The 126,729-nt window shown below is 32.6% G+C and overlaps 2 protein-coding genes across 2 annotated transcripts; both read left to right on the forward strand.

Moving 5' to 3' along the window:
- Nucleotides 1–1,835: 1,835 nt before the first annotated feature.
- LOC149909019 (protein O-mannosyl-transferase Tmtc1-like) lies at nt 1,836–87,980 on the forward strand. The gene is made up of 11 exons (XM_090120598.1): nt 1,836–2,095; nt 12,262–12,389; nt 22,647–23,451; nt 61,104–62,067; nt 70,202–70,316; nt 82,394–82,479; nt 82,780–83,042; nt 83,341–83,481; nt 83,588–83,672; nt 83,850–84,028; nt 85,021–87,980. Exons 2-11 carry the CDS (start codon nt 12,301–12,303, stop codon nt 85,186–85,188), a joined length of 2,895 nt encoding a protein of 964 aa, XP_089976724.1. The 5' UTR covers nt 1,836–2,095; nt 12,262–12,300; the 3' UTR covers nt 85,189–87,980.
- Nucleotides 87,981–116,249: 28,269 nt separating this feature from the next.
- On the forward strand, nt 116,250–118,784 carry LOC149909020 (uncharacterized). Its single transcript, XM_090120599.1, has one exon. The coding sequence runs from the start codon at nt 116,665–116,667 to the stop codon at nt 118,573–118,575; it is 1,911 nt and encodes a 636-aa protein (XP_089976725.1). The 5' UTR covers nt 116,250–116,664; the 3' UTR covers nt 118,576–118,784.
- The last annotated feature ends 7,945 nt before the right edge of the window (nt 118,785–126,729 follow it).

Consider the following 126,729-nt stretch of genomic DNA (forward strand, 5'->3'; position numbering starts at 1 on the left):
AAAAGAGAGTGCTAATAAAAACTTGCAAGAGCCCTCTTAATCCGGCCCTGCCGTGAAATCTCCTGCTTACAAGCTACCTCAATTACAAAATCCATGTTTATAGGTCAAGCAGTTTTCTAGAATTCACGATTTGTCACTGAGTTTTTGAGTATACTTTCACTTTATATGCATACATGTATTAGATAATTTAATGGATACTTTCAAATGCTGAAAAAAACTGTAATAAAATTTATTTTGAATATTTTCCTTACAACGAAGCTTTACGGAAATATCGTAACAAACCAAATAAGTATAATCTAGTAAACGCAACGTTGTCACTTCGATACATAATATTGACTATTGCTTATAAAAGTTATAGAAAGGGTTTACGCTGGCCGTCCGAAGGAATACGAATATCGCGGGCACTCAGCTGAAAGTATTGGAGCCCCTTTAAGTGTCCCACCAAGCTTTAGATATTCACTGCTTTGTGAATCAAACATCGACTTATACGTTTTTCGTATTTTAATGCTCTTTGTGGATGCTCTTTTCCTAAGTGATTTTCGAGTATGGGAAAAATTTAATTCCATATTTTCTTATACTTTGTGCGTTTAGAATTTATGTTGTTTGATATATTTTTGGGTAGAGTATTTTTAAAACAGTCCTTTTATATGCTATAGCTACAATTCTCGGGTTTGCTTGCGATCTACTCCTATAAATAGAACATTAATTGTGCTATTCTACTGTCTTGCTGACTAGACATATCTCTGTGTCGTAGTTAAATACACATTTATTTAGTCCTTCCCGGCCCAAATCTTCAAATTAAATTAATTGAAATTTTCGTATTTATTACATTAAATAGCAGGGTTTGTTTAAGGAATATGAACACACTATTCCAAAAGTTTTGTTTAAGTTATACGTATCTATTGTAGGATATTATTTCAGGCGAAAGCATCATACTTTAAATAGGCGCGTTTTATTTCTAAGATACCTCAATGCAATTACAAAATCCATTGATGTAATTTGTGGAAAATCATAATGAATTCATCCTCACAATTTTTTCATAAAATATTTATTTTACTGAATACACTCAATCTCTGAAAATTATTCATTTAAAATGTTCAAGAGAGCACTTATATTGCATTCAAAAAGCGCTTGCTTCCACAACGGGTTTTTTTAAATCCATTCTATCCATTATATTCGCAACAATTTTTGAATTTAATTTTTCTGTATTTTTGAATGGTACTCGAACTTCTATTCCAATTATTATATCTCTCTTTGCGTTTCCCTTTAATTGCAATTAGTTAGAATTTGAATAGCTAATACTTATATTTCGGTGTAAAAGTAGAGGTAAATCAAAATTTTGCGGCTGTCACATGAACATGATGTTTGTGGTAAGCATTCATAATTACCGGTTAAGTAACAAATGGGAATGGCGTGCAGCTACGTGCGTGGCTTTTCATCGCATGAACAAAGTCACTGCGCAACAAGTGACGTTTCCTTGATCTCCTCTATTCTTTGCTGAAGATTAGCGACTTTTTTCGCAAAACGTGATGTAGTTGCTCTTTAATTATTCAACGAGACTTTATTTACATTAAAGTAATATAAATAATATATTGTTGTCTGATATATTTTTCTATCGCTTCTCGTGTCCTCTTGACAAACTGTTCGTATGAGTTTATTTACTTTCCGCCACTTTTAAATTAGGAAAAGTTGAGCGCATGCGCGGTTTGAGAAAGAGAAGAGGGGAGAAGGACAGACAGTTCTACTCGCTCCGACCAATCGATTAGTCGCATAACGATAGCGACTTGTTAAATGCAGATGTGTCGTGTACACCAACGTCAGTCGGTGAGCAGGGGTCTCCTCGACAACTCGGCTATGGCCTCGGCGTGCCGGCACGCGTCACACCTCGCGGCCCTTTGTAATGACAGAGTTATTAAGCCGGTTTAAACACATCACTATCGAATGTGGCGGGCCGACGTGCTGTGAAACGAAATATAAACTGTTTTATGACTGACGATTATAAACATTGGGACATATGATTTCAGAGCGGGAGATTCGTTTGTGTCTAAATAAGATGAATTTACAAATGAAGTGAACAAAGGATTTTAATTAGAAGGTAAAATTAATTTAAGGAACCAATAATATAATGCATTTACACAAAAAAATCGACTGTTGTTCGTCAACCGCAAAACGGAATTTCATAACAATATTTACTGTAATCGCTGCATTTCATATTGTCTTACAATTTATTTTAATTAGCTTAACATTACACAAGTCAGTTAGTTATTTTTATTTTTATTCTGCGCTAAATTGTCATTTCATGAATACAAAACATAACCAACATAATTATTATGTGTTTGTTAAATTGAAAATTAAAAAAGAAATACTCGAATAGCTTTTATTTATTTATCTATAAATTATTAAAATCATATTATTAAAATCTTCAATTTTTAAATTAATGTTGATCAATTTCCGTTAAATAAATAAACAGAACGGATCTGATATAATTATCCGTAGCGATTTCGTAGCACATTCGTAGACTCGTAACAAGCAAAATTAAGGTTGAAGGTATTAATAAAAGATATCGGCGTCTTCGGAATATTTCGGGTACAGTTGTCACCCAATACGTGATATCTGCGGTTTTATAGTCCCAATGTTATGGAACATTTAACGATCACACGTGAAGCGAGCGTGGATAGATCGCATACTAATGATATTATTGTCAATATATAAATTTTACAGCTAGCAAATTCACATTTTAGCGTTCAGGTGCGCACATTTTCCTCATTTTTAGTGTTTCGCGTGTTTACGACCAGGAATTCAGACAATGAAGTTTTTTATCAGCGTAGCAGGTTATAGGAATTTTTATGATGTGTCAGTGTGCATGTTTACGCTTATTGCTTTACGTGTGATGTTTGTTTTTAATTGAATCCGTCTATTATGACAATAAAACAAGTTTTGATTACTGTACATGGAAATATCAAACATTTTAATTACAAATTCCCTTTATAAGCAATATAAAAAGTTTGTAAATAATTTGCGATTTCTGCCTGGTGAAAAATCGTTATATTATTATCATTATGGCTATTTGATGTCCTAATGGGAAGATTTAGAGTCTGTTACTGGTGGAATAAGGATTTCATATTTACTTTGAACTTTTTCTTGGAAATACTTGGAATATATTTTGGGCAACGTTCTTGGGGTATATTAATGATGACAAAATTGATTGTTTACTTGAAACAGGAGTTTATTCTTATAATGCAATTACAAAACATATGCTATGTACACGTTTATATATGTTTTATACTAATTTTTAAATCACACAAATGTACCACCAAATATACAGACTTATAAAAAATTAAAAATAGGTACCTATGTATAAATGTTGCAATTGTATGTTAATGATAAATCACGTGGATACCAGAAACATATCTCGATTAATTTTTCAACGTCACAACTGTGAAAAACATGATAGAGTACAGTAAGATGTTCTGTTAAAAACCCACAAAATTGCATCCACCAATGTCTGGTAAAAAGTCCGATGGGCTGTAAATAAGCATATTAAATGTACAGCTTTCTCTTATTTCGTTTATCTCGAGTTATACATTTATAAAATCCTTTTGGATGGATATAAATACGATTTCTACACAAATTGTCAATAAAATCCATAGAAAAGTCCAATTATATATCAATTAATAACGTCATCAAACACATTGTATTTCGGTTCATCCCAATTGAAACCAGAGCTAACCATTAGTTCATTAAAATTATGTGCGATTATTACTTAAAGGAATAACTTTCACAAAGTTAATTATATTTTATTCCGAAGACCATTTCACGTTAAATTAGATAAAGACGAGAAAATATTTCGAAGTTATTGCGTATAAAAGCGTTATAATGTTTATCTTTTGGGATAGAATCCTACGGGATTTTTAATGTGGGCTTTGATGGATCGTTTATAAAATAAATATATAATGTTATTTGATTTACTTCAGCTCTTTATTTTGTATCGTATTATAATAAACCGAAATAACTTTTTGTAATATAATTCCCTTTGCAGCGTACTAGGTACTCAATGGGAATTTGATTATGAATGCTTTTTATTATCTACTACCGTATGATAATCCCAATTTATTCAATTTGAAAAGGCTATAATGTTCTCAAGATATTTTTTTTGAGCATGGAAAAAATGTCTAAGAGAATCAGGTTGCTTTTTACTTCATTAGAAAAAAAATACTTTACACTTTTAAGGCATTGATGACGGTCAAGTTAAAAACAAATTATACAAAAACAAAATTTTCTTAAATAAGATTTAGTAAAATTTCCGAAAATATCAATAAATTTTACTTTTAATATTTGTTTTTGTGTTACACAAAAACAAAAAGACGGCAATAGAACCTTGTCTTTTGCTTTTAGAATCCAGTTAAAAAGAGATATTATTTAATTTTTTCTAGATATATTATTTCTGCAGGGTATAATATATTTTATTTTTAATTCCGGGCTCCTGGACAGAGCTCGAAAAAGTAAAATTAAATTACTTAATAGGAATAAAATAGTAGGATGATTAGTTTTTACATAGGAAAGAAAAATATGAAGTGAATCCTGATAAGTAACAGTTGTTGCTTCCATAATATTCGGTTTAAAGTCAACTACAATGGACCTTCACCATAATGCATCTTAGTTATTAGGATACTACTATACGTGGATAAGACACGTAGAGTGTTCAGCAAATCTATGTGCTTAGCCCACCCCTCATATCTGTAACTGACTAGTACTACCGATAAATTCCTGCCTACTCGCGGGTGTAACGAGCCAGTATGAAATTTATCACCTTTAAAACGTCACCGAGAAAAGAATTGGGCGTTAATCTTGTGTGAAAATTCAGGCTGTCGTATGAATTATGAATTTACGTGTTTGTGATTTAATGACGGCTTTGTTTTTGTATTTGGGAAATGAAATGGATATTATTTGAAATTGCGTTGAATACTTGTTTATATTTACGATTTACGCGAAATTGGAACGATTTTTAAAAAGATGATGATATGAATTGCTTTTATATTAAAATAAAAACAACTGAAGATAAACATAGCATTTCAATTTGTTGAATCCCTAGACTGGAGTATTAAATGTACATTAAATTGAAGAATAATAGATTAAAACAGTGTACAAACGGCTGCGCTATTAAAAGAATTGTTATTTTAATATCACAATTTCGAGCGCTATCTTCAGTCTATTTGTTTTTCTTCCTCACTATTTTACAGTTGCGTCTTATATAAAATTCGCTTGTATCTTCAAGTTTCTACGAAACTTAAGCGTAGGAACTAAAAAGAATTCTTTGAATACAAAGAAGTGTCGTGTTGTAAGTTAAAGATAGGTTCTACTACTCTTTTGGACGGGTAGGTTTAAATGCGATTTATTTAATGGCAAATTCGCTTTATTTGAAGATTTCATTTGAAATATAAAAAGCTCATAATTGCTATTCATTTAACTTGCATAAAATATTTTTAGTTATGGTACTGGTTAGACTCATGAACGCTTTGCAGAAGAATTAACATTTTGATCATCCTTATTTTAAGTACTAAGTTTACGAAATAATCATTTAAATTATAATTCATTACGTTAAAAGCATTTTTGGTTTATAGACTTCACAATAATTGTATTACATTCGGTCCAATTGGCTTACAATTACTTTATTTTATTTAATCTGTTAGAATTAAGTATTTAGAAGTAGGTAGTTTGAACTCTGTTGCATGCAAACATGCTGTGCTAAAAGATGCCAGTATAATGCATTGGCTTAATTTTTTTGTCAATATTAAAATAGAGACAGAACCATAATATCTATAACAATATTATGTACGTTTTTTTAGTTTAGGTTAAAATATGATATCCCTACCCTATCCCAAGCCTATGGTATGGCTTCTTACTAAAATATATAATATGTACCTAGTTGTAAAAGTTGTATGTACCGAATAACGCAAAACCAATAGGATTCAGAGGCAATTTGGTACACACATAGCTAAGTTTGTAAGTGTAACCTAGTTGAACATATATTTATATAACAGTTTAACCCAGACGTAGACATAAAGCGCTGAGCTTCTTTCGCCCAAGAATAATGTTAGTCGTTAAACGTAAGAATCCTACACGAAAAAAGTGTCTTACATTTCATGAGTTAAACCTCGTCGTTTTATAGAAATGCCTACCACCAGAGATCAACTTGTAAGACGACTTATTCGTCTCCCGAAAGCTATTGAATTTTTAATATTTTATGGTTCTTATGTATTTCTAATTCATTATTATTTATTGCGAAATCAGTGTTTAAAAATAAATACTATTTACGTTATTCTAAAAAAGGGACTTATGAAAGCAAAAGCGAGCGATTTTTATCAACTATTTCTTAGAATGTTTTATTAGTTACACTATTTTACTGTTATAATTTAATTTCTATGCTTAAATAGTCACCGTAGAGATTTCAATAAAAATAATAATCAGAGTTTGTAAATATAAATAGAGGCTATGAAGTTCTTTTCGAAAAGATAAACAGATATTTATTACCTATTTATATCTTAATTATCGTTAATATTATAAATTATTAATCTTATGTTTTTAATCTGTCAAATCAATATAAATTTCATTATTATCTTTGATATTTATGTATATAGTGCGACATACTGTATTTGAATGAATTGCCATTCTCCATAAAAACAATAATATAGTCTCTAAACGAAATAAAATATCGTCGATATATTAATTATTTATTTATCAGCTATCTATAGTACAAAATCGTTGTAATGAATTGATATTCTATAAGCTATATAATTTTAATCAAGCTCTACTAGGTAATCTACTATATGTATAAAACTATCGGTCCGCCCCGGCTTCGCCCGTGGTACGTTTTTAGCAATAAAAGGTAGCCTATGTTCTTTCTTAGGGTCTGAAGATTATCTGTGCCAAATTTCATCAAAATCGGTCCAGTAGTTTATGCGTGAAAACCATACATACATATATACATACATACAAACCTTTCCTCTTTATAATATTATAGTATAGATATAGTACTTGTAAAATTTATCAAGAAAAGTCTACGATTAAAACATCCCGATTTTGGTTTCTCCGTCTGAAACAAACCTTATCGAATGTTGAATAATATCAATTGTGCCAATGCTACGTATGTGCCCCACTTTAAGTAAACATCTCTATTTTCGTTTAGTGTACGAAAGCAGTCTTGAAGATAATAGTGCAAACGCTTCCTCTGCCCAAGTCAAGCGGGATTATTTACCTGTATCTGATTCTTTGTCTATTTTCGCTCCACAAACTTCGCTTTATTTGCTCCCGGCGATTGGTTCATTCTGCCATAACAAATGTTACTGAGATATTACTCGTTTGCTCGGATTATATTCTTCGGAATTGTTGGCAATTTCTGTTAACACATACGTTAATCTTAACTGTTGATGGTTTACTTAACGATCGCCGTAATTGCAAATGTTTTATTTTTGCGCCCCAATTTATTCTTGATTGGTATTGATATTATTTGTGGAACATTGCGGTGATAGTCTATTAATGTTGTGCTTATGTATATCTAATAGTTTTCAAACATTAATTAAACTGAGCTTTGACGCCCAAAATTAACAAATCGTGTCATTGCAAATAATCTATTTAGTATTATTGATTTGAATGTAATTAAGTGACAAAGATAATTAATTAATATCAAAGGATTTTCCTTATAATCAGAAAATAGAAACGTTTTAAAAGATAAGTAACAAAGATGAATGGCTAAATGCTCCTTCAAGAAACTCACACAAACAAGACAAATAATTAGTATTAAAAATTAAAAACATAATAAAATATATCGACTTGCTAAGGTGCATTGTATATTTTGTGATTAGTATCGGCCATTAAGAAGCCTAGAAACATGTTTGAATATAAATAATTGAATTTTATAACGTGAACATCCTTAGTTATTTGAATTAGTTTTCACTTCAATCTTCATATTATTACAGTTTTGAGATTGAAAGAATCGATCGATATCTTCGATTCTTGATATCTTCTCAATTGTCAAATGTTATATCAGCACAGGGGAACAAAAAGCTAGAAATTTAATGTATCCGACACAATTTGATTAACAAATACTTAACCGAGTTCGATGCCTTGATAGAAGCATTTTCTACATAATATATCTACGTTTAAGTTTATATTTGTTAGCGAAGTTTATCTTATGTAATTCAAGGTATATAGGGTAAGCGAGTTCAGCAAAGAATGCAGGCTAAATTCGTAGGAACGTTGGCAGGTATTTTGTCTTCTAAATGTGTTAGTATTTCCAAATCGTTTCTCGTTATTTACCGAACCAAGTCTACGACAATAACCTCAAATCAAATGCATTACGTTTTAAAGCAATCGACGGAACTTGAACGGATGCAGGAGAACCATAAATCTTGCTAACGTGATAACTTTTATTCCCAATGGATAGTCGCATGTGACGTGGACAAGGCGTTCGCAAAAATATTTTTAAAAGCTTTCTTATGAAGTTAAATATGAAATGATTTTCCGAGGAATCTCTGCATGAACAGAGCTGTAGAGTCCGTTCCATTTTAAGGTATTTTATTAAAAATTTTCATATAACTACTTACAATAAATATGCGTACTTAAAATTTGTTTATATTTCGGTATTTTATAGGTGTGTGAATGCTTTCCTTTATCAGTTCACAGATTTATCTATACATAGAATACTATTCCTGATTGTCTTTTCCATCTTCCTTTAAGATACTGTTTCCTAAAATACGTTCTTTAACATTATACTCATAAGGTCTGAAATGTAAGAGCATTATTCATTATGTCATTATTTTATATCAAGTTAAAATTGAAAAACCTTGAAAGAGGAGGACGGGCGTAAATCTGTTTAATGTGACGACGTGAATAATGTTTCGAACGCGTTGTTCAGAATCACTTATTTACGTCAACGAAGTACTTATAGGATAAGTAATAAGTATATTGTTTTAGAATCGCGCTGGAAAAACCGGTGATATTTTTTACCTTTTCGGTGGCAATATCTTTAGCAGGAAGTATAGGTATATGAAGTTATTTTAGTTTAAGTTATTATACTTATTATTATTTAAATATTTTACATTTATTATTCAAGATAATGTTTTTTGTTATACGAATTGTTCCTCAAGTTTATTAATATTGATTATTGATGATGTATTAATCCTCCTAGGTACTTAAAAAATTAGAATATGTTAAAATTTATTTTCATTTTATATCAGTAATTTACAACATGTCAGCTGATTTAAAAGGTGTACTAGGCGAAGCGTTTTCATATATTTTTGTTTATATCTTTCAAATTAGATTAGAACGCAAATTTGAATTACTTTTAAACTTCCTAAATTCTGTAGCGCATTCTAGCAAATATTATTGCAAATTATATTATCGAGTCAAACTAATCTCTCGTTAATTATAAAGCCACTATTCTTTCGTTATATTCACTTGACATAAATTGCGAAAAGTTATTTAAGAAACGAAGAGTCATCGTTTTAAAAACAATTCCCAATGGGAAAAACGGTTAGTTCAGGCGGCATCTACAGACATGCAACTAACGAAGGCGTTCAAACGTGCCTTTTGGCATATCGCTTGGTCATCTGCACCTCCTCGGTTCAGACTGTATGCCAAAAATTAAATTCTATGAATTCTCTTTTGAAAATTTATTAGTTTCTATACTTTTAATGCCAATGCAGTATAAAATAATTAGGGATTCGTAATTTTATGTTACCTCCTCACCTTTTCTTTTGTAATTTTCTTCAGACAAATTTCTGTCTTTCAGTTCTTATTTGTCTTATTTAAAGGAACATCTTGTGTAGAATACTTACCTATATGTTATGTTAAAGAAACTGCAATATTCTTTTCATCATGTCAGTCCTGAAGAAAAGAAAAGAAACAAGATAAGGGAAGGTAAAAGGGGTGTTAAAACAACGTTACAGCATAAATCCAACAGCTCCTGTAATGGCGGAGATTAAGGATTATATTTCTGCTAAGTAAAAAATGTGGCGTGTCCAATAAAAATAGAAGAAAAGTTTACTAATGTTACGGTTTAGATTTTTCTTGTAGGTATGGATTTTCAGAGTCATCTAAATAATTTAGTTGGAACAAAGTAGAAAGAGCTTTAGAGATTAAACTAATGGATATTTATTTCTTAAAACAGCTACTTTATATTACTTAGAGCGGGTTTAATCGTAAATAACCACGCAGACGTGTTCCTTTTATCACGTTGACTTAAAGGTCAATGAACGCTTTATGAATAAGATTTTTAGATTTCGTTTTGTCAGAATAATGATTAAATTCGGTCTCTTTATTTAGCTCTATTACGACTTTCTACGACCTTTTTACCGCTAAATATTTACTTACCTACTAATTTTGATTTTTGTTCATTAAATCCATATAAGTAAATGTATTAGTTCAGTCATTTACACATCTGCAGTCAATTTGCACAATATTTGATTACATGCTGATTAATCATTCAGTTCTTTATTTACCTCCCTATTAAAATTAGATATTAAAATTTAAAACTTTTTCTATCTCTTATTGTCTCGTTTATAATCTTCTTTTCGAAAACATAATTATAATTGGGGCATTGAAAATAACCTAAGGAGTATTTAATTTACCGGCCGGAATTGACAACTTGAAATCTAGGTTGCGATTTTATTCCAACTATAGTCTCGTGAGAAATTAAAGAGGTCATTATTATACTGTTCAAGATTTTAGTCTTTTGTTGTTAGAATAATAGACAATAACCGTGTACGATATGACTTAAATATAAATATATAGGTACCTGGTACAGGTTATATTATTTACGATCTATTTTCTATAGACTATCATGATATACAAATGATTATTTTATTATAAACTAATTGATGTTTTATACCCTTTCAATATACTTACTTACAAAAAAGTACACCTAAGATGCGAAAATAGCGCACATACAATCTTATGAGCTATAAAACTACCTATCTCATTTACTGATAAAAATACTGAATTGCATAGGTATCGAATTCTACGATTTCAGCTTTGAATTGCTATGAAAAGGAATTAACATTGAGTTGGAAAAAAACTGGTCTACGCTGAATTGCAATTAAAATGTACTTTTTATGAATGTGGATATAATATAAATAGATAATATAAATGAATCGCCAAATCAGCCTTAGTTAAAGCATAGTGCCAAAGCTCATAAGTGCAAAAGCCTAATGACTATAATAGAATGTTGAGGTTAGGAGATAGGCGAGTCCAGCTATAAGCAATAAAGTACAGTTTAAGAGCTCACCACAATGCTACGGCGGAAAAGGGTATGAAAGTGGTATGAAAGGAATAAGCAATCGTGGCCTTAGTGAAGTAAGCAGAACGTTGCCATTTTATCATAGATAATAAACAAACCACAGCGATTTATTTAGTATTTAATAAAAAAAGCTCTTTCAAAACTTTTTCAATTAAATGAACAATAACGGAGGAAATTTGTGTTGTGAAAAGTTGTCCAAGCGGACGTAGAAATGCATAAGAATTTTTTCGCTATCTTTTAATATTTACCCTTTTATTATGAAAGCTTTGGGATACTTTTCATTACTTTAATTATTTGTTTACTTACTGTTAATTAAAAAATAATCAACACATAACAGCTTTGTATTCGTTTTTTAACAAGATAATGCGTTTGTAAACTGTAAATATTATGTGAAATATTTATAATTTAAACCTATACTTTTTGATATTATAAATGCGAAAGTGCATCTGCTTTTTTTTTATTTCGCTTTTTAAAGGAGCGATTTTTATACGTTCTTCGCATGGACACCTGAGAGCCTAGAGAGTGAAATATAGGCTACTTTTTGCCGCTACATATCATTCCTATGAGAATTTTCTTTAACTAGATTATTGAGAAACTATCTTATTAATTATATTATGTTCTAACTGTTTCCCCATTTTCACTTCATTTGAATACTATATTAGATCCATACTAATATTATAAATGCGAAAGTAACTCTGTCTGTCTGTCTGTTACTCAATCACGCCTAAACTACTGAACCAATTTGCATGAAATTTGGTATGGAGATGTTTTGATACCCGAGAAAGGACATAGGCTACCTTTTATTGCGAAATATGTACCACGGGCGAAGCCGGTGCGGACCTCTAGTTACAAATAAATGTAATTGTATTGCAATAACCAGTACGGCCTGCTACACGCACAAACCAGGTGCAAACAATAAATCCCCGCTATATCTGATCATTGACCGATGTTGTTTATTGTTGCAGAAATGGTGATAAATAAAGTGATGTAGCGAGCACGTCACAATGGATCAGTGGGTGACGGCGGCGAGTTCGCTTTTGGCGTTCCTGCTGTACTACAACACGCTGGATGCCGGATTTGTTTACGATGACCGGTATTGTGACTTCGCTTTATAACTTTCTACGATACTACTTCCTAGGATTCTGTATGGAGTTAATTGCACTTGACGTGTGAAAGCGATCTGTACTTGATGTAGAACGTTCTGTATTGTGATGATCCGCTTTATGGCATTGGCAAAATGAATAATATAGCTATTGACTATGCCCATAAATTATAATACACGGGCTCGTTTCGTAAACGCATAATTGTATTAATAAGGTAGTTATGGTTGATCACGCATTGTAATTTTTTAAATGCCTTAGCCCTATACTTAATTAAATCCTAGGTTTATTGCATGTGGTGTGTACACGCAAAACATCTTGTTAAGATTGATATTTTGGCTATGCTAGACAAGATTAAATGATTAAGATAGACTCAATAATAGACAATATTTTTGAATAGGAATATAATTTTGAAAGTGAGCTGAGCTTACATATTTTTAAATAAATTTTAATGAAAATTTGGAATAGTATTTATTAATTCACACAAAACAGCATAAGTACTTATAAATCGTGAAAACAATTCAGCACTAGAATTGTATAAATATCAATCAGAATTTTCAACCTTCGCATAAACTTTGTTACTTACTCGTATAACAAGCTGCCGAATTTCAATATCTATTGAATTGATTCAATATAATATTGTCTCATCAGGTGTGATTCAAAAGTTACGTTATTAGTGAAAGGTCGTAGCTCGTTAAAATGAGTTTAACTTGACTAACAATCATTGTTTTCAGCAGGTTTGTATTGCGACGCTAATTGCCATTGCTAACCTATTGATTTGTGAAATATATTGAATATGAATTTGAAATTTTGAAGGATTTTGATTTCAACAATTTTCAAATCGGCGTAGCATTTGGAGACTAATAGTATTAACAGTAGTTTTTATGTTCACAGGTTGGTTTGTTGTTCAACTTTTACTAAATAATTTTGAATGATTCGTGTAAAATTATTTGGTTAATTTTTTGACCAACGATGAAATGAAAAGTAGGCAATTACCTATTCATTATTTATTATTTAAATGTGCCGCTCGTTTCGTGAATTATATTATATTTTTTTGGGTAAAATCCATAATACTTAATATTAAAAACAACAATGATTCGTAAAATTGTTTGTTATAAACTATATATACCTACTATATATACCTAATAAAATTTTTATTTATAAAATAAAGATACAATTATGAAATAACTGGTATAAGTTTAGTGAAGATTATAAGAACCCGGTGCTTATAACAAGAGTCTTCAATTAATGGGCGTTAGTGAAATCAAATTGCAAGCAAAGCGTCCCTTCTCACGTTATTTTCCTCATTAAATCGAGCTAATCATCGACCAGATCGTTGATTGCATACAAAGATTAACCTTTCATCGAAGTAAAGGTTCACCTTTTGGAGTTAAAATACCGCCCAATAAATTTTTTTATTAAATAAAAATCTGTCAGAAATATTGTTCTGCCTTTGGATTTTATGTAAATTGCTAAAAAAATTAAGGTTTTAATAGAGCAACATTATAAATTATCATTTTTAATTAAATAACAAAATTAATACGACTTTATAGCCGTACAAATAAATTGTAATAAATTGGTAATATTGTAATTACTTCCAATGAGAACTTATGTGTGCCTCTTTAATATCCAATACAGTGCAAATACTTAACCATGCCGGAGTAAATCTTACTAAATAATTCGCACAGCCAAATAGCTTTTAGCAAACCGATTAATTCGTAAAATAGTAATAAATATACGTCTGTCGACGGCTCACTACCGGCAGATGCTATTTGCCTACAGCTTGATACATATTTGAGACGCAGTAAGTGCAACTCCAGGCACGCCTTGACTACATTTGGCTCGTTGATATGCGAAGCTCTGCTTATGCTGAGGTTTACTGCGATGTCGTTGTTCCTCATAATCCGCTTAACTTGCGAGCGGCGCTAGGATTAATGCTTAAGTTGTGGGGTATGGAAGCGATACTCATTTTTTCGACGCTAAAAGTTTTATAATTAAAATAGTAAAATGTTTGCAGTTTTCTTAGTTAAAGGGATTTTCAGTAACAAAAGAGAGGGATCTTATTATTAACGTAATATGTAACAGACTCTATTATTAAGATATAAATTTTATATTCAGTTTTCAATTTAAAACTAAGATTTTCAATTACAATTGAAGCCTAATTGAGTGGTGAGTATTTTAATGGATCCTCTTTTAATATTATAATAAATAATGTTTTGGCGATGGCGAGCTTTTAATAGCTACATAGAGCGAGGTGAATTAATAAAGCAATACAATTACTTACCAAGTTTAATATATCTATACAGTAGGCAGGAAAGTTAATAAGTTTAAGTTTACTATGACAAAAATAAGTAACAGACTGGACAGATTATGCTTCACTCAATCGATTGTCACGTTACGCTAAATTACATCACACAAAACAAACATAGGATACGTATTGATGTAATCACATCTCTTTGTTGTCTCTGCCATCTGACTGATTCTGTAGGAAATAAAAATAAAGTATGTTATTTGTAGTCTATCGACGCAGCGTAGTGAATCGGAGCCGTATTCGCACAATAATAAATTTCTTCCTCTCGTGAACGCTCCGAACGATAATGATGATAGAATCGCTGAACTTTGTCCTGGGCGGTTGCAAGCCACTCTAGTGTTTCGTAATTGAAGGCTTACGTGACGACTGTACGGCGTACGCCACAGCTGCCCGCAACTTTCGATGCCACGAGTTTTATACCATCCCAACTTTATCTCAATCTAAGTTTGGGCCTCGCTGCGAATGAAAATAGTTTTTATTGAAACGATTCTCAGAAATCATACAATGCAGAATATCGTTAAGCTCTTTTAACTTTTAATTCTCGAAAAGGCATTACTAGTTGGTTCAATCTTGGTTGCTATGAAATGTATGCCATTAAAACAACGTTAACTTTGTCGTTTGACTTTACATTAATAAAATGATTTGTTTTTATTCAATGTCACCGAGCTTGGGTTTATGATATAAATAGATAGAAATGGGTCCGTTGGTTTCAAGCTCATTTAAAATAAGTCGACAAGTAACAAAGGCTTTCAGTTTTGATGAGAGAATCGTTTAAGCGTGTCCACCGAAAGCAATTTCTGTTTATCGTTCCATACGACTATTATTATAGTTCTTTCGAACAAAATAAAAGTAATTTACGAACAAAATACTCAGTAAAGTTTTTATGTAAATAAGTGAAGGGAAAGGCGTCTTACTCACAATTTGCAATACAATGGCCAAATGTTAGAGATGATTTTTCCCTCTTCGCATAGTAAGCACGGTTTTGCCCCCATAAAAATATATTATTCAATCGGCTTTTTACTGGCTTTCTATTCGAAATCTAAAATGAAGGGATGAAATGTATAAGGGATCAATAGGTAAAATTATCTCGAAAGGTGAAAAGCAACATACAGTTAGAATATCTTTTAACTCTACAAAGATATGAAGGGTCTCATAATTTAACCACAACTTTTAGCAAATATTGTAATTTACTAAATGTACAAGTAGTCTTAATTATGTGTGGGTATTTAATTCAGATTTGTAGACTTTGCGTTAGTACTGTTGATATCTTGGATTCTGTCACGATGAATGTTTTATGAGCTAAGCTTGAAATAGAATATTTATATCAACAGCACGCACCATAATTAACTAACATTATGAATATTTATTTTTACTCGTATATTAAATTTTGAATTATATTCTTACATAAGGGTTATGTCATGACGTTAGAGTTAAGCCCTATTTGTGGTTTGACGAGGGTTAGTCGTGTCTTTGTATAACTGGAAATAGATCTTAATTAACGAGCATTTTACAAAAATCCTTTATTTTTCTTCCTGAATCAATAGTTTTGTTCGGAACGAAGTTAATTGGAAAAAAGGACACCTAGTCTTAAAACTAATTTAGCCTTATCTATAACCTAGATTAAAGAGGTTCAGAAAATTAAGAAGCGACTTGACATTAATTAAACCTTTAAAGTTCAATAAGACGCTGTGAATCACGAACGGGATACAGAATCCAATAAGCGTCAAATATAGGGGCCGGAAAATCAATCCCTGAAGAAGGATGGGAAACGTATTCCATTATTTAGATGGTATTGCACCGTTGATCGAATAGATTAGATCTGTGGCCTTGTTAATATGCGATATATTCGGGTGTAAAATTAGGGAACATACGTTATTGTCTCGCATGTTTTTCCATGTTAATATTATACGGAGGGAATTTTTTTTATGTTGGTTGAATATGTAATATGAGTCAATAAATTCCGAAACAAAGAACGGATTTTTTAAAAACTTATCCTTTACTTATCACACCAATGAAAGCTGGTGTGGGCGACTAATACTATAAACATAAACATATTGGTCTAAAATGTTTAAACTGATTGCTCGTGTCCTTGATTGGCATGCAATATGTTATTGATTTTGTTATAAACGACCATTGAAATCTAAAATGAAACACTCATTCAATGACAGAATTATAAATAATTCTTTTCTCTACCAGTTTAGAATGTGATTGGTGGGTGGAAAAAGCGTAGCTATCATTTGCAGGATGTTTTTTTGTATCTCTTCATGTTATCTTGGAAAAGGAAAATATTTAAACCGGCGAACTCCGTTTCGCCACCAGAGACACCTTTTCTTTGCTATAAACCTCACGGAGCCCGAGACCTCCAACGAATGCAAAACCGTGAAAATCGGTTCGTGCGTTCTGGAGTTATAGCGTCAGGAAGGAAAACCCGACTTATTTTTATATAGTAGATTACATCGGAATACTTATTTATTGTGCGTATAAATATATTAATACTCTACTTAAAAGTATTAGTCGCAAATGTTATTAATGCCCACAATTTGCCCACAATCTACAAGTGTTACGTATACCCAAAAAACCCAGTGGTCGGCGAACCACTCTCTGTATACGTACGAATTATGTATGTTATTTATTTCGCTCTGCTACCATTACTACAATAGTAATATCAAACCTAGATACATACCTGAGATTACCACGTTGCGTAGAACATAAACTGCACATAATATGTGGTGTGTCGGTCAGTCAAATGTTATAAAAACAATAGGGGCCCCTTGGGGAGGAAAAACTATATTTACGGGAATAATAGATAATAAAAGATAATGCAAAAGAGACAATTTACGATGTGTATTGTCACCACTGCTGCCAGGCACGCTGCGACGCCATTACCGTCGTCCTTCACTTCACAATAAAACTCGCGGTCAGCGCGTGATCACTAATATCAATAAAAAGTACAATTAACAATTCCGCGGGCCGATTCACTAATTTACTACGTGTTCAGCACGTAAAACAATCGACGACACACTCCGATGCGCGCGTAAATAACTTCCGAGATGGCCGATAAAACACTAAATACGCGACTTCACACTAGCGGCGCGGTTGGCGGACACCGATAGACTCCTACAAAAAATTAATATGAATGCAGCTCCCTCACCAGGTGATGTAGTCGACTAGCCAATTGAATACACCGCGGTTCCGCATCAGTGTGACCATAAACTCGAGGTCTATTAACCTGCACACCACCTGCCCATTGATTATCAACATTTTTAACTCCAAATCGATTGTTAACAACAGCGTCCTGCGCCGGAGCAGCCGGCGGAGGCGTCCCGATCCTGTTGCCACAAAGTAAAGAGTGGTGATTACCACCACACTGCTTGCACGGTCGAGAAGAATTGCATTGCGACACGAGGTGGGAACCTAAGCAACCGTAACACCACCTGCGCTATCGCACAATATTACGTCGCGCCTGAAAACGTAATGCCAAAAACTTATAACAATAAACTACACCGTGACCAGGGGCCCTACAATACGAGCAGCAATTGTCCGGCTGCCGGGCCGCAACTACATTGTACACTCGCTGGTCCGGGCGGCGCTCCGCGCGCACCGGCGGCGGCCGGGGCCTCGCGTGGGCCGGGGCCGGCGACGGCGAAGGGACGTTGTCCTGCCTGCGACACTCATCCTCCAAAAAACAAATAAAATCATCAAACGAAGGGAGATGAGTGGAAGAGTCCCCGCCGTATTCCTGTTCGAACCGGTTACGCATATCAACATTTAATTTTTGCAAAACAATATGCAATAAAATAAACGACCAACTGTCTATAGGTAAATTTAAACCTTTCAACGCATTAATCGCCACTAATAAAGGATTTAATAAGTGAGTCCGTAAATTACAATTTTTATTAATATGTGGCAAGTTTAAAATTACCGCAACATGATTATCCGCTAACCGGCGGATGTTTTGATACCGACGCATAAGTAAATCCCGCGCTATGGAATAATTATTATCAATGAGTTCCAAATGTTGGACCAAACCCTTAGCCTCACCGGTGAGACTAGCCAACATATAAGCTAATTTTTGAGCAGGTGTTAAATCACATCTATTATGAACCAAACTATCAAATAAATTAATAAATGCCACCCATTGGCTCAAATCGCCACCAAAATGGGGTAAATCAAGTTTAGGCAACCGACCTATTATTCCACCGGACGTAAATAAATTTTCTTTACATGGTAGATCACCGACAGGCTGGACCGTGGACTTAATTTGTCCCACGGCTTGTCGTATTTGGTCCGCCAAATCCTCAGCCTGATCTACATCCGCACATATTCTATCCATAACCTCTGGTTCTAAACTCAGTGCATGTAATGCCCGATAAGAATTATATAAATCATTCATTTTTTCTTCCAAAACCTCTCCCCGGGACAAAAGTGCCTGAACGCGGTCTTTACGCGATATATTCAAAATGGCCGAACCGAGCCATCGCAATACACCGGCTAACTGCGCCTTGTGAGTAGCGGCCATCTTTAATTATTAACAAAAACTTTCCGTAAACACGAATGAAAAACACAAGTTAAAACCAAATAACCGTATTCGAACAAACAAAGTAACAAAACATCAAATGCACTTATTCGAATATAGAAAGTTCTATTTTTAGAACATAAAAACACAAATTAAAAAACCGTATTGAAATAAACAAACTATCACAATATATCAAATGTACCTATTCGAATCTCGAATGTTCTATTTTTAGAACGCAATTAATCATTCAACACAATATGATGCAATACTTATGACCTTGACCTATATTACGTATAACCTTACAACTTACAAGTAAGTAATGCACCCAGGATTGAAATATTCAACTATTGTTTTAGATTGCCGATATTTCTTACGAAAATTATATGTATGACAATTTAAATACTATAACCGAACATACAAAATACCGTAATGTCATAACCGAACATATAAAATCGTAAATATTATTACCAAAATTTCCGTTTTAACTACGCTGGGCCCTACAACCCAGAGGTCGATGGATTTTTAACCACGCTCTGCTACCAAAATGTTACGTATACCCAAAAAACCCAGTGGTCGGCGAACCACTCTCTGTATACGTACGAATTATGTATGTTATTTATTTCGCTCTGCTACCATTACTACAATAGTAATATCAAACCCAGATACATACCTGAGATTACCACGTTGCGTAGAACATAAACTGCACATAATATGTGGTGTGTCGGTCAGTCAAATGTTATAAAAACAATAGGGGCCCCTTGGGGAGGAAAAACTATATTTACGGGAATAATAGATAATAAAAGATAATGCAAAAGAGACAATCTAATGTGTAGGTACGTCACCACAGTACAGCAGCCATTGCCGTCGTCCTTCACTTGTCACATAAAACTCGCGGTCAGCGCGTGATTAATAATATCAATAAAAAGTACAATTAACAATTCCGCGGGCCGATTTTACTAATTTACTACGTGTTCAGCACGTAAAACAATCGACGACACACTCCGATGCGCGCGTAAATAACTTCCGAGATGGCCGATAAAACACTAAATACACGACTTCACACTAGCGGCGCGGTTGGCGGACCCCGATAGACTGCTATTGAATACATCGCGTTCCGCATCAGTGTGACCATTTAATTATTTTCTATTCCGAACATTCCCCCGTCCCAGTCAGGCAAAACCTGAAATATACGAGGTTCAATATAAAGAACATTTTTTCAATCAGCATTCATTACAGGACAGAACAAAATATTTCATCAAGTCACTTTCATGATTCATATTGGTTAGTGTATTTATGGGAACGTTTTTTAATCAACGTTAATGAAAAAATACACCTACGTGACAGGAGCTCGTTTATTGCAATATTCCCACGAGGCATTTCACGGCGACTGTCACGAATGGCATCAAACTCGAAAATATTTCTATCGTCTTTATGCCTTATTGCATTAACATAAACTCAAACTCAAACTCAAACTCAAACTCAAACATTTATTTATTCAATTAGACTACTTTTAGTAGCACTTTCGAATCGTCATTACATAAGTATTTTTAACATTTACCACCGATTCGGAAAGCAGTATCTATGGAGAAGAACCGGCAAGAAACTCCATAGTTGCTCTTTTAAAATCATATTGTCAATATTACATAATCTGTAACTTAAATCTAACTACATAATATATCATAATATGCCAAAGAACTGTCCTGTGGTTCTTACGCGACAACCCTCCATGGATTTTCATCTTCCATATATTCCTTAATGCTATAATAGGCTCTCTGAACTAATATATTTTTTACATAAGTTTTAAATTTAGCACTACCAAACTCTTTAATATTATGAGGAATTCTATTGTAAAAGCGTATACCTTGACCCATAAATGAATTTTTAACTTTAGCTAATCGGAAAAATGGCATTTCAATTCTATTTCTGTTCCTTGTGCCATAACAGTGTCTATCTCCTACTCTTGTGTGTACGTCGGCATTTTTGTGTACATGCAAAATATTATTAAATATATACTGTGATGGTACAGTAAGGATACCAGTATTCTTAAAGAGATCTCTTAGTGAGTCCCGAGCACGTAAATTATATATAGAGCGAATGGCTCTTTTCTGTAAGATAAATATAGTTTCTATATCTGCTGCCCTGCCCCATAGTAGAATTCCATAGGACATAATACTATGAAAGTAGCTGAAATAAACCAATCTAGCTGTATCTTCATCGGTGAGATGCCTTACCTTTCGGACTGCATATGCTGCTGAACTGAGCTTACCTGCAGCGGTGTTGACATGGGCTCCCCACTGTAGTTTCTCGTCCAATGTTAACCCAAGAAATACAGTCGATTCTGTAGGGTGTAATACCTCCCCGTTCAAGGTAATATTTCTGCTCAACTTTTTAACGTTAGGTAGTAAAAATTCAACACAAGTTGTTTTTTTGGCATTTAATAATAAATTATTAGCAGTAAACCAGTCGGATATGTGTAAAAGAGTACTGTTCACTTCGTCAACATTTGGGTCATGCCTATCCACATTGAATATTAATGAGGTATCATCTGCAAACAGAACTATTTCACACCTATCCTGTAAATAATAAGGTAGATCATTGATATAAACCAAGAACAAGAAGGGTCCTAAAATAGATCCTTGTGGAACACCAATGTTAATTGACGCACCGCTAGAACGTTCTCCATTAACAACTACAGTTTGTATCCTATCATGCAGGTATGAGGCTATGAGGTTCTGAGCTTGTCCTTTAATCCCATAGTGATTAAGTTTACGCAATAATGTACAATGTTCAACGCAGTCAAATGCCTTGGAGAGGTCACAAAATATCCCCAAAGCATTTTTTGAGTTTTCCCATGCCTTATATATATGTGTTAGTAGTGCAACTCCAGCATCTGTGGTTGAGCGCCCCTTTGTGAAACCAAACTGTTTGGTGTGCAGCAAATTATTAGAAGCAAAGTGACTAGTCAATTGGTTTAATATTAACTTTTCGAATACCTTACTTAATGTTGGTAAAATCGAGATAGGTCTATAGTTGTTACAGTCTTCTTGATCGCCTTTCTTAAAAAGAGGTATAACTTTACATAAACCTGTGAAGCTTGAGTTTTCAAACGGTTGTTAGCGTCGTCGCGTTCCTTGATGGAAGTTTGGTGACTTGATTACTTTGGAATATGAACAATCACGCAATCCGTGTCGATTTTATATTTTATACCCACCTAGTAGCAAAAAAATGATCACATTTACCATTTTATTTTTCCTTAACTAACATTTCTTGAAAATACACTTATACATTAGGCATAGAGTATAGTTTGCTGTATTGAAAAGTAAATAATGTAATACAATATCTACCTAATAATACAATAAATTTGATTGAGATAATCCTCCTTTTGTGTTTAACTTTCTTAACTTTGATTTGTTTCTTTTACAGGCGGGCCATTCTTTCCAATCCGGATGTCATCGGACACACTCCGATAAAGTCTTTGTTCGAAAACGACTTTTGGGGAACGCCGCTCACCGATCCGGGATCTCATGGCTCTTATAGGCCATTGTGTGTCGCAACATATCGCCTTAACTACGCCTTTAGTGGCTTTAAGCCATGGAGCTATCACTTTCTCAATATCCTTTTTCATTCCACGGCAACAGCACTCGTAGTAATAACGGCAAAACGCTTGTTACCATCGTATTGTATGAGAGTCGGAACGGTTGTCGCCGGCTTGACCTTCGCAGCTCATCCCATACACACAGAGGCTGTAGCGGGAGTGGTAGGACGAGCAGATTTAGCCGCGTGTAACTTTTTTCTACTGAGCTTTCTTCTCTACACGGAACATTTGAGAATCAGAAATGAGAGCCATCGGCGGAACTGTCGGCACAACTACAAACAAATCGTCCGACCTTTTGAAACCGTAGATCAAAATTTTCGATTAAGTTGTCATGGACTGGTACAACACATATTGATGAATGTGAGAAAATTGCTGAAAGCGAGCAAATCTGGACCATTGAAAGTGTTGAATGTGTGTGAAGTTCACGTTGAATCAGTGCAGCTTAATAAGTGTCATTGCAACGGTTGTGCCAGGGAAGATACTAGTGAATTGTTGCAATGGTGTACTTTAGTGGGAACACTTTTATTTGCGACAGCTGCGACGCTGTGCAAGGAGCCAGCTGTAATGGTTGTGCCTCTATGTATTATATATGACTTTTTAAAGGACATTCGACAGGAAGAGCCGTATTTAAAGGTAAGATATAAAATCCGCCTTTCCTTATTACATTAACGTTCCTTAGATCGTAGATATGTTATATATCTCCAAAAGTAGGTGTCATAAAGCCGTGTGATATCGTATATCGCACTTTGGAATTGAAGGGTTTTGTTACCGGGTTTAAAAGGTCTGGGATATAGATATCCAATTCTTTATTTTCAGAAGTGGCGTCTTATATTATATAATACGTCTAATGATATTTTATTTACTTTTTTTTAAACAAAATAACAAGTACGATGTGTTTAATATCGGCAGCCGTCGCTAGGAAGATTTTGGCTAAAGTAATGAAACAGTAACTACTTACGCAATCCTTCTAATCCAATTTGTATCTCTGAACGTCTTGATTGTTTTGAAGTCGTGGTCAGAAAGTTTGATTAGATGACTGCTTGCAAAGTTTTCTCATCCGACCGACCGTAAAATAATCTGTAACATACGAAAACCCAGATACGAGATCGACTAAGAGGATAATTCATAGTATATAGCATTTGAAAAGATATGTTAGTGATACGTATAATGTTTTATAGATATAGTTTAGAAGGATAGTAAGAATGAGACTATAATAGAAATCTTTTTTAGTATACATGAGCGATCCATAATAGAACCTAAACTACAAACAATGAAATTATTTATTTTACAATCACATAACGTTTACAAGACGACATCGTTCTTTAGATGGTGTTATATGTCGTGGCCATATCGTAGATTTACTCATTTCATGAAGTGATTGATCATTTCGTGACGCATTTTTTCTTCATTATAAGATATCCGCAGTTTCCATAGTAGATACTCGAACCTCTTCGTCGTAAATTCTTTGCTATGACTTTCTTCATATTGTAATTAAACTAATTATGAAGTTTTTAACTGCAAATAGTAAAATTTTCGCCAGTGGCCGCCATCTTATCACATAAACACAGCGCTTGCAGCGCCTCTACCAATAATTAATGTAACAATTTTACGATATGATCAAATAATTTTGATCATTTCATGAAAAAACCGCGCGTTTAGTTGGCCATATCAATAAACGATTTCTTATCATTGATCTGCTCAAACCACACATCATGATGTGGCCAATAGACATTCAACCATTTCACGAAATTTATTTATTTATTTATTTTATCATAACATCAAATTACCATTACAGGCTTAACCTAATGCGGTATTGACTTACACTAAAAACTTTACACAGAAAAACTAAAACTAATAATAAAACAACTTAAACTTACGAACTAGATAGTAATCTAAGGAATAAATTAACACGATAATAATACAATAATTAATAGCTAATAATATACAAAAGAACCTTTACTAATTCACCCAATGGGCACGTAAAAATGTCCACTTTGCCATGGACGTCATTGAGAATGCGTAGTGCTCGCACGAGAGGAGACTTCGCGAGCAGCATGGTTCGCGCCTGAGGTACGTAAAGTAGCGGCGGCCTGTGACGCTTCTCAGTGTACTTGTCCGGCACACATAAAGAGAGGGATTGCAGCATTCCAGGGTTATGTGCAAATCCCCGCAATAATTTAATTAAATACAGCGCAAGGGAAAATTCCCGTCGCACTCTAAGTTCATTGTACCCTACCATACCCAGTATGAATAAGGTAGGATACATTAATGGGTAAAAGGGGTATACCCCGTAAAGTTTAAAATAAAGGTGTCTAACGAATTTATTTTGAACCCGCTCTAACATGACATTATATTTTTCTTCGTGTGAAGACCAAATAATGGAGTTGTGCTCCATGTGGCTGCGTATTAACGCGTTGTATAGCACTTTTACAGTTGCTACATTTGTAAAGTCCCTTACGTGCCGCAGTAGAAACCCAAGATTTTTGTAAGCCTTTTTGCAAATATTTGTGATGTGCTCACGAAACATCAGGTCCGGTGTGAAGTATACTCCTAGATCACGCACCTTATTCACCCGTTGAATAGGTACGGATCCAAGCGAGTAGTTGTAGTGTATACTCTTATTCGCGCGAGTGAAACTGACTACGGAGCATTTAGCTATATTGAAATGTAGCTTGTTTTGCTGACTCCAGCTGAAGATGTTTAGCAAGTCACTTTGTAGACGCTCACAGTCCGTCTCCTCGTTTATTCGGAGAAAAACTTTCAGGTCGTCGGCAAAAAGTAGGCACTGACTGTACTCCAGAACATCCGGTAAGTCGTTAATCATTAGAACGAACTCCAGAGGACCGAGATTGCTGCCTTGACTTACGCCAGACCTTGTAAAGAAGGGCTCGGACTGACTTCTATTGTAAGAAACATACTGCTGCCGGTCCTGCATATACGATGCCCAGAATTGCAAGAGCTTCGGTGTGCATCCTACTTCCGCCAACTTCCTCAATAAGACATCATTGTCGACGGTGTCAAATGCTTTTTGGAAGTCCAGGTATACTACGTCTACCTGTACTCCTGCATCCACCGCCGGAACTAAGTTCGCCATAAGATTGAGTAAGTTAGTGGAAGTACTACGCGCGGGCCGAAACCCATGTTGTGCATCGCACAGCTGCCCCGATACCTGCTCGTACACCCTGTGATGTATAGCGGCCTCAAAAACCTTTGCAGGCGTTGATAGTACTGCAACAGGTCTGTAATCATGTACGCTGGTACACAATTTAGCCTTGGGCACGGGTATCACTCGCGTAGTTTTCCATAGTGTTGGAAATGTATTTACATTCAAACACGTATTGAAAATATGCAACAGTGGCTCAGCCAGCACTCGAGCACAATCTTTAAAAATAAAAGCTGGTATACCATCCGGGCCGGCTGAACGTTTTGGCTTCAACCGTGCTAGCGCCTTCCTCACGTCGGCAATGCTAAGAGCATCTAGACTTATGCGCGCGCTGTTGGCTCCGCACTGACTCGCTACCTGGGTGTCAAGAACTGGTGGCCCTTTGAAATGATCAATCATGTCATGAAATGAGTAAATCTACGATATGACCACGACATATACGACATTTTCGGACGCGGGTTACGATAACGGAGATATTTCGGGCGTGTGGAAGCCGACAGCTAAGTGAGAAATTCGAGCCACATGTAAAAAATTAATTAACTCGGAAGTTAGATGATGGAGGACTGTTTTACCGTTGAGTTAAATTTGACTCCAGTTTTTATTAGCTTTGTGTAATGAATGGTTAAACCAATATATCATATAATTAAAATATAGGTAAAATTTTCAAGTTCGCTTAACATGTAGCATAAAGAACAAAAAAGTAATATTTACAGAAACCTAAGACTGTCTTGCATAAATACAATTAAAATTTAGGAAAATCATAATTGAGAAAGATGGAACCAAAAGAAATTAATTGGTATTTTATTGTCCTAATTGTATGAATAGTCCGGGATACATCGCCCATTTTTGCAAGTGATTACTATCAAGCTAATTTTTCGTGAGTAGCTTTATTTTGATGAGATGCCCAATAATTTCATGTACGAAACTCTCGATTGTGGTAGCTTACAGAGGTAACAAGGATAAAAATTTTTGATTTGACGGTTCTCAAATATTTATTACGCAATTTGTAGGACAATACGTCTGTTGAATTAAATAAGTATTAAATAAGTGAAAATAAAAAAATCTGCTGGTTAGTAATCATTTATGATGACTTCGTTATCGATACACATTGGAAAGGGGGACTCTTTGATCAAACCAAAGATTTTGTAGGACAAATATTTTTTCGAATAATTTAGATTATTATCTTGAGATTGAACAAAAAAAAACATTCAGTTAGTAATTAATATTTGAGAACCATCAAATCAAAATATTTTATCCTTGTTTCCTCTGGTAGCTACCACAATCGAGAGTTTTGTACATGAAATTATTGGGCATCTCATCAAAATAAAGCTACTTACGAAAAATTAGCTTGATAGTAATCACTTGCAAAAATGGGCGATGTATCCCGGACTAGAACGTTTTGTGTCAATTGTAAAGGAAGGTCAGCAGTCAATTGTTTTTATTTATTTGATTTCCGCTGTATTGTTTTCTTCTGATTGCTCCTTAATTATGTTTATTTAAATATAGGTGATAAAACATCGTTTTATTTTATAATATCCGTATGCATACCGTGCATATTATTAAAATAATTACAATAACAATTGTCCAATTAACATTTTTTTCCATTGGATATAAATAAATACACTTATATGAAATATAAGGCAATAAAAAAATATTTAACTATAAAAAATGATATAGAAATGACCTTAGGGTCACCACGCAAAATTTGTGTAACTATTAAAACGATCGAATAGCAATTAGCTTAGCAAACTTTCAGATACCCTGTAATAACGGAGCCTTCAATTTAACTGTTTGTTTTCGTTATTTAATAGAACCACGTTTAGTTTCTATTAGGGGTTAAGGATCTGCTGAGTCAACAGACTTACAGCAAGTAAAGATAGTTGTGTTTGGTTTTGGTAAACAAATGTTTCAGGCATATGGTTAGAATTACAAAGGACTTCACATAATTTAACAGAAGTGTTTTGTTATACAAAGGAGGGCACTCAGTAGATCACGAAGTCTTAACTACTTATAACTCATAGGAGTTATATAAATTATATGAGCTCGAATTTCATTGTGTGGCACAGAACTTAGGGCGTAATCACTTTTAAATTGTGATTGATGTCTCACAGGATTAATTCATAGTCTCGAAGTGTATGTTGATTACCTACGAGTAGAATTTAAATAACTTTTGTGATTACTAACATTACCCCTAATTTATTTCGTTTTATAGCTTCAATATATTATGTAAAGATTTTGAAAAAGACAAGATCACAACAAGGAAATAAAAATTTAACAAACAAAGGAAGCATAATAAATTTTACGGATGAAAATATACGCAGATATGGAGTAAGAACAATAAATATTAATTGAACTCCAATTTACGCCCTACAATTAAATGATATACGGGTTGCGCGATTGTTTTTCGATACCGAAGCCATTGCATTCTCGAATTAAGTGAGCGGAAGATTGCCATTAAATGAAGCATTACGTGGCGCAAGCAATAAATACATGAAAGAGCACACTTTTATGGCATACCTATTTACCTTACGTTCTCATATTGGAAAACATGTTTTAACCAGAATATTTTATTGCGTATTTATGTTCCTACCTTTAACCCAAATCCTTAAATCTTATATATCACGGAGATTATACGACCCGAACAACAATGCTCTTCTCAACAATTAATACCGCTTTACTTTAGGTACTGACATATTTAATATCGGCTGTATCCCAAAAACTAACGAAATGCGCAAAGCAATATCTTCCCGATTGTTTAATAAAAAATCAATAAAAGAAAGAAAATCTTTATTGGTTTTTTATTACACGACCCGGATTGGAGGTAGCTTGAGATCAGGAACGCAAAGCTCCGTTCATATGTATGATACGTATCAATGAATATATAATAAATATCCGATTTGTTTATTAATAATTTTCGAGTTTACTTCCGAAACGATACAATGCTATAGTCACATTTTATTACCAGTGCCTCCGCAAGTTTATGCGATCTCATGCAATAAAGTGATAAAACAGCTAGCTCGCAGAACGTTACCGAACTCTCTCAGATATATTGGAGAGAACACAATAAAACAACCATTAAAAGCACAAACTTGCCGAATGCTTTGTTTTCTCTTTTTCATATCAGTTCAGACAGGATATGAATTATTTTTAGAAGTTAATATTGTTACGATACAGTATAAATATAAAACGGCAAAGCGAACTGATGTTGAAGATGAAAAGAAATTTTAATAAATCCCGGCAACGTACTCGAATGTAATATGAGAAACATTCACACTTCATTAACGAAAACTTTTTTATATAAAAGCTTTTTACCGTAAATCAAAAATGTTCTGCGATACGGCGTACTAATTTGCATGATATCGTTCTTTCACCAACATAATTGTAAGCGGAGCCAAATGAATATCGATTTAGGGCCGTTTCGCTCACAGCTCATTTACCCTGCATAAAATTAGTAGCTGGACCTTTTCGCGGATGGCGGGCGATATTTCTCCTATCTTGAATACTAAAGCAATTTTCTGTAGCTCTCAACATTAAATTAACATTTGGGCTTTTTCTGCTCTCACTTGGCCCCGGTACTTTACGGTCCCTAGTATATTTCAGCGGTCGCGTAATTTGTGGCTCGTAAATGTTCTGAAATTGGTCATCCCTTTGGTTGAGGTGAATTTATGACCTCCTCGGTCGGCCTGTCGAAAGGGGAATGAATAAGGCCCCCCTAATGGTGAAACGTACCCTTACCATCAATTTGAATGTCCCAAGATTACTGTGGACCAGTGAAACGAGCGTCTGGCCGTGAAATATATCACTAAAGCTATTTTTCATGTTATCCTATCGAGTAAATTGAATTCTTCTCTTTTGAGAGATATTCATCTTTAATAAGGAAAACATTTTCAATCGGATCTATTCAAACGCGCTTTAATGCGTACTTTTTAATATTGAAGATTATATTTTAATACTAATAGACATTTTAAATGCTTTTTAAGGAAATAAAAAATTCCAATTTTATGAATTTTTTCAGACAGTTTTATGTTCTAAATCACAAAAAGTTATAAAACAGTTTTCTCATCGCATACTGTTAAGAATTTCAACGACTGAAAAATAAAAACTCTTCCTTCCGTATACTATAAAACTTATCTAGCGCCTTACTAATTCATTAATGTAAGTCGATCTCTCTCAAATCGTCAATATATAGGTGAACGAAAAACATCTCATCAACAATCTTTTAATGCCTCAGCCCCTGGAATCACAGACACAATAGAAAATCTATTGTGTCGTGGCCCGATCGGGCCGCTCGGTGGTCAAGTTAAAAAGTAAAAACACTTGCATAGTCATCGACAGAATTAAATTTTCTGTCCGATGGTTAAATGACCAGTGACCATAAATAATTCTAATAATTAATTAAAAACTTAAATCGTTTAAACTACTCATTGCAAAAGCAACAAAGTAATGTAGTAGTTATCAAAATACACCCGGAAACAAGAATATGGTTCTAACTCCACGTCTTGAAAGAATAATAGTATTTTCTATTTCGTTAGGCTGGATATTGTATAGTTACGTTCGCTCGGATGCTTGCCAGCTGCGACGCACAAACTCCACTACCGACCGAGATGTAGACTTGAGTGCTGCTGGAATAGTTAAGGATTTGCGTCCTTTAAGTAATTCTGTCGTAATTGGGAACTTCCACAGATTTAGCGCTTGCTCATAAACTAGTATGTAAGAGGTCTGCGAATTAAAATCATTTGCATGTGATGCGTCAAGTGTCAATACGCGTGAACAAGCGTGAACAATAATTGTTTATGTAGAGTTTTTATTTTAGAGAAGTGATGGCTTCCTCTAAGTTTGTGAGAAATATTGAATGAAAAAGTTGCGAAGCAATTCCATAAAGTTAGGTTTATAAGTGAATTTCTAGCAATAAATGAATCAACAACGGAGTATATTTATGCTAATCCACGCTTGAAAACTAGTAAAGAATAAACAATATGTTTTTTCTCTTTAAAATTTGTTTACATAGTTCATAAGGAATTTGAAATTTTACTTATGTTTAATTGATTTCTCTAATATACTAACACATCGATATCTTTTCATTCAGAATTTTCATATCGTCGACACAGGTAGTATGTCCCTACTGATAAATTATCTTCTTTACTTGGCGCACTATTAAAGAAGAGTCAATAATTTACAATCTATGTTGGTATCTCTCTTCCATTTGATCGTTATCTTATGGTCCCCGGTCCTAAATCAAAGAGCTGTGAAGTCTCCCCCATGCTTCCATATTTTCACACCCCAACAACGTCGTATAATAGCTATTGACCAAATTTATAGACTTTCATGTCCCATTTTCTTCTTTATGTCCCGTTTGAATTAGCTAAATATTAGGGAAGAGAAGCCCTGTGATATATCGGTTATAGCTTTAGGAATAACTTTCTTATAAAAGTATAAAGCATCAATGAATTCTATGATATAACGTATGAAGGCTGTAAGCGGTTTCTGATGTGTTAAAATTTATTTATTCTTTGTTACTGAAATGATTCGTAATCCCTAATTGACTTAATAAGAAGTGAACACTTCTAAGAATGCCCTCTAAGATGAAACTAAGTGGCACAAAACACTTTAATACTTTGAAAAGTCATTCGCACACGTATGTTCCCATTCAAAAGGCTGGGAGAAGCTAGCGTGAGCAATCACAAAAGAACGGAAACGAGCAGCGCAGAAACACAGACGTTAATAAACGTCCTTCCTCGATGTCGTACGCCATCGAGTTTTCAAAGAGAGACATTTTTGTTTCATTTAAAAATCAAGTTTCATTTCACCAGGTTGCATCTCTTTGGCATGTATTCAGGTAAATCAAAAGAACATGCCACATTCACGGTATGTACGCATCTTTTGTGCACAAGACTGAATAAACTGTGGGTGGCGTTTAAATTTACTTGTAGTAAATGTAAAATATTCTACTTTATTGCGACGTAGCACATAAAAGTGCTTAGCGATAGAGTATGAAGTGATGTATGCAAATATTTGTCCACGCCCTCGAGTTCAATAATTTATACATAACGCTCTACTCACATTTAAGCGAAGAAAGCTTTGAAAGCATTTGAATAAAAAATTATAAATATGTAGCGAAAAGGCTTATGCAAAAAGCATAACTTTGTGACTTTATTATCGCTTGAATACATCTATAAAGTTTATGCGAATGTTGTATTAAAATAGAATAGTATATGATAGCAAACAATGGGAGCGTTGTTCGACAAAAACTTTTAGAAGCTAGAAGTGAAAGAGTACCGTGAATTCAAAAGTAAGGCGACAGGTGAACTTCGTTCGCGTTCCAGTTGTAAGTTGTCAATACAACAGGCGGGCTTGAAATTTATGGCACTTTGAAGTCTTTAATATTCCTGAACTAGCTACGTATGTTTACTTCTGTTCGATTTATGCTCCTGCCGTTAGGTACATGCCTACGCTCTAAATGTGAAAAATTTAAGCAAATATCAATAGCATAGGATATAATAATTCTTTAAGTTGTTAAACCAGCTCTTCAAAAACTACATCATACACAGATAAATTCGCAACGCAACGCAAATAAAAAATGAGTAAAATAGAAACGATTAGAACGAGTTTCCTTTTACATATATAATAATAATAATAATAAAAGCCTTTATTTGTTCCTTTTCTTACATCTAATTACATTTTATTTTTTTGTTAGTATTGTTAGTATTTACATTATTCTTATTTCTATTACAATTCTATTTTTAAATATTAAATGAAGTGTTTGTAAATAATTAAACAGTATGCAATTAAATATATTATAAAGGACCGCTTTTTGCGGTAAAAGCCTCCTCCAATTTTTTCCACTCATCTCTGTTTTTGGCTACTCTTGTCCATAGGGCACCTGCGTGGTTTTTCAAATCATCACTCCATCTTGCAATTGGTCTCCCTCTTTTCCGCTTTTTATAATAAGGTGTCCAATTAATAACTGTGTGTGACCATCTGTCATCTCTCAATCTGCACAGGTGACCTGCCCACTTCCACTTCATTTTACAGACATACCTTGCTACATCTCGAGCATTCGTTCTTTTTCTTATAACAGTATGTCTTATTCTATCTCTCAGTTTGATATTCATAAAGCTTCGTTCCATACCTCTTTGACAGATGCTAATTCTATTCACATGTTTTTTTGTTAGAGTCCATGTTTGGCATGCATATGTGAGACATGGTGTTAGACATATATCCATCGCTTTGGCTTTTACATATATAGAGTATTAATAATTCCAGTTTTTATACGTAAGAAGTAAAGTAAATGCGGCGGCGGGCGAGTGTTTATATTAAGCCTGTTATGAAACCATCGAACTGAACGTAGTACGCTTTATTAAGCCCTTCAGCGCCAAGAGCTTTCTTTACACAAACCTTTTTAATGCGTTCGCTCGGTAATACCTTCTTAATTAAAATTTCAGGCATTAATATGAGCTTGTTATTATAATATATATATGCAGATAGCAGTTCTGTGTGACTTTGATAGGAAATAATATAAATAACAAACTATAATTTTATTATATGCTGTCCTTTTATGTTAAGTAGCTTTTAGGTAAAAAAATGCAAAATTATTGTTATGATATCACTATGTCTCCTTTCTATGTAAACAGTAAATAGTATTATTTTTATGAATTTTCTCATTACTTTATCAGACAATTATCAGACTTATTATAATTATCAGACTTAGGTATAAGTGTTGAATGAAATTCTTAACCAAGAAATTAAGGTCCTATTGTTATTTCTAATTTATTCATCTATTCTTATTTATTGCTTATAAGACATGAAAGTATATCACAGTAGACACCACTTTCACTCTCACCCTTATTTTAATACCAGTTTACTAAAAATAAAATGTAAAATATTTTGTTCAAAGAAAAATTAATTAACTCAGTACATAGACCGTAAGATTGGATGAGTCAACAAAGCATGTACTTTGTACGTGTCATGGGTGTGTGAGTGTCTTGCCTTTGTTGCTGATTTGTGTGTTACTTTATCATTACACTTAACCTTGTAAACGTGGAGAGAATACCGTAATACGTTTGTCTTAAAGCTTGTGCTCAATTAGCAAAACTACGTAAGCGTTTTTGTACTATAGAATGGAAAGTTGAAACAACGAAGGAAAATAATAGTGGTTAAACTTAAATGTTTAACACGCAGTTAGCGTGTCTCTAGTATCGTAACTATTGATCAAATAACCAATTTGATTGCGTTTTTTAAATGGAACTAATTCCAGGTTGTCAGCTAGTGTAGCTAAGTATTCTAAATGTTGTTTGCATGTATTGTTCAGAAGAATTTTCTTTATTGTTGTGCATACAATTTTATGTTGAAAGTTGGTAATTAATGAAAAGAAACGCGGGTCAAATAATATAATGAACAAAGCGCGTTTTAATTCCGCTGAGAAGTCTATGTTCTATATAGCAGCCTAGCTTTTGCTTTAATAATTTTTAAAACAATGCACTTTTATGAAACTGAAAATTAATAAGCCATTACTGCGGTAGTTCCTAAAAAATATTGGGCTTGCTTTCCTAGTGCGCGCTCAAAGCGTTTCCAATCTTTGTCGGAATTTATTTTTCATATATTTATTTGAAAGCTCAATTAATTGGATGCACGAGCTCTGCGCTCTATCAAATATGCACAAGAGGGCTGTGCACTCCATAGGCGGGACTGAACAATTGTTGTGCATGAAGCCAACTGATGTGAATTAAAAATGAATGCGTAGTTGGAAAGTCGGCAGCGTTCGTGAATATGGAAAATTTTTAAACAAAAGCGGCACGTTTACAACGTCCAGATTAAACATAATTTATGAAGTTGTAAAATAAAGCCCGCACATAGAAATAATATTTTTAAAAAAGAACATACATATTTGCTTTATTGCGCCTGTTTGCTTTTGGACTGAAGGGAAACTTATTATATTACGTTATGCTATTTTATTATTTATGTATGCTTCAATCGGATTAGGTGATATTTACTATTGCCTAGTATAAAAAGAAAAATCTGCATTTGAAATATTTTTACCCGGTTAAATCATGTTTAAAGTAACATTCACAGTTTATAGATGTAAACGCCGGATTGTAAACGCTTGAAATAACAAAATTGTGCGGACTGCTGTCCGTAATTGTTTTACCAGTTATTCGCTGTTAATTCAAAGTCCTTACCTAAATAAAATGAAATTTAGTACAAGCATGTTTTACAGGCTCCCGAGTTCCTTAATCTAAAATCGATAGAAACGACGTCGGACTAACTTGTGAATGGTACCTTAAGTTAAGTGCAGAAGAAACTCGCTTCTTTTCCTTCAACACCTGTGTAACGATACGGCACTATGATAATATTCGTAGTTTTTAGACCCAACACCAAGAGTGAGATAACACCAAATGCCCTTTTCGTTGCTGAAGTTTTATGGGCATTTTTATCTTTTACGATACAGTATATTTTCACATTTTCGTAAATGTCGTTGGTAGTTCACTATCTGTGATAAATGCATGAAAATTTTATGTATTATTGATAATAAATCGCAGAAGAAATAGAAATTGATACTAGAAAAACAAAAACAAATAATTATCACCTTCCTTTCTCCTCCTACGGGGCCACTAACGCTGGATCCTTTTTCTTCAAAGTGTAACTATTGAGCCACCTACAACAATATTATCTAGACATGTGTCTCTCTAGAGTCTAGTACCTACATTACTATTTTGATTTTTGTCATTGTTTACTTTCAATACTAGTTTATTTTGATTAGGTATCTACTCTGAAGATAATTTTATTTATTTTTCTTATTATTTAACAACCTATGCATAACTTTATAACTGATGGTTTTATATCCTGACATTGTTAAAATACTTTTGACAAACAACTGTTTATAAATAGGTACTATAAATACACCAGTTTAATTTTTCAATTATTTGGAAACAATGAATTACAAAATAGACCCCGATGGTACCATGTTATTTAACTATAATTACACTCAATTATTGTTAATGATTACATTGAACGATGCTTTCATTATGGATCACTAATATTAGAAAATTTAATTGTTTAATAATACAACGTCCAATTATAAATATCAAGTTTGTAATTGAAATATTTTGTAGATTTTGATTCAATAGATATTTGCGCGCGGAAAAAGGATCGGAATGGAATCTCGAATTTTAAACGTCACATCGAAGAGTCTAGAATTCAATATTGATTTCAACTTGATAGCTCAAGTCACTTCAGAGAAATAATAATCGTTACCGACAGACGAGCGGCGGACAAGAGAAAAATCTTATATTGCTTCCTCCTCTAAGTAAGTAATTTTATTCTTATGTTGGGCGTGCACTCGTCTTTGTATTTGTATTATGTTTTCATAAGCAGCATTGATTGGTAAAGTACAACGTAAGATTATACAATTTTTAAAATGTTTCGAATCTACTGTTGAAATAAAACAAGTTTAATTAAAATATGTATATTAATTATAATATTAAGTAGGTTATGATTTATAGCATTGAAATTATAACTTCATTTAATATTATTAATTGGATTTACACCATTCACTTTAACATACACATCATACAATTGTGGTTGAATACAAATGCTTTCAAATACTCGCAAGTCAATCTTATTTCTGTGTTCGCAAACACAGAGTTAATCCGGCGCCAAAATTAGATTGTCACACTCCTAGAAATGTGGGTCGTTCAGAAATCTTATTACTTATTGAATAGGTTATAGGCTGAAATAAATTGTTTATAGCGTTCGTTGGAAATTATTGGGTGCCTAAATCTATATAATACTAGCGGCCCGCCCCGGCTTCGCCCGTGGTACATATGAAAAATAGATGTTGGCCGATTCTCAGACTTACCCGATATGCACAGAAAATTTCATGAGAATCGGTCCACCCGTTTCGGAGGAGTATGCAGACTAACATTGTGACACGAGAATTTTATATATAAGATATAAAACTCAAAGGTGACTGATATAGTGATCTATCAACGCACAGCCCAAACCACTGGACGTATCGGGCTGAAATTTGGCATGCAGGTAGATGTTAGGACGTAGGCATCCGCTAAGAAAGGATTTCCCGAAATTCTTGCGGGAACGGGGAAAACGGGGATGTACGTACAAAGTCGTGGGCGGAAGCTAGTTCAATATAAAGCCCTTACAGTATTAACTAAAAGGTTTATTTCAACTCTTTAAGCTTTGTACAAACATTTTAATACAGGTGTTCGTAGATGAGAAACGTTAACCATTTTTTGTTAGGTATAGATGCAGATTTTTTATGTACTCAAGCAACGTTAGGTTAGACCTTGACACTATAATTTCATGGCTGACTTTAGGATCAGGCCAATTTGAATAATTCATGACAGATTATATCGGTTGTAATTCTCGCAACAAACTATATAAATTGACTGGACTAAGCTGAATCGAACCGACGAAATTCAATCGCCAGAAACCAGTGTTACGGATACTACACAATAATAATAATAAGGGCGTAGGGATGTGACGACCCCATCGCCCACGGTTGGAATATCTAATGTTTACGTGACAATAGATATTCCACCCGTGCAATCAGTCAACCCGCAGGACACCTTGTGGCGGGGTGTCGGGGAGTAGCGACCCCGCGGGAACCGAGTGCTCCCGGGGGAGGCCCCTGTCTTCATCTCCGGCTTGCCTTCACCGGCCGGTCGGAGTGAAGCCTGACGAGGACAGGACCCCCACCTCTGGCTTGCCTTCACCGGCCGGCCAGAGTGGAGCCGCGAGAGCTTTTAGCTCGAAGGGTGGATGCGAATCATAAGTGGCGAGTGGGCACGTGATGCTGGACCCTCAGGGAGCGCGTGATCGTAGTTTAAAGTCCAGGGACGTCTCTCCACCCTTAGCTGCTCACAATATGTTGCCCCCTTGTCGCACTATTGCAGCGACTTATTTCGGGGGCCCATACAGTGAGAGGGCGAGTCACCACCTGCCAACATATTTTTACTTTCTTTTAGTAGAAAGGCAGGTGCCATAGTTTCCCATAGTCCCCAATACCAGTCCATTTAGCATCCCAATCCATAGCCCAGTTATTAGATTTCCATACCCTGCAATAGTCCTACATCGGCCGTGGACTGCCCAGGGCTGTATCTCTATAGTGCAGTCATGGGCAGGCTGCGGCTGGTGTCCCATAACACAGTAAAATTCTCGAAAGGGCCTCTGCGTGTTGGATCCGTGTCCCCACGTAAGCCTTCCAAAGATCCGGGTACCGTCCTTCTGGTGGTACCCGAGTATTATGGAACAGAGAAACATAATAATAATCACTCCTTGCCGATTTCGGCTACGGCGACTGCTAATTATTATTGTCAACACGGCGGGTCAGCCCTTTCATGCGCACGTAAATGGCTGATGTAGCCAATTTTTGCTAAAAATGTACGGTCACATTTGGGGCACGTCAAAACACCACCGCAATAATTATAATTGATTGCCGCAGGTGGTCGGGCTTTGAGCTCATCGCGTTTGGCGTCTAGCTCTCTGCAACGTATCTCCTCAAAAGCGTTGATGTTTTGCTTAAGAAGGTGTCTCCATTTAGATCGATCATTAGCCAATGCCTCCCATCTGGAGGAATCGATCCCACATTTTTTCATGTTCCGCTTTAGAACATCCTTGTATCGAAGGAGTTGTCCACCATGTTTTCGCTTACCTTCTCGTAGCTCACAGTAGAATATGCGCTTGGCTACTCTTTCGTCAGGCATCCGGAAAACATGGCCACACCATCGCAGCTGCCGTTGCATCAGGAATGCTTCTATGCCAAAGGTGTTAGTGCGACGAAGTATTTCCGTATTTCTGATCCTATCCGTCCACTTGATGCCTAATATATCCCGCAGGGTCAAGGGTCAATATCAAGGTCACAAGTAGAAGATATGTGACTGCCTAGATATTTAAACTTCTCTACTGGCTTTAGTACGTCTTGGTCAAGATAGATCGTCAAGGGTTGGTTTATTGAACCTGCTGACATAACTTCGGTCTTTCGGACATTAATCTTAAGACCGAACTTGTTGCATGACTCACCAAGACCAGTCATAAGCCCTTGGAGAGAATCAGGGGAGTCAGTAATAAAGCACAAGTCGTCAGCATACATAATCTCAGTTACTTTTTTCCTGAAGCTGTCGTACAGAAAAAATAGCTTCGCAGGTTCCTCTGCCAGGACGAAAACCCAGCTGGGTCTCCGGGAGAAGCTCTTCAGATAACTTAAGAAGACGATTGAGCAAAACTCTAGCAAAGATTTTACCAGGTACCGAGAGGAGCGACACGCCACGGTAGGAGTTGCAGTCAGAACGACTACCTTTGTTTTTGTACAGAGTGCATATACGAGAGACTTTAAAGTCAGGCGGGAGGAGTTCTTCATCCCACATCCGTACAAAAAGTTTCCACATCGCAGTATGCGTCTCCTCGCCACCGTATTTAATCAATTCGCCAGGTATATTGTCCACGCCAACCGCCTTTTTATTGCTTTGACCACTGATAGCTCGAGTTACCTCCTGTAGCGTCGGTGGTTCATCTAGCTTATGAACTTGTGGCAAAGAAGGAAGAGAATTTATGTATTGGAGGTTTAGTGCTCGATCAGTATTGAGCAATTCATTAAAGTATTGTGCCCAACGCCTTAGAATTTCTTCTTTAGCAACAAGGAGCTGAGTGCCATCTTGAGACCTGAGGGGCACGCTGCTTCTAGGTGTTTTTCCTATTAATTTCTTTAGTTCAGCGTAAAATTCCCCTAGCTGATGGGTGCTGGAAAGCCACTGCAAGTATTCCGCTTTACGACACCACCAGTTGTCTTTGGTGTCTCTTGTCAGTTTCCGGAGGTCAGAGCCACTCTTTTTAATTTTTTCCAGTAAATGGTTGTTCCGATGCCTATTATGGTCAAACTGTCTTAGAAGAGTGCGATGGCGACAAAAAGCTTCAGACAATATGGCATCATTTTCGTCAAACCAGTCCTCATTCCTTCGTTTAATGAGACCTAACGCCCGTTCGGCCGTTGTAATAAGGCGCGATGAGAATTTGGTCCAACTAGATAAAAGATCGCCATCATCCTCTGACTGGATATCATCCTTTAATATGTTTACGTACTGTTGACGAACATCAGGATCCCAAAGCTTGTCCACATTTATACCTTTGGGTTTTACTCTGCCGGATCGGCGGGGGTATCGCATGCGAAGCCTTAACTTTGTTATTATTAGTCGGTGGTCTGACCAACAATTAGCACCACGCATTACGCGAGTTATAAGGACCTGGGACATGTCAACTTGCCGTACAATTGTGTAGTCTATCAGATGCCAGTGACGTGATCTAGGGTGCATCCAAGTAGTTTTATATTTGTTTGGGAGCTGGAAGTGCGTATTCGTAATGGCCAGGTTAAACTGTGTACATAAACTCAGCAACAATTGACCGTTGCTGTTCATGTTGCCAATGCCATGTTTCCCTAAAACTTTGGGCCACGCCTCATGATCACAGCCAACCCGAGCATTAAAGTCGCCCATAAGCAAAACTTTTTCTCTTAGACGAATCTTGGCAAGTGTCTGAGCAAGTTCATCATAAAACTTTCCTTTAGTTTCTTCGTCTTTATCCAATGTAGGCGCATATACACATATTATGTTTAGAAAGTTGTTATTATTCAAATGTAAACGTAAAGATATGATGCGATCTGATATGTACACTGGATACTCCTCAAGTCTTTTTGCAATATGGGTTTTTATAGCAAATCCAACGCCAGAGCGTCTGGGTTCAGTAGAAGGGGTCCCTTTCCAGAAGAATTTGTACCCACCGCCTTGTTCTACAAGCTCACCTTCATCAGCTAAGTGTGTTTCACTGAGTGCAGCTATATCCACCTTATAACGGCTGAGTTCGCGAGCTACGACGGCAGTCTTTCTTTCTGGACAGAGATTTACGCCTGAGTCGAGTAAGGTGCGTACATTCCATGCGCCAAATGTCATTAATGATGTTGTAATATGGTTCTTTATTTTTCTTCGACCACGAGAAAAATTGGGATGCCTTGGTAGCCGTGGTTACTACCACCCATCAAGTTGTGGGATAAACACTTTTTTAGGACACCTTTTCTAGTCCCGTCCCCGGCTAAGCGGGGGAAGCAGAGTCTCCCTAAATAGGGCTGCTTCGACACTCGGTACGCTGCCGAACCTGAGCTGTTATCCCAGGTGCAACTACAGGAGCGACCATCATAATCCGAGCCGCCTATGTGCAGGTTTCCGACAAAGCCAGGTATGCATCACAACCTGACCTCTCTACTTCTACCCATCGCCATAGGTCTTTAACATCTCGAAGTCCGTTGAGAATAGCAGTCCATTGCGCTAAAGATATATTAAGGTGCAAGAGTATATGCGCATTTACAATTGCACGCACTCGTCCTCTCCCTTCTGAGCCCAGTGGAACGGAGACCGCTACGACTGGAAAAGAGATTGGATGATGTGTCTGGCCGACGATTTCTTGGCACCTCAACCGTCGCCCTAAGCCTTCCACCTTGCTTTGCTATCTCGCCGAATCCGCCAGGTCCGCTGCATATCTGCTATGGTTGCCTTCAACGCCGAGATAGACTTTGTGCACTGTGCAGGAGGTGTCTGCGATTTAGACCTTAACAAGGTCCCCCTCATCCAGGTTTAGCCCGCGAGCCAACGCGGTTTTCCGGGGTGTGGCCGCTGCATGCACTACAGCTACTTGGAGCCACTGGTGAGAGGATTATGGAACATCTACGGTTTTTGGAGAACTATACCCTCACAAAAGGGTGGCTTATAGTACTTCCAATGTCCAATGAGCCTACCGTAAAATGCCCCATTACACCCCCACAAAAAAAACTACACAATATTTGTTTGTATAACTGGATATTGGACCACGTACATTGAGTTTTAGAGAGGCGTCCCAAAAATTTATGATCAATATTCGCATTAATGAAGGAGCAAACTAAATTTAATATCTGCAAAAAATGCAAACGAGTAAAATGTTTACGACTACGAAAATCTTCGACATGAAATAATTTACCTGTTCTAAAATATGGATGGAGTTTTAGTATTCTAGTGCAGTTTTAAATCAGTCCATAAACATTTATTATATTATAAGGCGATTCTAAATTTTTAGGTCACGATGCGTAGTCTACGACTGATATAGAATGAATAAAAATGTTATTCATTTCGTAGTTTCTCTCTCAGATATGAAAATTTATTTCGATTTATTGCATCTAGTATATAACTTTCGTTCATGCTTTCATTTTAGTTCCTACCCATAAGTTTCTTGGTGAAACTTGTTCAATCTACAGTTTTTGTATTTACCTAATAACATTTACCGGGAAAGCACTTACTGAAAACTTTTCTCAATACATTAAGAAAATCGTTACTTCTTGTTAAAAGAAATCGCTGACTTCAACAATTCTTCTGTAACAGTAAGTGCAGCGCATTCCCAATCTATTTGAAGCGTCATTCCAAACGATCGCCTAGTTTTCTTTTTAAATAAATTTTAAAGGTTCAATGTAGAAAGCAATTATCGCATGATGTTAGTTATGAAAGTTGTTGCTGATGTGGTATGAAAATTAATTGCGGTATCGGTGTTTAATCATATATAATGAATTTAATTATCGTTGCATTTTTGTTAAATAAATCTGTTTTAATTTCAAGGTTCCATAATTGTATTTTAATTCTTGTATAAACAACATTGGAAAATACCGAAAATCGAGTATTTTCCAATGTTGTTTATCCCACTGATAGATGTCAGCTTCTAATGCGAGTTTGCAGTAAAGTGCGAGTTAGGATAAATATACTGGCTGAAATGTCTCTATCTACCTCCCCAGTAACGTTGAAATGTGTCCAAATTTGTAAGGACAAATACCATAGTAAGATAGAAGAGAGCTGCCATTATACCCTCTGCAAAATTGGTAAATGATAAAACAAAGCAGCAAAAATTTATGTTTATACCTTTTTAAGCTGGATTCAACTACGAACACGATAATATTTTTCATTCGTTATTTTTGTTATTTAAAGTATTTTACTGTAAATACTTCATGTGGAAAACCTTTTTTACCTAGTCCACTAAAAACAAATGTATGCGATCATTTGTTTCTACAATAGGGAAAGTTGAGGGTTATTCTTTTTAGGTTAAGCATAATAACAATAAACTACCCGTCCGTACCCTTGAAAGCCTTACAACTTGTACCGTGTACATTGGTCTTACAATTTGTATAGAAACCAATAAGATTTTTAGCTAAAAATATAATATTGATACGAATAATTTATAATAGAGCTATCTCGGTAAAAAATAAGATTATTTTCGTCACTTTCTGCTTTAAATAAAGTCTTTGTATTTGTTTAAATGTAAATGTTAAATTTTCCGAATACGATTCATTGATAAAGATTATATATTGTATTGTGTTTGTTTAAGTTTTTCATTATGAAACAGAACCATAATGAGTAAAAGTGAATAGTGAAGAAAATGACCATAGACAATATCGTCATTTGTAATTTATGATAATCTATGTAAGTCTCAATTATGTATTGAAAAACATTACCCTCCCTAGTTTCAGTTGCAATTGGATAGATATGACAATTGAATCGAAATTATTTCATTTCGTATCGAGTGGAAAATTATGTAAATTTATTTAATACGTTGAATTGGTTAAATGAAATTATTTGCGTGACACATTTATTGTTCTTTTATACTAATTTTGAAATCATTATTGCGTTGTAAGTCTAATTTGAATACGTAAATTGCAGGTTTAATTATACAAGGTTGACTTCAAATATAGTTTTAAATTATTCATTTGTGTTTTCATTATTTTAATACGTGTTTTGTACATACTAGTGCAGGAATTTCAATAATGATATTTATCAAAGGGGGCCTAAGGTATGATAATTTCTCAAACTTATATTAAATTTTTTGGGTTTTATGTTTATTGACACAATAACCATCTATATTAAAACATGTTCCCGAAATCCTTTATTGCAGTTACACGTATACGACGCGGGAATTCACATTTCACATGAACTGAATAAGAAAGCATTTCTTAGAAATATAAACTGTTTTACGAGACATCGTAACAACTCGAAGGCACAGATATTTGTATTAAAATGTTATAAGCGTGTCAAGACGTTTTTGTTTTGTGGCAGTCTCGCCAACAATCGCGAAGAATAAGATCGTATTGCGAGTCAACTAACAACCAGTCTGAGATATTATGTTACAATTTATTTTATCTTCATAAGGAAAAAAAAAATTAAATCTGCCTCGTCGACTGAAGATCACCAAGCGATGTTTACATAATATTTGCTTTTTATTCTTTTGATTAAAAGGCTTATGGATGTGACATCTGTATTTTCTTATATTGTATTCATATCGGAACACGTTCACAGATATGGTTATTTTTGATCAAGTTTATTATGATTCCTGAAACTAACTTCTAATAAATATTAATTAGCTATATCCAAACGCTACTAAATGAAGCCTTTATGTAAGGTAGAGTTGTTAAAGACACACAAGTCCATAATTTTCCAACGATTTATTGAATTGTTTAATTTTGAAATGTTAAAATTTAATCAATTAGCAATTAATTAATAATTATATAAAACTAGCGGTCCGCCCCGGCTTCGCCCGTGGTACATAATATTTACGTTTTCTCTACATAAAAACCATCCTCGTACTTCAAGGAATATAATAAAAAAAGAATTATCGAAATCGGTTCAGCCGTTCTCGAGTTATGCGCTTACCAACACATTTTGCGATTCATTTTTATATATAAGATTACGTCAATCGATTAATAATTATTGCACCCGATTGCAAATGTAATACTATGACTAAATATTTTGTATCTCTATTATTTAATCGTATGAATTATAATATTGTGTTCGTAAGTACTGATTCATTAGGTATTATATGGACGAGCACTCTTACGTCCTACACTGAATACTTTCAAGTTTGTCTATAAAAGTTACTCCTCATAGATTATTCAACTTTAAAATAGGAAAGAATAGATGAAATACAATTACTTAAACACAGGTCCCGAGTCCCGACAGACGTACTATTTCACTCTCGCGTGCTATCGTAATACGTTTTCTGTTCTCGTCACTCTCCTTGCCCTCCCCCCCGCGCCCCGGGAACCACCTCTCCACCCCTCTGGCTCCAACTGTCAGTGCCACCAACAATGACCTCCTATTTCAGAGGGAATTGCTCAAATACGGAACTGAACTAGCACGGAATAGCTTTGGTATTTTATTATAATGTTCCATATCACACACCGCTTAATACGAGATTTTGAGTGGAATTAGAAATTGCTAAGATTTATATGATTGACGAAAATAGCTATCGAAATACAACGTCCATAAACATATGTAATAAATAACCAGTTACCGTGATATTTGTTAATCTCAAATACATTTTAAACCCTTTATTAGATTAATGAAAATTTGTATACAACTGTTATTGTTTGGCCTCGAATGAATTTTTCAGGAGCCGAATACCGAGGGTTGAGTGTAATTTTGTTTGTATAGAGGAATTGATTGCGCTTTCGAGAAAACTTTCCGAGGCTATCACTTCCGTGAGTTAAATGTTTGTTCAAATATTTACGACGGCGATGCACAAATTCGACGATTTATTTCACTAAAAATTGAACTTAAAGACGTTTTATCTGTTTAAGAATTTATTACATGTGTTTCAATAATGGGGCTATCTATTTATACGTTATAATATGTTAAACTTTGCGTTATTTTATACATTATGTAATATATTCCGTAACTTAACTTATTATTTACTACTTAATTCATTATATCAGACCAATTTAGAATAAAATGACGCTGTTAAGTTTTATATACCTACAAGATCATTTCACATGAAAACTTTAATTTCGTTTATCAGCAACATAGCCTCGTTATCCTGATTGACAGTTTTAACAAAACAAAGTTGTTTCCTATGAGAGAGACCATAGCTGAAATAATTATTTATTTAAAGGCAACTTCCAATATCATTATAAATTATAATATTGATGTGCAGTTAAGCACCAATTAAATTTATAATGTGTGTGCATTTTGTATCATTTAATATTTATTTAACTTAAACAAATATGTAATATATTTTCCATTCTATATATTATATCTTTATATGATTTAATTTTTACGGATAAATGTAAAATTTCAATACATAGCTAAAAAGAGAGCGTTTTTTCTGGGGTCTATCGAATAAACTTTATGATTACCTATAGGTTGGTTCAAATGCGGGACCGTTCTATCAATGAAAAGAATGAGCAGTCCTCTTAATTTTGTTTTATAGTTAATAGTACAGAAATATGCTGTGATTGATTATGAGTTTATGATTATAAAGAAAGCATGTATCGGAACTGAACTACTATACTGAAAATGTTTTTATTTTTGTACGACGATATGATATGGAAGTTAGTTAAAAAACATAATGTAATAAATATTATATCATCAACATTAACAGAAAGTGTCTGTTGATAAATCATTATAACTTTAATATCATATTTATATTTTATATGACTTATATTTAATAATAGTATCTTTTAGCTATTTTCTTATCATGATACATTTTATAAGGTAAATAAAAGGGTAGGAAACATAAAGTTATAGACCATTATTATGCGATAATTTAATGATCGCGTTACAGGAATTTAAATTTAATTTTTTTTTGAAATATTACTCTTGTTTAAATGGTAAGGTTAAGTAACTGATTACTTTAATAAAAAGAACTTTAAAATGTTTAAATGAGAAACCTTGTAATTTATACACTTTTTATAGGCTTGCATGAATGTGGGCCAATTATTTATCGTTGACAATTATAAATTATATTTTAGATTAGTCATGAGCAACAAATATAACCTTATAAAATGGGTTTTTTACTAGGTAACGACGAAAACGAAATGTAAAGGAAAATGACAAGCTGTATTTTTTAAGCAAAAAAAAATAATAATTTGTTGTTTTCCAATGGCGCAGTGAAACGAGGCGGCGAGGAAAATCGTCTAAAAACCTTTTCTCATAATATCCTACAAAATAAAATAGAAACAACTTCTCGGTGCGAATATGACTTTAATGTTTAAAAACATATTCTTCTAAACATCTACATATAATTTAATTATCAATACGCTGCCTGAGTTGCTTTCAATGACACACACTGCGTCTACCAACCTACATCTACCAAGGTGTGATATAACTACTATAATAATATTACATACCTAGTGACAATGAAAAAAAAATGGTTGAATAAAATAAGAGCCATATGATTATATATTAATAGGCTTGAGACGAGTTTCAAAGGCTTCAAGAATAATAATGTTAATAACAACGCACGTCGCTATCTGCAAATGTGAGGTTGTAGTTGAATCTTTAAGCATCTACGGAGTGCTTGGGAAATGTGTAAGGAATGTTAAGGCAGTACTTTAAAAATGTCATTTAGTTCTCTTTGAGCGTTGTCTCTTAAGTCGCGAACAGGCTAAGTACACGTCTCTCACCTGACCTATATACCTTGGGCTCATTATAACATTAATTATATTTAGTGCCTTTTCCATTCACTCTGAATATGATTATATATTAATAGGCTTGAGACGAGTTTCAAAGGCTTCAAGAATAATAATGTTAATAACAACGCACGTCGCTATCTGCAAATGTGAGGTTGTAGTTGAATCTTTAAGCATCTACGGAGTGCTTGGGAAATGTGTAAGGAATGTTAAGGCAGTACTTTAAAAATGTCATTTAGTTCTCTTTGAGCGTTGTCTCTTAAGTCGCGAACAGGCTAAGTACACGTCTCTCACCTGACCTATATACCTTGGGCTCATTATAACATTAATTATATTTAGTGCCTTTTCCATTCACTCTGAGACTTTTCTTGTGATACTGCTATTAATAGAAAAGTTCTATATACGGAACCTCATAGAAGGTTGTATTAACTAAGAGTTATCCTTATATTTATAACAATGATTTTACTTTTATGGTATAAGTTTTGTTCATTCTTAAAAAACGATACACGATATCGATATAAACGAACACGAATATACATATAATATCAACTAATGTTTTTATATTACCTTAAAATATTTAAATGTTGATGGAGCTTACAATGTTGCAATGCCCATAATATTATAAGATTACTATTATTTCTTATTCAAATAAAAGATAACATATACAAAATTAAAAATAACTGAGTTCTACTTGGCAACAATTTATAAAAATATATGCACACATTATATTGTGACAAATAAGTGTGTCAAATGCAAGCTATTTCTTTTCACGAAGAAATAAATACTTATGTATAAACACGCAAGTGCAAAAAGCACACATTATGTGTAGTTACGATGACGACTTAATCACTAACTGCCACTCTGTAGTTATCGATAAGATTGTTGTTGAAAAGTTACAGCTAAAAACAATATACAACGATTTTATGGGCTACACAATGATTCATGAAAATATGCGTCAATATGTTACTGTTAAATGAAATAATAAAAACAAGCGCGATCGTGTTTTAGCAAATATTTCTGCTGTATGCGTAAATAAAAATGTAATTCGTATATATTTTTATATGTAAAATTTTGTCAAGTAGTTTGCCTAAAACACTACTTTTAAATACTTATAAACGTTGGTAGGTTCAAGTTTTATTTTTCGTGTAAAATTATGTACGTTAGGAAGACAAGAGAAATAAAATATATTTTACATTAAAGATAAAACTGAAAAATCATTAACGAAATTAAAATTATTAACGCTTTTATTACACAAAAAAGTCTGTCTACATAATATGCACAAGCTTTTGGTATTATTATAACATCAGTTAGAAATTAACACGCAATAGTTCTCGTAGCACACCAAAAGCTCAAAAAATAAAAAGTACATTTATGAAAATTGATAAAACTAGTACTGATGTCATTTCACTTCAATAATTACTATTAACGATCCTTCTGAGAATGTTGTACAACTATAAATAGAACAAAACAAAAACATAAGGATTTTAACATCAAGATAACAAGTAAACGTACATGTTAACGGTCTGTAAGCACGAAACTTTCACCACTATTTTAATCTATTATTAAGAATCTTTTATAATTACTAAAATTAACAAGGCTGGGTCTTTTGGGGAAATTTATATTCTGAATGTTAAATATTTTGTTGTTGGTTAACTGATATTTGTGATTTGTAAGTCAATATATTTTCAAATTCGGCGAATCTGGTTACATTATTATTATTAACTAGCTGTGCCCGCGACTTCGTCCGCGTGGAATAGTGACTGTATAGTAGTTACTACTTAATTTTTGAAGTGAAAACTTCTTTAGCGGCGTTGAGCACTTTTTCTGTAATGAGTATAAAATCTTAAACTCGCGTCAGGACACGTGACCTGATCGAAAAAGCGTAAGACGAATACCATTCCAAAATATCAAACATGCTCAACGTTAATAATCAAGTATTCACTTCTGCCGGCACTCCCGGAGTGCAACCCGTCTTTTTTATTGAATTGAAAGGAAAAACACGTACTACCATAAATAATACAAAGAACTGTTAGTAAAATTTATTACTAAACTGAGCTAAAAAATAAAAAAATAAATACCAAATAAATATAAAAAATAAATATAAAATTTTCATCCAGTCGCAATTTAACAAAATAGTGCTAAACACAATTAGAATAAAATATTAAAATTTCCTGTCGTTCTGGTGCTTAGAATTTTTTTTGAGATCAATGAATGAAAAAATAGATTTTTCGTAGAAACGGTAGCTCCTAGAAAATCGAAAAAAATCTATTTTTTTATTAATTGACCTCGAAATTTTTTTCTTCCGAGTACCAGTATGACGGGAAATTTTAATATTTTATTTTGAACGAATTTGGTCTGGATGAGAATTTTGGTCGTTGTCGTCGTCGTAATTTTGGTAGTGTGACCGAACTATTACTAAAATGTGATGAGCTTATGTCAATAATAATTAGCGATAGCAGTTTCTATTCCTTAGCGTTTATTCTAATCTCTGCCGTCTCGGCCTGCAGATCTTTCCTGTCTCACGCCTGTAGTAACTAAACCGTTTAGACCGTGCAATAAAAATTAATAAATACCATTTTAAATATTTATAAAAATAAAAAACAAAGTCGTCGGAGCTGCATCATTTATTATTTTTTTTATAATGGTACTTAATTTTAAAGATCGTCGGGAAGTTTGTAAAATTATTATTTATTACTTTACATTCGTTGCGTTGGTTTTTAAAGGAAAAAAAATTGCCAAGGGCCAGGCCTATGTGGCTTTGAGTAGAGTTCAAAATTTCCAGTGTGTGGCTATCCTCTCGCTCCCATATCCCCCTCTTCTTTAATAGACTTTCAACCCATTCCCTTTCCACCCCTAGTAAATGGGATAACCGATTTTGATGTAAACCATATTATCTAATTGTACCTATATGTACACGTCATATCCTGTCGTTTGATGCTCCATTTGGTTTATTTATCTAACCACTGTCACCCCTAAAGTGCTCTATATGTAATAAACGGATGAACCGATTTCGATAAAACATTATTAATTGTAATTCACACGTTGCTCTTTCATATTTTGATATATCTACCGCTTGAGTATATTATTTGACAACATTCCATTATTGTTCATTCCCACTTTTACCGCTGTAATCTAATAGAAGCTGTAATGGATAAACCGAATAGGATAAAAATATAACTAATATTTTTTCCCACATTCCCACTTTTACCCCTATAAAGGTATAATAAATGGATGAACCAATTTTGATACACTTTATCTAAGAACCAGCGTCGGAAAATATGCTGCCTAACATCAAAACCGCATCTAATTCGGATTACACACACAAACACACACACACATAGCGGTCAAACACTTATCACCCATCTTTTTGCGTCGGGGGTTAAAAATATAATACGACATAATTTAAAGGACATTTTATGTAGAAAATTTACCTAGAAGTAAGCATAATTCTAATTTGACCCCTCCCCCTACTACCTCAGCTTAAGTTAAATTTTTAACTACAGTTTTGGGTTTGGGATCGATTTAATAATTTAACCCCTGCTATTTTTTTTTACATATTTTCATTGTACAGACATCACTTTTCTAGAATTTTATTATATGTATTGATGATTGATGATTAATGATTGACCACGCGCAAGGTTACTAATTTCCACTACATCCTCACGCAAATCGTCAAATTTTATTAACATTGAATCTTTTAATAAAAAAAAATCAAAAGATAACTGTACCTTATTTTATTAAAAAGCTACTACCAAATAAAGTTTTATCAAGAACTAAAGTGGCCTTCTTTGGGCGTTTAATATAGTCTTGTAAAAGATATACCTACATAAAAATAAAATTTCATCATTTTCTTATTTTGTCATACTTAACTTTAACTAATTAAAAACATGAGTCTAACTATATAATTATAATTATAAAGAATAAAATATACAAAAGCTACAACTTACCTTTTGTGGGAACGCAAGAAGGCGAAAATTAAAAAAAAAGCCGAAGAGTTATAACAATGTAACGAATGAACACAATCACTGTTATCTACTATTACCTATATTAACTGTAATGGTGTCTTGTTTGACATCAAATAATAAACATCTACCCTCACTTATAAAAATTTAGTACATATATTCACATGAAATATAAGCGCACCTGAAATGGACTCTGGGAAGATATGAATTATTTATTTAACTTTAAAAAAAAAACAACTTCACCAACATCATAATATTTAAATTATGAATTTCCAAGAAGCGTTAATATTATGTAAATTGATTTGATTTTAATGAAATCTCATAGATGGCGCTGTTTTAAATTTGTCTTTATACTACTAAGATTCATTATACTGTTTCTCTGCCAAAATTACTTAAATGACGTAGTTTTTATAGTGTAAAGGTAGACAATAGCATGGCTTACTCAAAAACAACATTTAAACATGAGTCTTTAGATTGTACGCTATCGTAGTACAGAGAATACGTAAGAAGAATAAAGGTTCACAGCTCCTCCCCCGCAGGTGATAGCTTGATAATATGTAGCCTATAGCCTGACCCGACCTGTTAGTAATATTCATGCAAAATTTGAAGTCAATCTATGCAGTACTTTTCGAGATTAGCCCGGTCAAACATACAGACAAACAGACAAACAGACAAACCGACAAACAGACAAACAGACAAAAATTCTAAAAACTATGTTTTTGGCTTCTATATCGATTATAGATCATGGATTATGTATTCTTTTAAAAAAATATTCAATGTACAGTTTTGACTTTCCTACGATTTTATTATATGTATAGAATGTATTGATGATTGATGATTAATGATTGACCACGCGCAAGGTTACTAATTTCCACTACATCCTCACGCAAATCGTCAAATTTTATTAACATTGAATCTTTTAATAAAAAAAAATCAAAAGATAACTGTACCTTATTTTATTAAAAAGCTACTACCAAATAAAGTTTTATCAAGAACTAAAGTGGCCTTCTTTGGGCGTTTAATATAGTCTTGTAAAAGATATACCTACATAAAAATAAAATTTCATCATTTTCTTATTTTGTCATACTTAACTTTAACTAATTAAAAACATGAGTCTAACTATATAATTATAATTATAAAGAATAAAATATACAAAAGCTACAACTTACCTTTTGTGGGAACGCAAGAAGGCGAAAATTAAAAAAAAAGCCGAAGAGTTATAACAATGTAACGAATGAACACAATCACTGTTATCTACTATTACCTATATTAACTGTAATGGTGTCTTGTTTGACATCAAATAATAAACATCTACCCTCACTTATAAAAATTTAGTACATATATTCACATGAAATATAAGCGCACCTGAAATGGACTCTGGGAAGATATGAATTATTTATTTAACTTTAAAAAAAAAACAACTTCACCAACATCATAATATTTAAATTATGAATTTCCAAGAAGCGTTAATATTATGTAAATTGATTTGATTTTAATGAAATCTCATAGATGGCGCTGTTTTAAATTTGTCTTTATACTACTAAGATTCATTATACTGTTTCTCTGCCAAAATTACTTAAATGACGTAGTTTTTATAGTGTAAAGGTAGACAATAGCATGGCTTACTCAAAAACAACATTTAAACATGAGTCTTTAGATTGTACGCTATCGTAGTACAGAGAATACGTAAGAAGAATAAAGGTTCACAGCTCCTCCCCCGCAGGTGATAGCTTGATAATATGTAGCCTATAGCCTGACCCGACCTGTTAGTAATATTCATGCAAAATTTGAAGTCAATCTATGCAGTACTTTTCGAGATTAGCCCGGTCAAACATACAGACAAACAGACAAACAGACAAACCGACAAACAGACAAACAGACAAAAATTCTAAAAACTATGTTTTTGGCTTCTATATCGATTATAGATCATGGATTATGTATTCTTTTAAAAAAATATTCAATGTACAGTTTTGACTTTCCTACGATTTTATTATATGTATAGACAATACACACTAATTTATACCCCTATTAAGTATTATAATTTCAACTCATCAAAACGGCAACATTGTATCGCGTCGATTGGTAAAGAGAAGTTGTAAATATCAGTTATTATGTACATACAGTGGTGGTCACATAATTAAAGACACCCCCTAATTGACCATATAAGATTTACATTAGGAACTACAATTACCTGAAAAAGTTATTTAATCTAGTATTATTTTTATTAAACCATACTAGACAATGTGTTCTTTAAAATGAGGGACATAAAATAGTTATATTCCTTGTTAGTTTCGACACTTGCTCTCTGTGGGAATGTAACACAAACTTTGTTTACGTACGTGTAGCTGGCCACTTAATTAAAGACAACAAGAAATGCGTTAGAATTGTTTATAAATAAAAAGAAACAGCATTGTGCTTTTCTTTGTTTTGCCGCGTAATTTCATAAATCGTTGACGCTCCATAATTATTTTAAGTATTTTTAACTTTTAAAATTAAAATTCATACGTTTAATAGTTTTTATATCAATTATTATGGTTAAAAACAAGAGTTGCGACTCGTCCACATGAAAAATTATTTTTAACTTCCATTATAATTAAACTGTTCCAAGGATATGGTTATCAATGCTATAAAACATGTCAAGATGTTCCACACGACCGAAAACGTACTCAGAAAAGCAAAACCAAGTGAAACTACTTGGCCGAAAGATTAAAAAATGGTGTTGTTGGCTAAAAAAGATCCATTTAAAGGGTCGGAACTGATACAGTTCAGAGTTGTATGGTGCAGCAGGCTTGAAGGGGGTGTCTGCAAAGACAATTAGACCGAGACTGTGTGAGGAAAACTTGCACTGAAGAGTATCTTGGAAAGTACCACTTTTGAAGAAACAAAATGTGAGGGCAAGATTTGACTTTGCTAAACAAGAATGGAAACATGTGCTGTTTTTGCATGAAACTAAGATTAATATGAATAATTCTGTCAGAAAAGAATATGTAAGACGCCATCTCAATAAGAAAATGGATCTAAGATACATTAGTAAGTAGTCATACATGGGGGTGGAAATATCAAAGTGTGGGGATATTTTTCTGGACTTGGCGTTGGACCTGTTAAAGAGACAGAAGGCAACATGGATAAATTCCAGTACAAGTATATTTTAGAGCAATCCATGCTGCCCTATGCGGAGGAAAATTTACCTTTTGTTAGGACTTTTCAACACGATAATGATCCTAAGCACACAGCAAAAGTAGTGAAATGCTTGTTAAGGAACCAATCTGTAACTATTTTGGATTGGCCCCCCTACAGTCCGAATTTAAATCCGATCGAAAACTTATGGAATCAAGAAAGAAAGAAGTCGCGGCAAAGCGGTCATCAAACGTCGACTAACTTTGCAAAGCATTTTCGAAGAATGGAACCAAATTAGTGATGCAACTTGTACAAAATTAGTTGCTTCAATGCCCAAGAGATGTAAACCGTCATTACTGCCAAAGGACATGCAACCAAATATTGAAAAGTGTAAAAATGTTTTGTAAATACGTCAGACATTTTGTGGTGGAAAAATAATCTCATTAAAATAATATTTTTTTATATTTCTTATAAGCGAGTCTTATGTCTTTAATTATATGGCCAGACCTTTGCTAGGTTAAAACTGCTAGTACTAAGGATGAACCGATTAAAATCTAACAAACCGACAAGTTTTGTCGATAAAATTTAGTTTAGCATGAGTCAACACATACCTGAATATTTTAAAATTATTTAGCAAGTTCCAATGATAGTGTAAAAAAAAATGTTGAGAGAAGTGTCTTGGGTAGTATAAAATGCTCTTAGTGTCTTTAATTATGTGACCACCACTGTATTATTAGGTAATTTTATTTATTAGTATTAGGCCTGTGTAAAAAAGTATCGATTGATACTAATGATTTGAAACAGATTTTTATATTTGTTAAACTAATCGAGGCTCAATACAGGTCAAATTGTGGATCTATTCTAGTATTCTTTGTTCTGCCTCGATGCATTCTCATTTCAGGCAATTTCATCTCCATTCGATTGCAACTTAAGGTTTCAATAAATTCGAAATATAAGACCTGTAGATTAATAAAATTGTAACGAAACACAGTTAAAAAAATTTAGTAAAACCTTCCCTTTAATTTTGAAACATAAAAGAGATGTTGCCAATTTAAAATTGAGATAGATGACGAATTGATAATATTATATTCCTGCAAATCTACATTAGCTATTGTTATTGAAAAATCATGTTGTTAAAATAACATTTACTTTGACCAATATATATGTGTATATATATTATACAAACATCTTGGAAATACCGTTTTAGCTAAAGCCATATCGAGCGGCACAAAAGCCAAGTATTCACGTCGTATCACTGTAGGTCTAGTGAAGCGAGAAGTCAATTGTTCAGTGTGTGCTGTTAGCTCTTAATACGGTTAATATGATAGCCCTACAAGTCTGATGTATTGATATAGGTACATTGGACATTTTAGTGAAATAATTACACGTGCAAATGATCAGCGTTATTGCTAAAATAAAATTAATTCTGAGAATGAGTAGGAGTTATACTAGCTATTATATTATAAGTAATTAATTTAATTTCATTTAGGCAGCAAAATTAATGATAATTGGCACCATTTGCATGAATTGTGGTGTTTGTATTATTTAAATCATTTGAAAATAAACAATGTATAAAAGTATTTTCTAGTAAAAAATCGTTACTATGATTTATTTTTCCTAAAGCTAGCGAAAAATTGACTTGGTTGAAAAATACAGCAACCCTACACCTGAACCTTACACCTAATGTAAATTGTAATATTTGCTCTCGTAATACTTCCTTTACTGTTTGCATGTTTGTAAAGCATATAACCTGTAACGGACGGTCCACAGAAGGCGCACACGGTACACTGTACTTTGAAGTAAGTAATACATACGTGAACCCAGTAAATAAAGGTAACCCGAGTATTTACTGTGGCAGTCAATGTCAATAGAATGTTCGCTTTGTAAAGTCAAGAGCAAACAAAGGTAATCCCCACGATCCGCAAATTCTCTAAAGACTCCGCGCTCCGAATTGCAAAATCGATCGACGACGAAATATTTAAATTTAATTATAATTGGATTGAAAATATAACACGACCTTTACGTGTACTTTCCATTACGTATGCTTAATAAAATTTTATTCAAAGAATTAATTTGGTTATGATAAAAATGTACATTAAATTATATTTACTTATATCACTCACAACGTGTGGTTATTAAATGTGTTTCCAAGAATATTTATCCAAAATGTTTTTAAAGGAAAATCGAAATATCTTTTAAAATATTAATTTTGTGTAGCTCATTTTAACTTGATTAAAATTTTAGCGAGGTGTTAACGAGAAAAAATTATTAATATTAACAGGATCCGAAAAATGTCTGTTTACCTGACAATTAGAGAGATAGATGTCGTGGAAGCTGGCACGATATTTATTTATTAGGCAAAAAACACCGCCTTAAATCTTAATTCCTTAATATTGGTTGGAATACTCTCCAGTACTAATTATGAATGAAATTAAAACTGATTACAATTATTTTCATTCATAATCATTGAATGGTATAAAAAAATATAATATCTTACATTTCAGTGATGATGTTATTTGTAACACAATGAGGTAATAAATAATAATACGTAATAATATTTGTTAAGCTAATTTTAAGTGCAAAGGATTTTGATTAGCCAATAAATAACTATAAGACTAAAAGTTATCCAGTGAAGACGAGGCTTAAAAAAGTGGTTTGCGACGAAATAACTTTTTTATGCTCCTTTTTTACTATCTGAGGTCGAAATTAAAAAGGTTTTTCCTGTTGGTGGAGATTTTGTCATATAGTTATGAGTGTATTAAAATTAATGGACCCCTCGGTGCTCAGCGACTTTATGACTTTATACGCAAGGTATCTCAACGGTGGCATTTATTTGCAATTTCGTTCCACGAGATTTCAGGCGAAATTTTTAGACGCAAATTGGCCCACATAAAGTAACATAACTAATAAAATCCCTCACCCGGATTTTAATAAAGTTATATTTTGTAGTAAAATTGAGGAAATTTTATAGAATAACCACAAGTTGACTTAAAATTAAATTCTTATATATGTTTATGGAAATATAAAAGAAATTTATTTTTCATTTAAGTATTATATATAAGAGCCCACGACGGCCAGACTTTCCTTTCTTTCGGAAAGTTGAAAGTTTCTCTGTATATGTCTCCTATACAGATAAGAACGACCAGCGACTATCAAGTTTGGGTTGTGGTTACTTTGGCAGGAAACAGGTAGTGAAGGTGTATAAAATAGTACCTAACTTTCATTATAGTTTAAAAGCTAAATTTTATATATGTTACTTGGGGACCTATAAAAAGACATTACCTTAAGAGCCAGACAGTTTTCATGGTTCTTTCATCTAGCCAGACACATTTAAAAAATAACTAACATATCATCAAATTCACATAACTACCTAAAAGCGTAACAAATATGAAATAACCCACTAAAAACATTAGTTAACTATAATTATTAAAAAAATAAAAGTATAATATATAAGAAATAAAGTTATTACTTATCTTTTACTTAGACTTATGTTGATGGAATTTCACGTATCCCGATGACTTTTTTATTGTGTCATCGAGATACGTGAAATTTCATCAACATAAACCCCCGTAAAAGATAAGTAATAACTTTATTACTTATATATTATACTTTTATTTTTTTAATAATTATAGTTAACTAATGTTTTAAGTGGGTTATTTCATATTTGTTACGCTTTTAGGTAGTTATGTGAATTTGATGATATGTTAGTTATTTTTTAAATGTGTCTGGCTAGATGTAAGAACCATGAAAACTGTCTGGCTCTTAAGGTAATGTCTTTTTATAGGTCCCCAAGTAACATATATAAAATTTAGCTTTTAAACTATAATGAAAGTTAGGTACTATTTTATACACCTTCACTACCTGTTTCCTGCCAAAGTAACCACAACCCAAACTTGATAGTCGCTGGTCGTTCTTATCTGTATAGGAGACATATACAGAGAAACTTTCAACTTTCCGAAAGAAAGGAAAGTCTGGCCGTCGTGGGCTCTTGATCTATTAATAATCAAGATAATATTTGGTCATTGGACTTCTATATACAGTGTGTTGCTCGGCTGACACAGTGCCTGCAATTGGGTCACCGAAACAAGGGACGCCCACTTTTACATATTACGTGGGAGCGATTTCTTCCTAGAATTGGTCTAAAAACATCGTTGATAAAAACTCTCATTACAATGTAGCTTTTATTCACCATACCTACTATTTAAAGACTTTTAAATAGCCACGAATTTAAAACACTGGGCAATTAGGCGTCTAACGAATTTAGAAGCGTTTTGTAAAGAAGATTAGTAAAATAACCAAGGTTCAAATATCACAGTTGATTTATATATATCAATGATATTATGTTTTGATCTTAAAAGTTTTTTGTTTGCTAATATTGTGAGTTAAATTCCTTCAAACAGCGTAATATGATTTTAACATTCTGCATAATAGTAGAATATATATAGCAACAGCAAGATTTCTATACCATTATAATATTTTAATGTGTAAGCTTGCTCTATTTCCATAGCGCCACTGTATAAGCATATCACTTGTACGATTTTAAGTTCATTTCCCTGGCGATCCCGCTTCGCCTTCATAAAATATTCAACAAAATATAGTGTCTTATGCTTAAAACCATATGGATATTCTATAAATATTTGTGTAGTTATATAAATAGCTAGTTAATTACTTAGTTGATGTTATTAAATCATTAATTTTCATATTAAAAAAATAAAAAAATATTTCATACGGTTAACAACACTTAATTTAGAGTCTAAATTTTAGACTCTACCTGCACATGTAGGTAACAATTCGTTGATTCTGTTTATGCTAAAACAATTCCCATGAATAATTTCCCTGGGGCTATTTTTTTCTCCTACGTCTTTCCCGTCAATAAGAACTCAATATTTTGTTTGTCTAAAAAGTTCGAAATTGGATTGGAATAACAAAATTAAAGTAGTAAGTAAAGTATCAACTAATTTATACTTCTTACAAATAATTAAATCCATTATTATTAAACGAGTTCATAAAATGCAACAACAAAGTATAATTTGTTACTTACTCTGAGTTGAATATCTAAAATAGCAAAGATTTAGCGCTACATAGTTGAAATCTTCCTGAATCGGATTAAATATTTCTCACAGCAACTCTCACCTCGTATAAATTCTAGCAGAAATCCTATACGGATACGTTCAGTGGCGGTTCCCGTGGGCCAGGTCGAATAGGGGACGTAGCACTTACCTTCATAAATCTTTTCCTCCGGCTTCCCGCAACTAACAAGCCGACACTCGGTACTTTCAACTCGTGTCGATACGAACCCCACGCAGTAAATAACAGGGAAAACTTTCATAATACCTCCCAAATAGATTAGAAAACGGGGCGTTTTAGAATATACTATATTAATTATTAATAGCGTTCCAAAGTGCTAGGTAATTTCTTGTAGTATTTTAATAATGATTAGTGACGTTCCAACGGCTTTATCCCTTCGTTTGGTTAATTTATTCTAATTGTTATATTCATTATTGAAAAAGTTTGGGAAATATAGATTGTGGGTTTATTGAGTTTTGGATTTTTATTGAATTGTTACAAATAGCCAATTTTATAATTTAGAAACAAATAAATTAGGACGCGGCCGTTTCTCATGGAGCAATTTTGTATAGATCTAAATACCAAAATACTTTTACAAAAGAAGTCAGTTAATGTCTCAACTTTCAAGAATCTTCTAAAAATGTTTTGTTAAGTTGCGGCTAATTTGATTGATATTAAGGAAATTTTGAAAGTGGTGATCAATCAATGTTCGCAAAGTTTATAAAATGCCCGTGTTGTGGATATTTAAAAATGAAAGTTGTGTCATTATCTGATAATATTATTAACAACATAATTGTGCTCTAAATTCATAATTTATAATGGTTATTGTATTTATTTTTACTTTTAACTTCTTATTAGATACTTATTACCTATACCAAACATTGCTCATAACATTAAAATTGATTTAAATCGCATAATAAAAACATAAATCCATGGACATGTTGGTTCAAATATGGTTTCGTTTATAATAAAGCACCTCTATCCGATATTTGAATATATTTTTCTTTTCCATGAATATCGGAACAAAGTAGATAGGTTATTGAGGTTAGGGATTTTGGCGAAACAACGAAGAACGGCGAAGCGATTATTCATCCATTCAAATCTTGGATGTTCCTTATAGCCTCTTTATTGTAACACACTGACAGACAAAAGGGAACATTTATGGAATCGATACATCATTTGTCTTTGTAAAGATATAAATGATAAAATAATTTCCAAAATAATATGATTTAATATCGCTTCGATAAAAACTAGGACATACGATACAAAACAATTCGACTGAAACTATCTTCAATTATTCTGAATTAATAATGAAATATTTGATTTGAAGGTACACAAGTTAAGTAGTGTACCATTACCATTTTAATCTAGGTATTAAAATAATTGTGTATTTCTATTTGTTCAACTTCATATTATTAATTAGTTCTTAAGTAGTAGTTATTGTGCTTTAATACGTAATTCATATAAAAATGAACACTAAAAGTATTTTCTTTTGTTACAGTATCGGTGGCGTAGCATCTGCGCTCTGGCCACGGGTGGACTCACATTATTATACTGGCGATTACGAATCGCCGGTGCTCCATCAGGATTCGCCGCCGCCGACAATCCAACATCGCGCGATGCTTCCTTTTTTACTAGATTTTACACCTTCACTTACCTTCCAGTTTTCAATTTTTTTCTCCTTTTATACCCATTTCAATTGAGTTTCGACTGGTCCATGGACGCCATTCCACGAATCACGTCCCTCTTCGATATCAGAAATATGTCATCGTTATTTTTCTACGCCGCAGTATCTAAAGTAACTTGGAAAATATTCACGAGTGAAATAAAGAGGCAACAAGAAAAGAAAGAAAAATTTTATAAAAAGCAGAATAAGAATAAGCAGAAATGGAATAATAACTGCAAACACTACAGTAGGGGACAAGACTGCAGAGAAAGAAAGAGCAACATGCCACATAAAGAAAACGCGTCGTCCAAAAGAGCTTTGTGTCCCTGCAATGGCTGTAAACACGCGCTCACGGAGGAGCACACAAACGTGTGTCGAGCCATTAACAACAATAATATTATGCATACCTCTTCATGTGTATGTCCGACTGTGTATGGCAAGACGAAGACTCAAAATCAAAATAAGTACCCGTATCGCAGTCCCCAAATAGCGATGCTATTATTCACGGCATTTATGGTGCTCCCATTCGTGCCAGCTAGTAATATTCTTTTCTACGTTGGCTTCGTAGTAGCTGAGCGTGTTTTGTATATTCCTAGTGTTGGTTTTTGCTTATTGCTCGGCCTGGGTGCGGGCGCTTTGACAAGAACTTGGCGGCGTAATGAATTGCGAAGCCGTATTTTTATGTTCACGTTGTTAGTGACTTTATGCGCCATGTGTGGCTCTACGCTACGAAGAAATTTAGATTGGCGTGACGAAGAAAGTTTATTTCGAAGCGCCTTACATATTAATCCGCCTAAAGGTGAGTTTTCACGTTTTTTACTTTTTTAATTTTAACTTTACAGTTGTAGCAACGTTATTTTGCAATCAATGACTTGATATTATATATTTTTACACTTTTATTAATTATATAACCAAAGCACGCCTTGTTATAAGCTAAATATTTAATGATTCTCTTTGACCTTGTTGAGAGCGCAGCGTTCATTTTGTACCTTCTTCAAAAGTTTAATCGAGACGCTCCCTTGTTACTGTTCTAAACGGAGACGTAATTAATTTGTTTGAGAGACAGCTACAAACTAGGTGTCGATGCTGCGTTAGTTCGTTAAAGTTAGAAAAGAGGTTGTCGGTGGCTACTCGGACCTGCTGAGTACTCGGGAGTTTATAATGTATTCACTGCTTCTACTCGCAGTCGGACTCTTGACCTTTCTAGGACGCTATTAAACATGCATGTATGGCGCTCCCGGGGGCCGCCTCCGGCTGTTCACATCGCAAACTTTAGTGCAAAGAGAAAAGTTTCGCCTGATAGTTCTATTTTACTTTAATTTCGGAACTTAAATTACGTCTTGGGAAGTATGTTCATTCATAAACAAACCTAATTTTAACTCTGCTTATTTAAATATTATGTACGGATGTTATGTGTTGATTAAACAATATCTACCTGTTGAATTATATGAATGTTGATTTACTAATATTATATACTTTTTTATGATAGACATAAAGAAATTGGAATAGTAAAGTTTATCGCAAGACTAAAAGCAATATTTCAAATACATTACGACACATGTGGATGGCTCTTCAATGTGTAACTATCTAAGTTCGCTGGGCTGTTAAAAGAATATGAGAGGGTTCGTAAAAAGGCTTTTCAAAGTTTTATTTTTGTATATTTGCAAGAATAACGAAACTTTCTCTTACAATAGGTGAATATAAAAGCAATTCTTCTTGGAAACATGCAAAATGTAATACAAAACTTGGCATTATTTACTATACCTACGTTGTACCAGTCTAGGCGTAGAGTTATATTTTAAGAGTTGTTTCTTCAAATTGTTCTATCGCCTGAAATACATTTTAGGAGGATCATAATTTTAACAAGGTATTTATTATTATAGAAATCAATTTAGTAGTCATTTATGTAACTTTGTAAAACGTATATTTACAATACCGATTTAATTCATTATTAAATTATATTAAGCTTTTTTATAACTGCATAAGGAATGAAACAATCAAATCTTATGAATTACTAACTTCAGCTAAAACAACATTGTTAGATAATAGAATTACATCAATGTGCATCCAAACATATGTATAGAATTCGTACGGAATACCAATAACCCATACGGGGCATAACATGGTATATTCTGTTATTCTGATCCAATTTCAGCCCTCATACGATGTTTAAGAATAATAAGTTGCTACATATTTTCATAACGCTGTAGAAATTACATTATACTCGCTAAAAGCTACTCACATTAAAATCTCTTTGTGGTATCATCTGAGCTCGCCTCTACTATCAGACTACATTACTCGCTTCGAAATCTAATATGGAATAGGAAATTAGTATTGCAATAAAAATGTCATATCTGTACCTTATAAAGGACTTGTAACTTGCTGCACAGCCTAAAATGTCATTTAAGTGGTTCCTTTTAGATATAGCAATATTGCTGAGCGAAATTTTAAATAAATTCTTATAGAAATTATTTAAATAAGATTCTAAAACAACTATTTTTAGTTTTGAATTAAGAATAAAAAAATCAATAACTCTACTTTGAACAAATATCAAATGTTTGCATTATTGATAACATCTTATGTAAACATGAATAACATTATGTAAACCTTGTGATGATAAGCCTCTATCTAAACTTTATACGCAGTCAATCATCGTTATGTCAATAGTTATTAAATTATACCCTGACATGATAGACTAGAGTAGATAATTTTTGAAACAAAAAAAAATCGCAGTCGGATGAAACCCATTAGAAAAGGAGGGGAATATGATAAAAATGTAAGGAAAAATAAATTACGGTCAATCCGAGTTCGGGAAGCGGGAGGGGGGAGCTTTTAAGAGAAAAAAATGGTTTCTCTCGATTTCCGACAAAACTACAAGTCCTATAGAAAAAAGTTCAATGGCAAAGTTGTAGGTAATTAAAAGTTCTACAACTTTTGTATTCACAATTTTTTCACATAACCTAAAAATTTAGGTGAAAAATTAAAAAAACCAAGTTTTTGGTCTTTTATTTCTATCTACTTCAAAATTTATTTTTTTTCTACGAAATTTGGTGGAAACTTACTTTATTATGTCCCAAATACACTGTAATTTATTTGATTGAAAATATTTATTTTTTCGCCTTATTTTGAATTAATACCAAAAAAACAACCTAATTTTCAATCGAAAAGTCACCCGTCAAAATATCAGCTTTTTTCAAAAACTTGGGGTGCCTTTTATTCATTAAAATCTCTACTTTTATATGATGTAAAAAAAATAAACACCACCATAGTAAATGTTCTCAGGAAATGCATAGAAACAGTCTGAAAATTAGCTTTTACCAAATCAGGCACACTTCTCGAACTACCTGAAATGTTTTTATCGACATCATTTTGCTTTTGAATATGCTGTAAAATATTAAACTTAGAACAGATAATTATCTTTCTTTTGAAATATTACCGAAAAGCCGATACAAGAGAAGATATAGAGTTCAAGAAGTGTGCCTGATTTAGTAAAAGCTCATTATCACACTGTTTGTATGCATTTCCTGAGAACATTTACTATAGTGGTGTTTATTTTTTTTACACCATATAAAAGTAGAGATTTCAATTAATAAAAGGCACCCCAAGTTTTTGAAAAAAGCTGATATTTTGACGGGTGACTTTTCGATTGAAAATTAGGTTGTTTTTTTGGTATTAATTCAAAATAAGGCGAAAAAATAAATATTTTCAATCAAATAAATTACAGTGTATTTGGGACATAATAAAATAAGTTTCCACCAAGTTTCGTAGAAAAAAAATAAATTTTGAAGTAGATAGAAATAAAAGACCAAAAACTTGGTTTCTTGAATTTTTCACCTAAATTTTTAGGTTATGTGAAAAAATTGTGAATACAAAAGTTGTAGAACTTTTAATTACCTACAACTTTGCCATTGAACTTTTTTCTATAGGACTTGTAGTTTTGTCGGAAATCGAGAGAAACCATTTTTTTCTCTTAAAAGCTCCCCCCTCCCGCTTCCCGAACTCAGATTGACCGTAATTTATTTTTCCTTACATTTTTATCATATTACCCTCCTTTTCTAATGGGTTTCATCCGACTGCGATTTTTTTTATCTTTTCATTATTTTCAAAGGCTTCTACCCCAGTCTATGACGATCCATTATAATTACATTTCAATTTAGGTAATTGCTAAGATAGCATTAGTTATGTTCAATACATAAAAGTTTGTATGCCGTTGAATAAATCATAAGACATCGACAGCTTTTCCAATAATTATGTTTCATAAGTTGTACGATAAGTGTGTTAATTTTTGGTGAAAGAAACATAGAACTATCGAAATTAGTTTTGTAAAGTTAATAAAGTTCGAAAAGTAGTTAAATTGGGAAAGAGAAATCGTGTATCGTGATAAAATTGGACATATTATAGTCGGTGGCATTTAAAATTCTAAATGTATTGGAATTATTTATGCCTCGGTGCTTTTAATCGTTTAAATTCAAATTGCTCTCCGGCTCTAAGATAAACGGGGTTGTATGAAAATTCTTTTAGCTTCCACTAAAGGCTAACTGAATCCAATTTATCTGAGCGGGTATTCGAAACAAGCCAATCACAGGCGTTCTCCCACTTACGATTTTGCTAGGACAAAATTGCGATCTAATCAGACGAGCCTCAGGCTCTATCGAGTACACCTTTTGCAGTGATAACAGAACCATTGAACAGGTAAATCTGTGATATTCGTATTTTACTAAGTCTGCTTAATTGGAAATTGGTATTCAATAGAATGGGAGTGACGATATTGTAAAGATTGATTTTACGATTACATAATTAAAACATTTTAATGAAGTTTACTAGATGATTAACATTTTTCTGTCGATGAAAATTATTAATATTGAATTTAGTGAAGTAAATCAAGCTTTCTCAGATATAAATAATAATAATTAAAATATTGACTCTATATTAAAACATAAATCGATTAGTCTTTCATGGCTCATATGTAAATTTATAATGCAAAAGCTGTGGCAATATTAAGATTACTAATTCCTTCCATAAGAACCTACTTCACTTTAAAGTCTTCAACCAAGTATAGCAGTCGCTTGTTGCACTGACGTTTTAATTTACAGCACATTTTTTACAATTTTTTACTTGATATTTCAGTATTATTCTGAATGAACTTCATCCCCAAGCCGTCCGTAGCATGTTAATAAACACTTATAATTGTATAAGAGGCGCTTCGTCACGTCGCCAGATGATACTTCAAAGAACCTACATCGTTTAAGGGCTTTCAAATCCACAATTAGCAAAAAAGTGCAAATATTTCTCACAAGCTTGCATTAACGTTTTTCATATGAAGTTTTCAAACGATATTTAAATATCGTGTGTGAATGAGCGGTATTAATTTGTACCTACAAATATAAATTTTGTTACAGCAAGTAACTAGGATTGTACAAAAATCAATTTAAAACGTTTCAATAGACGTTCCTTTCAATTAACCGAAATTGGATAATAGTTTTATTTTCAATAGGCCCCGAGTTACAAAAGGTAGAGTCACAAAAAGCGATTTATATTTAGTTCTTTTATGTTTTCTTTTACAAATCAATGTGTTTATTGGTTTTCTTTTTAAGAATTTTCGGTAATTAATAAAATATTCTTTGATTGAGTCAAATTGATAAACTTTTATTGAAAAATACCTTTTAAAGTTATTTACATGCTTTCACAATTTTAGTTAAATTTGTAAAATTGAACGGTTTCCCTTTACAAATTTAAGAAAACTTAAAGTATAAAATAAAATAAACGAATTCTTAAATATGTTTATCTTCTACGATACATAGAAAATCATATTAAAATCAGTGGCTAAAACTATCACATTATAAAATATGTAATAATAAAAACCATTTATTAATAAAAATTGTGTACATTCCAATATTACCTAAAAGCAACAATTTTTGCCATAAATCTAAATTATATTTCTACATTAAGCCACCATATAAATACTTAATCCGGTATTATTAGATTTAATCACATAGTTCAACTGTTCGACAACAAAGGCTCGAAAACTTGCGATATAGTAATGTGTTAAGTTGGAGATAATATCAGAAAAGAGCCTTATCAAATCCATCGCATGGCTCTCAGTGACTTTCTAAAGATTAACATTGTAACGGAGTAGGCTGTCACTAATACGCATGAAGACTTATTATATTACGTTATGAGGACATTAACTCTGGAAATTAAAATGTCTTATTGAAATATCAATGGAAATTAATAAATTTCTTACCTCAAAGTTCTATGTTCATAAGATTATGTATGTATGTCCATAATACAATAGAAAATATATCTACCTATAGCAATATTTATAGCTTTACATCGAATGTGAAATGAACAACTTTTAATTGTGTTATAAGATGTAACAAACAAAATATATTTGAAAGCGCCTAAGGGTATCAAGCGTCTCATGTTATAACGAATGAAAACGTATAGAAAATATAACATAGACCGAGATTTAAATTGCCATGAATATTTGGCGAATTCGAAGAAAGATAACATAAAACTTTAAATATCACATGTTTTCATCAAATAATACAATTCCGAGAAAAGACAAAAAAAGTAAAACGATGAACAGTAACATTAACGACGAAATGCTCAAGTTGATATACGTTTAAAATAAAGCTGCCGTACAATAGTAGGTACACATGTTACACTCCCACCTATTCTATGAAATTTATCTCACCAGAATATATTTTATGTCACAAGTTGACCTAAAAGTCGGTAGTTTTGTACTCAGTGACGTGATAAATGTGATGGCATCGAATCGGTGCGGCAATAAGCGCGTCTATTCAAGCCCTCAACCCGAGCGTGTGGTTTTCAGAGGTCGATAAACGTATGTGCAGATATAAACTTATCACGTAATTTAAACTATTGTTTTATACAAAACTTGAATAAGAAAATATCCGTTCATTTTATTATATTAAGGCACAAAGCTGAAGATAATAAATCCGCAGTTGCAGAGAAATTGAGAAGGATCGGTTTCTGGTTTGGGTATAGAGGAATATTGTTACCTTTGATATTGTTTTGATGTAGATCTTCCGAGGGTATTCCATTCATTGATCTTGTTGTTGTAGCTTTGTGCATAGCAAAACTTGAACAAAGTTTACATACTAAGAAAGTTCTCGATAATTCTAAAAGTATTCTTCATTTTCTGTAATGCAATATTTTTCTGATTTGAACGTTTCGCAATACACACGTAAGTCGATGTGATAGGTATTGTGCAATATCGTAATTTACACTATTTCACAATGTACATCGTAATACATACTTAAATTTATATTTTAAAGCGTTATTTATACCTATTATGTAATAGTTATTACTCATTGAAATTTCAGATGGACGTATATATTATAATAACCAACTATTTAACATGACCACTACTCGATGTCGACGGCATGTCATTTAAATAATTTATCGACTTAATGATATTCAGTCCCTAATAGTTTTCTTAATAGACGGTAGATTCGGGAATGTTCAGTGAATTTCGGGAGTAGAAGTTTAACGAAATCCTAGTTCATGAATAGGGATCAAGCGGAGATCGGTTTGGCGTTTGATATCAGATCATGGGAGCCATCAGATTAGCGCGCAGGCGGCCTCTATCCGATGTTTGTGTAATGAATTTGCATTGACGTCCTTATTAACTGGCTCGTGTTGGGGGTTTACGCTGCATTTTCATTCGCTTGTTTGTGGAAATTGATTCATTATAAACGTTGCCAGCTTTTCAGTGTTATGTGTATATTTAATCAGCGCGCTGTAATACGATATTTTACGGTTGAGGTAATGATTGTTTTCTCGTATCTTATAATTGGCTTCCAAATGCCGAATTTAATTTGAATACACATTTGATTTGCGCGTTATTTGATATATCTAAAATGGGAATAGTTTTTATGAAGCGTAGAACAATTACGTTCATTTTATAGGTATAATATCGCATGTAAGTTAACAACTTCAAATTATATATAACCTGAGGTGGCTTTATGGTAAAGTTAACAATCTTCCCACCGCATCTACATATTTAGACATACCTCTGTTTAACTACGCCCGGGTACTGCTTAACCATCACGCAGGTGCGTCTTTAATTAGTTTATATTTGATTAGGTAGTTAGCTATCTTCTCTACCATTACTAAGCAATGTGTACCTAACATTAGAACGAGTAATCAAATTCACATACTAATAAGATGTTGGTTATGTATTACATGGTTGATGATTTAATGAGATTTTCATTCAGCGTGGGTATTTAATAAAATAGATTTTCCTAAAGTATTGGTAATTTTTACACTAAAAATATTTTCACAACTGACTTAGGTATAATTCCATAGAATAATACAAACACTATAAGGCATGCAATATACAATGATTTTGTATAAAGTAAATTACCGATAAATGCAAAATTTGTAATAATAAATGCACCATAGACGTAAATTTATTTAATGTTCATGTTTACTGAAAAAATTACGTAATATTATAATTTGCTCGCTTTGACTCTGATCCAAAACCATTAATTGGCGTTCATTAGCAGGAAATTTGTTTGGTTTTAATCGTCTATTTGATATTTCCATTTCATGTCAATCATGAATGTGAAATGCAGTGCAAACTGCTGCCACGGAAGCAAGCTTTGTGGCTTGCAGAAAGTGCGCTACAATATCTATTATATTTAGAACTTTACTTTGAGGTTTATGCATACGTATTTTGTTTCGCAATAAATTCTGGTCTTAATTCAAAATGTATATCAAAATTTCAAATAGAATAATAAAATGAATAAAATAATCAAAATTGTATTAATAACTTTTTAATGCAAACAAGGCTACTTCTCAAATGGTTTTTGAGGCGTTGAATTTTTATATACATTTTCATTTACACTAGTGTTTAGAAATATGTAACTGTTAGCACATGAAAAAAAGTATCTCTTTTTGTTTAGCTTACGGGAATCTGGGCAGCGTTTTGTCTACACAGGGAAGAATTGCAGAGGCTGAGGCTGCGTTTGAAAGAGCACTGAAATATAGACCAAATATGGCCGATGTTCATTATAACTTGTGAGTACCATTTTTTGCATTATGTTCGAGGTAGTACGTACATTGTGACTTTTATTATCATACAAAAGTAAAATAAACAAGAATTTCTTGTAATCTTTTTTCTTTACATCCGTAGAAGCCTATCAATGTCTTTTGAAAGTCCTTTATTTCGTCTTTGAAAGGAAATCTTTTAAATACTGCGACCTATTATAAGTTGTATTACATTGGCTTCCTTATTCTGCAAAAAACTTCGACAATTTATAACTCCGTGGAACAAATAAAAGCAAAATTAAAAGAAATGAAAGGGTGTTTTGGTAAATTCAAAATATTGTAATTGAGATAACAAAAGTTTAATAATACATTCAAAAAGGTTTCTAAGTTCACTCCAAGGGAAGACGAAAATAATGTTCTTTGTACCTTCCTCGGGGGATTGAAAGGTAAAGGTTCGACCCTTATTAGGGACACCGAAAAATATCGTAAAACATAGATACTGTAATCTTTATTGAGATAAAATATGTATATACCTAATGTAAAAATTCGCAAGCACAGTGATGAGAGCAATTATAATTTAATAGGAGGGCGAATAGTACAAAAAAAATTGATAAAGTTTTACAATACCTATAACATAACTTAATATTATTTGATTTGCTAGATATACCAATACCTGTATAGATAGGTAGATCTAAACTTTGACAACATGATATTTGTACACGTTTTCATATGATGTGATAACATTTAGTATATAACGATTATATATAACGACTAAAAGTACATTTCGTAAATGGATTTTATTTAAATTTTTAAACAAAACAAAAAAGGAAATCGTAAAAGGGCATCAGCGCGTGTTTTCGTTGGCATCGGTGTAAAGAGAATTTTAAATTAACTTCCATAAGTAAACATGTACCATATGTAAGGTACCTATGAATGTAAGTACTTAAAATAACATACGCCATTAGAATTCGAGTTTAATCCGATTACAAGTAAAATAAAAATTATTTTAAACCATTCATTTGTTTTGTTTGCGAAATAAACGTTAAAACAAATTTGAACAATATAATAATAGATCGGCATTTCTACATTGCGACACAAAATCAATAGGCACACAACACAGGCTGTCCCATTAATTCACTGAAGCTTCGAATACTTGAATTAATCGGGTACGCTCCTCTCGACTCCACCACCTAAGCGTCGGGTTTCCGTGCAGTTTCACAAATTAACGTCAAGCCATACAGCATAATTACTGAAAGCTCGGCCTAAACTTTTTCTTTCACAATAATTTGGGTTCCCTTTGATGCCGACTCGAGTCGAAAATTGAATTGTAAGATCTCTTCAGGTCAAAGGAGAAATATTTTGTTTTAGCGTTTTATTATTTATTATGTAGGGGCACAATTGGCGTTTATTGGTCGATGAAGGAATGATATTTGTTAGCTTTTTCCATTATTCTTTCTTGGTATATTCTGAACGAGGTTAAGAAAATGAAAATGTTTTGGCTGAGCGACTAAATATGCCATCTTGCGTCTTATTTAAAATGTTAATATTATGCCGCTACGTAGAAGCTCGCGTCTGACATGGATGTGGGTAGATTGACAATTTAGGCCACATTAGTCAGCGTGATTTATTGTATGCTAGCGCTCACCGCATGTTATGTATGCGAAATGTATATTTTAATAGAGTTTCAGAAAAGCGTTTATTTAATATGGGTTTGGAAAATCCTTTACTAAATTACGTTTACATGAAATCACGAAACCGCTATTAAACATTTGTATTATTTTGTGACAACTGTTTAAATGTGATGTTTAGTAAATATGCTAATCGAGAATTACAATTTATTGAAAAGAAAAGAAAATTGTATTAGATTTTATGACTCTGTAAGTCTACAATCATTAAAACTATGCCTATAATTAACTTATGTCTACACTACACAAATAAACTAGACTTGATCATATCATCGCGATGTGTTGTAGGTGTAGAATTATAAGAGGTATTATTTCATCGTTAAAACATCTTTGAGAGATTACTATATTTTGAATACACAAAAGACCATAAATATCCTCCATAAAGTAGAATCGTTAGCGAGAGATCATTTTTAACGACTGAATTACAAATGCAATACTATTGTATTATGTAGATATTTGTTTAAAATAAACAAGTGCATGATAACAAATTCATGACGACACAGCACTCTATTTCGTCGATCTTATTACGTACTGTTGTAATAAATTTGCGCCTTCAATAATCTGTGGTCACTTTTTATGTAATGGCAACATTTTGTTTTGTACTTCCTCTTCTCTGCGGACATTGCTCGTGTAACACGTATATTTTTCATCTTAATAAAGTTTTTCTTGTAAAACGTGCACTTGGGTTTTTATTGACTATACCAACAAGATAACAACACGTACAAATAATATTGTATCAGCCACAGACTTAGCTTATTTGATATTCAGTTCTCGCACAAACCTAACAAATAGATGGGTGTAAGTAATGCCGATATACATGTATCAAACTCAAACTCAAACATTTATTTATTCAATTAGACTACTTTTAGTAGCACTTTCGAATCGTCATTACATATGTATTTTTAACATTTACCACCGATTCGGAAAGCAGTATCTATGGAGAAGAACCGGCAAGAAACTCCATAGTTGCTCTTTTGAAATCATATTGTCAATATTACATAATCTGTAACTTAAATCTAACTACATAATATATCATAATATGCCAAAGAACTGTCCTGTGGTTCTTACGCGACAACCCTCCATGGATTTTCATCTTCCATATATTCCTTAATGCTATAATAGGCTCTCTGAACTAATATATTTTTTACATAAGTTTTAAATTTAGCACTACCAAACTCTTTAATATTATGAGGAATTCTATTGTAAAAGCGTATACCTTGACCCATAAATGAATTTTTAACTTTAGCTAATCGGAAAAATGGCATTTCAATTCTATTTCTGTTCCTTGTGCCATAACAGTGTCTATCTCCTACTCTTGTGTGTACGTCGGCATTTTTGTGTACATGCAAAATATTATTAAATATATACTGTGATGGTACAGTAAGGATACCAGTATTCTTAAAGAGATCTCTTAGTGAGTCCCGAGCACGTAAATTATATATAGAGCGAATGGCTCTTTTCTGTAAGATAAATATAGTTTCTATATCTGCTGCCCTGCCCCATAGTAGAATTCCATAGGACATAATACTATGAAAGTAGCTGAAATAAACCAATCTAGCTGTATCTTCATCGGTGAGATGCCTTACCTTTCGGACTGCATATGCTGCTGAACTGAGCTTACCTGCAGCGGTGTTGACATGGGCTCCCCACTGTAGTTTCTCGTCCAATGTTAACCCAAGAAATACAGTCGATTCTGTAGGGTGTAATACCTCCCCGTTCAAGGTAATATTTCTGCTCAACTTTTTAACGTTAGGTAGTAAAAATTCAACACAAGTTGTTTTTTTGGCATTTAATAATAAATTATTAGCAGTAAACCAGTCGGATATGTGTAAAAGAGTACTGTTCACTTCGTCAACATTTGGGTCATGCCTATCCACATTGAATATTAATGAGGTATCATCTGCAAACAGAACTATTTCACACCTATCCTGTAAATAATAAGGTAGATCATTGATATATACCAAGAACAAGAAGGGTCCTAAAATAGATCCTTGTGGAACACCAATGTTAATTGACGCACCGCTAGAACGTTCTCCATTAACAACTACAGTTTGTATCCTATCATGCAGGTATGAGGCTATGAGGTTCTGAGCTTGTCCTTTAATCCCATAGTGATTAAGTTTACGCAATAATGTACAATGTTCAACGCAGTCAAATGCCTTGGAGAGGTCACAAAATATCCCCAAAGCATTTTTTGAGTTTTCCCATGCCTTATATATATGTGTTAGTAGTGCAACTCCAGCATCTGTGGTTGAGCGCCCCTTTGTGAAACCAAACTGTTTGGTGTGCAGCAAATTATTAGAAGCAAAGTGACTAGTCAATTGGTTTAATATTAACTTTTTGAATACCTTACTTAATGTTGGTAAAATCGAGATAGGTCTATAGTTGTTACAGTCTTCTTGATCGCCTTTCTTAAATAGAGGTATAACTTTACTAAGCTTTAGTAAATTAGGAAATGTACCATAGTCACAACACTTATTAAATATGAAAGCTAAATTGTTTGCAATATTTTCTATTATATTATTAACTAAATTTACGGACATTCCCCAAAGATCACAAGTGTTTTTTAAATTAAGTGTCTTAAATGCTGTAACAATATCATTAGCAGTTACGTGACGCAATTGAAATAATGTACTGCACCCCGCAACATGGTCCCTCAAAAAGGTCTCTGCAAGTACTGAAGACGAGTTTAAATTATTAGAAATGCTAGCAGGGACACTACTAAAGAAATCTTCAAAAGCAAGCGCAACATCAGCATTTTTGTCAATAACCATGCCATTATGTACAAGTTTTATGGTATTACTTGATTTGCTTTTACCCATTTCAATTATCATGTCACTTATACCTTATATAACCTGCTTTCTGCATGAACACGATAACAGACCGCGTTTCAAACACGATGGAGTTTGAAATCTCTACCATCTTATTCTATTAAGGTCATGTAACGCGCATGCTCTGATATTATCTTTAATAACATGCGCTCGGTATAATCGAGTGAAGGGGAGACAATTACAAATACGGGAGTTGAGGCGTTTTATTACTTATTGGTTTTTCGCCCCTGATTTCGTGTTCATTAGAAATTCAAATATGCGAATATATTACACGTTTCAACATGTAAGTTAACCAAGTTTGTTTTATCACATTTAGAGGATAAATAGCTTTATTTTGATTGATAACATAATGAGGCTCAGCATGTCGAGTTTGTTTTGATAATTAAAACAAAAGGTTTTAATGCTCCGTTATTGTACCGTATAAAACATATCTACGTTTATTTAACAACAATAGTTTCTTATCAAACTATGTATTGAATTTTGATTGAATAAACGTATTGGTAGTCAATTACACATATTTCATTCGATTTCGCACTAGAACAATTAATGCCAGGGTACGGAAGAGACGGGCCCTCGCTAGGGGGTAGCATTTCCCCAAAGACTTTAGTCGACCTGTAACTGTTGGCCACAGTTACTAGTTACGAACGTGAATTTAAGCTAATGTAATTACGTCATGTTTATAAAATACAGGGGGATGTAAAGTACTTAGTGTTATTAACGAAAAAATGTAATGAATGTTAATTAACACCACCAGTATTTAAAAACATTTTGTTTCACTAGAACCATTACATCTAAAATCAGAAAAAAAAAAGAGATAATACGAACTATTTTCTTTATTTACCATACTTATAAATATTAATGGATTAATATGTTATGTCGTAAAAAATTATGACTATCTTTTATATGTGGCATTCCAATTTGAATGTTTGCTTTTTAGGGTCGAAGGAAAAGCGAATATGAAGTAGTTGCTTCAGGTACGCCACGTCTAAATATGAACTGAAAGCAAACATACGATTTAAAAATCCTCACTTTGCCTCGGATAAAGTTTTCAAGTATTTTTTTGCGCGGGTAAGTTGGTGTCGACTCGTTGATGAGTTATTGTTACCTACATAAGAATTTTATTAACGTTGTTACAGCGTACGAATTGCTATCTGAATATTTATGTTTCAATTTTAATGTTCGCGTATCAGTAATTCTTATAGATTCTGTGTATTTATGAGTGCAATGCTGAATTGATGATACATATTTTTTTTATTACCCCTATTCGTCATTACGGAACTTTCATTGCATTGTACTGGTCATAGAGAGAAGGAGAATAAAAACTCTTGTGGTTGAAAAATTATAGCGTTAATTGTTCTCATGCATCGGAATTTTAATAATTCCGTTTTTTTATCTTGGATTTCATGGCGTTCTGTTTGCAAAGCTCACAAAAGCTCACGTGCATTTTCCGTGACTGGTATTCCAGGTTGGACTAAATTGGCCTACAGTTCATTTCGGCAACCCGAAAAAATATTCAATAACATTGGTGTCTGATTAAATGCGAATTATTGTTATCATGACAAGATATTTGTAAAAAATATTGAAGCGAAAATTATGAAGAATAATATCATGAAATTTCAATATTTCTAAGATACTAACAAGTTCTGAAACATTCTTCAACATCCAATTTCAATTAATTTGTTTTTCCAATGCATTAATAACTATTTAAAACAAATAACAATATTATCGCTATTGGGTAGGTATTGAGAAAACATGCTCTTATTAAATAGAATATTCATTTTTCTCTGAAATACAAGAATAATAAGAGCATTAAATTATTTAGGTGCAAAGCTGATTTCAATTGTAGCGACGCAATCACTCGAGCACGTATTGCTATCCAATTTATTGCTGAGCACCTTCATGAGTTATATTAAATTGTTATATTTATAGAATCTTCTAAAAAAATATGCTCAATATTAATACATGTTTATTCGCCCTAAATGTAAGTATTTTGTTGTATTGCTATGTTTAGATTGTGATTATTACATTGAGATAATATTACTACGTATGGAGGAGACACCACGAACAAAATCTGTGCGCCATGTTTTTGTTCTAACTAAGTTTTAAAAATTATTATCTAGTTAGGTACTTACCGATGAAAGTTATTCCTTTGCACTTTTCCGTATTATTTGTATTATTTGTGCAATATCGTAACACACAGGAAGGCATATTTGATGCGTTTCACTTTAAAACAAATAAAAAATGAGCGTGCAGTTACGCCATATGGCGTATGTTGAGCGGAACATAAGTGATGATATGTATATCTCAATGGATTATTATAATATTTTGATTTCTTATCGTGCGAGGTTTATATTTAGGAAAATGTATTTGTAGATTTATAGGCCGTTTCATTAATAGTTTACCAAAGTATTAATACGATACATTATGAGATAATGTTAAAATTAACTGAAGATTAGTTTCTCTACCAAGCTCCAATCAAGTTAAGAACTAGTATTTTAACATAAACTCAAATAAAAATTCTTAGTGTAAATTAAACCTTCCTTCCTCAAAGCTATATTTAAATCAAAGCGACTAAAATACACCTAATTCAAAGCGACTTACCAAAATCGATATCTAATATTCAAGAGACGGAACTAAAAATAATAGGAAGCCCGTTTCGCTCGCAGCAAAGGGTTCCTGGAATATGAATTTAATACTACGATTGTACAGCAAATATTAGAATATTTCTAGCTCATAAATCGCGCTTACGATACTATCTGCGCTGTAGGTGCTAAATGGTGTGTTAAAATCCATTTCCACCAATGCAAATCCGAATTCACTTCACACCGCTTCCATTACGGCGAAATGGAAGCAATGTGGGATACACACGTAGAAGTGAACCAAGGCGGGCGTTCTGGGATAACATAGCGTGTCTCTTAGATAAGGCGTAGATTAAGCTCATGTTTGCACACACACATATTTAACATTCCCGACAGCTAGACTTGCGACAACACTTGCGAGGTATTTTGCATATCGCCTGTTTGCGAAACAATTTGGTTTTGAACACATTTGCCAGTGGAAGTTAATACGGTTATTTACGTATCTGCTGGCTTACTAGCGCTGTTTACACTTTTTTGTTACTCTATTTTATAAAGCAGGAATGAATAATACTTGAGCGAATATCGAATGCTCAAGTTTATTTTATATTTTGTTGTACATAATATGATATTTCCATAATGTTTCTTTTGACTTTCGTTATCGCAAATATTCATTCTCCAGATTAATCAATTTATGCATAGTTTTCGATATTTTTTTATTATTCAATTTTTTATGTTTTATTTTTATATCAAGTAGGAAAAAAGGATCGTCGACGTATACGTCAAATAATAACTATTATAAATGAGGTGGATAATAATATTGATTATAAAGCCCTCATAAAAACGTAGAATTCATATTAAAAATGTAGTAGATGTTGTTTTCAGTAACATGCAAGAACCACCAAGAACTATCATAAATTAATTGTCAAGAGGTTGTCTATTTGTTCGTGCTTGATATATTTATTGTATTATTATCATCATATTTATTACTAGAGGTCCGCCCCGGCTTCGGATTTCATGCTAATTGGTTCAGTAGTTTAGGCGTGATTGAGTAACAGACAGACAGAGTTACTTTCACATTTATAATATTAGTATGGATTAGGTATCTATACCTGTGTCATAAATTAAACATTTCGGCTGTAAATTCGTGAACAAATTCGAGAACTATTAATAAAAATACACCTTCAATATGTAACTTGACACATTAGTAAACAAAAACAGCGAACCGAGTTTTCCCAACGGAAAAAAGAAATAAAACAGCACCTTACATTATTTCTATAATTTCTAGCTTTTATCTAAATTACTAAGGTTGGAAAGAAATAATTAAGGACGCCCACGTCAATAATACGGTGAAATGGTATAAATTTTCATGTCATTAAGTTTAGGTCGAATCAAACATGTTTTTGGTCGCAATAAAGCGGCTTTCGAGAAGGTTGTCTTTACAAAATGACGCTCTAAAAATCAATTTCGACGGAACTTTTGTTACCCATCCTTATTTAATAGAACCGTCTCACGTATATATTTTTAAATTACATACTTATTGGTCTGCTTAATTTGTAGGTGATAAATATGTGTATGTTTATATAATAAATATCTGATATTTTAAGCGTTATTTGCTTGAATGAAGCATTTGTCTTAATCTTAATATTTTATTTACATTTACACATAAGTAGAATCTCGGGTCTGAAATAAGTTTGTACCTATCTTCTCTTAGCTATTTCCAAGCTATTTCTATACAAATATGCCACATTCAATAAATATGATCATTATATTTATTTATTACACTTTATTGTAATACAATCAATAAACAATAAGAAATAATAAAATATATATATATGGTTCTAGAAAGATGTAGTACAATTGGCGGCCTTATCACTAAGCAGTGATCTCTGCCAGGCAACATTATATTTATCTATTAATCCCAAATGTGTATTAACTCAAACACGCATTTGGGATTAATAGGGTACCGAGTTCAATTTATGGTTTTAATTAATAAGACAATTATCTGAGTCTATAATATATATTTTTTTATCAGAAAATAAAACTAAACTAAAGAATAGAACTAAGTTTTAAGAAACTTGCTTATGTGATAGTGCTTTGTTGAAATAATTCTATGCCAATTAAATTTATTTCATATTCATATTAAGTAATTTGCATTTGTTGAGCTAATATATTATCCAGAAACAATGCATACTAAATCAGGATAGGTATCCGCGGGACCGTCAAATGACTTTATATTATTCAAATGTACAGGGAATATTACAAACTATGATTGTGTTAATGTGGGACATAATTTGAGTGTGCAGGTAAACATTAATTCAATTTACGATTTGTCACCTCGGCTGAATCGTGGAATGTCGCAATCGCGTGACAAGGCTGCGCCTGGCGGAAGCTTCGTGAGCTTTCACTGCATAAATTACTTTCAATTGATCCGAGCGCCTGTATTCAAACATACCGCATCAAACAAATATTACAGCGACGCCATTAATATCGCTGAGAACTTTGTTATTGCGGTTTGAGGCAGACTTTTGATCGCTAGTTCACTACTTTGTATCAAATTGTATTGCTCTACGTTCAATCATTTTAAGTTGTAAGTAAGGCTGACTTCAAAGCCAGATGAAATTGATATTGTATACTGCTTTGCAGCGTTTATATTATTTTTAAAGTATTTTAACGCCAGTGCTGAATCTTAAGTTACAAAGACCTTCGATTCCAATTGTTTTTTGTCAACATTTGGTAGTAGATGTTTTTTATTTACTGGTTGATATCGGAGAGTGAAAATGATTTTTTACTACAATAACGAAGTAGACTTTGAATTCGTAAAATTTATAGATAAATAAGTATTTATTTTACATAATATTTTGTAACAAAATATAATATAAAATTCGCTCTCAGCTTGTTATAGCTATTTATTTATATCTACTTTACAAGTAGAGGTCGAAATATGTAAAAATAAAATGCGTGGTAATTTCATGCTAGATATTTTCATGGGACAAAATTCCATTGCCGTTTTTATACAAAAATAAATAAATGGATTGTCGTGTTTATAATTAAATGGCTTTTAAGTGCGGAGTATAAACATGTAAACGCTTTTAAGCTTTAGTTAATTTTGTTGGGTGTCAGCTTATCCAAAGCTATTATCTTATAAACACACGTTACCTTTATATTGAAATTAATTGAATATTTCACAATGTGTATTGTGTATGGCATTTTTCCATTTAAGTTTACAAGTCCCTTCATTTTTGAAGATATTTTATAGTTTATACATATAGGACATGTGAAACTTCTCAGTGTTGATCTATTTTAATAAACACAATTAATATTATGAGGTTGTGAATATTTATTAGAAAGTTTTTTTAAAGCATGTAGGTATATTAAACATATTAAAATTGATGAATACCTACTAGTTGGAAGCTTACGAGTTAGGCCATCTCCATGTAATTTCGCCGATGCTAGCTAGTAGGCCGTTCCCGCACGTGCCTCGCCGCGCCTCACGTAAACCGGCGAAAGTTTTATTCCCGTAACATTGAACAGTACAATGTTATACCCAGCACGTCACTATAATTAGAGGGGAATTAGGAACAAATTATTGCTGGCGTAGACGGGGTGCAATGGCCCGAGTGGGTTGGACGATTCTCATTAGTGTTCGCTGAGCCCACGTTGAGCTCGACCCATAGCCTGCATTATTCATGCGGACAATATTGCACTGCCGCATCTATGTATTATTAAACTAGGTTTTTTTATCTCACTCGACAACCAAATCACGTTCCGCGCTGATGATATACGATGGAACATTCTCGAACATGCCACGTAGTTGTGCATGAATTATTAGCAAAAACGGTTGTAATATTACGATAACATTCATTTACATAAATCGTGTTATCGTTCTGTTGTTAATATTGTTACTTCCGCTAACAGGGAATACAAAAGGTTTTTTGTTTTATGTTATTTGCTGTGCTACGAACAATACATAGATTTGCATAGCGATTTAACCAGATTTCAGTTCCAACAAATATCTTGCAGGTTTAAATTAAAAGTTGTTTACTTGTTCAAATAATAATAATTACCTAATCAAAGTAGGTACAATTTTATAAAAAATAATGAAATGAGAGTTATATGAAAGAATATATATTCAAAGGAAAAAATGGAGGAAACGAATATAATACAGTTAAATAAAATATTCTGAAATCAATATTAACATATTAACACATCAAATTTATTTTTTCTTATCATAAATTCGAAGGGTAGTCACTTCAAAGGTCTTTTGTGAAAAAGGCAAGAGGAGATCATAAATCGAAATCAAACGTGGTGATAGCTACAGGCAACAATTTACGTAAATATAAGCGCTATAATATATCAAATTTAAGACCCACTCGTATAGCAATTGTAATTGAGGATCAAAGGATAAACATCGTTAAGCATCGCGTTTGTTCAAAGCGAGGCATATTGTCCATGAATACATAACTGAATTATTGGCATGTTTATGATGAATTGCCTACTCAAGACAAAGCTTCTACACGTCTTTTTATTCTTTCATTCACTTCGCTTGCTTCTCAACGGCTTCCGAAATAATGAAAGCTTTATGTAAAGGAGATTAAACGGCTGTATTGTTTTGTTCGAAGCGCTATGGGTTAATTTTACTTTAGATGTTGGTTATTAAATTATTTATTTATAAGAGATGAAAGGAAAATAAAATTGAATGCTTGCTTCTGAAGTTATTGGAAAATATAGCTAATATTATGTTGAATATGAAAGTTCATTTAATTCTATTTATCAAAACTACAATAATTACCTATATTTAGCTCTACCTTATAGCTACGAAAAGTTATTTCTTTATATTTTTTATATTTCTTTATTGTTATCTTATAGTTGCCAAAAAGTAATAATATGGAACAATAGTAAAAACATCTTGAGTATATTTATCAATAGACAATCTGCGCCCACATGATCTGGAGGTTTCATGTTGAATTTAGCTTATTCCTACACAATAAAGGAATTTTCCTATGTTGTTGCAGAGGAATTTTACATCAGAATCAAAGGAGATACGGAGAAGCTATCAAAAGTTTCGAGAGGGCAATTTATTTTCGACCTTCCATGGCTTGTAAGTGGATATTGAATTTGTATATAATTAATTTGATGTAACTTTGCCTTATGGTTGACTGGAGATTATATTACCTATAATTTCACATAATTTTTATTAACTGTCCATCTGTTTTGTAACCTTTTGAAATAATTGGAGTTAGAAGTAAAACATTTATTAAGACTGAATCAGCACACATAATGAATTTTCTTATATGATCTATAATAAAATATGTAGATACACATTTTGTCACCACAAAGGGCAATACTGTCAAAATATTCAAACCAAACAGCTCCAGAATACTGATCGAGATTATTTCAGTGGCATACGTGAATCTCGGCACATCACTGATGGCGGACGGTAGATTAGCGGAGGCCGCCAGCGCGCTCCGGGCCGGCGCCCGTGCGGAAGGGGTCCGCGTACGTGACCGGCGCGAACACGACGCGGCGCGCGTGTCCGCGTTAGTGCAGCTCGCTGCCTTACACTCGCAAAGGGGACACTGGCACAAGGCGCTCACATCCTACAAAGAGGCTTTACAAATACTCCCAGTCACAAATGCGCCCATCGTCGGTTGGACGCGACACGTACGTTACCACTTATTTCAACCTCTCCATGTCACTGATATTCAATTGGGTCAACATTTCTCTTTGAATATTCAATTCATAGCTTTCACACTGATCATATTTTATTAATTGCCCGATTTAATAACTAGTGTTTTTAATGCGATGCTTTATGCAGATTTCGAATTTATAAAATGATAAAAATTTCGTATTTAAAAGTTTTAGCATCCGATATCTGATTAAATTTAGATGTAATATTTTTTAGAAAAATTTTTTGTACACTGGAAAAGCCGATTATTTTAGATTGACTTTATTTTTGTAGAACGTCCTAACAATGGCGGGCGATATTTATGTACAATTGCAACAATGGGCCCAGGCTGAGCACAGCGTTTTATCTGCGTTAGCTCTCGCACCTGATCACGCGGCTACGCACCTAAGCCTCGCTCAAATTGTTGCTAGAAATGTAAGTGTTTTTACAAATAGATGCTATTTTTTAAAACTTTTTCCCACTGTTATATTATGATCTTGATAAATTTCCTTGCAAACGTAATATTATATTCTTTTTGCAGTCGAGTCGGAGTATGGAAGCAGAAATGTGGTTTAAAAAGGCAATAACTTTAGCACCTAATGACCCATCGATACGAGATCAGTTTGGTATGTTCAAAGGATATTAGCTTCTGATTTTCCACACATCTAGAATACGTAATATCGTAGCGTTAAACGTTGAAGCATATCAAAGAAGAAAAATACCTACTATTAACTTTCGTAAATTAATTTGGGGATTTTCCCTCCAGATAGGTAAAATTTGTACATGTTTTAATTCCCTTTTAGGTATGTTTCTAAGATCACAACGCAGATTACGCGAATCGGCGGAACAATTAGTGACATCTGCTAGATTATCGCCATCTGACAGTTCGCGAGCTGCAGCTGCGGCGCGTGCGCTGCGAGACGCAAGGAAGTGCCGCTCGGCTGAACGCTGGTACGCTAAAGCTGTGGAACTTAGTCCTAATGTGCGTATATAGACACTAAACAGTATTTTCAGATCAGATTTAGAATATACACGATTAGTTTATATCTCTTAATAAATCCCATGTGTCTTTGTAATTTTTAACAATTTTAGTAGTACATGTTTTGTAAAAGCTTTCAAACGTTTTGTGTTTGTTAATGTTGTTGCGATGTTTCAATTAGTTGTTTAAACTTGTGTACACTTCATAAAATATATTGTAATACACTCAATAGAATGATTAAAACAAACATAAATAATAAGTAATTTGTATAAAAAGTGAACAAACGAACTGCCGGCAAAAATTGTATGTTTTATTTATAATAATCATATTACGATTCAAAATGTATTGGAATACTCGGCTTTTGCAATACAAAATATATATATTATACAATATACATTATCATATTTATTTAAACAGTGAAAACAAACGCAGTTCGCGTTCCCGTGTGCAAAAAATTGCATGTTTTGTATTACTATTCTGTGATTTCAGTCACTGCAAATAAGTTTTGCATAAGCTCAAATCAAATGAGAAGTTGTATTTTATTTATTTAGAATTAACAGCGTTGTTTAATAAGTAAACCTATTTTTATAGTTATTAAAGTTAACCATTGATAATAACTACATCGTCAGAATATTACCAAAGCGTACCTACGCTAAAAATCACAACGTACTGGCGAAAAAATGACTAACGCTTACCGGTTCAAATAACACAAAAAAAGTATAAGCTTCATCACAGATTAAAAACGTGGACCGTCGTACTTGTTTACTTTTAATGCAGATTATTTTCACGAGTCTATCGCAGATTCTATCAGATTTTACAATTTCCATTCCTTTTATAACACAACCCACGTCAACTAATTGGCAATGTTGCACCGTAAAAGAAATAAACCCGTGAATATTTAATTACAACCTCACAATAGACAATCCACTAATACAATGTTCATGCATTTTTCGAAACAACAAGTTGAAGCATCGACAATTCACGTGCAATTCCAGGATGCGGAACACCACTCGAACCTTGGCGCAATTCTGCACCTCAATGGGAAGTACATCGCAGCCGCCACTTCATACAGACGAGCTCTTCAACTGAAACCTAACGATGAAATCACTATTACCAATCTCAAGAGGGTTAGAACACTAATGAGCAATCAGCGAAATAAATGATCACGTCAATTGCCAAATAAATTATATTATTACGAAATGTTTTGTATTGTACCAATATTGTACAGTCGCCATTAAAGATGTCTAGGTGTTTTGAACATTTAAATTATTAAATGGATACTAATTACTGAGTTGAATATATTTCATCATTTAGTGACGCAAAAGTTTTTTTAGTGGCGCCTGTACGACACCGCTATATTACCTATGTTTGCGTTAATTAGTGGTTATGGCTAATTGATTTAATTTTTTACATTATTTGATTTTGTTAAACTCATTAGTTCAAAAACTTATGAGTATAATATAAAAAATATATATTAAATCCATTGGTTTAAACCTTAGTTATTGAAGTACCCGAAGACTTACGATTATGAGACATGTTAAAATTAGTTTCTTTGTTCTGATATATAACTTTAGTCATAAACTGAATGTCTAAGTACATAAAAGGATCAATTATAGTTATAACAATAAATTGTATTTGAAAAAATGTATATGTTATTAAAACTGGGCGAAAAGTTTTTATTGGTTTTAGTGAATTTTAAAGTGTTTCTAGAAATCGAAAAAAACATCAACGACCAAAATTTACTTTATTCTTTTCTGGAGTAGCCTTGTATGTACTTTTTAGTGTTTAAAGGGAAAGAGAAAGTAACGTTTTTATTCTACGCCTGAATTCCACGTAATCTAGATAAAACATTTTTTTTCGTATTCATCCATTTCGTTTAAGCTCTAAAATACTTTGAAGTTTTTCTTTTGTTTTTACCATCTCGTAATTAAGAGGGTTTAAAGCATTCTTTTAGTGTATTTAGTATTTGCAGCACTCTTGTGTGAGAGTCTAGTCAGAAATGAAAGTACAAATGACGTGCTAAATCTATTTTGTTAAACAGTGTGAAATTCTTAATTTTGTTTTATTGCAAAAACAATCGTAAATTATTATTGTGTATTATTTTTCGCACGATATTAGTATCGCGTATCGCTTATATCTTAGCAGTAATTTATCTACCGTTTTCACTATATTATGTACCAGACTTTTAAGTTTCTTGATTCAAGTTAGGTGATTTGATTTCAGCTATTACCATTTAATCTTGCAAATTTCAATGCAATACCTATAGTCTCCCGGCTCATTAATTTTATTTTAATAACGCTCCATCGTTATTTATTCTATTAAATTGTAAATATAGTATATATTTATCATAAATATAAAGTAATTTTTATACGCATTAATATTGTATTATGGCAGTTATTCCCATGTGTTGAAATACTGTCGGGAATTATTTTTTAATTAATTTGCTTTGTCTTCCAGAATACTTTAAAAATATTAATATAGTATTTGTTATCTCAATAAATGGAAGTTGTTATGTCATTTAAAAAGTATTGTATATTAATTATGACATGGCATTATTTAAAAGAATCAATGCTATAAATGACTGAATGGGTTTTAAATTAGGTATGTATTAAACATTTATATTACTTTAATGCCTTTGTTGTTAATTAATTATTATGAATATATTAATTGCTAGGTTGACATCATTACTGTGTCTTATATATTTTATTGTCATCGAAGCACGTGAAGGTGATTAATTAGTTCATATTTTATTTACTATTATAAAATCAAACATATCTATTTAATAAGAAAATATCTCATTCATTGTTATTTCGTGGTAAAAATGTAAAAAGAATTTGTAAATAATGTTTAATATAAAACTCATGGCAGTCGTGTGTCATACTAGGTTATATTAATAAAATAATTCCCAGATATTTTTTGTCATTTTCTTCTCATTCTCATACCTGTGACAATAAATGTATATTACGCTTTGTAGTAATAGTTCATAATGCCAAATTAAACTATCAGTTTATTTGTATTTGTATAATTTACGTCAATGTTTTAAGTTTGAATCGTGGAAGCTTAAAGCTTTTCATACATTCGTTCCTTTTAATGTTTGTGATGCAAATATTTAATATAAACATAAATAACACCGTAGGTACATGAGAATACCTATAGCTACGTGAAAAGACTGTATTATTTCATATAAGTTAATTTATTCAACGGCCTAAACTGCTCATTTACTGATAAACATTATTGTTTCCTATAGTTTTAATTAACAGAATGGCATTATGCATATATAATTATCTTTTACAGCGAATTATGTACCTACATACATAATTTTTTGAATAAAATAGCCAAATACAGTCCTATAAGCATACTAAGTATCAAATGTGCCTCTATCTATTGAATCTCGACTATTACTGTTCTTTCTGTATTTTGCAGTGGCGAACTTATCGAAATTTAGGATATAGAAAGCCTGCAAAACTTTTCTTTTATGATTAAATCCAGAAATTAAGGTATGGTAAAATTACAATGTGAAGCGATATATTGAAAATCTAACTGTTGTACCTTATATTATTATAGGCAAAATAAAAACTGCCAAAATCCTTTAACATGTATGAAAGATTTATGCACGTGATATTAAATAGTTACACAAATCAAAAGCTATGAATGAATATGTTATGAAAATTAAACACGTGAATTTTAAATGAATTATTTTCAGGACTCCGATATAATATAACAATTATTAGTCACAAACCACATAGAATAACATATTTCTTTACTTCATAGCTTCATACTACTACTTTAACTATCTAATTTAGAAATATATCTAATTACGAATAATTTATCAAGGAATTGTAACCACTATTGTTTTTATACTAGTTATATTTATGGTGTTATGCAAGTGAAACTGCAAATTCCCAAAGTGATATTATATGTTGGTAATTTTGTAAATAAAAGCTTCAATATTTTATTTGGTGTATTATTTTCCCATGTCTTTACATAATTTATTGAGAACTAGCGGTCCGCCCCGGCTTCGCTCGTGGTACATAATATTTACATTTTCTCTACATAAGAACCATCCTCGTACTTCAAGGAATATAATAAAAAAAGAATTATCGAAATTGGTCCAGCCGTTCTCGAGTTATGCGCTTACCAACACATTTTGCGATTCATTTTTATATATAAGATTTATAATATTTTTGGATATTATAAAAAGAGGTTATTTATAACATATATATATAACATATAGCTTTTTAATTGAATTCCAAAAAGATAATGTCTGTTTCAAATGATGGAAAAATACGAATAATTACGAAAAAGTCTGGTCTTTTTATGCCTTACTCGTATTTAAGCAAAAACGTTGACCATAAGCATTTATTATAAAACCTTCCCCATGTTTAAATCTCTAAGGGATAGATGTGGAAAGAATAAGCATTGATAGGAATCAATAAAAATAGCCAAGTTGTAGAAGCACAAAGGGCACCATAATGATACCATTATTTTCTTTGAGGACTTTTTCAAAATGTGCATGCTTGATGTTTGATCTTCCGTATCAAAATTTCTTAAACAATAAAATGTTTTTTGTGTAAATTTTAAAAATATAACAAGTATTTCTTAATTTTCACAGTCGTGTCGTATGTACTCAACATAGCACAAAGAACTAAGCCTAATTTATTGCAATTCTAATGTATCAGAACGTAGGTATAAACGCTGTAAACAATAAAATAAAAACTTTTAAAACAGTAAAACAAGTTTCGCAGGCTATAAACAACAACAATGTTTTAGTGCATGGATTAAGCCACAATCCCTATTGTGAACCGAATAACCACAAAGCCTTTAAAGGCTACACCGTGTGAAGAAAAGTAACGACCAAATTAATTTTAAACTCTGCAGCAAGTATGCTGCGGTTACGTGGCCCATGGCTTTTTAAAATTAAAAACATTGTTTGAGCTCTGAAAGGGTGCGGTTCTGCGGGCGAATTTCATTTGTTACGAAGTAGAATAAGGTAAACATACTTATTTTAATTAAATTCCAACTATCGGTATGCAAACATTATATTACGACGACACAGGTAAAGAAGACAAATATTTATGATAAAAGATGGAACTTGCAAATAATAAATTTCATATTGAAACAAAGCTTCGTAAATATTTGGCTTTTAGAAACTTATTGGATTTGAATATATTTAAGCTACGGTTCGTACTTTTGCCGCCATAACAAACAGAAAAGTCTTCATAAAAACGTTTTAAGATGCTTCTATAGAGATTTTTATTGCGTGACGCATTAACGCCACATCGCGTTTGCGTCGGGTGATATTTTTTGCGGTAACACACCGAACACGCTGCCAAGATACGTGAAATAAGTTGGAAAAAAGGCACTTAGCCCATACGAGATTTTCCTTTGTAGCCCCATCCCTTAAGCTTCATAATAATTTCCCTCGAACACATTATTATCCATGCTTCGCGCTCACCCTGTGCCATTTGCTTTATCCATCGTTTCCTGCTTCGTTTTGTAGATAGTATTTCTTATCAAATTTATACCGAAATGTAACCGTTTTATTAATGTTTGTTGTTTTATTACGTATACGATTTATGTCGGATGACTAACGTGAAATCTTTTATATGTATAGCAAAGAGGACAGTAAATACGTTTATTAGTAACTTTGTTATTCTGTTTTTAATAGAATTGCAGTTTCCTCTTCTTGATCAACTCATCTGGATTACTTGTTAAGTATATTTGTTTTATTTATGGGATCAGTATTATAGACATCTAGCACGTTTATTCGTCTCGTTTCGTTCGTAAAAACGTTGTTTTGTTTACTCTGTTTAAACAAGACATAATAATATGTGATTATTATTTAATGGAGTTATTAGTACTAAGTATACATAAAAAATATGAATTGTATTCACGATCTTAAAAATATATACCAAATAAATTTATATCATACTAGCGGTCCGCCCCGGCTTCGCCCGTGGTACATATTTCGCAATAAAAGGTATTATCTGTGCCAAATTTCATCAAAATCGGTCCAGTAGTTTATGCGTGAAAACCATACATACATACAAACATTTCCTCTTTATAATATTAGTATAGAAAACTTAAGAGCTCTTTTCAAAGAATAGCTTTTATAGCTTTATCGAGGGCTTATTAATAATAAAACAGTTGTAAAATAATGCGTACAGACGGATTTTCATAAAAAGATTAAGCAAGTAAAAATTTCCCTTGCCAAAGAAAAATTACGCTGCTCCAATTTTCCTTATTTTGAGGTTTTACATTTATAAATGCTTATTCAAATTTTATTATAAGGCAGACTTGTAAAGATTGTTTAAAATTTGTCGAAATACATATTTTAATTAATTATAACAGACGAAAAATTATAAATGAAACAAATTTTCAATCAGATTTTTAATTAGGTACGCGCCTGAAAGCTATAAAGGCAACTTATATGAATTTACCCTAAAACAAAGAATTGGAAATGAAAGAATACTTAAAGTTACTTTGTAATACCTATATTTATTTTATGTCGGCATACGTTTAGAATACACATGCATTTGACATCTAATCATATGGACTGAATTCCCAGAACTTTATATTTACTGTGATAAATACATTTATATATCTTAGATCTGAGATAAACCTAAGATTACTATGGTACTCTGTTTTTACAATAAGTAGATTTACTTCAAGGATATAGTGATATTTAGATAGGTATTAGTTGCCTAAATATCTACACTAAAATTATCTTTATAATAATTTTAGTAGAGAGAAATCAGATTTTTCCTGTGTTATGATTTAATTCAAAAATATTTAACTAAATCTCATCGGTACATAATTTTAATGGTATTTTTCTAATTTAATGGTATTTTTAATGGTATTATACTCGCTTGATTTTTAGTATTTTCGAATAAAAATTTAGAATATATATGACATATTATTGTATATTCAGAAATGATTCCGTAGTAATTATGTACTTACCTATTTATAAATAGTTAACAATATATTACAGCCAAAGTAGAAATAATCAATACACGTGTTCCAAAAACTCTGTTACACACGTGTGTTCGATTTTCAAATATTCTTGTTACTCTGGGCTGTCAAAATGACATTTCACGCTTATCTCCAACCGCCGTGTTGGGGTTCTTTGCTAGTATATACCACACCTACCGAAATTTTGGTAAAAGAAATGTACTTTAGGATAGATATGATTATTATTCAATTAATAAAGAGTCCAGCTCGTCAGGTGTAAGCATTGTTAGTAATAATTTTACTTTAAAAATACCAACAATGCTTTAAATCAAAAGAAAAATGCATTACATCCTAGAACATTATAATCAATAAAAGTAACGAGGAGAAAATAATAATAAGTATAAATAAAACTAACTAGGTAACCTGTAATTCATTTGTGCAACAGTTCCTTTTATTCCACAATTCTAAATCGTATATGAAATCCATATCTATCGCGAGCAAAACCAAGTCATTATGTAGGATTAGCCGGCTAATGCTAAGCATAGTGGAATCGAGTAAGCTATCGATTCTAGCTTCCATATAGAAGCTTCTAGTTAAACCTCATTGTATAAAACATTCTGCAAGCATTATATTTTATTATCATTCACTATGAAAAGAAAAATATAATGTTTGACGCAAACCACAAAGCATTTTAATTTGAGATCCCGCGCTATTTATGCTATAATCAATTAAATTCGAAGTGACTCGTGCGGCTCTAATTTGCACATTGTTTGTGCAAATTCAAAAGAATTCGTTAGTTTACAGAACGCAACAAGTTCACAGAGGAAAGTCGCGATTTGCATTCAAAAGAAGTATAGAAACGTACAGGGTTGGCCGAACGGCGTGTCACAGTTCATTAATATTAATCGTCTCAGGCAAACGAGCGGCTACTGTTTTCTATTCATGCATAATTTCAGTTTTGCATCACTTGAAAATTTTAATTGCTGTCTTGGAAAACATTACAACTTTGAAATACTAACAAACGTCAACACAATGACTATGGAAATGAACGCTCTCCACTCTAAGCTTTTTGCTTTATTTTTCTTTGAAGTTTTGAAAGTATCGTGCATACTTTGATTTTGATTTGCGGAAACGTAATTGAGTAAGTATTTAATATTTCATTTTTTTGTATTGATTGATAAAACGTTTTTATAATATACATGAATAAATGTGGTTTAATCTAGCTAAAACGTGAAAAATAGGTACATATGTTATACTTATAAAATGCTTTGACTTACATTGCAATACAAAATTCTCATTTTTGTCGACGGTTAGATAGAAATCTAGAATTCTTTTATTACAATTCTACGAATACAGATACCGAGATGGAAACAGTTCGAGCAAACTTCCTATGCTTTGAAAAGATATCGAGTATTGCAAGGAATGAGATGGATTAATATATTTTATTCATTGAAATATATTAAAGGAGAAGTCTTCTAATTAGATACTGGTTCAAAAAATTATATTTTATTTGCGTTATTTCTATTAAAAAAATGTTTATTCTGAAATTAAAAGTGCCAAAAGTGAGTTTGGAACATTATGATAGCTTTTTATAAACGATAGTTATACGTTTATGTGTTTTAGGAAGGTGTTTGCCACCTCCAACTTTTATGGAATTTTAAATGGAAATTAACTGTTAATTTATAGAAGATATAATTAGACTATTTCAGTTTTAGAAATTTAACGAGTACCTATCCCTAATTCGCCTAAAGCAGTTCCAATTACGGTCGACAACATTAAAATAACCTAAAACCACTGTGTTAAGTGACTGAATTACCAGAAAACGTCTGCTCCTATTTTCGCCGTCCAAACATGTCAATATCTTCAATTACATCAAAGGATACGTGGTCGACATGACTTCGAAGGTCACGTTTCGTCATGAAAAGGGTCTGGCATCGCTGCCAGCCTCGAGTTTGTGATGTAGGCGTACACATGGCTCCTGTTTATTTGATCTTCATGACCAATCTAAATTTAATTACGACTCAACTATATATGAATTATATTATTAATTCGAGATAGACCGTAATGAATGATATTACTCCGTGATGTAGAATGAATAATTCACCAATTCATTCATGTTGAAAAATCTTGAAGACAACGTTATGATGGAATTCGAAACTAAAGTAAACTAAATAACGATAAGATATTCCTGATATCAATTAATTATACTGCGGTTTTCAACTTATGAAATGAAATAAAGAATATAGCGGAATATGCACAGCTTTAAATGTAATTAAATTGTCTTATTATACCTATGCATTACAAGCCGTCTTGTATCAAATCATTAAAATCGTTCATTAATCAAAAGCACTTTAACCTTAAAACTGAAATTTTCGTTTTTGTAAACAAAGTAGGCATAGGTATTAAAGAAGTATCTTCCGTTTGTTCTATACTAAAAAGTTAGAAAAATTGTAAGTCTGTTTTATATTTATGTCATACTACAAGTTAGTTTACATTGTTACTTTATCTCCGACAGCTTGACCCATCCTTGCATGCGCTTCGTACAAACCTAGATAGTATAAAGCTGAACATATTGAATGAAAATCGGTTCCTAACATTTGCATACTGGGACGCATAATGTACTATTATTTTTTACTTTTCTTCTGAAGATATGGCTCTAGTGCTTTTAGAATTTTGTACTGTACTAAGTACAAAAGAATTACCTTACCTTATACCTACAGGTCCTTGAAAAAGTTAATAGAAGGTTAATAGTACCTAACAATATACATAATATAATAGTTTTATATTTTCATTAAATATTATGGTAATGGGTGACGTTGTTAAAAGGTGTTTTTAATAATTCAATGCAAGTTTGCACATTAATATTAACAGGTATAACTTCATATATTATATTACAGACATTATATAAATTAGTTACCCTTTAAAGCAATTATTATTTTAACATTAAAAATTAACCGTATCGTTTCATGTGTTGAATATTAAAATGAAATCAACCTACCACAAAATAAAATAACGTTGAATTTTAGTTCCAAATACATTATGTAGTAAGTATTGATTAAATTAAATACTGTATTGTAACGTAAGACTCTTGTACTAGGTAATCACTTATCTTGTAATGTATTACGGGATCACGTTACCGTGTTAATTAGACAAAATACTTGACATTAAAACGTATTAATGGCTGCTCCACGAAAAACCCCTTTGTACGCATGGAAGCACAAATAAAGGTAATAATACGTATAATAACTTTAATTTATCCTTCCCAAGTTAACGCGAGGCGCGAAAGCCCAAAGCTCATTAAGTACTGACACAAAAAGTTATCGCGACGAGATCCGTAGCGGAGTTCGTTCACGTACTAGCAATCTGCCATCTCGGAGGAAACAAGTATAAGATTATTATTGCTCATCCGGAACCGTTAAATATTCATTAATTACTTACCAGACTTTACGTGGAAATAAGCTTACGAACGTAATAACGAGATGACCAATTGTACAGAAATAGTATTATAGGAATACGATTTATGAAATAAATAACAGTTAACATGTGATATCATATGAAGCCACAGGCAAAATAAATGATTTGAAAGTATTAAGAATTAAGAATAAGTAAGAATTATCTTTTGAAAGGATTATCCGAATAAAATTGTAGCTTTGTCTCTTTGTTGACAGAGAAAGCCATCGCGAGAGACTTATTTGTGGATTATCTAAATAAATTATTAAATATTTGACGTAGGATTGTCTGGACCTTGGGAAAACTTCTTTGGCAATAAACGCTGAATATTTTATCCCTAAACACATAAACTTGCAGCGAGAACTAGACAAATATAGTAACGTCCTACACTCACGCAAGATACGTTTACTGTTCAAACAAATGACAACTTATTTGGAAAATAACATAATATAGTTCCTACTATAAGCTGCCTAACAGCTCGTAAATATGTCGGGATCTTAAAATTAATACCCGGCTTAATTAAGCAAAGTTATAGCCTAAAAATAAATAGCTGGTAAAGTAGTTGAAAATTATGTATGCAACAGCTAGGGGCATTTGCTTCGAACGTAACTCATTGCAATAAGCAGCCACCGAGCTATCCGCGCTTCAGAATTAATTGTGAATTTGCTGCTGTTTCAGAAACCAAGTGAAATTGTGACGCCATCTCAAAGATGGTTTAAGAATGGAAGGAACTTCTATTTGTTGCTCTATTTTAATATAGTATTAAGATTACGCGGAGTGATTTAAGTGACCATTTAATAGAGCTAATTGATGCTTTTTTAACATTATGATTCAGACCTCGATTTTAAACTAGACGTAAATTGTTTCTGTTGATTGACTTACCCCAAAAGTATCGAAAGATTTTGGAGGAATAGAATATAGAAGAACGTAAAAATCCTGGTATCTCAAAATTTAATCAAAATTCGTAAAATTATCCAACAGTTATTAATAAACTCTTGACTTTTTCTATTTCAGACCCAAATTAAACAAAATTAACGTCTACATTAACAGCGGTCTTGGTTGTAGCCTATGGCCTATTTATTACTTAGTATTATATTTAGCTAAGAGATTTTGCGGAAATGAAGTCTCCGAGCTAAATGTCATTTAAGCCTAAGTGACTCTTCGTGTAGTGAACGTTGCTAGTTGAGTAGAAAAGTGCTATATTAAAAAACTTAATTAGGTTTTAATTTCACTTTATAAATATTAGGTCGGTATTTATTTTAATGAAATGTCAACGACACATTTTTTTTTATTGGTACTTTTGGAGAAGTTAAATCAATAAAAATCAGTCAACAAAAACCGATGAATTAAAAATAATAATTGCAGACATAAAACTGATTAAATGTTTTCATCGAAATAGATGGAAAATATATTCATTTAAAACAAAATTTTACAGGAAAAGCTATAAACCAACTCCACAATAATCAAAATTTATTCAATTTCCCTTTTAAAGGATACCGGAGTTACCTTTTTGAATAATGCTTTTAAGATAAAATTAACGTGGGCCGAGGAAATGAGAAAAAGTAATAAAATGTAGCAGACGGAGTGTTAAAAGCGTTATCATAAGTGACACATCGCCGCTTTCATATTATACAATTAAAAGAGGCAAAACGCAAAAACTATCTTCGCTACATGGAAATTTACTTTGCCTTAACGCCGCGTTAGAAACTTAAAGAAAAACTGACGAACTACAAAGCCAACCCAACAACTATGAAAAAGGTGACAAGGCACAAATCAATTTTGTTTGAGTTTCGTCCCAAAAAGGATAAAATAATTTTTGTTTTGTTGTGATATATTCTAAGGATTACCATAAACAATTGAGCTATCTCCGTCTACATTTTTGTTTTATTATTTTTGCCCAAAACGTAAATAAGCGGTTTATTGCTTGTTTCATTTACCGGACTCGTTTCTCCCGAGGACATTTGGTCCCGTTCATATTTTCCTCAAATTCATTGCTTACAATCAAAACCAGTGAAAATTTCATTAAGTTTTTATGAAAAACAATTCAAGGGTTATTATTGTATGTTGTTGCAGGAAAACTTTAGTTAAGAAAAATGTATAAACATATAATTATTAAATAAATTTGACTTCTGAGTAATAAAACAAATTATCAAAACTCCTTCTTATTTGATGTCGATTCTGTTATTTTAACTCGCCAGCTCCAGGGTCTTTTCATTTTCCAACTTTTGAAGCAATTACGAAAGTAGTAGTAAAGTTTCCCATCGTCCCTCTCAGGTTTTCATTTTCAAGAATGAATTTTCAAATTAGGAGCGTTCGGTTTAGCCTTTTAAGTATTTCATAAATAATTTATTTTTTAAATATAAGTCGCTATCATTAGCCGAAAATATGAAATACAAGCTAAATGTACTTTTATAAATACTTTACTATAATGGCCTGTGTGTTTATGTTTCCTTTGAATAATTTAGTACTATCGGTTTAATATGGGATATAAATAGATCGTCTATTAAATGAAGTGATCGTATGAAAAGCTTGGTTTCATTTGCCGCCATTCGCTTTAAAGACTCGATTAGGTCTTTTAAAAATGGTAAAGATAAAAATGGATGAAAATGGAGGCTGTTAGTGAGTTAAAAGAGCATTGTTTTCTAAAAAGTCTTTTGTGGCTCGTAAAGCACGTTGTGGTGTGAAGTACATGCGAATTCAATTTGTGTCATTGTAGCGCTTTCACTACAAGTGGTCACTACAAAGCCCGTCATGCAGCGTTAGCTAAAAGCAAAGTTAAAATCATTCTCGTAAGACGCTTTTTGTTTAATTCATAGCAATACTATATTCCTAGGACGCTTAAAATACCAGTGACTTCGTTAACGTTGAAGTATTGTTTTAAAAGATAGTTGTAAAGTGAACAAGTATGCAACTTTGGCGTAGGAACTTTTAAAATAAAAGCGAAATTAACATAATAAGGTGGATCTTAATTGTATTTGGAATGGTTCACCGTAATAGAATGAGGTATCAGCTTAACAGCGTAATCGGAGAAGCCATGTCGATAATATAAAGGTCAAAGTAATTCAAAAGCTTTTAAAGGTTTATAGATTTTCCTTCAAACAATATTCCATTTTGATAAAAGAAAGAATGTGGCACGTCTGCGACCTTCGCACCACCTTTTAGTTCGTTATACAATAAGGTGGCCATTCATAAATATTTCGACTTTATTGTAGAAAGCTCTGTAACAATTATTGGCATTTTTTTTCATTTACCCACGTTGACCTTTTTCTACTCGAAAACGTATTTTTTTTCGATTCAACACGTATTTCGAGGCTATTGTTATTTGAGCCTCCAACATTAAAAATAGAAAGGGAATTTTCACTAATTTAGAATTACATAATTACCCGCTAAATCGTGCTTTAACCACAGTTTCCTTTGTACTGTTTTGACAAATCCAGCTTTAATCTAATATTAAACGTAACACCCAAACGACTGATTTGCGACCTTACTCATGATGCCATAAAGGGAAAATTGCGTATTTCATGAATTACAGCTCTCACCATCACAGTCAGTAAATATTTAAGCTTTCATATACTGCGTGTGCTTAGTGCTGTGCAAACATCAAGCGAGTCAAGAATGTAATAACGAAGTAGGTACTATTAGTTGTTTTTATGATATCCATTGTTGACATTTTCATAATTGTGAAGTATAAATCTGCAAATTGCCACTTCAAGTAGAAAACAGTTGTGTAGATAAGTGCCTAGAACGGGTTATTTTAAATATAAAATGGAGATTTTATGAAATTACTAATTTATTTAAGATTTAATGCCCGATTTCTCGATTTCAGTGATAATAATTGGTGTAACAAAATACACGATGTAGGTGGATAGATTAGGGCTAATTTCGAAACTCAGCGTCTGGAATTCCTTTTAAGTTGTAATTTGAGTCGTCTGCTAAAGCAAAAATAGAGTATGTATAGGCGTAACAAGACTATTATTTTTAACAATCTGATTTTATACTTAGTAGAATCAACCTTCGCTTTGTAATGCTATATTATATAAGAAGAAAAATTTTCACTGAGAGGTAAAGGAAATATGGTTACCTATGTTTAAATTGATTTTCGTTGATTGTATTATGTAACCTACCTATTTAAGATATAGCAACATAAACGGATTTGTATATACAAACATAACAAATTATAACAAAAAAGTTGTTGTTCAAATCAAAAATGTTTATAGTAAACATTCTCACTATAAACAATACATATTTCCTACATTCAACCTGAATACATAGCAAGTAAATGTACTGTTTCAGTAAATTCCAAGACGTTAAAATTTATAAACGGCCGCAAATACGATACAATATTGAAGATGATAGTTCCTATGGGATTGAGGCCGACTCCAAGATTAAACGATTCTATTCGGTAGTGATTTTACGCTACAATGAGTTTGCAAGTATGTTTTTATTCATGATTAAAGCATTATTTATGTTGCAGCCAACTTTTTATTCAACCATTTGTTTAAAAGTCTAGGCTCTTGATTATTTGGAGGTTCTGCTAGATATTCTAATTACAAATAACTCGCATATTATATCGCTTATTAAATGGATATGGTACCACTTTATACCATTATACTAAAATTTCTTTATTATAGCAACACAGACTCACTTGTTAGTTACACGACTTAAAAATATGTTAGTAAGTAAGAATTACACATCAAATTACATGTCAAATACTTAAATAAATAAATACATAATTATATTATTAATGATCATTCCTTTACCGTTCGTTATACATATTTAAATCATATTCTTATTATCATTATGCATCGAAGAAAGCAGAACTTGTACTACAATATGATGGCATCATTGATTTCCACAATAGCTTTTTGTATGAGACTTTCTTTCATAGATATTAATCATTTAAAAGCTATTAACTGCTCTAGCACTGTAATAAAGAATAATTTTTATTTTGTTCAAAAATTGAAAATGTTTCTAACAGTATCATTTAACATTGTTGTTTTGTTTAAAATAGCTTTAAGAACAGAAATGAATCGCGGTGCATTTACATCAAACGAGCGAATGCTCATTCTAAATACACTATGTCAAATTATTTTAGTGTAAACAGGTGTAGAGCATTCTTTCGTTGTTCTAATTGCGTTCGTAAAGATTCGATACAATGTTCAAATACAACAACACTGAACTACGAGTTTTCGTTTACCTGCACAGATTACACTAAAAGATCACGAAATAATGCTCTTGCTCTAGCTCTAGCTCCCTGTTCGTTTGGTGTGAATGCACCGTCATGAAAATGAGCATCTACTTATCCGGATAGAGATTTTTTTTTGTTTTGTATAAATGTATTTCTATATCTACAAATTAAAATTGTTAAAGTTTATTTTGTAAGTTACTTTTGTCTTTAACATGCAACACAAAACAGGTTTATTTGGTGTTCTTCCAATAATTTGACCTTCTGGAATAATTTTCATTAAGTTTCAAGTTTAAATAAAAATTGACAACCTGAATTATTAACGATGGACTTGAGAATTATGAAGAGTTACGCTTAACGTTATCCATACTATAGTTCATATATGTACTATAAAATCCTCACAATTAGTAGAGCGTACTAACAAAGGGAAATTATAATAGTAACTACTCTGAATAGGACAGAATATAGAGCCTCATTATGAAGGTCTACTATAAAGCAAGCGCAATTAATATTTTGTGCGACACATTGCTGAACAAAAACGCAAGTAAAGAAAGTTTCTACAAAATGCACGGATGCTTTATCTCGTAGCAGAAAAATTCTTTTGGTCATAAATCGTATTAAGAGACAGTTTATTTTAAAATAACTGATTAATTTTTAATGTTATACAGTTTCTAACTGAAACATTATGATGTTTAATACATACTTACTTGGTAAATGTTGGTCATTAGGTACTGAGCAGTAAGTTTTTCCAAATGCATAAATAACATCTGAATAATAAATATAGCCAAAAAAACTATGAATATTTCAAATTATAATGAAATTTGTAAGTGTCACTACAAAAAGTAAAGTAGCTAAAAGAAAATCGCTTACCCTTTGATGTACAAATGCTCGAAAGGATGCAAGGTGGATACAGTTATTTCAAGGTATGTTAAAGCAGAGGAACGTATGTATAAACCCGATGCGGTCTGAGACCGCGAGTTGTCACTGCTAATTTGCACCCAATTGTTCATCGCAGAATGAAAGAGAAATAAGAAGAAAATAGCCGGAAGTCTATCTAACTCACTAATTAGCCTTGCGAATTTACATTCCTTTTTCACTATGAGGTAACACAATTGAATTCATTTGTAATTTTAAGCGAAGCCGGTTGATGTTGATTTATTCCGTCATCTGAATTATTAATAGACTTATAGTCTACCTGTGGAAGACGCTTCTTGAAAAATTTTGTATTGCAATAAACCGCTCTGAAACAAAGCTTGTTTACGATTGGGTGGGACTATGATAAGGAATGCGGTAGACAGTAGCAATTGAATGAAAAAGACTCAAATCTTTAATATAAAAAGTTTTTTCGTGTAGTAAAGGAAAAAAGAAAACCACGAAAAATAAGGTACAAATTATGTTTATTGGTGTTTGGATTAAGTGATTAAAAAATAAGATTTACAAATAATTTATCTCTAATTTAAAACAACCAATATTTTTAAACCAGGGTGATTTATTGGGTAAATACCGATTTAATCTGTGAAACATAATTATTACAAACAAATATAAATAAATAAACGTTTTTAGCAAACAAAAGTTTCATAAATTTCATAAGCTTTATTAAATTTACAAGTAGGCAGATACATATTTCTTGCAGCTAATTTAGGTAAAATCGAGTTTTTTATTTTAATATTTCTATCATAATAAAAGATTAAATTGTTGTTAATTTTAATTTCGCTGGTACGAAAGCCACTGTAACAATAATAATCTCACATATACGCACAAGTCAATATATTTTACACTTCTTTTATTTTAACGTCAACGAACAAAGAATATAGAAGACATTGAATTATATCAAACGCGCATCTATATATAGAATATAATATATAGATGCGTTTGGAATACGGCAGCTGTTAATGAAAGATAATAATTTGACAGATAAGTGACCGAACCGCCTGGATTGTTTCCGTGTCATCGTCCAGTCTTCGCTTTATATAATTTAACCGCTAAATACAATCGGTAATTTGCCATATTCTTACTTATATTAACAGCGAATTATTCGAGCATAATTCGAACCGTGAATAACTATATTGAGAAGCTTAGCAACTCGCAACTCATGAAACTATTAGCTCATTTCAGAATATGTTTCCCAAACTTTAGCTTAAGCTGACCACAAAACGAGGAAACTTTTAGGATCTGTTTTGCGTATATTATAATATAGAAAACTATACGTAGACTATACTCCATTAGTATTATCAAATATTTATTAAAAAGGACCAATGTTTTAGTTTGGTCCAGCGTTAATAAAATATGTTGTTAATTTATGAATACTGGCAATCATTAATATTCATGGCTTACTAGATCTAAATGAGATAATATTGTAATTGTAAAATTTGCTATACAAAAAACACGAGTTATGGGAATTATTATCAAATGGATGAAGTGGAAATGTGGTATTTTTGTTGGTCCATAATAATATACACTTCAGTGTTTTTGTTTCTAACATATATCCGATGATATCTCTAAATTGTAAACCAAAATAAAACGTGTGATTGATCTTCATTACTGTAACGATTTTTTTTCTTGGTGACGTACAACATTGAGAGTTTCGAATGCATTTTATGAAAGTTGAATATGTCTTAATAATGGGTTGATGCGTTATATTAAAATGAGTTAAAGTCTGCGGTTCGAAGTTCAGAAGCAGACGCAGAAATTTGAGTCAGCAGCTTAACTCTGAAGATTTTAAGCGCGTTCCATTCCATTTCACTTGTCAAGGAATGCTACGAGTGAATTCTAATTTAATTTCTTTGGCGCGAATGCTATTGCTTTTATATTTCTTTGAAAAGATTAAACGCAAGAGCGCAGGAATGCAAATTTTCTTTGATCAGCACTATTGAAACAATAAAATAAAATGAACAATTTTCGTTTGCATAATCTTTATTGTACGTTGAACTGGATATTTATTTAAGTTTTAGCTTTTATTGGTTAAATTATTTTGATAGATTCAATAATATCATTAACAATTTAAAACGAAATTTATTAAACCGTGGATCACAATAATGTGTTTCAAATTATCTAATTCATATTATTTACTTCTGTATGGAACTGTTAATAAATAGTTTGATAAATAAATTTCAGTTCGTAAACTAAAATTTGTACTCTCATAACCTCGTAAACAATAAAAGTACGCTCGTACTTACGTATACCAATTTTCTTTTCTATTTTATTATTATAATTAATTAGAACATAGAAAGTCATCGATAAAATAAAGTAGGGGAGACCGGGTACAAAAGTAACGGTGGGTCGAAAGTAACAAATGCTCTCTAGATTTATCCAATGGGCGAACACCGCTAAGCCTCTGTCAGGCGATAGCCGAGAGCGTCCCCCTTAATTGTATTCATTCGCCGCGTGCGCCACGCGCTGTTAGGCTGTGTGACAGGACGCTACGTGTTTTCACGAATCAAAAGTAAGATTTTCGACATTTTTTTATTAACCGTTTACGTAGTCTTAAAAGGATGATAGAAATCTGAATGTATGCATATCCATTCTTGATTAGAGTAATTGTACATTGCTTATAATCATTTTTATGTAGCACGTTCCGTTTTAAAGTTTTGTTGCACGTCTTGGCAAAAATATAGACGGGTACAAAAGTAACATAGCCCTATGGGTACAAAAGTAACATGTTATTTTTGTCCCATTATGATTATGTATATTTTTATGTACATCTTTACTTCAACAGAATGCCGCGACAACGCATTAGAACTACTGATCGAGGAATTACCAACACGGCTGAAGAGCATTTTGAAAGATGGTACAACAATTAGAGGCCTTGCAAAAATATAATATTTGCCATGTAACATTATATAGATTTATAAAAAACTTATAAGCCGTAATACTAGTGCAGCTACCTTGCATCGATCGAGATTTACTAATAACAAGTAAAGTAATCTACGCGACTATTTAATCGAGTGCTCTGCAGTTTATTTTCAGTTATCTCCATCAACGAGCATAATGTGAATAATTTTTTTGATAACCTTGCTGAGGTATTGTGAAAGATACCAATTTGAGCCAAAAGATACTTGGAATATGGACGAGACAGGGGTGACTACAAACCAAATTTGTAGATTAAAAAGGGATTAAACAAGTAGGTGCCATAACCTTAGCAGAGCCTGGAAAATTAGTAACTGTTGCTGTTGCTATTAATGCTCTAGGAGAACACATTCCGCTTTTTTCGTATTGCCGAGGGTCCTGTTGGTTGTGCTGGAGCTGGGAATGCTAGTGGATGGATGCGGGATGCAGAATTTTTAATTATAAAATAATGATTCCCTTAATTAATCTCATGACTTGAACTTCGAATATTTTTTATCGATTGTTTTGTATTATATTTGCAAGTATTAGGTATATTTAAAATACAAAAGTTGATATTTGTTATTAATACAAAGTCTTTAAACAAATAATTTGTTGATTTACCATCATAATATTGTATTAATTACCAACCCCTTTGTCTTGTTACTTTCGACCCACGACGTGTTACTTTCGACCTGCTTACGGGGTCGAAAGTAACAACTGACGATTTTTTTTTAAACTTACTTTATGAATATAAAACACTACATAATATAATAAATTGAGGTGCTAGTGTAAAGAATATAAACTAAATTTATATATGGTTATATTAATTTAATGATAACAGTAACACCCAGTCAGAAATCAAGGTACAAGTACAAAGTGTTACTTTTGTACCCGGTCTCCCCTAATATTAAATGTACGGTGCACAGTTGAAGCCGTCTGTACTCGTGTGGCAAGTTTCCTTTTAATATATAAACTTTTAAAAGCCCTATAAAATCAGCTACTAACAGAAACTGCTCATTAATTCTTCATTATTTTCGATAAAGCTTCTCTTTCACAGAAAAACAAAGTTTCACACAAAAAACGAACATGTTTTTTGTCTCCGTTAAACTTTTATTCCCTCTATTACAGCTGAAAGCAAAGTTTGTTATTAATTTCAATTCCAGTCTTAAAAAGTTTATACCACGAAAACAAGTTACAAAACGTAGGATTATCATCATTTCGAAGAAAGCCTTTAGCAGTGTTTTATATTATACCTTGTAATAAGCTATTAACTTGACAAAAACAAAAAATATACTCAGGTACCTACACTAAAATTTGGATTGGCCTGGTAAAAGGTGTTTCAAAATGGCACTAATCTATTAAATAATAAGCGGATTCGTAAAAGATGACAGATATAATTATCGTTTCTATAATATCACGAAAATAAGTAGCCATTGTGAATAACTTTGTATAACCCCAAAAAGCCAAATGAAATTAATTACATAGTATCAATATTCGAGCCTGAAGTGTTCATTAACAAATAAGAATTCAATCAAAAGTTTTCGGAATACAAATTCGTCTGAACAATTAGTACAAACTCGAGTTGGACGATGAAAGAGATCGCGTGCCTTTGAAAGAAGATAGCAGTTAGGAGTAATTACGATTGTTGTGCGCGCCGACATTCACTTAGAAGCACCTTATCTAAGGCCTGCTTAAAGCTTACTCGGCTATTAAGTCATAAATCGTAGCCAGTCACGCAACAAGCTGACGATTCGGCGGTTAACACTCTTATCTTCGCCCTGCAATCTAATTAACCGAATTTGTCTTCGAATTGAACCTTATAAATCCGTTGGTCATGATTAACAAACCCAATGAATATCGAAATATCGAGTTTGGAGAATAAATGGAATCGGATTTTCTCCTTGTATATAGTGAGCAATGTAAGCACAATAACAGGATAGGACGGTGACTGAATTATACGGCTGAATATGTACGGGTGGGATATGCGATATTCCATTTTTTGCAAACGTTTAGACGGTTAAATCTATGAGAGTATTGAGTGCTATTGAATACATACAATTAACATACCTTTCTGAACTTGATTTCTAAAAATTCAAAATTACCTCATTATTATGCCTTTTTATTCGTCGTCGCTTATAAGTGCAGTAGATAATGTTTGTATACATACATACATACATATTTGAACTACAATATTTTAACTAGAATTGGAAAGGTAATGCATTAATTTTACCAAAGGAATAAATAAGATAAACATTCTTTCTTCTTCCAAATTCATCCAATTCAAAATTAACCTTACATTTTTATGTACTTCAATACAGATGAATTGCCTATGAAACTTTTAGCGGCCAATCAAAATTCAGCAAAAAGTTGTTTAACTAATTTGGTAAAGACTTCCCAACTTCGTTGGTAACTCGAAAGTAATTTGGCTACTTATTCAGAAAGGTTTCTATTTATGTTAAACATTATTTCCATCTACGTGAAAGCGTAATTTTTTATCTTGTCTCGCTTTTTGTATTATCAAATATGTGACATGTAAGATATGAGATGACTCCACTCTGTTTTCTGTTTGCCAATCTGGTGCGACACGTTCCGTGATATTAAAATGTGTCATCTCTGAAGCAGGCATAAAAAGTGACAGCACGGGATTAATTCATTCCTTTTTGTTTAGCTTTGGAAACAATGGTTCACATAATTTATTTAATCTCATGCTTTTAATGTAATCATGTTTCCTTTCCTTTTTTCCAAGAAAAATAGAAATTTTATGTAGGAAATACTTTTATTTTAACTAAGGTTTAAACTACCATTAGAGCTAAAAATTTTAAACAAATTCTACAATCGATCCAAGCAGTATAAGTTATGGTATTTAATTAGTACGTTCGAGTATTGCTCCGTGAAACATTGAGTATTTTTAATTCACATCGTGTATTGGGCCGCGGCTACTGTCAGCACTTGTGCAACTTATAACTAATCGACCCGACGGCCGACGATAAAATATATAACGTGTGCACGTGAAATTAAATTGTTTTAAAAGAACATGCTGTAGTTTTCAACAATTTCGCCCACAACTCTCTAGAAAGACCAAACTTCCTCTTTTAACGGGTAACTTTGAGCACCGTTTAGTTTTTGTTAATTAAATATTTTTAATAAAATTTTACAATAGCTAGAAATATCTGAGATTGGGATACGTTTTAGTAGTTTTATTAAAAAAAAATATAGGTACGTCCACCTAATGTTTAACATCATGTTTTGCATGGCTTTTTTACTTTTCTTCGTTTGACTATGTAAGTACATATTATGTTATTACCTCTCTATGCAACATTTAAAATATGTATGGTTTTTAATAATAATAATTCATTAATGGACTGACATTGTGTCTCTTCAATATAATTTGCGAGACTTCGGAAGTGTTTCACCACGTGTGGTTTGATTAAAATAATTATAAAAAATAGTAAAACAAGCACAAGGGATTTCTATATTTTTTGTTCTATATTTAGGCTTTATCGAAACGCGGTATTCTATCCCGAAGTCACCTCGAACACAACAATAACAACACAATATACAAGAGCTATATTTAACTGCACTCGAGTGGTGTTAAGTTCTATAATTGCAATATGGCCAGTAATAACGCTTATAAAATCCAATCTATACAAGCATATCGATTAGTACCAATTGCTATACAATACCGAAGTTTGATGCTGTAGCGATGTTGTTAATATTGAAGTGTTTATTGAGCTGCTTTCGAGTTTACTCTGAAACAAACTTTGTATTCAGGTATTGTGAATTCCTCCAGTGGGACCTTGATACAAGTTATAAAAGATAACATGAAATACTTTATGCATTTGACCTGGGAATGCATGTTGGAAGTATAATAATTTTTCATCGTGTATCTAACAGATACCTACTATCTATATAAAATAAGTGGTTAAAAAGCATTAGAATTATAAATTGCTGACCACTTGCTGACTATATTGTAATGCTGTTTATTTTATTAAAATCCATAAGCATATCAAAACCTGCTACATAAAAAAATATTGCTTGTTATAAAAGGAGGTTCATACTCCCACATGTAGTTACATTTTTAAGACATGTACTATTCGTGTTTTTATAATAATTTCATGATACAATTCCCAATATTATATTCTCTATAAGTAATACAAAATCCTTTTTATTGTTTAAACCCTACTGAAACATACTAAATAAACATATTATGCAGAATCAAACGATTTTTGTTTTCATATGCTAATATGTTGCCCCAGTCTTCCGTCCAATGTAGCCCATATAGCCAAAGCCAACAAAAAAGGTATAATGTTTTATGCAAGCATTATACAGTGGGTTCGATTAGGGTCGACACGCTCTCGCCTCTGTCGGCTCCGATGATAGATTGGCCTCACATCGAATTAGTGATTTTTTGCATATTATAATATATGCACTTTTTGTGCAGGTTTCCTAAATGTTTAGTAATATTGTGTGTCAGTATGTGGTCTGTTGGGTTTATGAAACGATTATTTTATATACTAGCTGTCCCATCAAACGTTGTACTAACTTACATTTAGACATCACCCTATCATTTAGGGTTGTCGGCCGATTCTCGAATCTACCCAATAAGTACACAAAATTACATGAGTATGGGTCCAGCCTTTGCCAGGTGTATGGTAACTATGGTTTCTGTTACACTGTATTATCCTATAACTTGTATTTAAATAAAGGTTAGTTTCACCGTTGTTCTTGCATCACAGTGTCATAATTAGGTTCAAAATGCGGGATGTTTCAAATCAAAATTTATGCAAAATTTATGCAGTAAAAGTCAACGTCAGTACAATTGTGTTTTAATGTATTACAAACTGTATAACAAGCAATTACATTGGATTCTAGATAAACAGGCTGCTTGCATTATATCATGAGTAAATATTGATGTGTTGATTAGCATAACATGATACGTCGATGATTAAAAGCTGTTACATGCCTAATGAAAGCGATATCATAGCGTACAATCACTGTTTGAGATTGATAATACTAACCATAAAAACAATAATTATTTACAACAATAACGTTATTCAATAATTAAGTGTTTTTTTATGATTAATGGAAGAATGTTACTGTAACAAAATCAAGGGCTTGAAATGTTTTCAGGATTCCTTTTTTAAGTACATAGCTAATCCATAGCACCAATTTAGATGAAATTCCTAATAAAAACAGCACTGAGAAGGGTCAAACTAAACTCTTTATCTAAAAATCAACTCCTAAAGAGTTCAAAAACGGGCTAAAAGTTTTTGAACTTTTTCTCCGCAAGAAATATCGTGGATCGCAGTCAATATGAAAAAAAAACAAATACACATAATATAAAAATCAAATTAAATGTTTTAATACAGGTCTTCTAGCTACTATTATCACGAAACGTTTATAAATTTATAATTTTATAGATCGTTAGATGTTATTTACTTACCAATTCCAAATGAATAGTGTCGACGTGTCCTTGCTCGATTAATTTAAATTCCTTTTACTAAAGATAATGTTTTAGGAATGTATGGTACCATAAACATACATTTATTAACGAACAAAAACGGCATAGTGAATGGGGAATAATTAGCGAGGTTCATTTTATACTCATATAATGTGGAAGTCATCGTATTTTCATTTCAGCCCCGTCATCCAACACGCCTGGCATATTTGCGCGTCAACGCGTATCTATGGGTCACTGATCTTCTATCACCTATTATAAGAAATGAAGATAAATGGACTTCTCTACAAGTTTAATACTTTAGCGGCTACATCGATGTACTCTGCCATATTTTTCATAACTATAATTACAAAAGTTTGCCAACGCTGTCTTTTTTCTTCCGGCCGGAACGGTAGCTGAGTTTCATCAGCCGCAGCATTTTTTTTTGTCTGGAACGAGCAAAATAAAGCCAATCTTACTTTAAAGATTAAAATGGAAATCCAAATACTTCAGGCTTTAGTGAGAGCTCAAGATTGAAAAATAATGAAAAAGATGGGAAACTTTGGAAAATTCATATTTTCGGACGTGAACGTAAGCGTTATATTTATGAATGGACCATATTACCTATTCAATATATACGAAAGTATTATTAATTAACATACATATTATAACGTTGTTATACCTTATACTAGTATCAAGTAACATTTTTAAATTGAAATAAGTAAATAATATTGTATATTTATTTTATATGTTGACCTTATTTTGTTTTGTACAATGCGTCGGTTGAGGTATGATTTGCAAATTTCATTAAGTGAACCCTTATAATGATACCATAATTACCTTTTTTCTTAAATTTCATGGAATGGAAAATACTTGAGCTCCTTTTACATGTTTCTGTAGGCTTAGAAAGATAAATAATAATTATAAATTAAAAATAGTATAATGTAGGGAGAAGTACCAAAAAGAAAATGTATATTTTCTGTAATATGTGTACCTTAATGAAAGAAGCAGGATTAATTACAATTTTTACAATTGACAATATTATTAGAAATCAAAACAACACGATCACCTTTACAAGTTAACTAAAATAGATCATATAATAATAAATATATCGTAATAGTGACATTTATTAAGAAGTAAGAACATTCGAGATGATAAACAATAGAAATTAGTCATATTGTGAGTCATATGATATAGATATTGCCCGCCTCAATCGAGTAACATTATTTATCTATGCTAGATTATTTATGGAATTATATTTATGACCGATATTCTGTAACTTATTTTGTTTTATTTTTTCCAACCTAGTTCTATTACTATTACAAAATTAAGATGTATTGATTAATTAATATTTATTTATTAATTTAATACACCACGCCACTAAAACTATTTACAATCATATAAAATGGATTATCACGGTAGGTACGTAAGGCTACTTTATCGATCTCTTCCAGGCTACCCAAGGTAAGAGATAAAGAAGAAAAGAGAATGTTACGCGGGTTAATTCATTTTTAAAAACCATCAAAACAAGTCGTATATTGATTAAAGAAATGGTCAAATTTGGGTGTATAATATGTCAATTCATTAATACGCTAAATCAACATTAAAATACATCTCTTTTCACATAGAAAGGCGTTGAATGTTAAAACGATCTAGTCTACAGTGAAGGACTTTATATGGGTAGGACGATAATAAATAATATATACCTATTATAAAATAATTCTAGGTCATTTTGAACTACACACCTACGACTACACATAAATAAACTTATAAAGAACGTTCTATTCCTGAGCTTAAATTCTATAAGCTTTCGAGCGTGTGTGCGTGTAGTGCGTTGTAGTCGAGGCACATATCATACTCGATAAACAATATTGTACCTACAAGGTGATACAAATATTTGTTTTTCAGTTCATTTATAATATTGTTAAATCGAAAATTAACTATTTATCCAAAGTTCAAATCTAAATCTAAAAAAAGATCGTTACGAAAATCTTCTATCGCATTAATGGAATTCAAATATAAGATCCACTTCTTTAATTTTAAAATTACCTACCTATTTACCGCGGTATAAATGAAAAATCCAACCTCCCTGAATCAGAACGCGTATTTGTATAAGCCGCGGCTTTAATTAACCAACAAAAAATTTTACAACGAAAGGGATCAAGGGTTCGCCCTTAGAGAAAATTAAAACAATTAGAAATGATGTTCAAGGGGTATCCATTAGCGAGTTCCGACCGTAACTGATAATGCTACAGCTACGTGGGGTTATTGTTCGGGCCTACAATGGCGGCACTTACGCTAAGGCTCTTATCTCGTCAACCACCTCGTTTGTACCGGGACGGTGACCGGCCTACCTGGCCCTGATAGCAGCCCGACTTTGTTGATACGTCAATAGGCTATACTGATCTTTCAATCTACAATGAACTAGCCTGCTGAGGCATTCAACGTGGAAAACTATTCAATATTGACTCGGTTTCGATGCGTAGGTAGATGTATTTTATAGACATATACGTATTGTTGAAGGGGACTTATCTATTGTGTAGCTTTAGCATGTGCACTTATATCAGTTCTCTTTATCGGATTGATCCACATAAACAGCGAGTGACTATAAGTAGATATCTACAGTTTTTGCTATAATCATCACATTATTTCTTGTTCTAAAATTTGGATGTACCACACTTTTCATGTAAACATAAACGAAGGAGAAAAGTAAAAAGTTACTAAGAAGAAGATTATTTATATTTTAATCACAATAAACAAAATTGATAAGTACAGAAAAAACGATCTTATTAAAATTAAAAATAGTGCTTGTCAAATTCCTTTGAAATAATAAGCAAGTCTGTGGATTGACAAGTACGCAAAAAATTTGAGGGCACCTTTAAAATCAGTCTCACAAGCTGCATTAACTTTATTTTTACATTTGCGATCGTTACCAATTTATTCTCAGCTATAGTGCTCATGTTAAGTGAATAATTGAAGGTTATTTTTGAAATATTTTGGAAGAAAGAATCACTATAACGTGTAAACGTATAAGTATTAATTCAATAAAGACTACGTATATTCAGATATATTCATTGAACTGCTGTTTTCGCCGGCATCAAGGTACCTACAGTAATATTTTATTTTAACTTAAAAGATAAAGAAAGTAGCATTATAAATTTACGATGAACATCTCTGATAGTTAATAGTTTGTGTTTGATAATTTAAAAAAATGCGGGCTATGCTGCAGTACTAAGCTTGAATCGAATTAACGAATTACGGGAAGATGCGGCGCGACGTAAAACTTTGATCATATTTTTACAATGAACATTTCGAACAGAGTAAAATAACTTCAATTAGGTATTCCAGTTGAATATAACAATTATTTTGATTTAGTTTATAATTGTGTTAAGAACAAATAAGTAAGGTTTTGAAACAAATATTTCGGAACAATTTCTAAAGGAGGAATCATTATTCATAACAAAATTTATTCATTTATTCTAAAACTGTCAAGATTTTGTCAACGCTATTATCTTAAGAAACAACTGTACGAAGTAAACATTGGATAAAATATACACTTTGGATTTTCGCAACTAGTTGAATTTTTTTTTAATCAAATTTCATTGTTATTATTTATTTATTTATTTATTTCTAAAAGGTACCTTACAGCTAAACATAAATTAAATAGAACATTATACAATACTATACGCCAATTACAAGGTACACCAATAACAATACGATACAGTGTGTGAGCAAAAAAGAAAACATAAAAGATACAGTACTAATAATAAACAAATCCAATATTACAATTAAGTATAAAGGTAACATTATGCATGTGTGAGTGAAAGTGAAGTGTATGTGTATGTGTGTGTGTGTGTGTGTGTGCATGTGTGTGTGTTATTAGTGATTTTCATTACAATTTTGGTCAATAATCTGTAGTATTACTTATTTAAACTTCGTGCGAGATAATTGAAAGGGATCAGCCGAGGAGAATTTATTATTATAATTATTCGGAAGTCTCAGAAAGGTTGAATGTTTGAGATAATTAGTAGAGGCTGCTGGCACACTAAAGAGAGGCGTATGACGAGTACGTTGTGATGGCACACGATACTGTAAGTATGCTAAAGCAACAGGAAAATCAAAGTTATTATTGACAATATCATACAATAGCATAAGGTCGATTACGTCTCTACGATCCTCTAAGGTATTTATTTTATAGCGAGAACAAGCTTGTGAATAGGTCAAGTCATATTGTTTATTTTTATAGTTCATTTTATTTACAAATACCTTTTGAATCTTTTCCAATTTTATTATATGGCATTTATAGCTAGGTCGCCAGATGACGCTAGCGAACTCAAGAATACTGCGTACATAAGCATAGTACAGAACTTTCAAACATGCCAAATCATTAAAGGGTTCAGCTTGTCTCAAAACAAATCCTAAATTTTTATAGGCTTTTTGAGAAATAAATTCAATGTGCATGCGGTAACTAAGTTTGTCGTCGAGGATCACACCTAGGTCCCTTACTGACGTAACGGATGGAATAATTTCGTTGCTAATTTTATAGTCAAAACGTATAATTTTAGTAGCCTTATTTCGAGAAAAAGTTATTTTTTGGCATTTATTTATGTTTACTGATATTTTATTTAATTTATAATAATCGGTAAGCCTATTGAGATCGTCCTGAAGTAAGAGGCAATCCTGAGGGGTCGTGATTTTTCTAAAAATTTTCTTGTCATCAGCATAAAGCAGAAATTTTGAATTTTTAAAACAAGTATCAATATCAAATAAATAAATATTATACAATAAGGGACCGAGGTGCGATCCTTGGGGGACTCCGGAAGTAACATCAACAAAGTCAGATCTATAGCCTCCCAGGATAACAGACTGACTACGATTTCGAATATACGACTCCAACCACCTGAGGAGATTCCCTCTGATACCAACCGCGTAAAGCTTGCGAATTAATATATTGTAACTGACTCTGTCGAAAGCCTTCTCAAAATCTGTATAAAGCACGTCGACCTGCGCTCTTTCATTCATGCTACTATTCACAAATTGTGTTAATTCTAATAAATTCGTAGTGACATTACGCGACTTAACAAAGCCATGTTGGTTGGAAGGGATGCAATTAATCGTTGAGCTATATAAGTGTTTATGTACAACTTTCTCTAACATTTTCGCGAATATATTAAGTAAAGATATACCTCTATAATTCGTTATTTCATTTTTAGATCCTTTTTTGTGTATGGGTATGATTAAAGCTTCCTTCCAGCATTTAGGGAAGACTCCTTCGTTTAAAGAACGCTGGAAGAGTAATCGTAAGGGTATTACTAAACCAGACTGACAGTTTTTGACAAAGATTGCAGGTAAACCATCGGACCCAGCACCCTTCCGACTATCAAGCTCTCTGAATAATACTTTTAGATCCTTATCGGTAAGAAAGATTGAACATAAACAGTCGGCTACATTTGACTCCTTAATAGGATTTACAAGATCAGCAGAATCGTCTGATCGAAAAACAGATTGAAAGAAATCGCTAAATGCCGAGCACATATCTTTACCCTTACTTAACATATGTCCACGATAAGACATACAACATGGATAGCTAGAATTCCTACGTTTATTATTGATATACGTCCAAAATTCCTTAGGAGAAGATTTAATAGAATTTTGACATTGTAAAAGATAATTTGAGTGAACTTCTACTTTTAATTCTTTTATTCTAGCTCTGAGTAGTGAAAAGGTTGAATAATCGCTAGGATTCTTATATTTTTTCCATTTACAGTGAAATTTATATTTTTCTTTTATGATATTTATCAAAGCCGGAGTGTACCATTTTGGATAACGCCGACGCGAAGAAATACGAACAGAAGGCACATATTTATCTATTAATTACCTTATAATACCATAAAAATTATTGGTAGCATCATCAACTGATCCAGAGTTTAAAATTTCATCCCACTTAAATTTACATAATTCTAAGTTGATAGCATCGTAATCCGCTTTAAAAAACTTTTTTACTTTACCAAACTGTGGTCGTAATGGCTTATTATTAATGTCGTAAATTGTAATTAATAGAGGTGTATGAAATCTATCCATATTGACTAAGAAATTAGAAGTAATGTCCTGACAGTTGATACTTAAATTAGAGAAAACTAGATCCAAAATATTTCCACAAAAGTTTGGTGTATGGTTAAACTGACCCATACCCATTAAATTAGTTATATTTAAAAAACCCAAACTGGCTTCTAAAAGATCCGAATTGCAATAATTGTTAATGCTGTAGTTAAATTTATCCACCCAAGAAATAAAGGGTAAATTAAAATCACCAATGATTAAATAATTATTATTGGGATAATTGTCATGAATCGAAAGCAACGCAGAACTGAAAGACCTTAAGAGATTAGGCAGATCTGAAGAAGGAGGCAGGTAAGCGGCAATAATGTGGAAATCCACCTTATCTTCGAACATATCACCCGACATTGACAGCCAAACACTTTCTACATTACCACATTGAACATTTTGAGTGATGAGAGCATTGTAAATTTTTTTAATGCAGATTAATACGCCACCGCCTTTCCTATTGTGTTTCCTATCGCATCTAAAAACCTCGTAACGCGAATCGCAAATCTCCGAGTCTAAAATTCCATCGCATAACCAACTTTCTGTGATAATAATTAAATCATAATTGTTCGACAAAATGTTTCTATGCAACTCCGGTAATTTCGTACGTAAGCCGCGAGTGTTTTGATAATAAATACTTATATCCTTACTTCTGGAAGCCATTGAAAAAGAATGAAATTAACAAAAGCTATGCAATAAAAAATAAAAAACAATATTAATGAAACTATAAGAATAAGTTGATAAACTATAATTTCCATTACAATAGAAGCATATAACTCGGTAATCCAAAACATATTGTTAACAAACACGGTTTTTAATGTACTAAACGAATAATAACTATATAAATATTCACGACAAAGAAATACAAGATCGTTACAAAAAATATCAAAAAACCCGCGGGCAGTTCTAAAAAATGTCGTCAAGTTCAATGTCCATTGCAAACGAACAGTGTAAATCGGGGGAGATAAACCTTTTAAAGATCGGAAGTAAATATGGTTATGCAAAATTATGGAATTATTAGTAATTATTAATAGATCGAACAGTACTTTAATATTAATAACTGGAGTAAAATTAGGACGATAAAATAAATATGTATGAGATTTATGACTAGTTATTATGTGTAAAAATGAGTGTGGATTTGTATAAAACTGTGAATACGTGTAATATGGGGTAAGTTTTAACGTGTAAATTTCAAACAATAACAAATAAAAAATTTCTATAATTTGGAATATAAAATTATTTTTAAATCTATTAGGTATATAAATGTGGGAATAGGATAAAATATTAAGATGTATTTCATAATTAGCTATATTTTTAGTCTGTGTTTTTCTATTATTTACTCTGTGGATATGTTGTCTGTAGATTGATGTTTATCTATGACTTGACTTTGTGGCTCGGTACGAAAAGAAATGGAGGATTGTTAAAAATGTATTTTTGTTCGGTGTCTGGGAAATAAACTGATTGGGCTAATTTGGCGTTTTTATTTACACCATCCCCACATAATTTGGGGGATCGTCCGGGATGGTGGAATAAAGAAAAACAACGGAAGATTATGATTGCGGTGATTAAACCAGATTAAGACTTTACGAATTATTATGAACTAAGAAGACTAAGATTTAAAGAAGCTTATGATTATACGATTACGACTTGAAGACTATATAAAACTTATTATTTACATTATTCAACATGCCGCCGAAACGACTATTAAAGGATGATGATGATTATGGTGAACCATCGCCGCGTATTAGCTTTACTGATTTAGAGAAATCAATGACGCCATTTTCGGGTGATGATGCTTATGGCGTCGAGGCTTTCATAAGAGAATTTGAAGACGTTTCCTCTCTAATGCAATGGGGCGAATTAGAAAAACTCATATTTTCGAAGCGGCTCCTCACGGGGACCGCCAAGCTATTTTCACGTTCACTAAGTGGGACCACCACGTGGGATACACTTAAGTCTGAGCTCCGCGAGGAATTTGGTAAGAAATTGAACAGTGCAACTGTTCACAAGAGACTTTCAACACGCCGGATGAAGATGAATGAGACTCATCAGCAATATTTTTTACATATGAAGGAACTTGCAGTACTTGGGAATGTTGAAGATGAAGCCCTGATGGAATATGTCATCGACGGTATTAAAGACAGTGAGTCCAACAAAAATATTTTATATGGCGCTTGTAGCATTAAAGAATTCAGAAAGAAGTTAGACATTTATTCAGAAATTAAGAAAAAATCATATTATTCACCTAATAAGATTCAAAGTAATTCAGTATCAAAGTCCATTGGCATGAAAATTCAAAAAACATTAAGAGTAAAGAGATGTTTCAATTGTGGAGATTTAGATCATGAGTCGCCTAATTGTACTAAAGGCATTAAATGTTTTAAATGCAACTTGTTTGGCCATAAATCAACTGAATGTTCTAAAAGTATAAAGAAGAGTTTGGAAATTATGTCAACTAAGAATAATATTGATGTGAGACCTTTTAAGAAGCTGAAAATAAACAATATTGATGTAGAAGCCCTGATTGATACCGGAAGCGATGCCAATTTAATAATTATGTCTTATTTTAGGAAGATTCAAGGTGAAAAATTGTTATCTTATAGTTCAGGAACCACAGAGACTTTAACTGGAATAGCTGAAAAGGAAATTTATACAAAAGGATCTTTCACAGCAAAAATTGAAATTGATGATTGTTATTTTGAAACTTTATTTTATGTTGTTGATGATGGCGCTATCCCTGTCAACATTATATTAGGAAATCCTGTACTGAAAGAAGTAGAAATCAATTTTAAGGCTGGAACTATCACTGCAACAAGAATATTACACCTTACAATGCTAGAGAATGAAAATGAAGATATCACAAATATTGAAAACAAAGAATATAAGAATAAAATACAGAATATTATAAAAGAATATAACCCCAAAAGATGTACTAAAGAATCAAATGTAAAACTTAAAATATTATTAACCGATGATGTACCAGTTTATCAGAATCCACGACGATTGTCACCTTTGGAGCTTAACATTGTTGACAAACAGATTAAAGAATGGCTTGATGAAGGAATAATAAAAACAAGTAAGTCTGATTATGCTAGTCCAATTGTGCTTGCAAAAAAGAAGAATGGAAACTATAGATTGTGCGTTGATTACAGGAAATTGAATAAGAAACCTAAGAAAATGCAAAATGAAATTATAAGAAAACATCATGAAAACGGACATTTTGGTTGTGTTAAGACTGAGGAATTAATAAATAGAAATTACAACGACCGTGAAGAACTAAGAAGGATGGCGAAAGCAAATATTCAGAATATACAAGATGAAAATATTAAAAATTATAATAAAAAGAGGAAAAAGTCGAATAATTACGAAGTAGGTGATTTAGTAGCGATTAAAAGGACACAATTTGTACAAGGTTATAAACTTTATCCAAAATACCTCGGCCCGTATGAAGTTATTGAGAAGAAGAGAAATGAACGTTATAATTTAAGGAAGATAGGTCAGGGTGAAGGACCTCTGAGAACCTCAAGCTCAGCTGATATGATGAAGCCATGGGTAGCGACTGTTGACTCATCTGGGACAGATGATTCTGCAGGATGACCGTGTGGGAATAGGATAAAATATTAAGATGTATTTCATAATTAGCTATATTTTTAGTCTGTGTTTTTCTATTATTTACTCTGTGGATATGTTGTCTGTAGATTGATGTTTATCTATGACTTGACTTTGTGGCTCGGTACGAAAAGAAATGGAGGATTGTTAAAAATGTATTTTTGTTCGGTGTCTGGGAAATAAACTGATTGGGCTAATTTGGCGTTTTTATTTACACCATCCCCACATAAATATATGCATGATTAATTTTTATGTGTAAATTTGAGTGTAGATTTGTGTTACGCTGTGAATATGTGTTATATAGGATAAGTTTTAAAGAGAAAAATTTAAACATATTGTGACATTGTGTTGCAATCTTGTGTGATAAAATACAAAATAATTCAATAGGGAATCTTTCCCGCACAAAGGTTTTCAATTGATATTGGCATTGGTTGTATAAGAATTTCCATTTTATTAAAATATGATGCAATATGCGGTTAGATATTTTTTCATATTTCAAATAAATCCTGCCTCTTTCAGCATGAAAAGTATTTATACTATCTTATTTATTTTGCCTTTTTATTATAGTGAAGCCGTATTGTTATTGAATGAAATGTTACACATTTTAATTAATTAGTCTATACTCTTTCATACTTTCAGATTTTAATCAAACATAATTCATAAATATGTACTCTAACGTATAAAAAACGAATGTTGAAAAATATATCATGATGGTTTAACAATAATTCTTGATTAGGGGCCCCACCTCACAGAGCGGCCGTAATTATCCTCGGCCGAGCGACATCCACAATTCCACATAGACCAAGCTGTTTCGTGCAGCAGCACTAGTTCGCGAGGATGCTCGCTCTGTTGAGCCCCCCTATTGATATCGAGTCGTATCGTATTAGAATCAAACACAATCTGAAAAAATCTGAGGCATTCTTATTTCCAAGGTATCGTAAGGTTTAATACCTCCAATAAATCTAAATACTATTATAAAGGCGAAAGTTTGTAAGGATGTATGGATGTATGGATGTATGGATGTTTGTTACTCTTTCACGTAAAAACTACTGAACCGATTACAATGAAATTTAGCACACATATAGAGGGTAACTTGGATTAACACATAGGATAGGTTTTATCCCGGAAATCCCACGGGAACGGGAACAATGCGGGTTTTCCTTGCGGGCGAAGCCGCGGGCGGAAATCTAGTATATAATAAAATATTCTTCAATTGTTCTAAAATTTTATCAATTGTACACGAGAAAACGAACTAAAAACAACGAGCTTTTATAATTAAAAACATTTTATCGCTCGCTCAAAGTTTCCTTGCATAAATTAATGCAAGAATGATACCTTAAATTTGAACAAAGAGAAAATAACGAAGTTCTGTTCGACATGGATATACTGAGTTTATAACGAGTTGGAAAGAAACGAGAGTCATTACTCATGGGCGTGTGCCCTGAGCATTCTACATCTTTTACTTACCTACTTATCTTGTATTCCTACTTTACATTCCTGACGAGGTCAACTTGCACGAATGACAGTTGTTGTTTGCTGAGTTAATGGGAACCATTTGTTTTTTGTTCCAACAAGATTTTTCTTGGTTGCGGTTTCTCGTTGCGACGTTTCTATTGTAAGTCTCATTACTTTCCTTGATTAAAATTTTCTTAGATACACCACATAGTAAGTTACAAGGCAATGCTGCAATAAAATGTTTCATTACTTAACAATAAGCTGTAATATTATAATACGCGATGTTAGTTGATATTGTGTGCGTATTAATCTCCGCGGTCATAACAATATCAAGTACTGCCAGTATTAACATAATTAAATCGAATTGATTAGCTTATGCAATTAATATGGTATTACTTACACGCTATAAATATTTACAATAATTTAAGAAGTGCTTTTCATTTCATAAGTTAGAAGTGAAGTTAGTCAAAGAACAAGTTTTTTAATGTTTTTATAAACAGATAACAGCTTTATTGAAACCGAATTGATTTTTTATACCTCGATGGCCTCTATTCTTGAAGACAATACAGAAAATGAATATAATGGTACGGGAGCTGTTAACGTTAAAAAAAAAGTCATTTTAGTATAGTTGGTTTTTTGATATACTGTTCCTCTTGCTATTTCGGTTAGAGTCCGGGCTGTCTGGCTGGTCGCAGTGGTTGCGTTTTTTAGTGCGCATCTCATCTGCACAGGATAATTTCCTTAATTTAAAGTCATTTTTTAACGCGTAATTTTTAATATTTTGCCTTTAGATAGATCCATTAGACATAATTTTTTTATTGCAAGACGTTTTTTTCGTTGTTAAATAGGTGCCAGACGCAATTTTTTATTTCGTTTTTATAAAAAATTCAAATTATTTTAGAATGTCTGTAAATTTCATATTATGTTCTTCAAACATAATATCATCTAAAATTAATTAGCCAGACGCTAATTCGATTGTTAAGTATCAAATATGTACAAATAAAAACGTAGTGAAAGTAGGTAAGTATAACGATTTTATGATTGTGTATATGGAGAGATAGTTTAAAGTGCAAGAGAGATACAAAGGGTCGGCCGCGAAAATTAAATAACAATAAAAAATAACTTTTTTTTTCGAAAATATAAGATGCATAGAAATTGAATTGTTCCTACTCTAGGATTCCCTGTGTTGTGGGAACAAGTACCTTCCATTAGTACATTTTATTCCTTAGGCTAAAAAATAAACTATTAGGGTACATCAACAATCTTCTATACAAAACAATTTTTTTATTACTTATCTATTAAGTTATGGGTTTAAATGAAAACAACGATTACATAAACTTATTTATATTGTTTCCAATAGCACATTGCCTAAAACCACACATTACACACCGCGTACAAGAAGAAAAAGAACCACAGACAAAATACAGTGTTGCCAATACAAGTTAAATTTTCTAATATTAACTAGTGACCCGCCCGGCCCTGGCTTCGCACGGGTGCAATGCTGATACTAAATACACTACAGAAAAACTGTGAACGTTGAATATAAAAACATAGCGGCCCGCTCCGGCTTCGCACGGGTATAAAATATTTAGCCGGGCGGCCGGCTGGTACCGCCGCAAACGCTACGTCCCGCAATTTTTAAATCTGTAATATCTTCGAAAATATTCACTTAAATCATGCGGTGTAAAGGGCCATATAGATCTATATTAAATGAACAATGTATTCAAGGTCTTTAATTGGTTAAGGATTAATGCTGTATTGGCTAAAATCGCTTCGAAAATTAGCCATTATTTGTCGTAAAAAGTAAATGACAAAAAAAGTTATTGTGGGTTATCCATAAGAGATAGACATATAATACCATCACGGACTTTTCTGTAGACCTTTTCAATGTGTACTATAGTTAGTACATTATTTTGATAAAACTCGTAGGGTGCCTGCGTTTGCACTGTAAGTGGAAAAAATGTAATTATTTACGAAATCACATTAGAAACCTCAAAAATAACAGTACTTCTCCACTATTTAATGGATGTTATTATACATATAAACCTCCCACTTGAATCACTCTATCTATTTAAAAAAACCACATCAAAATCCGTCGCGTAGTTTCAAAGATTTAAAGAGACATAGGGACAGAGAAAGCGACTTTGTTTTATACTATGTAGTGATGATGATAACAATATTAATTCATTAATCTTAATTCTTAATATATATATATATATATATATATATAAATCTCGTGTCATAATGTTTGTCCTCAATGGACTCCTAAACCACTTAACCGATTATAATAAAATTCGCACACCATGTGCAGTTCGATCCAACTTGAGAGATAGGATAGTTTATACATGTAGGACCGCTAGTATACCTATATAAATTCATGCTATGTAATTGTTTAACCTTCATTGATATAGTTTTTATTCCATTCTTTTCAATGTATGGTAACTTTAATTTATTTTTCACTTTTATGTTTTTTTTTTTTTCATTTTAGCTTTTATTCATAAGAACAAGTGTAAATAATATTGTATTCTTGCAATTATTTCCTGTCGCATAGTTAAAATACACTAGCTGATGAGCTGCATGCTTCATTACTTTTTTTTATTTATACACATTATTTAATACTTAACAATCGAATTAGCGTCTGGCTAATTAACCCTAGAGTGGGCGCGCTATGAGCATTTTGCCGCCCGCGCTAAAAAACCGTTAATATTTTTTAAAATAAATAGCCGTTAGACTTGCGCTTCTTAGTAGCTGCCCCCACTCTCGTTAGCAACGTTTGCTGAGAATCTGGACGCCGTCAGTGCGCGGGGGACCGCCGGAGAAGAAGGTTTGTACCATCACGTGTCGCCGGGCGGCAAATTGCTCACCGCGCGCCCACTCACGTAAGTAATTTTGTATAATGTATTTTTTGCAAACTCGAAATGTTGACTATATTTTATGGTGCATTAATCATTTTTGCAACTAAAAATTTGTTTGTTTTAGGATTTCAAAGAATTCATTGATAATAATAAATAAGAATGGATAAAAAAGAAGCTCAAATTTTGTCTTGGCTAGAAGAAACATCTGATTTTGAAGATGCTAGTACACACATCGTTGAAAATGAAAATATTTCAGATAGTGATAGATCTACTATTCATAGTGAGCACAACACGGAAACAGAACAGTCAGCAGACAGTGACGCTTCGAACAATAAAACATCTTATTCAACTGTTGTGTCTTCCGAAATAGTACCTACACCCAGTTCAGATAAGAGTAGCCATCAGCCTCGATCTCGTCGTCGTAAACGTAACATACAACCACGTGGTGATAAATCTCCAACATGTACGTCCAGCGATGATGATGAACCACTAACGCAACTACTTCGTCACAGGAATACTGTATCGTCCCCGCAGGCAAGTACGTCAGCTCAATCTCAACTTTTATCTGTTACTCCAGCTTCTCGACGACGACCTACTAGAGTTCCGATGTATCAAGGTAAAGATGGCACGAAATGGCTTATTCACCCTCCTTTACGACCAAATATTCGGACAAGACAGGAAAATATTGTAATCGGCAGGCCCGGAGTGAAGGGTGATGAAGCTTTGAATTGTAAAACACCTGTAGAATGTTTTCATTTGTTTATTACCGAATCAATAATTGATGATATTGTGTTATTTACTAATACATACATAAGGGCTTACCAAGAAAAATTTTCCCGTGAGAGAGATGCAAAAGAGACGAACAGAATCGAAGTGAAAGCTCTTATCGGATTACTGCTGATGGCTGGTCTAAAAAAGATGAATCATGCAAATATTCAAGAAATGTGGGTAAATGATGGGACCGCCCCTGACGTTTTCAGGGCAACTATGTCTATAAAGAGGTTTTATTTTTTGCTTAGGCATCTGCGATTTGATGATATGAACACCAGAACAGAGCGTGCTACTCATGACAACATGGCAGCTATGCGAAATATTTTTGAAAAATTTGTTTCATACTGTCAAGAACATTATCAAATCGGAGAATATTGTACTATAGACGAGATGCTGGAATCCTTCAGAGGTAGATGTAAGTTCCGGGTATATATGGCTAATAAACCTGCCAAATATGGCATAAAAATTTATGCACTTGTTGATGCGAAATCATTTTACACTAGCAATTTAGAGATATATGCTGGGAAACAACCTCCAGGGCAGTTCAATTTGGATAATTCAGCAAATTCTTTGGTAAAAAGATTATCCCAAAATATCCTCAACACTGGCCGCAACATCACTATGGACAACTTTTTTACTTCGATACCTCTTGCTGATCAGTTGCTAAATGATCATAGAACGACTATTGTTGGAACGTTACGTAAAAATAAAAAAGAAATTCCACCAAACTTTTTGAACACCAAAGATCGGGCGAAACCATCTTCAATGTTTGGATTTGGTGACAGGAAAGTTTTACTATCTTATGTTCCAAATAAAAAGCAAAAGAAAGTAGTATTACTATTATCAACTTTGCATGAAGATGATAAAATCGATGAAAGCACCGGGCCTGCTGCAAAACCTGAAATGATAACATTTTATAATAGTACTAAAGGTGGTGTTGACGTGGTTGACCAAATGAAGGAAGAATATTCTGTTGGGAGGATGACTCGCAGATGGCCAATGAGATTGTTTTTTTCAATGTTGAATATTGCCGGTATAAACAGTCAAATTATTTACAGAGCCAATACTCAACATTTGATGCTACGTCGAGAATATTTGAAAGAAATTGCCATGGTACTTGTGAAGCAATATATGACCACAAGGGCTTCTATAGGCACTTTAAATATTCCTTTGAGGACCCAAATTGCTCGCTTTGTCCCAGTAGAACAAGGATCTTCTTCAAAAAAGGAGGGCAAATGCAGCATATGTCCCTCAAAGAAAAACAGGCGCACGAAAAAAGGGTGTTCCAGATGCGAAAAGTTACTGTGCAATGAACATTGTACATATCTTTGTGAAGACTGTTTTGATAAAGCGTATCCTGTAGATTTAGAAAATATATAATTTTGTTATTTTTTCCATTTTTTTTTAAGTATTAAAAAGTATTATGTAGCATAAGAGAAAAAAAGTCAGTTAAAATATTAAGTTTTCTAAAGTCTTTTGTAAACCAAAGTTTATAGAACAAAGTTGAATAAATATGTTGATTTATTATTACTTACTGTTTATTTATTTAAATCCTAAAAGAAAAAATATGAAATTGCTGTATTACTAGTCAAAATAGTCAAAGAAAATGAGGCGGCAAAATGCTCCCCACGCGCCTACTGACGTTACGCAAAAAGACGCGCCCACTCTAGGGTTAATTTTAGATGATATTATGTTTGAAGAACATAATATGAAATTTACAGACATTCTAAAATAATTTGAATTTTTTATAAAAACGAAATAAAAAATTGCGTCTGGCACCTATTTAACAACGAAAAAAACGTCTTGCAATAAAAAAATTATGTCTGATGGATCTATCTAAAGGTAAAATATTAAAAATTACGCGTTAAAAAATGACTTAAAATTAAGGAAATTATCCTGTGCAGATGAGATGCGCACTAAAAAACGCAACCACTGCGACCAGCCAGACAGCCCGGACTCTAACCGAAATAGCAAGAGGAACAGTATATCAAAGAACCAACTATACTAAAATGCTCACTTGTCAACGTTGGTAGCTCCTATACGATAAACGGTTTTGATAGGTACTTGTTTTATTAAACAAGCCGACGTTAACAACCTCAGCATATTATTTTAATTAAGTAATAAAAATTCAGAAATACTCTTGGTTATTATTTCGCCCAAATATTAAAATCATATAACCATTTAACAACGTTCGTAATAAGCCTAAGATATGAAAAACATTACGTGCATAGACTATTTCTGACACATAAAATATTTCTGAATCAAATCACGAACAAAGTAAGCAATACGATTCTAGCGGGAACTCTATGAATAAAATTATCATTTTGGAGAATTGATTCTGGAAAACAGTAAAACACTTGTATTATGACCGCTTAAGGTTTTAGCCTACATATTGTTATCCTTACCACATTTTCAAACAAAATTGGGTTACTAGCTAAATTAATTTATGTTATCGTATCGCCCTTTCCTTGGTTTCAGGTCATAATTGTGCTATTGATTTGAAAACGTTATGAGATATAGAATTTCGATATAGTTTTCTCGATTTCGTTATCTTTTAGCTCACATTTCTTAATACAAGCAAATATTTAGATATTACCAAACAATTTCGAAGAAAATTTTAATTAAAATATGTTCGACTTCGACGACAAAATTGAAAATACAATACAAAATATTCCTTGTACACTAAACATCATTTGAATAATAATACTAAATAAATAAATAATAAACTGTAAAAGCCTCTATTATTCAACCCAAAACATGATTAAATCAATTACATATTTGCTTAGTCAATTTACCTTGTTCCTACTCGAATTGCCATCCCTGGGATAGTTAAAGGGCTAGCAAAGCCTTTGACAAACTGAAACTCCTTTCCTGACGCTAGCACGCTTAATTGCAGTACAGGTACGGAATAAGGCTCACTGAAATTTTATACAACGCATTTATTAAACCATTTGATTTAAGACAATTTATGGTCAAAATTTTAAAATAAATAAATTGAATAATGAGGTACACATATAATAATTCTGTAACTTTATCAATAAATTTTTGTTAAAAAAAATTG

The sequence above is a fragment of the Colias eurytheme genome, chromosome 4 (assembly GCF_061535395.1).
Source record: "Colias eurytheme isolate Ceu_HAF_F1 chromosome 4, ilColEury1 Martin Lab GWU primary, whole genome shotgun sequence".
NCBI lineage: Eukaryota > Metazoa > Arthropoda > Insecta > Lepidoptera > Pieridae > Colias > Colias eurytheme.

Excerpts from the sequence above, each read along its gene's own strand:
- LOC149909019 (XM_090120598.1), top strand. The coding sequence starts at position 12,301 with ATGGATCAGTGGGTGACGGCGGCGAGTTCGCTTTTGGCGTTCCTGCTG. Across the intron at positions 83,043-83,340 it reads TCGTCGGTTGGACGCGACAC|AACGTCCTAACAATGGCGGG; the intron begins GTACGTTACCAC and ends TTATTTTTGTAG. Across the intron at positions 83,673-83,849 it reads ATCGATACGAGATCAGTTTG|GTATGTTTCTAAGATCACAA; the intron begins GTATGTTCAAAG and ends ATTCCCTTTTAG.
- LOC149909020 (XM_090120599.1), top strand. The coding sequence starts at position 116,665 with ATGCCGCCGAAACGACTATTAAAGGATGATGATGATTATGGTGAACCA.